The sequence below is a fragment of the Zalophus californianus genome, chromosome 3, assembly GCF_009762305.2.
Source record: "Zalophus californianus isolate mZalCal1 chromosome 3, mZalCal1.pri.v2, whole genome shotgun sequence".
Classification (NCBI taxonomy): Eukaryota; Metazoa; Chordata; class Mammalia; order Carnivora; family Otariidae; genus Zalophus; species Zalophus californianus.
Window position 1 is genome coordinate 9,274,539 of NC_045597.1, and position 143,046 is coordinate 9,417,584.

Here is a 143,046-nt window from a genome sequence, read left to right on the forward strand (position 1 = left end):
TCAGGTTGGTTTTTTGTTGTTGAGTTTTAAGAGTTGTTTTTTTTTTTAATATTTTGGATAACAGTCCTTTATCAGGTATGTCTTTTGCAAGTATTTACTTCAGTCTATGGCCTGTCGTATCTTTTCGCATATATTTGTCTTTTGCAGAGTAGACGTTTTTAATTTTAGTGAAGTCCAGCTTATTACTTATTTCCTTCATGTTTGAAATTTGTTTTTATTTGACATTATTTTCCTTTTCCTCTGATAAAGATTACCGTCCTGTAAGCATCCTGCTGCCCTCGAAGAGATGACTAACTGAAAATTTCCTTCTCTCCTTTCTCCTGGTCTCCATGCTGCCTTTTCTGTAGATGTCACAAAATTTCTCTTAGCATTAAATGAGATAATGTTTATGAGTAGATTTTGAAAACTGAAAGCAGCTGTATACATCGGGTGGCATGAGCAGTCTCTCGAAAACGCACACACTGGCACGCAGGCACACGCATGCCCATGCAAGCCCACGCACACTGGCACACACACACACACACTGACGCGCACACACACTGGCACGCGCACACACACTGGCCTGCAGGCACACGCACGCCCACACAAGCACACACACATCCACACAAGCACACACACTGACACGCGCGCACACTGGCCTGCAGGCACACGCATGCACCCACAAGCACGCACACTGGCATGCAGGCACACGCATGCCCACACACTGACGTGCACACACTGGCACACAGGCACACGCATGCACACACAAGCACGCATACTGGCACGCAGGCACACGCATGCACACACACTGACACGCGCGCACACTGGCCTGCAGGCACACGCATGCACCCACAAGCACGCACACTGGCATGCAGGCACACGCATGCCCACACACTGACACGCGCACACACTGGCACGCAGGTACACGCATGCCTACACAAGCACGCACACTGACACGCAGGCACACACAAGCACACACACTGACACGCGCACACACTGACACACAGGCGCATGCAAGCACACACACACACTTTTTTTCTTTCATAACACCAGTTTAAAAGAAACTGACTTCTCATTACAATTGACTGCAGTCTTTGGAATCTAAGAGATAAGAAGTGGCAAATGTCATTTTTGATTCCCGAAGTTGTCGACCTTCACTATATTAGGGAGAGTGTGGGTCTTTTCCAGTGCTTTTGTCTCTGCAAGCACCAAGAATTATTCTGTGGTTTTGCAAGATTTCCCCAATTTATGTTCATCTCCTGCTTCAGGTTTTTCTCTCCATTTGTTTTGATATTACTAAATAAAACTGCAGTGAACTTTGAATAATTGAAAACAACAAAAGAAAACAGAAATAGGGTGAGGGGAGCGGGAGAGGAACAGAGGGAAAGGGTGAGGGAGAGAGGAAAAGAGAGTTTTCTTGCTGCCGATCTAGTTAACAACTCTAGAAAGGAAGGTGTCATTCTTGGCAAATGTCCTAACCGGGTGGTTTGTGATCCGCTCATGTCACCTCTATCCCATCAATTGTGGCAGTTTTGTTTAAGGTCAAAGCCAGCATTTCCGGGAAATTGGGACAGTTTAAACCTTGGTTAAGTGACTAAGTGCGTGGTCTGGGGTGTTTTGGAACTGTGGCCACCATCTGTTTTTCCTTTAACAACATCTCCGTTTCCAGTATTTATACTGGTGTGTTCTCTCTCTCCATACATGTGAGTGCGTGTGCGTGTGTGCCCCTGGTCCTTTGTCCCTCGTCACACGTGTCCCCGTAAGTGCATTAATGTTTTCTTTGTCTGCTTCTTGGAGTCCAAGTCCACAGTACCTGGGGCTCAAGTACTTAGACATAATGCTGCTACCACTTAACAAAAAGGAATAGATAATATGAAGAGATTGAGAAAAAGAGATTAAACTTCTGTTTCACATGAAATACAGACACTGAGACAAAAATAAAACTTACAACCCATTACAGAGACCGGGGCATTGATCACATCCAGTGGGTAAGGGCCACCAATTCAAACAATATTTATGATTCATCTACTAACAAGAAAAAGTTACTTATTTTTTTTAAAGATTTTCTCTACTTATTTGACACACAGAGAGAGAGCACAGCAGGGGGAGTAGCAGAAGGAGAAGGAGAAGCAGACTCCCCACTGAGCAGGGAGCCCAACATGGGGCTGGATCCTAGGCCCCTGGGATCACGACCTGAGCTGAAGGCAGATGCTTAACCGACTGAGCCACCCAGGCGCCCCAGTAAGAAAAATTTAAATGCCTTGTGATCTTACAAGTCATATAAGAGAAAAGCAAATTTGACAACAATCCTGAAAATTCACACGACTTTGCCAATTATGGGTTGTAAAGATAAAAGAAACTTTATCAAAGTATCACTAATTAAAATAAATTTAAATTAACCGTGACAATAGAAAAAAAACTTCATTGATGGTTTATCTTTCCTACAGAAGTAGGATAATATATTGGTATCATATAAAGTAATCAAAAAATAGGGAACCAGAATTTTAGGAAATAATATTTTTAAAGCATTGCAGAAAGTTAATTGATATAACATCTAAAATACTACTATATAATAATTATATTGTTATAATTATTATGTGATATGGTTATAAAATTATTTGGTAATATATTATTAGCATTATTTTAAAAATACTTTATTTTTCATCTTTTAAAATTTTATTTTTGATGATTTCTCATCTTAAATAGTATTACTTTTGTATCCAATTCTGTATTTGTAATTTTTTCTTTAAAGAGGATACTCTCTGCAGGTTTATATAAATTTCAGGCTTCCCAAAACCTAGATTTACTCCGGCCCTAGATCTCACGTCCTGTCAACCCAAGGACGTATCTTTTGTCCCCCCTAGTGCATCAAAACCCCAAAGCCTTTGGATTCCAGAGCCTACACCCAAATCTGATAGACCCCAGGCTTGTGGTGGCATGAACTCATTCACTCACTAATGTGGCTCTAATTCTCTCCTTTTATGCTATTTAGGGCCTTCCCTCCTTTCAAGGTTGGACATGCATTTTTTGTTTTGTTTTGTTTATGACAATTTGTTTTTTATTATTTACATATAATGTACTATTTGTTTCAGGGGTACAGGTGTGTGATTCATCAGTCTTACAGAACACACAGAGCTCACCACAACACATACCCTCCCCAGTGCCCATCACCCAGCCACCCCATCCCTCCCACACCCCGCTCTCCAGCAGCCCTCAGTTTGTTTCCTGAGATTAAAAGTCTCTTATGGTTTGTCTCCCTCTCTGGTTGTGTCTTGTTTCATTTTTTCTCTCTTCCCCTATGATCCTCTGCCTTGTTTCTCAAATTCCTCGTATCAGTGAGATCATGTGATACTTGTCTTTCTCTGATTGACTTATTTCGCTTAACATAATACCCTCTAGTTCCATCCACATCGTTGCAAATGGCAAGATTTCAATTTTTCAATGACTGCATAATATTCCATTGTATGTATATATACCACATCTTCTTTATCCATTCATCTGTTGGTGGACATCTGGGTGCTTTCCATAGTTTGACTGTTGTGGACATTGTTGCTATGAACACTAGGGTGCAGGTGCCCCTTCGGATCACTACCTTTGTATCTTTGGGGTAAATACCCAGTAGTGCAATTGCTGGATCGAATGGTAGCTCTAATTTCAACTGTTTGAGGAACCTCCATACTGTTTTCCAGAGGGGTTGCACCAGCTTGCATTCCCACCAACAGTGTAGGAGGGTTCCCCTTTCTCCACATCCCCGCCAACATCTGTCATTTCCTGACTTGTTAATTCTAGCCATTCTGACTGGTGTGAGGTGGTATCTCATTGTGGTTTTGATTTGGATTTCCCTGATGCCAAGCGATGTTGAGCACTTTTTCATGTATCTGTTGGCCATTTGGATGTCCTCTTTGCAGAAATATCTGTTCATGTCTTCTGCCCTTTTCTTGTCTGGATTCTTTGTTCTTTGGGTGTTGAGTTTGATAAGTTCTTTATAGATTTTTGGATACTAGCCCTTCATCTGATAAGACATTTGCAAATCTCTTCTCATGTTCTGGACATGCATTTTTAAAGCATATTTGAAAACACTTTACCCAGTACCTTATGTGTTCAGAGTGGGAAGGAATGTGTGTATCAGCTTTGTCAGCTAACATGACTGGAGTGAACTTTTATTTTCTTCTGTAACTTTATGGATGCACACATATCCTAGGGTCCAAATTCCTCTCGAATGAACTAATGATAACCCCGACATAGTCCCTGTAATGTCCAAAAGTGTTTCATATGCTCTGCCTCCCTTGACCTGTAAGAGAACCCGGGGCACGGTAGAGCTGTTCTCACCCCAAACAGACAGGGCAACGGAGCCTGGAGATGTGGCTTCCCTGTGATCGATTCCCCAGCTGGAGCCCAGGAGCTGCCCCATCCTCCCTGCTGCTTTCCACCTGGACTGAGACTGAGATACCTCTGCCTGTTTCCCCCTGAACCATGACTGCACAGCTGCAGATGAAAACATGCCTTTCTCAGATCCAGTCCGCCCTGGAATGGGGGGAAAGAATGAAAGGAATTCTCCCTTTGTGCCGCATCCCAGAATAGGGCCCCAGGTACACATTCTTTCCTAATAGAAATCTGTTGGGAAAACATTATTACCTTCCTGAATGCTAGTCAACTGCTGTTGCTAAAATCGGAGCATGATTCGTGACCACTATGTCCCTCTAAAAAGTGCCATTTCCAAGCAGCTGTTAGCCATGTGGAAGGAACGTCTGGCTTTGGAGACGTCTGCCTCTGGGGGAGGGCGGCTGTCAGGCTTGTCACAGTCACCGTCACTGGAGCCTGGTGGTCCTGACAGGAACCCTGGAACCGAGGGGTGGCCTCTCATCCTCACTCTCCAAGTTCAATCCCTGTGAGAGAGTTTTTCCATATCGATAGATTCATTTGGTTCCATAAGCCATTATTTACTAAATTGTATTTTTTTTTAAATTTTTAAAGATTTATTTATTTGATAGAGAACAGGAGAGAGAGTGAGAGAAAGCAGAAGCGGGGGCCGGGGGGAGCAGCAGAGGGAGAGGGAGAAGCAGACTCCCCAGTGAGCAGGGAGCCCAATACGGGGCTCGATCCCAGGACCCCAGGATCATGACCTGAGCCGAAGGCAGACGCCCAACTGACTGAGCCACCCAGGTGCCTCTATTTAATAAATTTTAAATTAGGAGGACTGATGTTATTAGCCAACAGACCCCAAATTCCTAGACATTTCAATGTCAGAATCTCCCATCTAAACCCATTTCCCAAGCGTGACATTCCTCCCTGTAATTAATATCACAGGCGTATGGCTCAGCTCCAAGGCGTTCTTGGCCATGTGGATGACATGACCCCTGGCCATTACCAATCGTGATTTACACACTGTTGCAGGGGAAGATGCTTCTAAAATAACAAGAGAATTTCTTTGAGGGTGAAATCTGTTTTAAGACCTGGCTTGGGGAAAAATTAAAAATAGCAACCAACAATTCAGTGCATCTCCTCTCCAAAATTCTCCCAAGGCCGTCGAGGCTGCTCCTGGGTGTCCGGTGAGAGCCGCTCTCTAAGGCCAATGATTTATGCGCCTTTCCTTGTGGCGGGTGTGGGGGCCAGCCATGCGCTATTTTTAAGATGAAATGACTATAACTTCAGTTGCCGTTTCCAAATGGATTGGATTCTTTCACTCATATTCTCTTCCCTCGCTGGTAACATGATGTAGATTTGAAATGACACAGAAGGAAATGCTTCCATGTCCACAAGCCTGGCAAAACTTAAGTGCTGCCGGAATGGGTTTTGAACACCGACTATAAAATTTCTGATGGTGGTCTTTCTTCAGCGGGAGGAGGAAGCCATCGTGCTCACGCCCCAGGCAAACCCCGACAAGAAGAGTCGCATTCCTGTCCCGCTGCCTTGGCAGGCGGTCCGTGGGTGGTGGCCGCATGGCTGGGTGCTCTGAATCCTTCCATCCCGCTGGTGGCATTGTGGACCTGCCCCTCCCCTCCCCCCCCCGCATCTCAGGGGCTGCCCCTGACGGCTGGCAAACGAGTGGGCGTTGAAGCAACCCCTAACTCATTCGACAGAGAGGATTATGAACCCAGAGCCACTGTGTTGCCGGAGAGTTGAGGGACCAGAAGTTATGGAATTACGTCTCACTCTGAGCAAACACACTGGAAACCCCATGCATCCCTGAGTGTTGGTTACCAGGGTGTTTCAAGAACATCAAGTTCTGCCATGACACTCCAGTGCCCTGGAAGGGAGTTCTTACACCGTCTCCCCTGTAAGTAAGTATGGTGGACATATCTTCTATTGTCTGGTCAGCAACCCTTCCTTTGTAGAAGTTTGGGGAAGGTCACGTGAAAAGCAGGGAGCCTCCCCTTTGCATTCCCGGGGAGCAGCAACACATTGTGAGCAGTGACGAAAGAGCTCATCAGGTTCTTGTCCGTGGTCGCTGGGGAGCTCGTGCCCACTGAGGGAGAGGCAGGGAACCTCATCTGGACGTTCTGAGTTAGAGAGGAACAGCTCCGTGCCCTCCACAGGCGATAGCCAATGAGACTTAGACCATCCTCCATCGTAGAGAGGATGGGTATCCATTTTGAAGTTGTATTTATGGAAATAAGAGAGAATGTACACACAGGGTGGCCAGGAAGGGGCAAAAGGCCATCCAGAACTCTTGCTTGTTGTGTGGCCAACATCCCTCCTTCAGTTCCCAGCCCTACTCCTCATGATTTGCTGGGATGCTTCTCACATCGTCCAGCCCTACCTCTAGGGCTAGCTTATGACAAAGTTATACCAGTCGGAACTTTCTCCCCTGGATCTTGAAGCTGTTGGGCATCACTCACCTCTCTCAGACACATCTGCATCCTCCAGCTGCTGGTTTCTGCATCCGTGCTGAGGAGCTGGAATCCTCCGGAAGCCCTCTGAACCTGGAATGGAATCGTTCTGAGCTGTGTATTTTGCCTCATCTCCCAGCCTTGCCCCAGGGGTACAAGTTTTCTTGCCCCCTGCAGCAGCTGGCTGTGCAGAACACCCCTTCCCTGAATGATTCCCCCCCGGCACCCCCAAATCCTTTCTCTCAAATCCTCGTCTCCGGGTCTGCTCCTGGGAGAAATCTGATGGAGCCAGAAGGTGTGATGTTGGATCTCTCTATTGGACAGTCTGCAAATGCTAACCCACCCCATTTTATAGGCAAGGATACTGAGGCTGAGGAGGCAGGGATCACCCAGCTAGAAGACCGTGCCTGTAGGATGGAAATTAGTATTGACCCTGTGGCTCCTGGCTGGCTCAGGCGGTGGAGCATGAGACTCTTGATCTCAGGGTCATGAGTTTGAGCCCCACGTTGTAGGTAGAGTTTACTTAAAAAAAAAAAAAAAGTGTCCTGAGAATTCACCCTGCAACTCTGATCCCCCCACAAGATAAGGGTTTCTCAGGCTCAGCCCTGGTGACATTTTGGGCAGGATTGCTCTTTCCTGTGAAGGGTTGTCCTGTGTAAAGCAGACCATTTGTCAGCCCACCCCCCCCCCCGGCCTCTATGCGCTAGATACCAATAGCTCCCCGCCCTAGCTGTGACAAACTACAAAATCTCCAAATTGCCAAGGCTCCCTGGGAGGAGGGGCGGATTCCTCCATGGTGAGGACCACTGGCTGAGAGAGTTAGGTTCAGTTGGAAAAATGCTGTGAGAGATCAGAGGTCTACACTGTTGAAGAAAGGCAGAGAGACCGCACACTCACGGCCTGTTTATTGACCCTGTATAAACCTCTGGTCCAATCTCGTGTGTTCTGACTCCAAGTCTGGCCCACTTTCCATTATGCTGGCTCCCTGAGATCAATTGTTCCATTGTTCTGCTTGTTAGAAAGTTCTTTCCTATTGAGACCAAATGTGCTTCCCAGGCACTTACTTCATCCGTGTGTCCTTCAGAGTCATGCCCGAAGCCTAATCCCTTGTCAGGGGCTGACATTTCAACGATGTGAGAGTCAGTCATGTGTCCCCTCCCCTATAGATTGGGCGCACCGGCCGGGTGCCAGGTGCCGAAAAGACACAGGGCACGGCTGTTGCACTTGGAGCCCAAACCTCTAGGCTCTCTCTCAACCTTTGAACAGGAATTTCCAGGGGCCTGGAGTCTATGTGTTTTAAAGCTTCCAGGTAATTCTGATGTAGCCAGTATTTAGGGACACATTCATATACATTGCAATCAGTTTTTAAAAGTTATTTATACAATTGCAATGATGACCATCTTTTTGCTACCGCTTATATCTAGGGGTGCTTACATAGCAGTGCTGACCCCTGGTGGAAGCCAGTTACCCAAGTGACACCATCAGAGACCTGATGGACCACTTGGGGAGTAGGCAGCATTCGAATGACATGTTTGAGCAAGGCTCCAGGTCACCTCCCCTAATTTAGGGGAATGGGAAAGCAAACCTAACGGTCATGGGACCACAGCACATCCAGATGAAGATCCTAACTTAAAAGAAATGCACATAAAGAAAAAAAACCTGACAGCAGCAAAAAGAGTACAAAGGTGGGGTGAAAAAATTAAAAGAGGCTCTTGTATCCACTCAAGTTCAATCACTATTTGCTCAGCCCCTCATAAATGCGAGTGACTGTTTAGGTCCCATCTGCCAAGCTTTTAATTTACATGCCCTATATTCTATTTTAAGGGTTCCCAGGCTTCCCAAATGAGCACACGATTTTCCTCCTTTTTTAACTGCCTTTTTTTTTTTCAATGAACGAAATTGCAATGGCTTGCTTTTTTCTTGGAAGAGTTTTTCCTGGTTTCCTGTTCATTGTTGCCTCAGCTAAATTCTCCTCATGCAGCCTTAAGCCTTTAACTCACGTCCCTTCTAGTTAGATGTTCTCCTGTCTTCTCTTGGTAGAGTCCTGTGTTATTTCCAGCTGCTCGGAGCAGGGTCCGGGACGGTTCACCGCAGGCACGACTCCTCCCTTCGACCACAACAGTTTGGCTGATGAGCACAGAGAAAGTCTGCACGTCTGTACAAAATCCTGACCAGCCCAACCCCCACTTCTTTTTAAAGTGAAATATGTCTACATTTCAAAGTCCATCACGGCAACTGGATACCATAGAGGAGAGCCTCTGTCTTGCTGGAGGCATTTTCTGGATCTTTTGAGGGTGATTCCATTTCACGTTGCAAGGATTGCATGTAAGTATGTAGGAAAGAGAGAGAGAGAACACTGAGAATTGAAAGAGGGAGAGAGAATGGATATTCTAGCAAAGTAATGTGTCGAGTCCTGGTGGGTCATGCTACCCTAAATAACTTGGGCTTGCACTGGCTGGCTTTTGTTCATAAAATGTTAATCCTTTCAGGTGCAGATCTATATAAAACATTGGGGAGTCAAGGGTGCACAGAACTCTCACCTCTCTTGTGCTACGTAAGGTAATGTTTAAGTTTGAAATGATTTTGAGGGGTCTAACAAGACGTCACTTGAAAAACTTCTGGAATCTTTATCAAATACTAACACGTGCCATATGGCATATGCGACGTCAGACTAACGGCATCAGGTAGAGAGCACCGTCATTGTTTTCTAGATTGCCTTCCGGTGCACACATGTCAGGGAAAAAGTTAATTTCTCGTGTCAACTATGATGATGGGGGAGGGGGTCGTTTCCTTTCATAAGGAAAAGCACACCTGGTATCGGAAAATAATTCTCCTTTGCTTGCAGGCAAAATGAGCAAATGTCTTAAATGTAGTGCCCAGAGTCCCCCGGTGCTGGATGGAGTGTGGCTTGTGTGACCGCCCTCCCTGCTTCGCACAGAGTGGTTGCTGTTGTATGTGAGATGCTCTGCATGCCTTACCTCTCCCAATTCCCACAACCACCATAGGAGGTAGTATCCCCATTATCTGCAACTTCGATAAGGAACGGGCGTGGTGGAGCTAAGATTCAGTGGAGGCTTCCTCCCTGAAGACGCAGTGTGTACTCATCAGCAACCAGGCTGCCATCGTTTAGGGGAATAATTAACTTCCTGGAGTTGGGGAAACTTGAAAGGAATGCAGGAGTAGGTATCTGCAAGAGAAAGAACTTCAGAGTGAAGCACAGACCTGTAGGGCACTCTGGCTGGTTTGGTGAGTTGGAGAAGTATTTGGGACAAATATTTGATTATTCGATTCTAGAGCCAATGAAAATGTTAAATTGCTTTCACAGTGATCTCATTTGTTTGCAATCCTGGTGCGCATTAACGTGAGGGACAAGCGACCTGTCCGGGTGTGCAATGGAATGACATTTGCTTCAGGGGATGTGCTCTCTTGCATTTTGTCTGTGTGCTCACTGGAGTAAGCCAGTGCCCGAATGGCTTTTGGTCAGCTAGGCAGTGATGGTATGGCTGGCGTGTCTGGTTGCTATCCCTGGCTGGCTGGAACGATGGGCTGGGGCAACTCGGGTGTGGAGACTAACTCAGGATGGTAAACAGCTTTTTGTTAAAAAAAAAAAAAAAAAAAAAAAAAAAAAAAACAACTAGGAAACATCACTGTGGTAATTTCAGGGCAAAGTAGGCAACGGCACCCAAGGCTGAACAAGCCCACCCAAGGTGTACCTGCCAGGCGGTTAAGAGCGTAGATTCTGCAGCTGGACCTCCTGGGCTTGACTCCGCCTCTGCTCTTGGGCTGCTTTTTGAGTTCTCTGCGCCTGGATTGCTCACATCTGAGAAGAGGCATAATAATAGCATCTACTTCAGAGGAGCGATTGCTAGGACTAGATGAATCCATAGACTTAAAGCAGCAGAACAGGGTTTGGCCACGATACACGCCCTGCGGTGATGTCATGTGTTACTATTTTGATGCCGACCAGTGATCCCCACAGCCAGGTCTCCTTTTCTAAATCAGGTGGTTTTCTTTTCTGTACACTTCCACTCTCCTGTTTCCCACTGTGCCCCTGGGAAGTCGGCAGATACTATATTATCCCCTTTTTGCTGATGAGGAAGTGGCTCGGGAGGGGATTATGTGAGTGGCCAAGTGCCCAGTCAGGTTCCTGGCTCAGCCTCCAGCACTTCCTAGGATCTTGCAATAAAGTCTCAGAAGAGAAGGGAGCAGCCCTGTGTTTGGTCCAAATGCTCCCTTCTCATCCACTATGTCATTAACCCCTTCATCCACACGGTACCCCCGGGAGGGGATTATGTGAGTGGCCAAGTGCCCAGTCAGGTTCCTGGCTCAGCCTCCAGCACTTCCTAGGATCTTGCAATAAAGTCTCAGAAGAGAAGGGAGCAGCCCTGTGTTTGGTCCAAATGCTCCCTTCTCATCCACTATGTCATTAACCCCTTCATCCACACGGTACCCCCGATGGTAGAATGTGCTGCTGGATCAGAGTTTCTTCATTAAGGTTCATTTCCAAAAGCTATTAGAAAGACATTTTAGACCCGAGCCACATCATGCCTGTCCTCTGGCGACACTTGGTCTGTTTTTGCATTTCTTGATGCACAGAACAGGTGCCGTGATGGTTAATGGTCCCCCCCTTCTCCTTTGCTCTGCAAAACTAGGATGGCAGCTCCTTGAGGAGCTGCTTTGCTCACTGGGGGAAACTAAGCTGAAAAGCAGGGGTTCTTTTCGGCTCAGCAGATGCTAAGGCGATAAGCTGCACCTTTTAGAGCCTCTGGGAGGCTCAGCCAGCCTGGGCTGAGCTTGTGGGGCCTGTCTGTCTGGTTCTCTGCTCTCCAGCGGCTGCGGTTATGGACCTGTGTCTGAGCTCCGAGCTGCGGGAAGCACCGTGCACCCCAGATGGCTGCTTAGAGCCGCCGGCGGAGGCGAGGTCTCTCCAAGAGGATGGCACCAGCAGACCCCCAGGAGGTAACCTCCTTCCTCACCACCACACCGTGTCAGTTGCTTTTCTGGCCACGGCACTTCCCAGTTAACTTCAGTGACAAGAATTCCCAACTCCTTCTAATTCTAGGTTGTTCCTATTAGTGAAGCTTAGTAGATAAGTGCCTTTAGGCAAGCGTGAGCATAGCATTAAAAGTAACCTCTATTTTTTCATTATTTACTTATCTAAATTAGTCTTGTGCTGTGTATAAATCTCAAATGGTTATATTTTTGTCCCAAGAACTTTTTAAAAAGAAACAAAATCTTGATTCGTGTCTGCTTTTCGCCAACATGTTCTCTTGGCAGCTACATCACACATGGGTTGCATTTCTGGACAGGGACTCGGTAGTAATAAATAATAGACCTAACAGGTAATGTCAGAAAAGCCGAGGCATGGCATTTCAACCATTTATAATCATTTAACACAGTAAAATTATGTTCCAACTCAACTAAGATGGGATGCTATTTATTTTTACTAAACTAGTTTACGTAAAAAGGCAATTCTGTCTCTAAAATCTGATCTCTCTAAAACTCTCAGACTAGCATCGATACAATAAATGAAAACATTTAGTGTGCAATAAGCATACATTTCTTTATCTTTGTCGAACATAGAAGGGTCTTATGGGAGAATATTTATGTGCCCGCGTTTCTTTACAATGTTGGTTGGGAAAACATATCAGCTCATTCGCCTGTGAAATGATGAGCTGTTCCAATTCAGCCCATTGACTTTTCCCACTGTCTTGAGAGAAAAATAGGTCCCCAGCTGGTGGGACGTGGGGGGAAGGGAAGAAAGACCTGCCTGAGCCACAGTGGGGAGGGAAGTCTGCAGGGGCTGGCGTGGGTCCTGGCTGGTCTGGCTGCCCCCAGTCACCTACCCCAGGGACAAAACCTCAGAGGAAAGGGGGCAGCCCTGTATTGACTCCTTGCCCCGACCGGCCTGTACCAGCCCCTGAATTTCAGGGATTTTTTTTTTTTTTTTGAGGGTTGTTGTTAAACATGGCCATTATTGAAATACGAGTTTTGAAAACTTATCACTAAATAGATGATATAAAAGCCAAAGAGATATTAAAAAACCAAGGTAATGAACACTCACAACGCATCATGACTTACTTTGTTACATTTTGAGATTATCTTTATGCATGCCTACGCTCCTGAGCTTCCTGGTGTCTGTTGTCCTGCCTGGTGGAAAGCAGGTGGAAAGCACCCGTCTCAGTGGGCAGCGCACGTCCTTTCCCGGGGACGTCTGCAGGGGAGTGTGGGAGCATTCCCACTGTGGTGACCATCAAACCCTACAGATCAGTGCTTCCTCCCCTCGCCCCAAGCTGATGGTTGAACATGTCCCGGCACACCACCGTCTAGTCTTCTGCCTTTTTATCATCTCTCCAACAGTTCCGTCAGCCTCCCAGCTCTGAGGGGAGAGACTAGGGCCTCTTTGGTCATTCACAGAAAATGAGCTGGTGGTGTCGGATGTTAGGAGCTCCCCCTATGTTGTGAGTGCAGGCTATGGGTCTCCCTCCCGCCCCTCCTGACTCCCCACAGCCCCTACCAGGACGATGTCTCTCGCCTTGGTCACTATTTATTAGCAGGTTCCCGCCAGCTCAGTGAAGTCCCAGGTCTCTGGAAGCTCACCTTATAGGTCAGGGCACAGAATTCTGGCCCCGGGAGGGGGGGGGGTGGAACTCAGGCTACGTCAGACCCGGGGGCGGGGGAGGGAGAGGGCAGGGAGGGCAGGAGTGACACCCTGGGGAGCTGCGGACATCCCTCATGCTCCTTGACAACCCAGTCACTGTGCTCAAAGACCATTTCTCAATCTGCTGCACATAGACACTTTTGGGGTAAAATACAACAAAAATTCATTTCTAGAAAAACACAATGAAAATACACGCGAAGATAAAACGCAAGCCCTGTGTGTTTGGGTAAGTGGATGTGGTCACATTGCTGGAAACATTTCTAAGAGCTGACTCCAAATGTCTGTGCTCTTCTGTGACCCCGTTCGGGTTTGCAGACGGCTCTGGTGCAGGTGCTCTTCGGTGACACCCAATGTCCCCTGCCTCTGAGGGGCGCGCTCCCGATTAGGTTTCTCCAAACACCCTCCACCCTTCACCCTGTATTCGCGCCCTGCCCCTGCCCCCTCTAACACCTCGAGGGGACATTCCTGATTGGAGCATCTCCAAGGTTAACGGACCACTCCTTGTAGCTATTTTCCGAAGCCCACATTCCACCTGCAGCTAAGAAGGTCCCAGGCGGATCTCAGGGAGCAGAGGCGGGTTTCCTGCCGGTTTCCCTCCGGCTTCTGGCCGCTGATTCCTTCTCACCGCCAGTACCCGCCGCTTCTCTGCTGCTGGCGACCCCTAGTGCGAGTGCGCTCGGCGTCCCACCCCTGACATTTTCCCACCTGCTCGTGTTATCCTGGAAGACTCAGCAAAATCGGCACAATCTGTGCTTCTAGGATGTCAGTCCCGATCAGGTGCTCTTTTCCGCTCATTTTATATGATATATGAGAGCTGCTCATGAGTTTAAAGTGTATTTAAAGCCGTTGTAACCTTATAGGCTGAGCTCATCTGACCGCCTGCCCCAGGACTGTGGAGCTGGCTCGTCTTTGGGTGACCTGTACCTTTTGAGGAGCAGTTGTAGGAAGGATTTAAGGAACACGCTCCAGCCAACATGTGGGAATGTTACTTCGCTTCAAGTCCTAAAAATAGTCAGGTCTGTGTTTGCCTAGGTCCTCATCCAGGCAGCTCATTCTTGCCATTCTGCCGGTAAGCTGGCTTTCTCCGGCCATCAAAACAGAGGGGTGGGGATAGAGCTGTCCTCGGCTACATAGCGGAACGGACCCAGGGCATCGCCTGGCGTTTCGGCATCTCATGAAAACATCGCATCTGAACTTCGTGTCCCTATCGTCCGGTATCACTCCGTTTTGTGCTAGTTCACAGCACTGTCATTGCTGGCGTCACCCCCTCTCTGTGGGAAAACCGCCCGGTCCCCTCCCATTTTACCAGTTGTGCCTCGTGTGTGCTTGCTCTGGGTCAACAAATCATGGAACCTATTTAATTTTCTGCCCCCACAGATTCTAACAAGATAGAACCATCTCTTCATAGCCTTCAGAAATTTGTCCCTACAGATTACGCCAGCTACACACAGGAGCGTTACCTGTTTGCAGGCACGAAGATCGTCATCCAAGAATCCATAGAGAGCTACGGAGCGGTGGTGTGGCCAGGGGTGAGACAGCCATTACCTTCGGGATGTCAGGGCTCCTGGGGGCGACAGTTCCCCCGTGGACAGGTTGCCGAGTGCTTTCACCTTCTGTGCTTCTGTGGAGGCGGGTCACGTGTTGGCCCAGGGGCTGGGGTGCACTTGGCTCTGCAAAAGCCCAGCATCTCCCCCAGAAGCATCATTTCCCTCTGTGCCATGTTTCCTGAAACATTATTTTTTACATCAGATCAGCTTGAATATTTCAGGAAGTAAGATGAAAAATCCATACGAATTTTGAGGAAAAAAACAATCGGAGCCGGGTGCTCGCTTCCCTTCCACGCCATGGGTGTTCCCGGGGAAGCGGGTAGGAAGCCGCCCCCCTCTCCTCCCTGCAGGCCCCCGTGAGAGGGGGGCATGGGAATGGGGGAGACGCTCTGAATCGCAAGCCAATCTGCTAGTTCCTGGCTGCTCGCTTCACCTCACCTCCCCCACCTTTTTTTCCACACCAGGGAGGTTGGGCGGTGTGAGCACTTGTGGAAGCTGCGTATCACGCCTGCCACCTGGGATTACCAACGTGCCACTGTTTGCACCTGCCAGCTGGGGAGGTGGGGGCTCAGAAAAGTCGACTCATTTGGGAGAGCTGTGCCACCGGGTTTGGGACTTTGGCCCTCCGATGCCCGCTGGGTTGTTCTTGGAGAGGCTTGGGCTCCAAGCTGCTCTGTCGCTGGCGGGGAATGGCCTGGGGTTTGTCTTCCAATGCAGACCTGGGACTCAGAGGTGCTGCCACTCCTGGGGGGCGGGGGGGTGGGGCAGGCCCCTGCTCCAGGGACCGCAGCTGAGCGACAGGGGTGGAGGTGCTATGGAGCTCCCTGGGGCAGGGGCCTGGGTACCAGTGGCAGGTGATGGGGGACAAGGAGGCTGGACGAGGGGAGGGGCAGACAAAGGGCTCCAGGCTCCTAGAGCTGCCCACCCCCATCCCCTAGCTAAGGAAGCTCAGTGTTTCCCCCCCATGCATGTTAAGTATGATTTCCTTCATGGGGAAATCCTCTTCTTGGGCTTACTAACAAGTTTGAAAACCACCAACCTGCTCCCCAGCTTCCTACTGCAATATATTTGGCAAATGGACAGCCGTAAGCAGGGGTACCAGGAGATCAGGAATGGAAGAATATTTGTCCACAGGACCATTTTATTCCGAGGCCTCAACCTTCCGCGCACCAAACCCTGGCCTCTCCTGGCACCCCCAGTTCCCGAAAGCTGCCAAGGAAGGGTTTCCATGACGTGCGAAAACCCGCTTCCTCGTGGGACTCCGGGTGCCGCTGTCGGTGAAGGCTCTCCCGCCTGCGCGTTTGCTGACGGGGCTGGGAAGCTGCGGGTGGCGCCGTGCCATGCTTCCTGAGAAAACCCGGCAGGGCACCGAGGGACGCTTGGAAAACCCCTCAAAGCACGTCTCCTTGGTGGCTCTAGGTGACACTCTTCCTCACAGGGAAACCCCTGCCATCACAAATCACTGTCCTTCTTCTTCATCCAGAAGCTAGAGCTCTTGGCAACGCGCCGTGCGTGGCCGTTTCACCCGCCGCCCCCCGCTGGACACTCGGGGGGCCGGACACTCCCCATCCTTCAGCGCCTGGGGCACCCCCTGCGCCCCCAGCGTGTGCCTCCTTGACGCCGCTCGCCCGTCTCCGAGTCGGCGCACGGGCCCCCTCCCAGCCCGGCCTGCGCCCCCCGGAGCGGAGCCGTGAGCGCACGTCCGTCTGGGCGTGTGGACTCTTCCCTATGAACACACGGCCCGGCGGGGGGCGGGGGGGGGGGCAGCAGCCTGTGGGCTGGGGTTCCTGCCGCCCCAGCCCACGCCCCCCACAAAACGTGGCGTCCCATCAAGTTCAGAGCAGCCACAGGAAGACGAGAGGTGCGAGTGCACAGACCAGAGTTCGGTTTGCTCTGTCATCTCAGGATTCACGTCCTCATGCCCAACCCTTCGGATCTCTCACATCCGCGGCGCTGCTGAGACCGCACTGGCATAAAGGCGAACGCCTCATCAGTCAGTGCAAATCCAATACCCTTGATCTCTCCGTAGAAAGGTCAGCAGAAGGTGGAGGCAGAGAGAATGAAGGGATAAGGAAGGGAACGTTTGAGCTGCTGTCTACAAAGTTATCTCAATTCATTCACATGCTTTTTAGCACCTCCTCGCCGCTCCGCAAAGTGTGGTCCACGGACCGGCAGCACCGCCCTCGCCCGGTGGCCTGTACAAGCGCAGTCTGGAGCACCCCCCACCCCGCCCCACAGTGTGCGCCCCTTAGAAGCACTGTATTGAGTCTGTTTCTTAGATGACCGCTTAAAAAAAATAAACTGCCCAGTTGTCCAGGGTAGCAGACAAAGCCCTAACCCACCTGAACTTCGAGAAAGGAGTCAGGAGGGAAGTGGGGAAGACGTACAGCAATGCTCTTGAAGCAGGCGGCCGGCGGCAGGACCAAACCAGAGCAAGAGGTTGCTGTTTTCAGGCCTCCTTCCTGGACTTGTAAGAGCCGAGGGGACCTTCCTCTTCCCGGACACTGACCCAGAGTCTTCGGATGGATAGAGGCGATTTAGCAAGTCTGTGTCTCCAGTTCCTCTGATGCATATCATACCTTTCATACTCCAGAGGTCCAAATAGGGCATTGAATGCATATTTTGATTCTTCCGAGCCCCTCGATAAACTGCAACGATTAATAACATCTCTTGTAGTGTTTCGCTTGGGGTAGGGGAGGGAGGTCGGGCCACCACTGTTTTCCAATGTTCCAACGCTCAGGTGACACCTGCAAATGTTTTTTTTTTTAGGCTACCGCTTTGTGTCAGTATTTGGAGGAACATACAGAGGAACTGAATCTCCAAGATGCCAAGGTACTTGAGATTGGTGCTGGACCAGGCCTTGTCTCCATTGTGGCCAGTATTTTAGGTTTGTCTGCTTATTCCTGACTTTGTTTCCAAAACACTTTGACTTGGACAGCAATGATAGGGAGCGCTTTCTCTCCGGCCAGCTGTGACTCAGGTGCTTGGCCATGACTTCACTCACTGAATCTCCCAAAATATCATGAGCTAGGAATCAGTACTGTTGGCCCAGAAATAAGATAATCGCAGGTGAGAGAGAGAGGTTAGGGGGCCTGCCCGGCCCACCGAGGACCATGTGATGAAGCTGAAATTCAGGAGCTGTGACTCTCCTGTTGTACACAGCTACGTTTATGCTGTCTCCTGCTTTTCGTGGCGAATATTATAACTAACATTTTGAAGAAAAATAAGGGAGTTCATCCAAGGTGGAGACAGATTTACACCAAATGCAAGTTGTGAGTTCCGGGCATTGAGCAAGAGATGGGTACAGATGTGGCATACTTCTGACTACAGCATTACAGAGCTTCTTCTATTACATCCAGTCTGGAAATGGGATGGTCTACTTTGTGAACTCTTGCCACTAGCTTTAAAACGCCTAACGATTAATTTAAAAATTTAGGTTGGAGACAGGCAATCATACAAAATAGGTCAAATCTTCAGATAGAGTTTTAGAAGGAAAAACATGATTTATTAAGCAGCTAATTATCCTGAAATCTCCCAACACCACACAACTATTTCTTAAAAAATGATAACATTATTCTATTTCAGTGGTTCTCAACCAAAGGTGATTTGGCCCCATAAAGGACATTTGCCCACTTCTAGAGACATTTTTGATCGCCAGGAGCTGGGGGTGGAGTATGGGGGTGGAGACCCGGGACACTGGGAAACAGCGGACTGTGCACAGGGCAAAGCTCCCCATGGGAAATTATCCAGCGGGATTGGGTCAAGTATGTCCAGTCCACGTGTAAATGTGGACAAAGCTGAGAAGCCCAGGTCCATTTCTTGTGTCTCCCTGAGTGTCTGTGTCCACTGTGGCTGCCTGCATGTTTCCAGATAATTGTTACAATTTTTCTCTTTTATCTCTTAGGAGCTCAAGTCACAGCAACGGATTTGCCTGATGTTCTAGGAAACCTTCAATACAATCTTTTGAAGAACACATTAAAACGTGCAGCACATCTGCCGGAAGTGAGAGAGCTGGTTTGGGGAGAGAGCCTGGAGCAACACTTCCCCAAGTCGACGTTTTATTACGACTATGTTCTGGCCTCGGACGTGGTCTACCACCACTACTTCCTGGACAAGCTGCTCACCACCATGGCGTACCTTTGTCAGCCAGGGACGGTGTTGCTTTGGGCAAACAAATTCAGGTTCAGCACCGATTATGAATTCTTAGATAAATTCAAGCAAGTTTTTGACACAACACTCTTGGCTGAATTTCCAGAGTCATCAGTCAAAATTTTCAAAGGAATACTAAAATGGGATTAAATTAAACAGAATGCCTTTCGAAACATTAGTGTCTTTTGAGCAGTATTGGGAATCGTATTGTCAATAAAAGACTTGTGAGATCGAGAAGGTAGTGCATAAAAACGACTTGTATGCCTAGATAAACATAATTTAATATTACAGCAGCTCTCTAAAATAACCTATTTAAGATTATCTGGTTAATCTAAATATCTACAAAGAGTAATATGAAAACTTAAAAGTAGCTGTGTTGGCTTCCAAAAAGTCTCAATTGTTTAACAAACTTTACGTGAATAAATTTGTAAACAAATGGATTTCCCCCTTGTTCTTTCTACTGCAAATTTGTCAGTACTACACTTTGGTCACGTGCTTTTTGAAACTGAGCTTGGAAGGGTCCTTCTATCTTAATTTTGAAGAATCTACTGATACAGATTTTAGCTGTAGCAAAAGAAGAGGCTACTGAGTGACAGAAAACAGTAACATGGACTGAAAGTGGAAAATACGGGAATGGTTCTAGAATAAGGAAATTGTCAAGGATGTTGTCTTAGGAACTTCCTAAGAGAATCCACTCTACGAATGCCCTGGTTCTGTGCCAATGAATTGCTGGGATCATTTCAAGTTGGATTTCTGGATTGTCTGTTTCCCCCCGCAACACACAAATTTATGATTAAAATTTCTAGAAAAGTAGGAAAGAATGGAATTTTTGTGTGTTCTGATAAAGGAAGGCTACAAAAAAATCTAAAACATCATGATTATAAAATGTTAAAAGCGGGGCGGCCTGGGTGGCTCAGTCTTTAAGCGTCTGCCTTCGGCTCAGGTCATGATCCCAGGGTCCTGGGATCGAGCCCCGCATCGGGCTCCCTGCTCCGCGGGAAGCCTGCTTCTCCCTCTCCCACTCCCCCTGCTTGTGTTTCCTCTCTCGCTGTGTCTCTCTCCGTCAAATAAATACAATCTTTAAAAAAAAAAAAAGTTAAAAGCTTCTTCTCTAATAGGGGAGAACAATAAAAAATCCAGCTACCACCATTTCTCAGCATTATACTAGAGGCTTTAGCCAATGTGGGAAAGCAAAGGAATAAAACATGCACATTTAGAATGCAAGAAAACGGGCACTATTTGCAGATGATAGCATTGTTTATGTAAGCCAGGGTCAGCAAACCTTTTCTGTAAAGGGCCAGCTAATAAGTATCTTCAGTCCACATACTATTTCTACAGAATATGTGTATTATATATATATATTTACAGCCAATTACAAAAATTCAAGATCCACTCTTAGCTTGTTGACCCTGCAAAAAACAGGCTATGGATTGGATTAAACATATAGGCCCTGGTTTGCTGACCCCTGGGACTGTGGATGATCTACAGTGGAATTACTGGAATTCATGAGTTTAGCAAAGTTGCCAAATATCAATATTTTATATAAAGTTCAGTGATGTTACAGCATGGGACCTGACCCTTAAATCTCTTCTTAGACTTGTAAGTGGATTTCTTTCACATTTCCAGAACAAAAGGATATAATGATCATATGCTTATTTCATTATGTTCTAAATGGATACAGGTCTGCCCTTTTAGAAAAGCCAGACTGATCATGATTCTAAAGACTTTGTCTTCAAACTTTTATAGGAAAATTTAAATATATTAAAAGTAGATGAATCGTACACTTTAAACGTGCAGTTTATTGTGCAGCAACTATAATTCAATAATGCTGGTTAAATAAGTAGATGAAAGAATCATGACCTAACCCCCCCCACCCCCACCATGGATTTTCAATTCCTGGCAAATTTTGTTTTATCTGTACCTCCACCTACTTCTCCAATTCTGTATTAATTTGAAAGAAATAATAGATACCCTTTCTTCTGTAGATTTGGTTCATATATATGAGACACATAACCATAACTTTATCACCCTAAAAATATATTTTATGCAATATAAAATTTAAACTAAGTAATTTAGTATTATATACTTTGGAAAATCCAGGGTTCCAACTTCCATTTGCCTCCTAAATGCCATGACATTTATTTTTAGAGTTTGTCTGAATTGGGATCCAGATGGGGTCCACATTTGATTCACTGACTGGCTGGCATGTATCTGAAGTCTCTTTTGACCTGTGGCTTCTCCCTCCCTCTTGCTCTTCCCTCTGGCCATTTATCTGCTGAAGAATCTGAGTTGTCTGTCCCGTGGCATTTCTACCCGCTGCGTTATGCTGACGGCATCACCAGAGTATCCTTCAAAATGTCCCTCCACCTTGTTCTTCCTGTAAATTGTACATTTTCATGACTCAGCTTTGGGACCACCCAGGCCAAGCCCAGCTTGGACCAAACTCCAGCCAAGTTATACTCATGAGTGAGAAGAAGTGATTGTTGTTAGAAGCCACCGAGTTTTGAGGTGGCTTGGTAGACAGATCAGTGAGGCATATAGGTTAGTACCTTTTAAAATCACACATAAGATGAAGATTATAAAAGATATTTCCGGCTGCTTTATATTCTACTCACATTTTGGATAGGACTTGGCATAGTCAGGTTCTAGAACTATCATGTCATGACTGGAAATGCAGGCAGTCCCGGACATCTGTAATTGATCCTGGAACTGTAATTATTATTGTTTGACCCTTGAGAGGACATGGCTTCAATACATTAGACACTTGCTTGTTGAGTTTTTGAAATCCTCTCATAAAAGCAGGGGTTCTAAGTGACACTAACATAAGACCTTTGCAGGAGGGGTGCAGCTAACCTGTTGCCACACAGTGCACAGCGTGGTAGACCGTCTCTGCCTCTCGCCTGGCCCGCCGCTCGCCGTGCACTCCGGCAAGGCCGCTCCTGCGGGTGAGACACCCTGGGGCCTTCACCGGAGAGCAGTACTTACACCTCCTGCTTCTTTGCTAGCTTCCTTTACAGTTAGGACCAATGCAGTTTTTTCCTCTTATTAACCATGTTCAGACTCATGAAGTTCAGAGCTTATTCTTACTTTCTTATTCCTTAAGGAAGTCTCTGTTCAAGAGTTTTTTTGAAGATTGGGGGAATGTCCCTCCTTTCCCTCTCTATGCATGCTTCTCTGACTTAGATCCTACAGAGAGACAAAAACATACCTTTTAATGCTAGGCCACTGAGAGCACAGAGAATGAAATGCTGCAGAGGAAGACTCAAGGTAATTCAGATTCAATAAATTTTGAGTTGGAACAGACACACTGAATATACCGCCTGAATTTTCTGGATGAGACCCATGGAGGTCTAGTGATGGGGCTCACCAGGGCCTGAGCCGGGACTAGAGAGCAGAGATTCGGGCTGGGACTCCAGCCGTTCGGTCCAGACATTTCACCGTCAGAGTGGGTAAGGAGGAGAGGGACCAAGTGGGAAGGCGGGCACCGGGCCGTGCTCTTCCAGGGCAAAGACAGGTCATCCGGGGGGGGGGGGGGTGAGAAATCCCACGATGGCAAAGCTCCTACTGATGACAACTGGGGAGCTGTCACTGGAAAGGGGCCAGAGACCTGTGCTGAGCACATGCTCTGTGCCATCTCTAATGTTTAAGAAGGACCTAGCTCTTTCAGTTGTCTTCAGTGGACGTGGTACAAATTGGCTGCCATTACCTCAAACAGGAAAACTGTCCCTGGCTTTTTTTTTTTTTTTAAAGATTTTAATTTATTTGAGAGAGCGAGCACGCGCATGAGAGAGAGAGAGAGAGAGAGAGCAGAGTCGGAGGGAGGGGCTGAGACAGAAGCAGGCTCCCCACCGAGCAGGGAGCCAGAGATGTGGGCCTCCATCCCAGGACCCCGGGATCATGACCTGAGCTGAGGGCAGACGCTTAGAAGACTGAGCCACCCAGGCGCCCCTGTCCCTGGCTTTTCTGAGTACTATTTTACAACCTACATTAACAGTAATGACTTTATTGAGGACACTTTCTTCTAGAGCTTATTCAGGTTCAGCTATCACCATGGAGGTGGTGTGATCAGGAAAGCAGAGGCTGACAAGACAGCCACCAAGTCAGGGCCTCTCACCATGGGTTCCACGGATGGAGCTGATCTTTCTAGAAATACAGTTCAAAGCAGATTTTGCCAGTCTGTGGATGTACCTGCAACTTCCACAGCAAACTAACTGATCTTCATTCTAAAATTTTACCATCTGTGGAAGACTTTTTTTTTGAAAAAAAAAAAAAAAAACACCCAAACTTGCCTGAAAATATTCATGCTTTACTGAATGTACTATTAAAAGCTCCATTATTTCACTACCTCCTCCTGAAAACACATAGCTCACTTGTTTGCTTTTCAGTACCGAAGAGAGGGCCGGGGGCCGCCGACTCACGACATCACATATACGCAGGCTGCCACTAACTGGCCTGTGGGGAGGGCCCAGCTTCTCCCTGTGCCTGGAGCTCCGCATTGTTCTTGAAGTGTATCCAAAATCCACCAGGGGCTTTCTTCTTCTTCCACATCTTCCATATAAAAGACAGCACAAAGACCAAAACCTGAGAAAGTAAGAAATCAGGGAACTCTGGATTGATGGTGTTTTTATATAAAAATAAGTCGTATTTGAAGGATTCTAGAATTGTATCTTTACCTAACTCAGAAGATAGTCTTTCAAAATAAATGTACCACCAGAAAGTTTCTAACCTTAAGTTTATATTAAAATTGGATGATAAATTCATGTGCTTAAAAAAAAGTGTGATGTCCATGAAAATGGGGTACCCATTGTGTCCGTGAAAAAGCACTTGTAAAGATTTTCTTTCTAAAGAGGAATGAGAAAACTGGCAAAAATTCTCAAAGGCAACTTTTAAGTGTGGGAACTAACCAAAGGCCTGGAGCAAGCTGTGTGTTTTACTCAAGTAAGATGGCCAAATCTCAGTAAGAACAGAATACTCTGATGTTCCCAACTCTCCTGTTCCATCCCATCTCCAGCTCGACAAGTCACCTGGAAAACCAGCAGCCTGGGAATCACTGGAGGGAGCCCAACAGGAGTGGGAACTTCTCCCAAGCTTGTAGTGGTTGTTCCCCAGAAAACCGTCATGAAGGCCATCTTCATTTTACTAGACTCAGCTCTCTCTCAGGCTGAGGGGTCTTTTCCTGAGGGGATGTTTGTCTAGATGATTACAGGCAATTGTGTAATCTTGTGGCTGCCTGAGATGGTGAACAGTTGGGGCTAATCCAAAGGCTTAAAAGGAAAAGCTGGGAAATGAGATGTTCACAGGGGCTTTGAAACCTGGTATCCAGAAGGCCATGCACATCCTAGGGCTGCACACATCCTCATGAAGAACCTGAGAAGGACCCAAGCTTTCACCTCCGGCTGCCCCTGGGGCTCTATGCAAGCAGGCAGCACTCACTAGGAATGGCAAAACCTGCGTTATAAGACGGATTCTGTAAAATAATCAACCAGTCGGTCACCCTACCCTTTCTGTGCCTCTCAATTTCTCCACTGGATGAACATGTATACATGGGAACCTGTATGACTGAGGATGAAAGTACGTGTTTGTGAGAGAATATACATGTGGTTATTCGTGGATGGACTTTTACATTCTAGATGGCTCAGAAATCATTTGCAAAATGTTTGCATGCATATCTGTATTTTTTCATAAAGGCTGTTTTTATCACATAAAGGAGTCAACTAACCCAGAAAACAGTTATGAGAGACTAGGTAAGATTAGCTGGGAGGTCTTTTATAACAGCAAATTCTAAAGGAACAGATTTGAAAACCACACACACACACACACACACACACACACACACACACACACACACACACACACACACACACACACACACACACACACACACACACACACACACACACACACACACACACACACACACACACACACACACACACACGTCTGCTGTCAGTGAGTAGAGGCTTTTCAATATTATCTATGTGAAACCACACACACACACACACACACGTCTGCTGTCAGTGAGTAGAGGCTTTTCAATATTATCTATGTGTGTCTTTTTATTTTATGGAGGAAGGATGAGAGAAGCAAGTGTAGTAGCCAGAAAGATAAAAATAATAAAAAGCCAAAAACATACACAAAAGGTAATCACGTAAGAACTGGCAATATATTCAAATAACTGCAAGCCTATAGACATATAAATTACCTCATGTTGAATTTTTTGCCTACTGATTTAATATATTATTTCCGTACTAACTCCAAACCTTATTTATGAAAAATTAAGACCAACTTTAAGAAGCTTCAATATTCACTTTTATTATTTATAAAAAAAAATTAAGGTATCAGAATGCATATGGTATATACTGTGATCTTGGTTTTGCACATTTATTCACGTGTTTTACATTATTTCAACTTTAATGAACATACCATATGTGTATCTTTACAATACCTGATAAAGATCTAGCTGTCTGGCACTTATACATGTATTATTAGTTCATTCTGATGCTCTGCATGTCAAGAGGATGTTAAAAATGATTGATCTGAAATAACGCCAAGATGAAGATCTAGATTTAGTGAAGCAGTTACACTCCAGCAATTGCCACACATTTATCTGTGCCGGTTTTATTTTTTCCCCTTAATTGAGTGTAAACTTTTGCAAAAAAAAAAAAAAAAAAAAAAATCTGGAAATGAAGTTGTGTTACTTTTTAGTCCAATAAATAATTTTAGCTACGCTTAATGTAGCTTTTTAAGGCCTTCATACAATTGAAAAAATTAAAGTTGAGCATGTTAAAACCCTGTTCATTTATAAAATAAAAAATAGAATTTTACAGGTTTGCAGTTAAAAGTCACTGTTCAAAACTGATCATGCATGTAACAGCTGCAACCCAACTGAGAGTCCTTGCTGCTGGCAGTCAGGGCACAGCCCGCTGCCAGCAATGTGAGGCATTAAAAAAACACCATGATGTCAGAGGTCTAGATTTACATGTATTAAGCCACACGCCAGCAAATTCTCTGATAAATACACATCATTTTAATAATCAGTATCTGATAGCGGATGAAAACATGCATTAGACTAAAAATGCCACAAATCTGTTTTTATATCCATTCACTATAAAACTTTCTTTTTTAAAATGTAAAGTCTTGGTTCCTATTTTAGAATACACAATAATCAGGAGGATACATGATGGGGAGCCAGTTTTCAGTAAAAGATGCACAATGGGTCCATCCAAGTAACTTCATCAGCTACAACAAAACACAAAAACATATTATTAAAGAACAGATTTTTTTTAAGCTCAATATTCAGGGTAAATTCTGTAATAATAATGAAGGGTAGCAGACAGAACTTTCCTTCCCTCCAACCCACCCACCGACCACCCTTCCTACCAACTGATCTTCCTTGCCATCAACTAACCTACCCACTTTCCTGCCGACCAACCTCCACAGGCGACAACGACCATCCCCGGCCAAGCTCCCTTCCTTCCTGTCTCTCTACTAGCCTCTCTGTCCTCATTCCTACTTACTTGCCCCCTTCCTTCCTACCAAACCAGTTGCCTTTCTCTCTTAGCCCGACTGTAAGCCAAGCACTGTTCTAGACTTCGGGAAAACAGCACTGAATAAACTCACCTCCCACTTGCAGGAAAGTTGTGTTTTATTCAGGAGAACCAAAGAATAAATAAGCAAATCAATGAAGAGATGAATAAATGAGTACGTAATTAAGCTGTATATATCAAGTACACAATAAAAGTAAAACCTGATGAGATAACAGAGTGACTGGAAAATAAGATGGTCAGGAATGGGATCTCCGAGGGGGTGACATTTATGGGGAAGTTTGAAGAAGAAACCTACTCTGAGAATCTGGGGAAGAGCTCTCCATACAGCTGGACTAGTTAGGTCCCCGGGCGGGAAGGGGCGGGAAGGGGCGGGAAGGGGCGGGAAGGGGCGTGGTCGCTGTTGCAGTCAAAAGCAGAGGAGGCAAGTGTGAGGGAAGCAGAGCCAATCCGGGAAGTATTGGCAAGGGATGCGGCCGGGAAGGAAGGCAGGAACCAGATTACCCGGGGCCTTACAGGCCACAGGAAGGAGTCAGGATTTTATCCTAAATGTGATGGGGCTTCACCGGGAGGTGTCGAAAGCTATCTTTTCCAGCGGTGGTGTGGAGAAGAGACAGTACAGGAGCAGAGTGGAGGGGACACAAGTTACAAATCCCCTGATGTGAACATGCGGGCCAGTCACTGGCTTTACCGAAGCAGGAGCTCACAGATCAGAGTCGACGGGGATGAGAATCACACTGCACACAGTAACGGTCAGTTCCATAAAGAGTTCTCTTAACCTATTCAAAGATCTGAAGATGCTAATTTAAAATGTCTTACAATTTGGACTGACCAGTAAAGGTACACAGAAAAGGTCTAAGAGGGAAGATAACCTATAGTTTACTCTAATTATAAAAAATTTCCCCAGGAACTTACTGATTAGTTTTGTATCCAAAGAATACCTTAAACACAGAGACCAGACCTTGGCCACATTTGGCACGACCAAGCTGCCCACCCAACCTCATATGCCCTTTAGGCACAAACCACCGTGCGTGTCCAGAGAGAAGACGAGGCTACGATGATTTCTGAGAAGCCCATTAATTTTTACACTTGACAATTAACTTGCACAGTTTTAAAAATTTAATAATAAGAAAAGTTTAAAAAAGGTAGTGAGCTTACTGGCTGTCTCTCATGCTTTTATTTTATAGTTCACATTGCATGAACGAGAGCAGTAATCAGTCACGATAAGGTCAGTATCACTAAATCACTACCACAAGGCTTTTCGCCATCTGGTCACTATGCGATACTGAGGTGACACTTAACAGTGACAATTTAATACCACTTACTTGAATACAATTTTTCCAGTTTTCTTTTGTTGGTTTTTCTTCCACAAGTTTAGTTGCAAATTTAAGGCCTCTCCCATACAATTTATGTACTAATGCATGCTTGTATGCAAATGTTAAAACCTATAATGTAAAACAAGATAAGGCTTATCTATGAAATATTTACATTTTATGGCTTATAGCTTTAATAATGAAAAAATTAAGGCCTTAACAAGTGCAGCTTTTAAAATGAACATTTGACATCAAGCAAATTTCAAAGATGTCTTGAAAGAACAAAAGTTGAATATTCCACAAAACAACTTATTTGGGGGGAAAAAATTAAACTGTGATAAATCACTAGCTCTTGGAATCTACATCAAAACACCTCTTCATGCAAAGCGGAGCTAACATAAATGATCACAAAAATGCAAATAAGGATAGAAGTACAAAACTATAAAGAGTCATTATAAATTACCAAAACTGCAAAAGGGGATAAAGCAAAATAAATAAATAAATAAATAAATAAACAAACAAACTATATTGTACAAACGTACTCTTACTTTCAATTAATTCCTTTTGTGTAAGTTTGTACCTTTAATTAGTGCATCTGTCAATTATACTTGTAAGCATTTATTCATATTTTTGGTCTCCACTTTTAGAACGTAGAGGATGACCTTAAAGAAAGGAATCCTATCACATTTATTTGTACTCTAGAGCCAAGCAAAGTGTAAACGGACAGGTAACACAATGCATGGCCCCTCGTACGGTGCTGGTACTATGGCAGACGGGATTGTTTCTGACAGTTTTGCTGCGCTGCGCGGTCCAGCATTTACCCCCCCGGCCCTCATTCCTCTGTTTCACGCAGCAAGCCCAGCACTCGGCGAGCAGCAAACACGCGCCAGTCATGTGTTAGTAACGGCAGCAAATACTGCTCCGGTCAGTCCCTGTACTTAACCTTCATTCACCAGAAACTGTGTGAGGTGTCACTCTCCTCATTCATCAGGGAAGAAACTGAGACATCAGAATTCAGTAACTGGCCTAGGGTCATACACATAAAAATGGCAGAAGGGGGATTCGAACTCCAGGGTCTGATTCCAGATCCAAATTCTCACCCTCTGGTGCCACACTGACCCCTTCAGCTTCCTGACTCTAACTCCCTTCCTTCAGCATGAGCACGACTTTCCCACTGTGGTGGGAGAGCCTCAAGCATTTAGGAAACTTTTTCTCCTTTCTCAGAGGTCTTTACTACAAATTATCGTAGTTTATCTAGAAAAGAAGCATCTGTCCAGTAAAACAAGACCAATGGCTTGTGCTGGGTTAGGAGAATTCTACTGATTTCATTTACTTTATTTTTCTTTATCTTCAGAAGAAAGGAAGATTGACAAAAACTTGTAATTATATAATCCCTACTGTAAGAATTATAGTAGAGAGCTACGAGATTTAACATGTTTTTATAACCCAAATCCAAAAAGTTCGTCAATGTTACGTTTTCTTAACTGGGTCTTAAAACTGATGAGCTATAAATCCAGATGATAATTATTTAAAAGTCAAAGAGCTTTGAGAAAAATAACATCTAAGGTAAACAGAATGCCCACCCCCCTTCCATCCCTGACAAATCAGTACAGACACAGATATGGGAAGGCAGAAACACAGTTTCTAGATGTTCTTAATTGTAGCTTCATACCTAACTGGCTTAACCAAAAGGCACATTCTCAAACTGCTTTCCAAATTAGTTTGGCTAAAGAGCCCCCACTGTGCAGAGAGAGCAAATGAGAGGAAAATGGTTCTAAAACAGGTAAGACAAAGGAGGCCTCACTAAACACAACGTCTTCTTCAGAGCCCAGCTTAGCCACACTCCATACATTTTCTTCCTCTTCTGGCCACGGAGCTGGGAAACAGTAAAGAGCAGGCAATGGGGCACAAGGGAGGTTTGTGAGGTAGCCCCCAAGAACTTGCCAGCGCAAGAAGCACAAAGATTACCTTATTGTCAAAAAGATCAGTCCATTTTGTAGTTTCCCAAAAAGTTTCCATCACAGAATCCAGAGTATTTTCTCTTTCCTCCTCTCTTCCTTCCGTATCATTTGAAACAGCCCCGTCTTGATCTTGTGCATGAAGAAGATGGTCGGCTAGGGCACATCCTTTTCTACAAAGGGCATCCACGAGGGTAGATTTCTGTTTGTCCATATCACTGTGCGCCAAATCAAAAAACAATGCGCAGATCAGTAAAATTCCTTAAAAAGTACAGACTTGTCTGAAACTAATAAGCTCATGCATTCTTTGCGTTAGATTTACAATGCAGAAATATTCTTATACATCAAATAAGATTCCTTATTTTTAATAAACATCAAATAAGCCGCTACATTATACATACAGATTAAATGAGTTAGGATAGCTGTATTTGGTTGAAACAGAATGCCATAAAGCAAAAGTGAAAGTCTGTTCAGCTCTAAATTCCGTCACCTAAGTAACTCTACATCAGAAGAGCATCTTTTAGGTATTTAGATTTCTTATAAATAGCAATCATCACACATTTATGTACCAAAGTACAGAAGTTCTTTCAGCGCTGAACTTAACTTTCATTTATAAATAGAGCACACACTGTAAAATGCTTCCTCTATGCCAGCAAACTGCTTTAGCACTTTCACATATTAACTCACTTACAGTCAAAACAATTCTATGAGTAAGATACTATTAATTATCCCCATTTTGCAAAGGAGGAAATTGAGGCACACGGAGATCTGTTCAAGGTCCAAAAGTTAGGAAGTAGCAGATCCAGGACTTGAAGCTACTTAAGAGTCTGCTTCTAGAATCCCTGCTCTTAATCACCACCGTAAAATTGCCTTGCTGTAGGCCAGGCACCTGGGTTGTTCTGATGTGTTCCAAGTGCTCAGACAATGCCTGGCATAGGACAGAAACTCAATAAATCATTGCTGAATGAAATACAGTAATGACCTACACTCCAGGGGACAGCGGTAGTCTTTAGGATACTTGCTTATCTGACGCATTTTGTCCAACTCATGTCCCACGTGTGTGAAGAAAATGAGGATTAAAAGTGCTGAGAAGGTGCCCACAGGGCACTCAGACATGGAAACAGACTGTCTAACAGTAAGAATGATTCTGAGGGACTCAGGAGTGGAATGTGCAGCATATGAAATCTGCTGGCGCTACAAAAATCAACAATTAGTACAAAAGATAATGAAAATGAGAAAACAACTTGTTACAACCCAACAAAGTTACCCATCTTAATATGTTTGCAACAGATAAAATTAGGGAAAAAAAGATGCCTAGGACTTTCAGCAAAGAGTTTCGAAGCTTAAAAGAACTAACTTTCACTCTTTTTGGGGAAACGTGTCAGGGAACTGCTTGGTTACTTTGGACTCAGGAACAAAAGGACTTCTGAATTGAAGGACATGTACAGAGCTTCTCATTTACTGAGCGCCCCCCCCCTCATCCCACCTTTTCGATGCCAGTCACCTTCTGAAATGTCTTACACCGGTATTTCATTTATGCTTTACAGCAACCCCAGGAGTTGGACACAATTATTGTCCCCATTTTGTGAAGAAGGAGGCCTTGGAACAGAACTGGATTGGCAAGGCGGGTCTGATCATCCATGGCAGTGCTGATTGGTCCTGGCTGCCCAGAGAAGGGCTGGAAGGACGCAGAACTTAGGGGGTGACACAGGTGTGCTGTACGTGCCAGTCCTTGATTAAACTACCTGCCAGACCCAACAACCCAATAACTCCACATATTTGGAATATTCCTTCCCTACCCTCATCTAACTCAGAACGGATCAGCTCAGATCAAATACTTGATCCACAAGACTTTCTCCACTCCATTTCAAATGAAATCAGCTCTCCTCCCTACAGGCTTTCACAATTTAAAATATTTACCATAACTCTTAATCACATCCGAGCTAGTACCTTCACCTTCTGCATCAGAGGACTAGTAAGATTGAAAACACAGCTAGTCTTGGTCTGTGACTCACTTTAACCTGGAATTAAGAGTTTCCTCTGTGGACAGGAAGACCTAGGAAAGACAGGCCAAAATAGCAGCAGGGCTAAATGGACCTTCATAATAACTGAAGTTTCAAACATTACTTCCTAGACACGTGAGTCTGAAGAGAGGACACCACTTTCACAAACTAAGAAATAACAGATGCTAGAAGGGATGGGGGCAGCTATTAGCAGAGGCCACAGTGAGGTCAAGGCAGCCTCAGAGGGGCCACGGTTTCCCACAATGAGTTTCCCACGGGCGATCCAGCCCAGACTTCTCCTCCGGCAACAGGGTTAACATGGAATGGAATTCAGGAAGTAAGTGCAGTGTAGACTATTCCAGCCAGAACCCAGGGGCCCCAGAGGGGACAGGAGACATCCAGATATATGACTGTTGGCTGAGGCGTAGACCCTGAAGACCCGGAGAAAGGGGCTTGTCAGCGGAGGGCAGCTACGAAGGAGATGGGAGGGGAGGACTCAGGCCGGGACACAAAGCTCGGCCTCGGAGAGGGGTCCCCGCCCCCCCGACACAGAAAGGAAGCAGGAAGATGGGCAAGGCGGACGCATTTCTATGAGAAAGAAATGAGGCGTATGAATCTTCTCAAGATGGGCAGGAGTGCAAGGGGCTGCTTATCAAGAAATGAAAGACCCAGCCTGGAGAGCCGCGGCGTGAATCCGGCTCTCCCGGCTCCAGCACTGGCACCCTAGGCCGGCCGTGCATGCTCCGAGCCTGCTTGCTCTTCGGCAGATACGGGGTAAAAACGCCCCTACTTGGTATGTTATTTAGAAGATGAAGTTTAAATGAGATAATGTATTCAAAATATCTCAAATAATTCCTTGTACATAACTGGCACTTCACAAATGGCCAATGACAAAACAGCCATGTCTGAGATTTTTCCTTTAGAAGGTGGGGAAGGGTGCAGATCATGCCAACAACCTAATTTGAATAATTTTTATTCTGCTTGAAAACTACCACTTGTAGACTTACAAAAGCTGTAGTATTAGTACAAACAACATAATACCCAGAGTTCTAGCAGTTTAGAATCAAGAACTTCAGAGAGAAAGTAGTAACGTGACTGAAGCTGAGGGAGTCACCGCAACAGCTCTAGGAGGAGGTGATATTTCTACCCTCAAAGGTAATGACCTCCGGGTGAAAATAAACCAAAGTGAGGGAGGGAAAGCTGATATCGGAAGAGCTCCCACAAAATGGTCCTGAGAATTCAAGGAAGGCGGAGGCTCCGGAGGCTGAGGGACGATCACACTACGTGCGGGAGCCACACACTCAGGCACCACCACCGGGCGACACCTGCTTCACGTGTTGCACTGGGTTTTTTAAAGCTAAACCATAAACCCCCTTCCCTTCACCCCATGTGATACTGTTATACCAGTTCCTAATTCAAGTTGCTAGGTGACAGTTTCAACCTGACTTTATTTGTGTTACCAGGCATTACAAACTAAATCTGGGCTTTTCATGCTATTGGTCAATGAACACTTAGAAATTAATCTTTTTTGCCTTCTCCGTATGTCCAGTTCCCACAAATCCCCAAGTGGCGCGACTGTTTGATCACAGCTACTCAAGTCTCTCCACCACAACAGCACCTAACGGCAGAGAAAGCAAACCCCTTTTCTTTTGCTTAATCTCAAACGACTGAAGAAAATTATTATGAAATATCTAAGGGCGGAATATCCACATACTGATTAACTCTAGGGACATAACAAATATCAGAAAAGAAGAATATTCTCATTAATTTTAAAAAGTAACTAAGAAATGAGATGCAAGAAAGATTATTTACTGGTTAGGTACTTTTTTATAGTAGCTGCATCGGGCCTGGGGTCAGTCTTCATTGCCATATAAACTGCTAGGGCCGTTTGATCTATATGAGAAATCACAGCATCTGCAGCTTCAACAATTTCATTAAGTCTTTTCATCCGTTCCTAGGGAGGAAAAAAAGGAAGAAGTAAGAAATGGATGTATCAGTGAGTACACCAAAGTACCTTCACTTCTGTCCTCCTAACCGCGAGAGTCACAACTCCAGAGCGAGGGGGCTGGGCAGTGGACTCGGAGCCCAGGGGGCTCTGTGCCGCCCGTACTGTGACTGCCACGATGTCAGCATCGTGGACCTGAGCTCAGATGGGGAATACCCAAGACACATTCCTCACTGACGTTAGATGGTGAGGGTAAGCAAGATAAAGGGTTCACAGAAATGTAGTGTTTTCTACCAAGGGAACTCCTTTTCTGGGCATCTTAGAAACACGACTGGCTAGGTTACTCCAGTCGCACACCACATGAAAACAGAAAGGAAAAAAGCACCTGCTGATGAACATTCTTCCTAGTTTATTATTAAAACCACAAAGATGAGAGGAAACAAGAATAGACCCAACAGAGTCTAACTACAATCACCATGGTGCTCGTGGTGCTCTTCGTAATTTGCTCCTCTAGTGAGTCTTAGAGGTCTCCTTTCAACACCTTCAAGTTCACTCTGAACCCCTGATAATTTTTAATTGTTTATGGCTAGCACTTTCCTACTGGCCAACATTATCAACGAGAACTGTTAAGACAGTTTGGAACTATGGCCAATTCTTAAAAACTAGCATCAGTAACAAAGTTAATGCGAAGTAGGAGTTCTTTGTTTGCTGCAGGTATTTAGATCTGCAGCAGGCCAGGACCCCTGCCCTGGAGGTGAATGTCAGAAAAGCAACCCTCAGGATATCTTTCCTACTAGTCCTCCCACTGACCAAAAATATGAGCAGGAATTCTAAGCTGAACTCATAGTAATGGCGAAGTCCTGTAATTACCTTAATGAAAATAGTTAATATCTGAGAAACAAACTGAGGGTTCTACAGGGGAAGGGGTGGGGGATGGGTTAGCCGGGGGATGGGTATTAAAAAGAGGGCACGTATTGAATGGAGCAAACAATGAATCATGGAACACTACATCAAAAACTAATGATGTAATGTATGCTGATTAACATAATAAAATTTAAAAAAGTTAATAGAACATTCAATTTGTAGAAACATGTTTGCATTTGGCAAGAACACAAGACAAATACGAGGCTGCATTTTTATTCAACGTATAAACAATCTAATGTTACAAACAAAATGAAATACTCATATTAAGAATGAACATGTCCGACCTTTTCAGCATCCAACTGATGAAGTCTTGCAACATACAGAGGAAGATAATTAGGATATGTTTCTTTCAATTCATTATAAATGTCACTGGAATCCAGCCTACGTATATAAGAAAGAGAGAAACATTATATTTTGCTTCTTTTAGAAAGAAAACAATTTCTGTCTTCCTTATTATTTAACACTGCTTTGAAGTTCCAGTCCATAACATAAGCCATCAATCTGAAACAAAAGTATCATTACTGAGAAGGATTATCATTATTTGCAGGTAGTATAAATATGCTTAACCTAGAAAAACCAACTGTAAGAATCAAGTTTTCATACATGCTAGGTATAGATGTATAAAGAGGAGGAAAAAACATTCATATAGCAAGAAAGATGAGAAGATCTAGAAATGTCCAAAATGTATAAGAAAAATGTAAACTTTTCTGAAAAATCTGAAGTCTTGGATGAATGAAGAGACGTTCTCCGTTCTTGAATGGGGAAGCTGAATAAAGCTGACTAAATGGGTGAGGGGGAGCAGAAGTCCGGGGTCTTCCTGGCTTGCCTTGCCTGCCCTGAAACCACCACTCCCTGGGCTGGGCTGGGGGGGCCCAGTGTTCTCAGCAGCACCACACCTAAGGCAGGCCCTCTGCTTCCCCCCGCCCCACCCCCCCGGGCACTGGCTCATCACTCCACCTCAGCGCTTCTCCCAGGAGGAGAGTCCCCTGTCTGAGAGCCTGTATTCCTGGCTGCAAGTGGCCTGGATTCGAGGAACCGTGTCCCTGAGCTGGCGGTGTGGAAGCAGGGAGTGGCCTGGGCTCAAGTACCACAGATTCTCACTTTTCTTCCCAAACTATAGATGTTCTTGAATAGATCTTTCTTCATCCTTTGCTGTATGCCCTTACAATCATCTCCAGAGGTTTTAAAAGGCTGATTTTTAAAAAAGGATTTTCACCAGTTTCCAGGGGGACTGGGTTCCTGGGACTCCTCACGCTTCTGTGCCAGAAGTCAATCTCTGCCATTTCGCTTTTGAAGATTTACAATGTATTTTCAACTGTTTACAACATCTTACAATCAGGCAGAGACTGACTTACAGACTTTGACTTCTGGTGGAGACGCAGTCTAGTTTCAAGTGGAAAGGTTAAGTCTGAATGCAGACGGACCCTGTCACTGTTCAGTCCCTGGGAATTATTTTCACGACATGATGACGTCTGTTCTCTAGAAGAGCTGAGGACCGTGAGGACGCGCACGTGCAGCTAATGAGGACTCCCAGAGGAGAGCAGTGGTCAGAGAAATACTGCATGACACAAAGGGGAAAAGCAATCCATCTGACTAGAGAGAATAAACTTCTACTATGTAAAAAGTAAGCTAAAAGTAAAAAAATAAGCGGGGGGAAAAGTGTGTACAAGTACAGCAAAGCGTTAATATCTTTTATGTGAAAAAGTTAAAAGAAAACTCTGCTGTCCCAACAGAAAACCAGTACAGAACATGCTCCACTGACGGCACCACATGAAGAATGCAATGACAGCGTTCAAACCCTCAAATTTCATAACTTAAGAAATGCAATTTAAGACCACCAAATGCAAATTAAGGCCTTTTCTTTTCTCGACCTCTAGCAGCAAGGCTTTGTTTTCAGTTCCATGGCGTAACAGGCTCGGCCATCGGCCACTGAAGGGAGTAGGAACTGTGACATTCCCTCTAGAAGGCAATCTGGCAGAACATCTCAAGGTGATTTTTTTACGTGTTAATAATACAGATTCAATAATTATACTTTTAAGATGTGATCCGATGGATATTTAAAGAAATTACATGTATAAAAACGTCCATCGCGGCACCATGGAGAAAAGCTAGAAATGTGGATGCCAAAGAGAGTATTTAAGTGGCTTGTACTGCGTCAACAAGACCGCATACCACATAGTCATTAAAATGGTATTTTAAAGGACTATTAAATGACCTAAGAAACGCCCAAAATCAAACAGTAACTAGAAAACTAGGACACACCACCATTCACACTGCGACCTGCACAACTACAGAGAAAATAACAGGACGATCCCCTCCGGAGGGCAGGCAAAAAAGTGATTTTTATTGTTTTAATGCTTTTCAGTAAAATTCTCTTCCAAGAGCAAATCAGAGTTAAGCGGTTAAAATAAAAGCCCCTGTAACCTTACCACCCACTGTTAAACTTACTTTGTCATCCACTGAATTTTAAGATCTCGTAATGCTTCAGTGAACTCTTCTTTTAAATCTTTCTCTTTTTCTGAATCTTTTTCTTTATCTTTGCTGCCATTCTTAGTCTTTGTTGGCGGAGGTATTAGGTAGTAATGAACAGGGATCACATCCTATGAATGTGGAGAGAGTCTCAGATTAACATCCTTAATTTTACACATTTTAAAATCATCTTCAGTACCTGAGTATCTCAGGAACACGGGCTGCCCTGAGTTGTACTACAACATATTCCAGATCCTAAGGGCCACAAAACATAAAAAAATCCCAATCTGTGATCAAAGGAATCTTCTCCCAAACTTTAAAGTACTGATGCTTCTGAATCTCCTTTAAAATAAAGATGTAAGGGGCACCTGGCTGGCTCAGTCGGTGGAGCACGCAACTCTTGATCTTGGGGTTGTGAGTTTGAGCCCCACATTGGGTGTAGAGATTACTTAAAAATGAAATCTTGAAAAAATAAAATAGAGGAGGTAAGAACAAACTTCCCTCCATTTGAGGGTATTTGGTATTCTTAGTTTAACTTGATACTGGATTACTGAAAATGCTAATTGCCAAAGTCTACTGAGCTTTCACATCTTCTACTTGAAAAGGGAAGGAAGTAACTTAGAATTTTTAAAAAGAGCCTCTTTTCTATGTAAATTTAAAGAGAAATCTCTTCATTCAATCAAGAGGACTTACTGAGGCCCTGTGACGTGCTAGGTAATGCTCTAAGAGGTGGAGGGCAAAGCAGACAAGGCCCTCTCTTGCCCCCTGGGAACATAGCCTAGTGGGGGAAGACACACAATATATAGGTAGTGAATCGTCGCAGAAGACACCACATGATATGGAAAAAATGAAACAGAATGTAGGGACAGAGCGGCTGCCCAGTGAGGTGGGGAACAATGCGGGCAAATGGTGCTGTGAAGCCACTCTGAACAGGGAATATCCCATCTAAGTGAACGAACCTCCGTGGGCCTAATTAACCAAACTGAAGAGAGGAAGAAGTGTCTGGAGACAGAAGACGGGCACATGCAAAGCCCGGAACGCGTGCACGGGGCAAGCGCAGCTGGAGGCACTGCGCATGTGGGCAGCAACCACAGGGACGGGGCTGATAGAAGATAGGACCAAAATACAGACTGTACTCTAAATGCAACCGGAAGCCTACCAGGAGAGTTGTAGGCCAGGCAGTGAACATGATTCAAGATTTCTGCTTTTTGTTTCGTAACTCTGGATCCTATATGGATGAAAAATGTTAGTTTGCTTTTAATAACTCTTCCTACTATTTGGAGAATGGATGATAGAGGGCAGAAGTCGAGAAGGAAGAAGACAAGTTAGGAAGCGAGCCTAGACTCCCAGCACTGCTCTGATCTTTAGATCTGAAGAACAGTCTGTACAAGAGGAGGAAGTGGACGGATTTAGAAATCGTGAAGGCAGAACTGACAGTGCTTGCCGATGGTGTTTAAAACGAGGGGCCAAATAAAACTGGGCAGGACTGGGGGAGGGGAAGAGGAAGCCCAGGCCTTGATCAAAGCATTCTGCGGTCTCAAAGATGCCCAGCAGTGAAGGAGACAGACGCCAGAGGGGCTCCGCGGACGAGCCAGTGGAAAGAAACAGGAGTGGTTAACCAGTGACAGTCATGGAGGTGATGCCAGGGAGAGGAGGGCGCAGTTGCAGAACTGGGCAGCGGTGGCTGGTCCCCACGACAAGAGACGCAGTCTCCGTGCAGAGCGGGGGTGAGGGCTGACTGAGAAAGAGATGCAGAGAGAACAGGAAGTAAAGAAGCACAGATAGTTCCTTTGAGAAGTTCTGCTTTGAAAAGAGCAGAGAAATGTGTAATTATATCTGTTTTCCATCTATTCTGTTAAAGCACATAAGTCTCCACTTGCAAAAACTAACGCAGTATCTGGGAACTGAAATCCCCTATCAGACTCGCTAGATCTGGTTCTGGCACAAGAACCAGGTGTCCTTAATTGAATCGCGAAGTCAATTGCACCAATTCTAGCGCTAAGTTTACATTACAAATGCTAAATTAAAACCTTTTTTGTCTTAATCAACAAAATTTCTAAAATTGGGAAAAAAATATGTTACCAAGACTTTTACTCTCCTAATCACAGTAATTTCAGAAAAAATCTTTACACAGGCTGAGACAAGAAAATAGTATTGTGAGCCCCCACCTTCTCCTAAATAGGATTTTTAGGCGTAAATACAACATACATATGCACATGTTAACAATTTTCACAACTAAATTTTATTTTGGGGTAAAATTATAAGAGTAAATATAAGGAACTACTGTTGCAGTAGTTCTAATAGCATTCCAACATAAAACAGTACCTACTACTTCACTATGACTCCTTATTAACACACATAAAACCACTCATGTGACATAACCACACAAATCCACTTTCAGCCATGTCAGTGCCATGCTCTGTCTGAGGCCAGGAGCTAGCGCCTGCAAGCCAAGGTCGCATGTGCAGTGTGGGACGGGGCAAAAGAAGCAGGGTTCTACTTGGGCAAGCTCCTCAGGACCCTGCTACCCATCTTTCTTCCCTCCTCTTGAGTTCACTTTCCTAGGTGCTGGGGCGAAAAGTGTCTGCAAAATTGGGAGTTGCTAATTAAACACCAAGCTCTTATGGGAACAGATCATTTCCATATCATCTGTACAGCACAGATAATATACTGAAGAACTCGAGGGGCAGAGACAGCTCCCAAAATTTACCCTCCGTTCACGCAGTCCTGTACTTCCACTGCACTAGAACAGGGACGACACTTGTCCGGAGGAGGAAACTCGGCAGTCCATGCTGATTCTAACCTAACCTGAGCCTCCCTTAGTCCCCCCTCCTCCTTGACTGATTAGGGAGAGGGGCAACTTTCAGGATGGGAAGGAAGTCTCTATTGTGAGGCAATTCCTCCTCTGAAGCTCAAAGGTAAGGCATCTGCTATTATGTTTTAGTACAGAAGAGAGAAAACAGAATTGAATTTAAAATGAGCAATCCATTAAACTTAATTTATGATTAACAATAAACTCTAAGAAAGATCTATAAATAGAAAGAAACCCTGTACCATGGCAACCATAAGTTATCACTAAAAACTAAAAGCACAAGAGACAGGGAGAGTTTGTGATGAATGACCTTGTTGTGGGGGGGGGGGGGAATCAAGGTTTTGTGATCTGCATTTTGTATATTAAATATATCAAATTAGCAATTTTAAGTGTTACTATAATCCTAATAAAATATTTCAGGACAGTAATTTTTTATTATTAAAAATTACAAACATGGTAGTTTTAATTCCTAATCAAAAGAAAAATGGAGTTATTTTTTGTTTTATCATGTTCACCTGTTCTTTTTGTCAGTATTTTTTCAACTCGCTTCTTGAGGACTTATTATAGGGTCAATTTAATAGAAATCATTTTGTACCATTAAGTCTTGAGAAACTTTGATTACGATTTAAAAAGATAGTCAAGAGCAATCTTCAGAGCAGAAATGCTGAAGTTCTTTATAGTAGATACTTAAGAGTAAGTTTTCTAAAAAAAACATATTATTTCTGCTATTCACCGAGTATTTTGACAGTGTTTGGACAATATCCTTGAAAGTCAAAGCTACCTGCAAAACTCATAATTATTCTTTGGATAACATAATGTACCGCCATTTAAATTTTGGTTCAAAAATTACAATTTCCTTAGTTCTTAAGTTATTAACAACTAAATTCAGAACTTTAATACCTTTACACAAACTAAAATAGTTATTTTAAAGATTAAAATCATACTGGAATGCTATTTATCATGTTAAAAGTAACTATATTCCTTCATATGACAATGAACTTAAAAAAGGTAACCTGCATTTGCCAACTCAAAAGTCACTGAGACCCAAAGGACAAATCCATTGAGGATTATGCACCAAAAGCTAGTTGGTATTTTGTTCTGACAATAAATTAATATATAGATCTTTTTGGTAATGAGATTATAAGGCAGGGAGAACTGGGAAGAGGTAACTGTAGCCGCCCAAGTTCTTTATATATAAAGCTTTCCTAACCATCAAGTAATAGTAACTTTCCTATTCACTTGATAGTTTCCTATCTTATACAATCTGATCCAAACAAAATCCACGAAAACTCCAAAAAGGTCAACCAAAATATACAATAGGAAGAAAAAACCCCAGCTATGCTTTTGTGATAAGCACCTTCTATTTTTAATGGGCTCCTAGAAGACCTTTTCCTCATTTTCTAAAGCAGTGGCTTTCATGCTATTTTCAGAATGACCCAAAGATAAACAATCTATAAATAAAGAGAAATTTGTTTTATGAGTCTGATGAATGACATTTCCTACTTTATTCTGTTTTCACGTTAAAGCTGGTTATATTTCGGGCGCCTGAGTGGCTCAGTCAGTTAAGCATCTGCCTTCGGCTCAGGTCATGATCCCAGGGTCCTGGGATCGAGTCCCGCATCGGGCTCCCTGCTCGGCGGGGAGCCTGCTTCTCCCTCTCCCACTCTCCCTGCTTGTGTTCCTGCTCTCGCTCTCTCTCTCTCTCTGTCAAATAAATAAATAAAATCTTTAAAAAAAAAAAAAAAAGCTGGTTATATTTCATCAAATGATGTACACGGCCCACAAATGGGTCACAACGCTCAGCTGAGAAACACTGGCCTACAGTGAAGTAGATATTCCCTTAACTGGAGAGATGACTCCCAGTGGGGCATTTCGCTTGAACAAAGTGTTTACTGCTACATGACAATATAAACGTTACAGAAGTCTTTTAAATAAAGGGACTTCAACTGTTCTAAAATGGTGATCCCCAGTTTCACATCACTGTGAATTAAGAAACAGAGTTATCTCTTATTTATACCTTAAAATACAAATTCTCCTTGCAAAGCTTCCTGCCTGCAGAGGAGATCACTAACATGCTAAATGATGCCAGAGTGGAGTCTGTCTATCCCTTTCACTAAGTGCACTCGAAGCACAATTCTACTTTTTTTCGTTAAATTTGGCTCTCGCAGTCAATCAGAGATTGTCTAATAGGTTGTAGGGAAGTCATGTTCTTAGTGTCAACTTTAACCTGGGGTGGACAGTCCTTATTTCTGTTCCCACTGCCCACTGCTCTGTCTCTGCTCCTCCAGCACGACGACACAAGAGCAGGGAATAAACTTTTTTTCAAATTCCTTAATAATATTTTAATAATCAAATCATCCAACTTAAGAATGTTTTTAGACTTTAAAAAGAATTGTTTTGGCTTATATAGCTAAGAAAAAAAATTACATTCATTTCTCTGTAGGATTTGAGATATGCAAAATTTCAAATATTACTATTTGGTATCCTATCTGTGGCTAAGAAATGAATAGCAATAATTTTTGTTTTCTAGACACATATAAAACAGGGATCTTCCAGCGATTTATGGCAGGAAAAAAACACTTCAGGAAAGCAGTATGTCAACACTGACAAGCTATAAGCACTATACTGCAGAACTTAAAGAAAGGAAACTAAGGGAGAGATTTTAAAAAAAGATTTATAATAGGTGACAGAAAAAAAAGTTTAACTAGTATGCAAATAAGGCTTTAAGACATCTTTTTTAAGAACTGACAATCAGTACCTTTTTAAATTTTCCTTGTCGTTTTGCTGCAGACTGCCCCTGGGAGTTAGAAGGACATTCTGTAAGAAAACATGCACAATCTACACAGGATGGAGACACCACCTCTGTCTAATTGTCTTCCAGTTTACGTCCCACCTGCATGTGTCTCCGTACTTAGAAGGGTCAGGTCTACGATCAAAATGGCAGGCTTTTAAAGAAAGCAACATTGCCACTTTCACTTTAATAAGAATGCAATCAAATAGGTTATTCCTAAGGGCAAATGTTTTTCAACTCTGTATTTGAAAAACTGAGTTCAGCAAAATCTATTACTTATCAAAACACTTTTAAAAACATTAAATTTAGCTGACAGTCTAGAGGTGCATTTCAAGGACATCACAACAATCACATACGCCCAGGCATCATCACTCAAGGTGACCGTGAAAGGCAGAAGTAAAATAACACTCACCTTCCCAACTACCAAACCGGTGAGAAATGCAAAACTACGAGGTAAGATTAAACAAACAAGGTGCTGGCAAGTATAATTAACTCTATGCCTTTAGGTTTTTGCTCTCTCTCAAGAAAATCTATCCCATAAGTAATTACCTGGTAAGTAGTAACTCCAGTTAATCCCATACTTTTATAATTTATGCCTCTGAAAGAAGTAACTATCTCTGAATGGCTAAACGTGCAGTGTTAGTAACAATGCTTTTCTGTCATAATCATCACAAGGAAGCAGACACCTGAGAAGAGTTATCTGGGTGAGAACCCCATCTCCCCATCCAGGGAGCCCCACAGTTGGAAGCAGCCCTGCTGCCCAGGAAGTGAAGCCTACAAAAAAAGACTAGGACTTCTTAAATCAGCGCATCTATGAACTCCAGTGTCAGTGACTACTGATTCACTTCAAATGATACTAAAGTGTATATATAAGTAAGTACAGTTGACCCCTGGACAACATGGGGGCTGGGGACACTACTTCACCCCCCAGTTGAAAATCCTTGTATAGACTCCCCCAAAACTTAACTGCAAACAGCCTACTGTTGACTGGAAGCCTTAACGATAATATAAACAGTCAAATAACATATTATTTTGTATATATTCTTACGTTAACGTAAGCTAGAGAAAATGTTATTGAGAAAATCACAAGAAAGAGAAAATATATTTATAGTACTGTACTATATTACTGGAAAAAAAAAAAAACCCACATATAAGTTGACCACGCAGTTCAAGCCCATGTTGTTCATGGGTCAACTGCAGTATCGACTGAAATGAGACTCAAGAAATGTCAGGGCAAACGATTTTTTCAAAGCACAGAATTCCTAAGTTATGCCTCTAAGACACCGGTAAGTGACTTCTGGTTCAATAGTGGCAAGAAGTAAGTATACTTGTTAAGATGCAAGAAATCTATTCATCTTGGTAATGGCATTTATGATTCCAGCATCAGGTAGTAGACCACTATGTAAGAACTGATGCTGAGGAGAAATGCAAAACTGTAAGAATGACAACTTTACTGGCATTGAACTAATATGATGACAGAAGGTGACAGACCCACATAAACACTATTCTCATAATAAATATATAACAAAAACAGATGGAAAAGTTAAAATAGGTACCTATCCAGTTGTAATGTTTTATCTCTACAATGTAAAAACCAGAAACATGTTTTTAATAGCATGATTTTAAAACTACAAAAGGCAATGCCAAAAGAAATACTAATTATCTACACAATTATGCAAAATTCCAACAAGAGAAAGGTCTGTACAAGCGAGGAAAAATACTGCTCGTTAGAAATGTTCTGACTAGTTTTCTAGAAGTAACCCAAGAAGACCTGACTTATTTTTATATCCACAATATTATGTTGGTTAAAATCCTATAAAATGTTCTAATTTTAAACATCCCATTCACTTAAGCCAAGTTTAATCTGGACCTACATGTTTCAAGGGAAGTTCAAGTATATTAGTCATGCAAGGTAGGACCAGTTCAGGGCCAAGTACTTAGGTCCGGGAAAAAAGAATACTAAATATTTTAAAATACAATCAAATCTTAATTGACCTTTACTGGTAATTTGGGAAAAAACTACTCAATTTTTTCCCCCCAGGAAGAGCTTCTCCTTTACCCATTCTAACGGGTTGGATTAATTCCCATCTTTTAAAGGAATGGAAATTTTGGAATAGGTAATTTCAGTGTTAAAAAAAAAAAAAAAGGAGGGGCGCCTGGGTGGCTCAGTCGTTAAGCGTCTGCCTTCGGCTCAGGCCATGATCCCAGGGTCCTGGGACCGAGCCCCGCATCGGGCTCCCTGCTCCACGGGAAGCCTGCTTCTCCCTCTCCCACTCCCCCTGCTTGTGTTTCCTCTCTCTGTTAGATAAATAAAATCTTTGGTGAAGAAAAAAAGGATACTTACAGCTTTCTTCCCAAGTTCAGTCTTTGATAATGTTAAGGATCCTGCAAGGTAGCAACCAGGTCCTGCCCCTTTAGGTATTCTAGTAAGAAAGTTCAAAAGAGAAAAAAAGGAACTAAAGAGAAAGTCTCAGAAAGATAATCAAGGGGCAAAACTTCAAAACAATCACATTCTGAAATAATTCCCACAGCTCAGATTTCCACAATCAAAGGGAGAAATAATCTTAGTCTAAAATGGTAAGTGACAACATACCATAAATTTAGCCCAATGTAATGATCTCACATGAAAAGATTACAGTATTTAAGATACACATTAAGTGTAAGCAACACTGTCACTTACTTGTCATCAGGTAAGGAGGTAACAAAGAATGGTTGGTTATATTTGGGTGGTAATGTCAAATTACTTGATTTCTTCTTTCCTAGAAGTGCAAGGCTATGATTTTCATGAATATCTAAGCTCAAGGTATTTGACAACCTATGAGAAACAATGAATGGGAGATCTTTAAGACGTTCCAAATCACTGATCTGCTCATGACGAATCTGTAGTCGAATTGTATAATCTCCTTTCTCCAGTTTCAAAGAATACTAAAAAAGACAAAGAACATTTGGAAAAAGGAAAGTTTAGCCAAGTCAACAGAAATTACAGTAAGAGGATAAACAGGAACAGTTTACTACATACAGAGTGCTTACACTATGTGAGGAAGAGTGCATGCGAGTGTGAGCGCCTACACACAAGGACCTGAGGGTGCAGGTGAGGAAGCAGGGCCAGGAACATCACGTGAATTGTCCAAGGCCACATGCAGAGTAAAGGATAAGGGAGCTAAAGGCAGGTATGGCTCCAGAGCCCTCAATTTCCCACAACAGGCTACGCCTGGACTCTCAGCTAAATCTGTATCTGCTCAAGATTGATAAAAGCAATGATCTTCTACTTCTAGTTCATGAGTCTTTAGAAACATGTATGAAACACCACCAAAACTAGCAAAATTGAGGTGCCATATAATATCTAAGACAAATATACATACACGTGTATATACACAACTGGTAATCTTTATGTTATAACCAAAATGCCACACCTCTTTATCACAGGAAAAGTAGCAAGCCAGCAGAGACCAAGGAATACAAATCCACTCTGCTCCACCTAGTTAACCTGCTCAGGAGCATGGCACGCTGTATTCTGCATCAGCAGTTTCTTCTGAGATTTTAAAAGCAACAAAGTAATGGCACTGCAATAATCCAGTCTGTACTGAGGAGATGTGACTTGGCTTGCTTTTGAGGAAAAAAAAGAAATCATTCTCTGACTAGTTAACTGAAAAAAACCTGACGAATTATTTTCATTATCTGGCATAGTATTATAGATGTTACAGGAAATACCTCATTTCTTTGTAACAATATTTTAATCAGGGATAAAATTTCTATAAACTACTGATTAAGGGGCACCTGGGTGGCTCAGTCGGTTGAGCATCTGCCTTCGGCTCACGTCATGATCCCAAGGTCCTGGGATGGAGCCCTGCTCAGTGGGGAGTCTGCTTTTCCCTCTTCCTCTCCCCCATTGCTTGTGCTCTCTCTCTCACTTGCTCACTCTAATAAATAAAATCTTAAAAACAAACAAAAAAACCTGTATGATTAAAAGTTTTTCTCCCTTTAATACAATAGTGCCAAGCACAGTGATTGGCATACACTGTGTGGAGTACACAGCTGTCTCAGGAAAAAATAAATCTGGAAGTTCTAATAAACACTTGGCACTGCTACATAGTGCTTTTCATCCAGTTCAGACCTGGGATCATTTCATATTATCTTAGATGATTTGCTCCCAGCCCATCAGATGGGTAGAAGCAGTGGGCAGGAAGAAGAAATAATTAAAATAAAAAGCTACACGAGGGGTGCCTGGGTGGCACAGTAGGTGAGCGTCCGACTCTTGGTTTCAGCTTGGGCCTGATCTCGGGGTCATGAGATCGAGCCGTGTGTTGGGCTCTGTGCTCAGTGTGTAGTTTGCTTGGGTTTCTTTCTCCCTCTGCTCCCTCCCCTTCAAATAAATCTTAAAAAAAAAAAAAAAAAAGCTACGCTGGCTAGTGTTCGCAAGCATCATCCATGCCCTCGTCTATCCCAAAACTTGATTTAGCAGATCTACATGGCTGAGAGGCTGTCATAGTCTGTTTTATAATAAGACAACTAACTGAGCTTCTAGTGGTATGTCAAAGAACTAAATACAAAACTATAGCATTAAAAAAAACCCAAACAAACCCAGAAAAACAAAAATTATCATAAATAACAAATCAGAGATTCAGTAGTTCAGGAAACAGCCTCAGTTAATTCTAAAAATCACTGCCAATTTTATACCTGATGTGGATAGGCATCTCCTGAACCCATCTGTCTTTTGTTCTGGTCAAATATAATCCACAGTTGGCTGTCAAATTCTGATTCATATAATAGTTCACAAAGTAGTGGGCAGCTTGGAGTTACTTCCCCACTCTTGGGCTATTAAAAAAAAAAAAAAGATTACTTGATATAATTTATATGATTTCTAATGCAGATTTGTAACACTGCTGTTGATAAGATTTTTACATTACAAGTATTAAAAATATTTTCTTCTGGTAACCAATTTTAAAAATGCAGAACATCCAGTATTTTGGCACTAATTAAAGGTATTTTTCTTTAACAAGTTTTTAAAAATACAAACCTAGCTATTTGTAAGCATTAATGAATACTATATATTCTTCAGTACCTCCAAGTACTTTATAAAACTGAAATTTGACAATTCATTGAAATCAATCATCTCCTGAACATTAAAACCAAATTCATATTATGCTTCAATAAGAGTTTTGCTGAAATCTTACTGATCCTACATAAACTCTTAAGATTCCATATTTACAGTAGTGTCAACTACCTTTATTGCTCATTCAACCCAAGAGTTATTCTGACTTCTCATTGTTTTAACGCCTGCTTCAGAGAAAAGCAATCAGACCCGCTATCATAATCAGACAGCATCTGGCACTGATGAGACATCTAACCACTGGACAGGTACCACTGAATAGGTATCAATGAATACAAAAACTAAGGCTCAAAGGCCAGGTCACCACTAAATTAGTTTATGACTTCTGACCCAAATAGTACTTGGACCATCAGAGATTATAATTTCCCAAAGAATAATTTCAAATTAACTAGTGTTAATTATTTGACTCTATTTCATACATATATATATACACACACATATATACTAAACTCCTTGTCTTTGTTTTTGACTTCATGATTCATGAACCAAAAAGTTCATTTTGAGGTTATACTTTAAACACTTACCTGATGAAAGTTATAAGTCAGGATCATCTCATAAAGCTGACGATTATTCGGCAAAACATCTCGTGATCCTAAAGGTTTTGTTTTTGCACTCAGTGGGCTGTAATTAGACAAACGCGTAAGTAATTTGATTCAGAAGTTCATTTACTGAGAGAAAAGAAACATAATCAACAAAATCTATAACACAGTACAATAAAAGTGACAATAAGCATTCCTAAACTCTGTCCTTCTCAGTATGTTTTATAATATTTTAATCAACTTACAGAATTCTTTACTGACTGAACCATAGCAATACGTAGTGTTTAAATTTTGCAATATTATGGAAACATTTTCAAACGTAAACAAATAGTTCTTAAAACATAATCAGATCCCAATATTAGGGCAACAACTGCTAACAGTGTTAAGGATGGACAGGTTTTGACTTGCACCCTCCTGTCCAAACTGCAGGTGGCAACGCACATGTCACGGGGGATCCTGCAGGTGCCACACTGAGAGCTTCACATACACGTTACTTAAGGCTCAAAGCTACTGCTGGGGCTGCCTCTTAAGAGAGCTGCCAGGATTCCTAGGCTGCGAAGTCAGAAACTGCATTTTCACCTTCAGCACTCAGATGATTTAAAAAGATGACTCTTTTCAAACAGTGTAAGAGATGTCCCCACTCCCACCATGCCAATGCTCAACACTTGTAGCCCTGAAACACTAAATGATACCGTAGGGTCTGGACCCAGCTCTTCAAAGTTATGCAGGGAGCCAGATCTTCATACTTCAAGGAGGACTGAACATCAAAACGATTGATTCCTTCCGACGCATGCTGCAAAGGATATTTATCAAATTAGGTTCTCAAGCTTTACTGATAATAAACCATATTTTTAAACATTTGGACCTAAAATAAACTTGTCTAATGCAAAGTTTATAAGCATCCATGAACAAAGACTACTGTTATTTTCAGAACCACAAGTAATCTGCCCATTAACGTTTAAATCCAACCAGTGAATTATTTCTCCATAACACAAATAACCGACATTAAAAATGATGGAAATGTGGAACTTACAATGTTTAACTGAGGAGCAGTACACACTATTCCATGGAAAGAAATGGTATAATCAATATTGACATCACTAAGACTTGCCCACCAACGAGCAATGCAAAACTCAATTGCTTTCCCACCCTGTAAAGAACAATAAAAATCACAAATGTGTAAATCCTGTTTCTCATTTTCTTTCAAAGTACTGAATATAAACAGTGTTTTAAAGCAATTCTAGCTTTTTGTACAGCTGTGTGTGGAGTTACAAAATTACAGTTGCAAAGACAGAGTATAGGCGTTTAAATACATAGTTATCTACTCAGACTCCTACAGTGCTTGTTATAGATCGGAGGCAGCTTTTTGGGAGCACACACAACAAAATAATAGTGAAAACAAACTGGAATAAAAACTTCAGACCAAAGGAAAAATGGTAGGAACAATGATAAGAAAAGGTGTATTACAGCTCTGTAAGGCATAGTCAATACCCACAGCTGAGTTTCAGGCTCAGAGCTGCCTGGCCATCAAAGCAAAATGAAATTATGGTCATTTACATCTTTCTCCCTATTAAAAAAAAATTAAAAACAAAAACCATTTTTAGTGTTGAGTTTTAAATTCGGTTTTCTAGTGAGCAGTACATGACGAAGTTTGAAGATGGCTCAGAGGATGCTAGCGCAGACAAGAGCACAAGCAGGCACCGGAGACCCAAGAGACACAGGAGAGACGCTGTCACTGCGTGAACGCACGAGGCAGCAGGCTTAAGAGAGAGCGTCAGTCCACTCCGCTTCTATGGAGGAAGAACCACAGCCCAGGGAAGGGTAGGGACCTGCCACACGGAGGTCATTCCGGTGGAAAGCAGTAGCGGCTTCACCTACACAGCAAAACAGCCTCCTGCAGTCTTCACAGCTGGGCATTAATAAAATAACAAGTAGAAAAATCTTAAATAAGGAAATAATTTCCTGTGTGATGAGGAAACAATCCCAATCAAGCTCCATGGTGTAAGCCGTCAGAATCTAGCAGACCAGTACTTTCCTTTGACTACATTTATGGAAGAGTTCAAATGATTACTATTTACCAACTTGGTCTCAAGTATCCCACTGAGACTACCCACCTTCCTACTTTGTTTATTTAGCGTTAATAAAATATTCAGCCCCGATACAGTCTCAATACAAACTATAAAATCAAATTCAAATACTGAGTCTTAGCCCATACCAAAAATAAAAAATGAAATCATTTTTGGGATTTCACACTGGTAATTAAAACTTACTAAGACAGGAAAAGCTTCAGTCAGTGTTCCTTTTTCTGGAAGGGAACAAAACTTATAGAATTCATGACTTCGATACGCTCTTTGCTTCACAAGCTGCACGGCATGAAGAACAAACTTGGCTGACACCTCAGAAGAACACGAACACACAGTAACTTCTAAAATGAGAGGGGAGGAAGCCAAGTTTTAAACTGACAGGATTTAAAACAGACATATGATTGTTTTAATACCAACTTTTTAGAAAACAACGTCTCAAGAAAAAAAAATGATATATTCAAAGGAAATCTGCATATTTCCTTAAAAACAAAGAATCAACAGAATATTAATCAAGATGAAAGGGTAGGAAAATAAACAAATCAGTATTAAAATGAACAACTGCTATGCTGCAAAGACCACGGAACAGCAAGCTGTCCACGGATAGGCACAATCTTCCTAATCAGGTTATTTTCAAAACCTTTCGCCCCTCTGCTGCTATGAGGAAACTCGCTTTTAGCTGAAAAACCAACCAATTCCTGATAAAGAGGATTTTAATTTTAGAAATTTCTATTTGTTATCATGCCTAAATTCCATTAGCGTCTATTTATTCAACTTCATCGATAACTTCCTAGTCTCTCCCTCCTGTCTACTTCTAGAAAGTATGACCATCAACTACACATCCTCAGCTTTATTCTGAGGCCGAGCTGGAGGCAAAACCAAAATCACTGTGAAGCAGAATCAGCATCTTATCTAATGCACACCCACTCTAATACAGGGAACTTAAAGCAAGGCTTACGTCTCTGGTTCACAAGGTCAAGTGGGCGCAGAGCTCTGTGAACCTAATCAATTGCTAAGAATAAAAAATCTAGTGTTAGGACAGTATTTCTAATTATTTGAAACAGGAGACATCTGCAGTACATTTTTTTTTTTGCTTTGATTCTTTATCTCCCCCATTTTACTGACACACAATTGACAAATAACACTGCCTAAGTTTAAGGTGTACACTGTGAGGATTTGATATATACATATATATTGTAAAATGATTATCACAATAAGGTTAGTTAACACATCAATCACTTTACATTCACCAATTTTTTTTGGTGGTGAGACTATTTCAGATCTGACTTTTAGCAAATTTCAAGTACATAATACAGAATAGTTAACTACAGTCACCATGCTGGACATGAGATTCCTCGAACTTATTCACCTTATAAGTGAAAGCCTGTACTCTCTGACCACCATCTTCCCATTTCCTCCCCATCCCCCAGCACATTTCTAATCTAAGACTGCGGAATGCTCTGAGCTACTTCCATTCTGGATCATTCAATAAATTCCTATTAAAAAAAAAAACCTAATTATTTTCAATACCAACCAAGACAAATCGTAATAATTAGAGCACTGTATTTACTGGCATTTACCACTGAAAAGATATTAGATTCAGTACTAATTAACCATAGATTTTCCTTCAGTATTATTAGTGTACATTTTATCAAAGCTCACTGTTCAACAACTCCATGGGGCCTGTAAGAAATCAGGTAGCCCAGGGCTGTTCCACAATACAACTCTGACTCTACTCATTAACAGATAGGGTATTATTCTAAATTAAGTTAAAATCTTGAATGTTAAAACATCTTAAGATAGCCTGAATGATTTGATGTGTGAACCAGTGCAAAATAGTACGAGATCTTAACAATATTTCAAACCTAACAGCAAATCTAGGGTGTCAGATGTTGTACTGTTATGACAAAAGCGTGGATTGGAGACATTTAAACTTTCTGTGGTCACAATCCCAGCAGACATAGAAGGTACATACAGATACGTGGTCAGGACAGACTCAGATGTTACTTACCAGCCCATGTTGCACCCTCAGGGACCTCAATAAAATGCCTTCGAATTTGACCAGGTTTAAAATGTACATCTGTCAAGGCTAGATCATAATGTGACGATTCGTTTACTCTGAAAATAAAAATAAATGGCTAAATGTGATGCTGTAAGCCCACTGGTACTCGAGATTTTAATAGTTCATCAGAAACAAACACAGGGATTTAAAAGTTGGTTACAAAACAGTGTGCACAACATTATCTCATTTTTGCAATGAGATAACCATGTCAGTGGTGGTAAGTTCCAGATAGCCCAGTGTAGATGATTTTTCTTTTTACTTGTCTATGCTACAATTTGTCTATAAGACACACATATACAGCTCCCTCATTCACAGGATTTCCCTATTATTAGAATCTGAACTATCATGAGTCCTAAATATTAAAATCAAAGGTAATGTTTTGTGTCACTGATACTGTCTTATAGCACTGAGTCTGGTATTAAACTCCTTATAGAGCTCCAAAATACCCCACTTTCCTGTGCCATAATGACACAGGAAAGAAGAAAACTATTTCCATAGCATTTCTGTAAGAAACCAATGACACATAAAGGTCAAATGTGTAATTTTCTACTACGGAAACCTAAAGAATATGCAAAGTACAAATTTTAGTCAGTATGACAAACATTTAATGAGTGCGTAGTATATATATGAGGCACTGTCGTTAAGAGCTACAAACACAACACTGAATACATTTTCCTTTGCCCTGGCCAATCTCAGGAGGACATAAAAACCACCAGAAACATTTAACATAATACGCTCTGGGTGGACAGAAGTGTTAGTGGAAAAGCCATAAAAGGTACGTGGTTCGTGGAAAAGCTTCCTGAAGGAGATGATGTCTCAGCTGATTCCTAAATCTTATAAATTATCTTGTCTAATTTCCTACTGGACTTCAGGGAAAATCTGAGACTTTAAGTGTTCTGCAATTTCTCCGTGTGTGTGTCACTTTTTATCTCCTGAATCTCATGTTTCTTACGGGCTGAGACCCGCTGCATACTTATTATTTACCAGTTAACTAACTCGGCACAAACTGTTAACTGAGAACTCTCCGTTGTCTCCAGAATTCTCATCTCAGTCTTGTCCTTCATCTACTCAACAGTTTGTTTTGTTCTGAAGATTCTGTATCATGGGCTCCACAGAGGAACCTGTAGGACACAGTCCCTGAGTCTTCAGCGGGCTCACAGTCAAATGGGATAAATCAAAACTGACAACGTCTTGGCTAAAGTCTGTACCGCAGACAGGGTGACGGGAAATGCTGGCTCTGAAGGACTGCTGTTTGCTATTTTAGAGAGCACGATCCTGGGCAGTGCCACCAAGAGGTCTTAAACAGGAAGCCGTATGACGGGAGCAGAGTTCCTCAGTTCCAGGGTAAAAGACAAGATGGGAAGGGGGAGTCTGGGAACAGTGACAGGAGAAGTGGAAGAACCAGAGAAAACAGTGATCCCACAGACGGGGCACGACAGTGGAGGGGGGTGGGGGGTAAAGGAGGGACGGAGTAATACCGTCCAATACTGCAGATGGATCAGTTAGGGGCACTGTCATCCCAGCGGAGTTTTGGCACAGGGAAAGGGCACGGGCGATGCCACGGGGGATTCTCACAGTCAACAAGCAATAGAAAAGACCACAGGGCACCTTGAACTTTGTGAGCAAGAAGCAGAACTAAAGCCCAGTTACCTGATTCTGGTCTATTCATCCTTTAAAAGTTCACACTATTTCCATAAATAGCCATTAAAAAATTCCAGGTAACAGTAAGCTGTTGGTAACTTGTTACTTACTTGGTTGCTATAACTGCAGTGATTGGAACTCTGAACAGAGGACCTGCATTAGGGGATGCTATATCATAGCCACATACCTTGAAAAAAGAGTAAGTTTCAGTATCCATAAACTTTTACAAGAGAAAAAGAAAAAAAAAGTGGCATCTATTCACAGAGTAAGTTAATCTAACATTAAAATGTAAAGGTCTTGGGGCGCCTGGGCGGCTCAGTCGTTGTCTGCCTTCGGCTCGGGTCATGATCCCAGGGTCCTGGGATGGAGCCCCGCGTCAGGCTCCCTGCTCCGCGGGAAGCCTGCTTCTCCCTCTCCCACTCCCCCTGCTTGTGTTCCCTCTCTCGCTGTGTCTCTGTCAAATAAATAAAATCTTAAAAAAAAAAAAAAAAAGTAAAGGTCTTAAACACAAGTTCACGCCAATTTTCTGATGTTGGGTCACATAATTAACAGCAAACAGCCTAAACAAATGCATGCATAACCACCCCTGACCATTTCGGACCAATGGGGAGAGAGACCGCCGCACGGGGTGCTTTTACACAGTTTAGAGTACTAGGAAGCAGCACTGAAGATGCACCAGTACCTCTGTATAGTGTAATCCTCCTCTTAGGCCCCTGGGATCCACACGTATGTTTACGTGTCTACATTGATTCATGAGCTCCAAATGGCTGGGACACTGAACCCAAGATGAATTTGAAGTTAAAGCTAAATGAAGCTGAAGGGATATTTTTTCAGCGTTTTCTAGCGTGGAAAAGACCAAAAATTAAAGATTAGTACTTTTTTCCTTTTCTTCCATTTTAAAAAGTTCTATCTTCTCATAAAATCTAGCAGATGAGTTTAATCAGCTGTAAAATGCACTAGGGCCTGGGCTTCCAAAACACAGCTTAAATAAAGCAGTCACAGAACCTTCCCTACATCTTAGGGCACTTGTGATCCATTCACACTTTTATCCAACATGGCTGTAACCTTAAAATAAGGCGTTTTCGTGAATACCTGTCATTACTGCATGCAGATAACAGCATCTGACTGAAAGGAAGATGCCAAGTACACAGCGGTGACTACTTCATTTACACCTCCTTGAGCTGCAGTTCTCCCTGGCTGCTTCTATTTCCCATTCTCCAACCGAAACTCTCTCTTACATCCAAGTAGTAAGAGTGGTAAAGAAAAGGAACTGGATGGATGTTTTACTATCCACAATTTGATAAAACCCTGGGTCACTGAAGGCCCAGGCTACTGTTTTCCTCAGTGGTTACCAGGCTGAGCTGAGCTGATACTGGGATCCCTGCTTTGCTATCACATCCACCCCCCTTAAGATATATATGATTTAAAATAATAATATTGTTAACTCATGTTTTCTCTTTAGAACATTAACCCAAATGGCATTTCTCTCATACGACAGTATTCATTCAAACCACAAATGTGAGCACTTCGGCTTACTGCCCATTTATTACTAACCGGTATTTTCAGGAAATACAGGTTCAATGCCAACGCCATGATCTGAAGGTGCAGCCACCTGAACAGGGTCTCGGAGGTAGATGCCGCGGTTATTTCCAACGGTAACAGTGAAACCTAATTTATTAGCAAATGATGTATTCTGAACGAGGTAGTCATAGGCTTTATCAACCTAATTAAAAGAATACAAACAGTAAAATATCAATGGTTCGGTCAAGAAAACATTTTGTTATAAATTACCAATTCAATTTCAGTCATAAAAAAGTACAGGCGAAAAGCTAGTTTCTACATTTGCCTCTCTAAACTACGTGGTAACCCTACATAAGGGGGAATTCTACCCTTTCAGACAAAGCACCAGCCCGACCACTCACCTCCAGCTCCGCTCTCTAGATTCACACAGCTAGTCCCAAGTGACAAAGTCAGGCACTCCTCCATACGCCATTAGATTCACAGGTTTTACCCTCCCCATCTTCGCTTGGAATTTCTACCCTCCATGTGACTTAGGTTTACTGTATTTCTCTCTTACTGAAACAAATTTGTCTCAACTACAAAATCTGATTTCATATCCTCTTTGCTTACCAGTTCAGAAACTATTATGATCATATAATGTAGAATCAGATAAACTCAATCACTGTTACAACAGGAAATGTTATCCAGTAATAGCTAAGACTGTATCTTGATGATTAATCCATTTTTCACAACAAACAACACTACCTGAATAATACCATGTCCTTGGGCAAATACTTCTATATTGTCAGCCTTTACTGCAGTATTTTCTAGAGCTCTTCTGACTGAATGAACCGTGTAGTTAACATTATTAGCTTTCAGACCTGAAATTTGAAAAAGCAAAAGCAAGAAAAGAGTATTAGAGAGCTTGCTACTTGAAACCTTCTTCCCCTCACCAGTAGAGAGAACATGTACATTCTCTGGCTTTAACGTCCTGTGTTTCAACACTCATTTCTTAATCTTTCTGAAAAAACTAAACTACAACAGCCTAACTCAAACTGCTAGCATCACGTAAGGATCTCATTCAATAAAAATCGAGGTGTGCCCGTTACGCAAGGGCACCAGTGTGCACTCTGCAAAGGTGATGCAAATGTGTGAAGCAGATACCTGAAGGCATTCGAATGACATTTTCTCTAAAACACTGCTGGTCAAGTGGGCAGCCGGTTGGCTCAGATGGTAGAACACGTGACTCTTGATCTTGGGGCTGTAAGTTTGAGCCCCATGCTGGGTGTGGAGATTACTTAAATCTTAAAACATTGCTGGTCAAATGATATGGTTGCCAGGGATACTAATCAACCTGGCTGTGTTACAGAAACCAAGGGAACTTACAACAAACCAGCAAAAAACATGCCGAGGCCTGACCACAGCTCAATTAACTCAGCATTTTTGAGACTGCATCCCAGGTACTGATACTGACTAAAAGCTTCCTGGGTGATGCCAGGAGTAGCCAGGCTGGGAATGACTGTTCTGTGGGAAGGATATGGAAGCCACCAATTTGTCAACTTTGTGTTGACTGCTGTTGTTAGAGATAAAAGATGAGTAATACTGCATTCCTGTCCACTCCAGAGTTCATCAAACGTATGCGCACTTACAATATGTTAAGAAACGAACAAAACAAACATGAAAGTATGCTGCTTTAAGAGTGAATCGAGAAAGGGGCGCCTGGGTGGCTCAGTCATTGAGCGTCTGCCTCTGGCTCAGGTCATGGTCCCAGGGTCCTGGGATCGAGCCCCGCATCGGGCTCCCTGCTCAGCGGAGAGCCTGCTTCTCCCTCTCCCACTCCCCCTGCTTGAGTTCCTGCTCTCGCTCTCTCTCTCTGTCAAATAAATAAAATCTTTAAGAGTGAATCAAGAAAGTGGCCAATTTTATCAGTGAGCATCCAAAAGAAGGGGACGCTCTATCACGGGAAGGAATAGGAGTCGAACCTTACCAGAACGTACGGGAGTTTGCAAGGCCAAAAAATGGCACGAAAGAATTCTAGGCAGAGAGACTAAGCTGTACAAGGACGAGAGGCTGGAGCAACCCTGAAATGTGGTGAGGTTGAAGAGAACTAAGAAATGAAGGCAGAGAGTCCTGAGACCTCATGAGAGGAACGCTCCTAAGGTGGAAGCTTTGTGACAACCTGGTGACGGCAACTGAGTCCCAGTCAATGCCAATGCCACCTAATCAATACCGTGACCCTCGGGCACAACACCCCAGAAACTCCTACCTCCCTTCCCACTTCAGTTATCCCCACAGCAATATTCATTACCTTTTAATGTGTAATATAAGCTAATTTTAAATTCTATTTACAGTCTGTCTCCCACAGCTATGATAAATTCCACAGGGGCAGGTACTATTGAGCCAAAATAATGCTTGACAGTCATTAACAGCAAATAAATGTATTTGTTGAATGAATGAATACACATTCAAATCCTTATTATCACACAATTATTTTCCATCTTAAACTTTACTTTGAGCCAGGACATGACCAATTCCACACATTTTCTCACCATGAGAACTTCAGAAAACACAAATATCTGTCTGCAATAAAGAGAAATTTATTCAATTACTTTTTATGACCACTGCCTGACTTCATATTATGCTATAAACTGAAAACAAGAGTTGAGTTAGACCAAGTAGAGCACTAAGCAATGTCCTTACCTGAAAGTATCAGGGCGATGCCCCCACACGCATTGGGAGAAGACATGGACGTCCCGTTCATTAGCTGAGTTCCTCTCAATGTCCAGTTGGGAACAGAAGCAATGGCTCCTCCTGGCGCACTGACACTTACTCCAAGGGCCCCATCAGCACTAAATGAAAAGCCATTAAAGTCTGCTTACGATGGTGAGAACTGGATCAACATGGGCATTCGTAAAAAGGCCACTAGTCAAATAGATTAGAGTACAATACCATGGATAATTTGCAGTATTGGAATCAGTTGTAAAAAAATACCCAGCACAGCTATTTCCCCGTTACATTGCAATTATCTTCCTTAAAAGTGGACAAAATCTTGTAAGTGTGTTTTTATGTATCTGGGATTATGCGCCAAAGGTATCAGGTGTATTTCTGGAGGGAAAATAAACTGTCATTGCTGATTCCTTGATGAATGCACTTTTTTCTTGTCTGCAACAAGTAGAAGCTTTGCCTTTATCTAAAGTTTAACATAGCATCGTCCAATAGAAATATGTGAGACACAGAGGGCATTTTATTTATTTTTTAAAGATTTAATTAATTTATTTGAGAGAGACGGCATACACGCTTGCATGCGTGCATGCTCAGTGGCGGGAAGGGCAGAGGAACAAGCAGACACCCCACTGAACTCTGAGCCCAACATGGGGCTCCATCCCAGGACCCTGAGATCATGACCTGAGCCCAAGGCAGCCGCTTAACCGACTGAGACACCCAGGCACCCCCAAAGGGCATTTAAAATTTTCCAAAAGCTGCATTTACAAAAAGGTAATGTGGGGCGCCTGGGTGTCTCGGTCGTTGAGCGTCCGCCTTCAGCTCAGGTCACGATCCCGGGGTCCTGGGATCGAGCCCCGCATCCGGCTCCCTGCTCCGTGGGAAGCCTGCTTCTCCTTCTCCCGCTCCCCCTGCTTGTGTTCCCTCTCTCGCTGTGTCTCTCTCTCTGTCAAATAAATAAATAAATAAATCTTAAAAAAAAATTAAAAAGCTAATGAGAAACTGACTAAATTTCTTTTAATAATGTATTTTATTTAACCCAACATATCCAAAATATAATTTCAGTATATTAGAAATAAACGAGATGATTTATATTCTTTCTTGTACTAGTCTTAAATATCTGGCGTACATCTCACACTTAGAGCACATCTCAATGCAGACTAACCTCACGTGACTCACAGCTGTCACACTGGATGGCTCAAGTCCACAGGCCCCCTCGTTGAGGGCTCTTGACTCCATAGGGTAAATGAGATAATGTACACACAGTTCATCGCCATGTAGTCACCCAACACAAGCTCTGCACCCCCCGCCCCAAGTAAAGGAATAACATGATGACATGCTAACTCCCGTCTTCCCTGGAAGAGTGGCCGAAAGTTCCCCACAAAAGCTGTTGGCCTCTCCCTTCTACCACTCTTTTCCAACTGACCGGACTATTCTTATAATAACTGGCTAAGAATACTAGTGCACTTTGGTTTCAAATTTTCAGAGAGCTGAAAGCAATGTAAATAAGATCCTCCTCCTGAAATGGGTTGGTGGCACCCAGTTTAGTGATTATTTTAAAATAAACACTGTTAGATAAAGATATATTGACCTGTAAAGATTTTCATACAGTATTACTGAGTGACAAAAGGTCACAAAGGTACCTGAATAGTGTGATCTCCCATTTATGCACAGGACAATGACTAAAAGAATGTGCACCAAAATGTCACCCAAACACATCACAGACAATGAGATTTAGGGTAATTTTTACTTTCTTCTTTGCACTGTCTATATTGTCTACCAACATTCACAATGAGCACGTAGTATCTTGTAACTGGAAGAGTCATAAATTCTGACTACCCCCTGTTGCTCTCTATTTATTTTACACTACTCCGCTAGTGATTAATCACAAAGCATTTACTAAGTGCTCTAAAAAGGGTTCCATGACTCTGAGAAACAAACTGAGGGTTTTAGAGGGGAGAGGGGTGGGGGAATGGGTTAGCCCAGTGATGGGTATTAAAGAGGGCACATATTGAATGGAGCACTGGGTGTTATACGCAAACAATGAATCATGGAACACTACATCAAAAACTAATGATGCAATGTATGATGACTAACATGAGGTAATAAACAAAATTAAAAAAAAAATAAAAAGGATTCCATGATATGTAAATATAATTTTTATTAAAAAAAATAAAATGTTGGGGTGCCTGGCTGGCTCAGTTGGTAGAGCTGTGTGTGACTCAATCTCAGGGCTGTGAGTTCAAGTCCCATGTGGGCATGGGGCCTACTTAAAAAAAATAATAATAAATATACAAATAAAATTTTCTTTACATATAACTTTCGTATTCCTTATTAAAAAACTTTACATAAACATGATGTAAGTTTCCTTAAAAAAGCTAGTGATGTTTTTCTTCTAAAATGCAGTATGTAATAAAAATTTAAAACATGCTTATGAACAGTATTCGGTAATCTGTCTTTAAGCAATATGCCATACTTGTGAACACCAGGAAGTCAAGTAAATTCTGTATGTCTGACAGTCTTTCCTGACAAACAGGATTTTTCAAATAGTACACAGAATATGCCCCGTTCGGTGATCACTACTCAATGTTTTATACCCTAATAATTAAACCATGTATTTGGAATAATATTCCATGTTTACAGCATAGTAAACATGAACAAATTCTCTCAATTCCTAGAATGCCTGGTTTGTGAACCAGTATCTCCTTAATCCAAGCTTCCCCCATAATTCATGAACTCATTTTTAAAGATTTTTTTTTTTATTTATTCATTTGAGACACAAAGATACATAGCGAGAGAGCACAAGCAGGGGGAGGGGGAGAGGGAGAAGGAGACTCTCGCTGAGCCAGGAGCTCGATGTGGGGCTCCATCATCCCAGGACCCCGGGATCATGTCCTGAGCCGAAGGCAGACACCTAACAACTGAGCCACCCAGGCACCCATTCATGAACTCATTTTTCTTTCTTTTTTTTTTTAAGATTTTATTTATTTATTTGACAGAGAGAGACACAGCGAGAGAGGGAACACAAGCAGGGGGAGTGGGAGAGGGAGAAGCAGGCTTCCCGCCGAGCAGGGAGCCCGCTGCGGGGCTCAATCCCGGGACCCCGGGATCACGACCTGAGCCGAAGGCAGACGCTTAACGACTGAGCCACCCAGGCGACCCAATGAACTCATTTTTCTTGAAATAACTCTTTAAATGTTCTACGGGCAAATAAGACTAACAAAGACTGGTTTAAACATTCTCTGATACTTTGTGCTTATATTGACTGTACATAAAATATTTCAAAATCAATTTTAGAAGAGAATCAATAAGTTTAATAATTAGTACTTTTATTAACCGAATATAAAACATGTAAACCTTTGCCAACTTTGACTCTGAATCCTGGCCACTCTTATTCAGATGTGGAGTTTCAGGCCAATTAGTTCGGCTATGTGGGCAGTACATGGTGATGACACAGGCAAGGCTTGATAATCCACATGGAGACCTATAGCCTGAGTGCCTTCAATAACAGTTACAGTAAACTACTGAAATAAGTGTATTTTTTAAGAAGAAATTATCTAGGAAAGAGTAGGAAGATATCTGTAATTCAGAGGATTAAATCTGGCATTACCACATTTGACCTGATTCCAACCAATTTTTCTAATCTTTTTTTTTTTTTAAAGATTTTGTTTGTCTATTTGAGAGAGAGAGAGAGAGAGAGCGAGCGCACAAGTGGGAGGAGCGGCAGGCAGAGGGAGAGGGAGAAGCAGCCTCCCCGCCGAGCAGGGAGCCCGATGCGGGGCTCGATCCCAGGACCCTGAGATCATGACCTGAGCCGAAGGCAGACACTTAATCAAATGGGCCACCCAGGTGTCCCCAATTTTTCTAATCTTATACTCAGAACAGTTATGTCATACATCTAACAATAAAATATCTGTAATTTATTCCTTTGATTATGTTTCCGTGAAATCAGATTGTTCCTCAAAATGAAAAAGTTGAAAAGTAAAAACCAAAAAGTACCTGGTAAAGTTACCAACAGTTTGTCGCTTGCCACCATGTAGTTTAACAAAATAGTTGTAACAGACCTGTGTACTACTCTCAACCTACCTGGGGCCTCTTGAAGACCATGTGTACTGATTTGCCGGTAATTTCTCTCTCAGAGAATACTCAGCAACCATCATATCGGGAGAAACATATGCACCAACACCTGTGGGATGAATTTCATCACGAACAAAAGGACATAAAATTAGATCCTAATTCTAAACCCACTGTTCACTCAGCTGTGTGACCGTGTGTAAATCATCACCCTGTACCACAGTCCTTGTTCATAAATGGAAAGAAAGAAAACTTAATAAGCAAGGAAAGTTTACTATGTACCAGACATTAAACTAGGTGCTTTGGTTTTGAATATAAAAATACCTACCAGGATTATCATGTAGATTAAAGACAAAAATATACCTAAAACTGCGTGTGTAAAAGAAAAAGAGAAATTTGTTTTAAACTATAAAATATAACTTTAGGAAAATAATGGAATTAGTTTGCCTTCATTTTTTAAATGACCATTGTATCCAAAATTCTACCCATAAAGTTGGCAGTATCCCTCTTCCCCAAAATGGCTGTAAAAATGAGCCAACAGCAAAGACATTTAACATGCTGCAGTCTTCCAGGTAAATATGTAAAGGCAGACTAGTCAAAAAGGCTCTAAAGTCATAGACTTACAGGGATCAAACTCAGTTTCCTCATCCTAGAAATCTGGAAACGGCCTAGAAAGGGCTGAGAAAATGTACTAAATATACAGTGACTGGCAGAGAAAAGACTTAGAATCCAGGTCGGCCAGCTCCTAATTCTTCACAACATACACACATGCAGAATAGAAGACTGGATAAAATATGTGAGTTAAGAGGATTTAGATTAACAGTGCTGCCACTGTTACAAAAAAATTGTAATCACTTTGGAAAATGTAGTTTAAATTTTTCAGTGAGTCTGGGGACAAGAAAATGCCAAAACACCGAGTACTGTGGCAGAGGGGTGGATTTTGATCTTTAAGTACCTTTCAGTTCTATTTTTTGTTTCATTTTAATTTGTGTATTTAAAACATCTAGAGAACTGAAATGCAAAGGACAGATCACTGGTAGGCACTGTTGTCTCAACACACGATTTAACAGAATGACTTCAGCAAGAGGTTTTAAATTATACAAAGCAAGCTACACTTTGCTTGAGATTTAGAAGCTATAAATAAAAGTATGCCCTATAAGCTAAGATCACTGTTACTTAAATTTTTTAAAGGACCAGTTTCTAAACCTGGACACCCAAATATTATTATGTATCTGTAACATCTACAATATCCGTATGCCTTTAATAATAACTATATTATGTATACATTCAATAACTGTATTGACGTATACACCAGAAAAATCATTTGGGACCAAACAGCGTTTCTTGTCACGCATCCAATTACAAATGTTGGAAGGTATGAGCCTCACGCTGCTCTCAGATTTAAAAACAAAGGAAAACATTCTAGGCACCAATTCTAACCTATTTGTTCTCTCGGTTCATTATCCTCCTCAGTCATGCTTTGTATTAAGAAAACAGCAGTGGGTGTTACGCTTTGTGGGTGTTTTCGCACAAGTTGGCAGCTACAGCTAATTTTATCATTTTCATATTATGTATGCAACTCATTTTGATCTCCCTTAACTCCTGTTGACAGGCATCTTCCCCATCGAGTGCAGTGAAACGGACACCACCACATTATACCCGACAGACTGAACGGTGCAAGAGAAGCCACGTTCACAGAATAAATGTGTTTCAACTGCTTTTCTTCTCATTACTAAAGCTCCCTTTCTTGATATCTGATTCTCTCTACATGCCCCAAGAGAAATTAAAGGAGGAAACTATAGTATAAATAAGCAGTCATATACTATAAATAAAAAGTGAAGCAAGTCTCTATGTTTACGTTGCTCACTTAGTCTGGAAAAGCGTTTCCTTGCTCATTTCTACCTATCGAAATCCTCACTGCCACGCTTCTTTCCAAAAGCCTCACCTGGATTCTTGAATCAGAAGTACGTGCACTTCTGCAAAGCCAGACTGTCCCCGTGCCTGCCTCACACCACTTCCTCCCGCCCACCTCAGGGTAGCAGCTCTCTGCTAGACTCTGCCTTCCTGAGGGCACACTCGCAAGGTCCACAGGGGCTCGCGTACAGCAGAGATACAATTAATGTCAGATTCACTGCTCGTTTTTAAACAAGTCTATTTCTCAAGTAGGAAGCTAACCTATGACACTGGATGTCGTTCCACCCGGACAGCCGACCGTAGAAAGACATGGACCATTGTTCCCAGCGCTTGAGACGTAAATGATGTTATGCTTCCACACTGCTTCACTGATTACCTCACAAATTCTCCTGAAAGAGAGAATTTCTTTGAACATAGAAAACAGTCCCATTTTTCAAGACATGTATTATTATACTGTGAAGAGATTTTTAAATACAGTTTTCATAAAAACCAAACTAAAAGATGGGTTCTTAGTAGTAGAACTCAAAGAGCGGCTACAAGGGAGAAGTGTGCATTAGGAGCAAGGGACACCCACAGACTGTAAATGCTTAGCCTTATTCCCGGTGTGTATAATATGAAAATGCCGTTAGAACGTGTGGTTGAGTAACTTTTGGCACATCCACCGCTGGTGGAACATGACACGGCCAAGCCCCAACACCTCAGCTGGGTTTTAGTGTAAGGAAGGAGTCATGAGACCAAGGTAATGTGGGAAGAATGCTAGATTCAACGTGGAATATACGTAGGGCCCAAAGGCAAATACTGCAATAACAGAAGGGACTGACGAGCTAGTGGGAAAACAGAGAGTGTGACTTCCACCCTCCCCTTAATATAATGTATTCAGAAATGACTCTGCAGGGGATTCCTACATACATTTATGATTAGTGGCAAAGGTGAGGGGGAACTAAGGCAATAGGGAGAACTTCAGAGTAAGATTTAAAATACAGAGTCTGGTTAGAACTGGACAGCAAACAAGAAATGCACTGGTATTAAATAAAGGAGATGAAGTTAGACCACTGAGAAAATGCAGTCAATAGAAAAAAGGCATACGGCCAAGAACGCCACAATCCTGAGTGGGAAGGGAAGAATATCAGGGAAAGAGGACCTCAAAAGGATGAACGTCAAAGGAAGAAAGAAATACACTTAGGTAAGAAAAAGGTACTGAGGCCAGAGAAGAGGGCAAGTTTACGTTCATGAAAGAAATGAGTGAGGATGATAGGGTGATTGTCACAGGGGAGGAAAGTGGTGTGTCATAAGGAACCTAGTACTGATTATCTGAGAAAACTGAGCTATTTGAAAACAGCAAACTATAGGGTCTGGCTCAGTAAAATTTTCATCTTGGCAGAGCCCTATTAAAGAGCTTCAGAAACCGGCTGACAGGTAGATACAGACGGCCTGGTGGGAATGGGGGAGAGGTGATCACTAAGTAAACACTCTAAATGAAGCCATTTCAAAGTTACTATTATGAAGAAGAAAAAGGTGAGGTAACATGAGTTCAAGGCTGAGCCACTGAATTTAGCAGCAGGACATCATGACACAAAAAGGCAGGGAGTCATGTGACACACATCAAACTGCACCAAGAAGCTTCAGAAACAGTGACTATACCAACCAACCACGCTCTGCTGGAAAAGTGAGGGAAAGCAGTGTGAAAGGAAGAGATCTGTCTGGGAGCAGTTTTTAAGGAGAGGAAATGGCAACCAGACAGCCAGTGCCTGAGTGACTTTTAACCCTGAGCACTTCATTTATTTTATTTATTTTTTTTAATCTTTAAAGATTTTATCCAATTATTTATTTGAGAATGTGTGTGCATGCATGTGTGTGAGCGCTGGGTGGGGGAGTAGGGATGGGAGATGGGCAGAGGTGGAGTCTCGGAGAGACAGAGGCATAAAATCTCAAGCAGACTCTGTGCTGAGCATGGTGCCCAACACGGGGCTCCCTCCCATGACCCTGAGATCATGACCTGAGCTTGAAACCAAGAGTTCGATGCTTAACCAACTGAGCCACACAGATGCCCCCCAAGCACTTCATTTATTACACAAGAAGGGAAGGCAGAGAAGGTGGGGTCAGAGTAGGCTGTAGGAAGGTCAGGAGCCCCCTCTGAGGGCTTTTATCTTCTCTGGGAAAGAGGTAAGAACATCAGCTAAAGGAAGAAAGGAAAGGTCGCTGAAGGTCTTCGAGGAGAAAAGAAGGTGTAAATGACCATACAGGAGCGAAAGAGTAAATGCAGATGATCGAAGGCAATGCTGAGTGACCATCTGAGATTCCTGCTCACAAACTTAAAATGCAACATGAGGGGCGCCTGGGTGGCTCAGATGGTTAAGCATCTGCCTTCAGCTCAGGTCATGATCCTAGGGTCCTGGGATCAAGTCCCGCACGCTTCTCCCTCTGCTTCTCTCTCTCTCTCTCTCTCTCTCTCATGAATAAATAAATAAAATCTTTAAAAAAAAAAAAAAATGCAACATGAGTGTGAGTATCCAACTAATAATAAATTCGGTAGGTCCAGTGGTATCACTGAAGAGATCAGCAGGTTGCAGCAAGTCTAGCATTCTGTCAGGTCAGTACACCTGGAAGAGTTCAGGCTGCTTGTCAAGGAGGAGCTGTAATGAGGGATGGGGCGGTGAGTCTTCCTGGCTGGGAGGGAATCACGACATCACAGACAGGACCGTGGAACAGGGGCCGGGGGTCCACGAGATACACACTATCATCTAACCATGGGACTGCTCGTTTTCAGTTGTGGTATACAATCCAGTTATAAAAACACTCCGTACTCTCCATCAGCTAAAGTCTATGGCTCACAAGTATCCGAGAACACTCACCCAGAATTTGGCCAGTGAGTTGCTTCTCCATAGCTGTAGTTGACAAGATCACACTTATGACTTATGACTTCTATCATCTATTAAAGAGACAAAGAGTCTAGTTTAGGCAGCAATTTATACAAGATTAGCCAGTAAAGGCATGGAATCCCAGTTTCTTAACCAATCATCTTCTATTTCAAATCCAAATGTGTATGTTACTTCCAACTTTTAAGTTGAAAAACTTAAAAAAAAAAAAAGGTAGGCAGAGACACATAGTAAATAGTCAATAAAAAACACAACTAGCATGTGCAGAATGGAATGGTTCTTACTAAATTCTAAAATCACCGAAGTTAAAGTAAAATCTAATTCATACGTTAAAATGAAACACAGACTGTAAATGGAATTCTTCCTAGACTGATGGAGCAAGCTGGATAAAAGGTCGGTTTGGGTTTTTTTTTTTAAAGTATCTCAAAAGAGTGCACTAGGGGACTTAATAGAAACGAGAAGTATAATATATTTTCATATTTTCTAAAAAACTGCATCTTAATAATTTTTAATAAAAATAATTTAAAACTGCATTAAGCGTTTTTGCTTCCTCAAAGTCCTGTATACCAAATACAGTCCAACATTTCTCAGTAAAATCAAGAACACTTCTTAAACCTAGAACTATCCACGATTACCCATCATTTTTCTTCTAAATCAACACCTCCCAAATACTCACAGCGCGTATAAGGCCCGTGCCTGTTTCCATTGTGCTCAGTCGGGTATCACCGATCTTGATGGAAAGAATTTGAGCACCGGGAGCTACACCATTCCGTTCAGGTTCTTCTGGAAAATGCCCAGCAGCTATACTAGCTACATGTGTTCCATGAGCTCCTAGAGGCAAAAAGAGGGGAACATGACAGAATATTTTCAGAGATTCAAAGTTTTAACCATTTAATTTACATATTACTAAGCATGATAAAAATAATCTAATAAAAATATTCTCTCACTTTAACACCTAACTGTATATTATTATCTTAAGTTTCATCAATAATTCACAAAAAAATGAAACTTTTTGAACTACATACACTATTCTGCTACCCTGGATTCTATCCTGTTCATTGAAAGCAAAATGCAAGTCACAAAGGTGAGAAAGTATCTGCAACATACACAACTGACAAAGTGCTTATACCCAGATTATAAGCTTTCTGATCCAAAAGAGAGAACACAGAAGCAAAATGGGTAAAACACTTGAAAAGCATTTCACAGAAGGGGGATAACCAATGGCAAATAAATATATGAAAAGATGTTCAACTTCATTAGTTGTCTGGAGAACACAAATCAAAGCCACAATGAGATAGCTCAGCATACCTTTCAGAATGGCTACGCCTTTATGGCTGACAACAGCAACTGTGGAGGAGGACCCTCACTCCTACGTTACTGGTGGGAGTAGAGACCGGCATTTTGGAAAGCTGAACACAGGCATACCCTACGATCCAGCAATTCCACTCCCAGCCTTACGCCCAACAGAAACGCGTGCACATGTATGCTAAAAGACATATGCAAAAACGTTCATGGCAGCATCGCTTGCAAAATTCAAAAACTTGGGGGCGCCTGGGTGGCTCAGTCGGTTAAGCGTCTGCCTTCGGCTCAGGTCATGATCCCAGGGTCCTGGGATCGAGTCCCGCATCGGGCCCCCTGCTCAGCAGGAAGCCTGCTTCTCCCTCTCTCTCTGCCCCTGTTTGTGTTCCCTCTCTCAATGTCTCTCTCTGTCAAATAAATAAATAAAATATTAAAAAAAAAAAAAGCAAAATTCAAAAACTTGAAACAACCCCAAGATCCATCAATAGTAAATGGATATATGGTGCATTCATGGATTAAATATTATACAACAATAGGAACTACTTTAAACACTGTGAGATGAAGCACACAAAAATAAGGCTGATCTAGAGAATTCACACACAGAAGGATATATACTGAATAATTCCATGTATATAAATGGAAACACATCACCTTGGGTTGATATGTGAAAGTGCCACTATTTAATCATTTCTGACCTATAAAAACAGCAATATTACTGGGTGGTTCAAACTAATGTAGTGGTAGAAATGAGGGCTGTAATGAACTCTGGGAGCACTGCGGGTAGATCAGTGTTTAGGAAGAGACAAGACGGGGCTCTGACCATGTTTCATTTCTTGACCTGCTTACATAAAAGTATCTACTTTGTGAGAATTCAATGTGTATACAGTTTGTGATTTGCATACTTTTCCATAGTATGTTATACTATCAATAAAGCAAAAGCAAAACAAAACAGCTAGGGTTTCTTTTTTTAAGTGAAAAAGTTTCTTAAAAGACATGGGTAGAGAGAAATCTCCCACTACTGCCAGATAAACAATAAACGCCCACTGGCACCAGGCCTTAACGTCTGGGGGAAGACACAGTCGTCGTAGCTCCAGAAGATGGGAGCACATGACCCTTCTGTCTGCTGCAATGCTCAGAGCCCCACGCTCTGGACAACTGCTGTCACGCAGGAATATGGACCCAATGTCACCAATTCTTCCTTTCTTATTTTTTCCAATGAAAAATAGGAAAGTTGGATTTTAATGTCACCCCCTCCCCCAAACCACTTGCCACCACCAGTCAGAGTGGATAAATGTCAGCAGGCTGTCCAACACCACATGTGGACGAGAACGTGGAGCTCTGGAGCACTCGCAGTCTGCTGGTGGAGTGTGAAAGGGTGCAGCCGCTGTGTTTCTTAAAAGGTTAAATACATACCTACCACATCCAACCAGTTCTCCTAGATACCAGTTCTCCTAGATACCAGTACAAATTAAACAAAAACATATTTGCACAGAGACTTGGACCCAAATGTTAGAACAATCCAAATGTCCACTGATAGGTGAATGGATAAATAAACCACGGTGTATCCACATAATGAAATACTACTCAGCAATAAGGAACAAGCAATTTATAACCATAATATGGATGAATTTCATACCATAACTATTCTACTTATATAAAATTTCAGAAAATGCAGTATCTAGACTGACAGCAAGCAGTTCAAGAGAAACCTGGGGCTATGGATAGAGACAGGGCTGGATTACAAAAGAAGACAAGCAGACTTACAGGGGAATGGATATGTTCATTATCTTGACTGGGATAATGGCTTCCTGGGTATACACACCTATCAAAACTTATCAAATTGTGTATATATACATGCAGTCTATCGTACTTCAACTATAACTCAATAATATTGGGAGAGGGGGTGATAAGAGTTAAAGCTGTACTTGTTTCCTCCCTAGAAGTAACCACTATCCAGAAGCTGGTGTGTATATTCTTCCCATCTATATTTTCATCATACACACACACACATCCATGAATACTGTGTGGTAGTATTTAGCATGTTTTACAATTTTACACAAATGTTTTATCAATGTATTTTTCACTAAAATTTTGTATTTGAGATTTATAAATATAGGTATATGTAGATCTATTCATTGTGTTTGCTATATAATATTCCACAATGAATAATACAGTTTTAAATTAACCTGTTCTTTTGGACATTTGGAGAGTTTCCAACTTTTTTGAAATTACACAGAATGCTGTATGAGGATCTTTTTACCTGACTTTGTACTTGTAGGTGAATTGCTTAAGAGGTAGTACGTGGAAGTAAAATTCCTTCCAAAGGAATTTTCATAATATGAATTATGTTGATAATTTTTCTGTGGCTGGACCATGCCTGTACTACTCTTGGAATGGATCCTGCATGGTTATGACTTTAAAGAAAACAACACCTTACTAAGGGGACCAAATCCCATTTATTATCCCATACCTAGTTCTTTAGGTAGAATTGCTAAGTTAAATGCTCTCCAAGGCTGCTTTAAGCCTATAGTAGTCCAATACCTTACCATGTCAAAAGTTTATCTCTAATTAGCAAATCTGAAACAGAGTACCTCCACTGGTCACAATGGAGAGCAGGTTTCCATCATCATATATATTAACAGAGTAATTTAACATCTCAGCTGTGCCAAAGGAACCATATTCTTGGGCCTCTTTGTAGTTTCTCAATACGGTAGATTTACTCAAATCCCCATCTTCATTCGAATCAATGCAGGCTCTGTAAATTGAGAACAAATAGTGAAATTTACCTAATTTCTTTGGCTTTCTAAAAATAAGTGGTATGGTTTATTAGGTACCTTCTTACTGCCTTGTCTATTTTGTCACAACAAACACAGGAACTGCTGGGTTTAGAGTCTTCTGTTTCAAAGTCACCAGTAAAGACTAGGTAAGAAGCTTAAAGGAACCAGCCTTTAAATGAAGGCATGTATAAAGGAGTTTAGCAACACCGTCCGTCCCAAACTCCAGGCAGAAAACCATCTAACCACTTAAGAAATTCTCACAGCAATTACAATGACATATTCCACAGATCAGTTTCCTGTAACCACCATCAATATGAAGTGACTCAACATTCAAGCACTGTATCAAAATATCAAGAGAAAATTGAGAGACTTCCCTCAGTAACTCCACAGAGGGCAAGTATGCACATGGTACAAGGGTATGACTTTCTGAAGGTGGCTGGCTTAGTTCAAGGACAATTGTCAGAACAGCAGAAAGGGAACATGGAAATGAGGTTTGTGGGTAGGATTAGAGTACCTGTGTGGGGGGGGGGGGCAGGACAGTGGGATTGGGTTATAAATTCCTGGACATTTGTAATACATTTCTTTGTCCAATTTTCTATGGAAAAAATTCACAGCTTTCATCAAACTCAAAGGAAATCTGAGATAACAAGGTCAAAAACCACTGAAAAAAAAAAACAGTTAATGGTCTTTCCTTCATGTAATCCTCTACAAATACTGTCTTCTCAACCAGTGTTTGCTCCATATTGAGTGACAAATATTTAAATATTCTCAACCAGTGTTTGCTCCATATTGAGTGACAAATATTTAAATATTTCGTTTTTTGTAAAAACGAAAGCCAAGGCACCTAAGGTCATTTTACCTTCCCTCAGAAATGGCTGGCATTTCTGAAATGACAAATCTGAAGGTTTGCCTTAGGTAATATGGGATCTCTAAGATTCTCCTCAAAAAATTCTGGCTCTAACTCTGAGATGGGGTGGGGGAATCAAAGCCCCACATGGTATACAGTACCATGCAAACAAAAGTTAAATTATTTCCAGTAACACCTGACAGCGTAATTCCGCTGCATTTTTCACGGATTATAACATTTTCTAAATTTTTACTCCAGTGACTTCAGCTTTTATCAAGACATTTACTAGCCAATTACAAGAAACACAACTGCTGTGTATAATTCACTGAGAAAGAAACTGACAAGTGTACATGATAGGTAACCTGGTAAACACCACCGTTATTATTAGTAACAATAGTAGCAGCAGGAGGAAGAGCTTACATTTATCAAGTGCATACTGTGTCTAGGAACATCAAATTTAATTTTCCCAAAACCCTCTAGGGATGCACTACTATTATTCCAATTAACAGACAAGGAAACAGGCTTGGAGGTGTAGACAGTGTTCAAGGTCACATAGCTCAGATTCCATCTCAGAGACTGAGCTCTTCACAACGGTATTATACTGCCTCACTGCAACTTAGCTACCTGGTCTCTATTTGAGAAATCATCACTCAACTGTACTCCTTTGTCCCTAAAACATTAGTAACAGATGCTCTGCAGCACTCTCTTGCACTTACTTTCCAAATTGCCCAGCCCCAATCAGGAACATTCCTATGTCTACCAATGATTAACGTGTGCTAATATCTGGTTAACAGTTACTGTCTGTTAATGAAACAAGTTTCTTTAAAACACGTAAGGGTCAGGTTTAGTTCTTAAGAAACTCAAAGGGCTTATCCAAAACTACCCAAAAGCCAATCTGGCTCTCAAATAGTTCTGATTAGTGATATTAATGTCACTTAAACAACTCTTCTGGACAGTTCTGGGAGTTTAATGTTCTTCAGAGTAGATAAAAACATATTTTTAAGTGAAGATCTATATAATACATGAAGTTTACCTCCAGGCTTCACCATCATGCCACACCAAGCAGTCATACACAGGGCCAGGATCACTATATTTTTTCTCAAAAGAATTTAGCAATTCCACTTGACTTTGAAGTTCCTCCTTGATTAATTTATTTGCCTAGTCAATTAGGAAATATATTAATATTAGTACATTTTGTGCTCTTGAAAAGTTCTATTTACATACAACCAAAGACAGACCAAAAGTAAAGCCATTTTACCTTGGAAAAATGTAAGAAAGTTTTCTTTTTATATTTATGCAACTTGTAATTCAATTTAATGATGCAGATATCAATTAATATAGTAAACATTTAAAAAAATACTACTTTTATTCAATCTCGCATTTACTTATTATTCTATCCACTTTGGGAAAGACAGTGTGCTACACGTTGATGATATCATTTGGCTAAGACATGTTACTCACGTATCTATAATCTATAGCTGATTTCCAAAAATAACTCTAAAATTACTACAGATTATCTATTGACTTTTAGATTTTTTTATCAGGACTGTTTCCATTTATTTTATTTATTTATTTTTAGCTTTCTCATTTTTTTAAAATTATGTTATGTTAATCACCATACATTATATCATTAGTTTTTGATGCAGTGTTCCACGATGCATTGTTTGCGTATAATACCCAGCGCTCCATGCAGTACGTGCCCTCTTTAATACCCATCACCAGGCTAACCCATCCCCCCACCTCTGTCCCTCCTGGAACCCTCAGTTTGTTTCTCAGAGTCCACAGTCTGTCATGGTTTGTCTCCCCCTCTGATTCCCCCTCCCTTCCTGCTATCTTCTTCTTTTATTTTTTAACATATAATGAAGGGAAGGACTGTTGCCATTTAAATTTGTTTTGCTTTTTTTTTTTAAAGATTTTATTTCTTTATTTGACAGAGAGAGAGAGATAGCGAGAGAGGGAACCCAGGCAGGGGGAGTGGGAGAGGGAGAAGCAGGCTTCCTGCCAAGGAGGGAGCCTGCTGCGGGGCTCCATCCCAGGACCCTGGGATCATGACCTCAGCCGAAGGCAGATGCCTAACGACTGAGCCACCCAGGTGCCCCTCCATTTAAATTTGTTTCTTAAGAATCTAAATAAATAAGAGAAACCATGAATTATCTTCTGTCCTTTGAATATGCTAATAAGTTAAATACATACCATATTTATGACCTTGTACAGATAAGCTGCTATTTAACCATTCTGATCCAAAAAATGAGAACTGTCTACGCTGCAAGTGGTTTTTTTTTAAACTACATGCTACATTAGACTCCTCTACATTCACCTGAATAGTCCTACTGAATTAAAACTTAATTTCCACAAGTTCCAAAAATCTTGTTACACTTCATTTTTAGTTATTCAACATATTCAACATTCACTCCTCCTTAAAGGAAAAAGACAATTATATAGACATTTTTCATAAACAAAAAACAATAAAAGGGATAATTAAATCCAGATCCCTCTTTTATAAAATTGGCTGTATATATGCAGCATCTGAAATACTACACTTAATATGTCTAAAAAAAGACTAAAGGACAAACAGTGATCTAACAGAAAATATTACAGCTAAAGAGGATGAATTACACAGTTAAAGAGGATGCTGTACACAGATTAAGCAAATGCAAGTTAAATGTGTATGTAGATCTATTCAGGCCAGGATTCCTCAACCCTAACTGTGCATTAATTAAACCTCCTGGGAGCTTTTAAAAATGCCAGCCTTCCTGCGAGGCTTTAATTTAATTCCTCTCTAGGGCACAAGCACTGGTAGTTTAAAGCTCTTCATGGGATTCTAAAATGCAGCCAGGATTGAGAACCAGCAATACCATTCCATTTTTTATTTAAAAAGGTACATGCATGCATTAAAAGAAAGATTCAGAAGGATAAACATCAAGGTACCATCCCTGGGGTGGGGAGGACATTTTGGAGGCTCTCACTTGCTACTTTGTACGCCCATGTGATCCAAAAGTTTCTGCAACAAGCATGTACTATTTTCATAATAAACCAAAACATTATCTTCATTTTATTAACTGATTAAAAAGAATGTAACGGCTGCGGTGCCTAGGTGGCTCATTCGGTTAAACGTCTGACTCTTGATTTCGGCTCAGGTCATGAGCTCAGGGTTGTGGGACTGAGCCCCACGTCGGGCTCTACACTCAGTGGGGAGTCTGCTTGAGATGTTCTCCCTCTCCCTCTGCCCCTCCCCCTGCTCGTACTCTCTCACACTCTCTTGCTCTCTGTCTCTCAAATAAATAAATCTTCAAAAAAAAAATGTAATGGCTATTTAAGGATGTGGATGATGGGAGCTCTCACAGTATTTCTTGCAGAAATATGACTTGGTACTAGCATTTTGTGACCCACCAAAAACATGCCTGAGAATGTTCAAAATAGCATCTTCCGTAAGAGCCAAGAACAGAAATCAAAGCAAATATTGATCTGCAGAAAGGACACATCAATTGTGGGCATCCATCATACAGCAACAAAAGTGAACAAACTACAACACCCACACATGGACGAATCTCGCGAATATAAGATCGAGTGAAAGGAGCTACTCATAAAAGAACACACTGTAGGATTCCATTTTACAAATTTCAAATAGGCAAAATCTTTCAATAGTGTTAAAAGTCAGGATGGTGGTCGCTTTTGGAGGAGGTAGAGAGCAATGATTAGGAAGAGGTGTGGGAGGGAGTGTTCGCTTTGTGTTAATTCGTGACTACATACTTAGCATTTATGTACTTTTACATATGTGTATTGTATGTTCACTGAGAAATTTTGAAAAATAAATATGACTTGATTTCAGAATAAAAGAAAAATCAGTAAAACTAAACAATTTAAAACTTGTGAAAAAAAACAGCCTATTAACTCTCTTAAGAACTCTACGGTAACATGATTCTGTGGTAATGTTTAAATAAAAGCGACTAGCACCAACTTGAGAAGGGCAATTGTTGGCAACATCAAATTCTTCTTGTTTTCTACAGGCTTCTGCAAGGGCCACCCTGTGAACAGGATCCCAGATTTTTTCCTTCCGTTCTTTCTGCAAAGACAGAAAAATTACCTTACAATGAGGTTGACAAATATCCTGGACAGTCATTTATATATGGACCTAGTTGTTGTAAGTTGTGATGCCACACAATTTTCACATAGGAGCTTAAAAATCATTTATAATCAAGTTGATTAAGCAATGGAGCAATTATTAACAACAAGTTAACTCACTGTACCTGGGTTTTAAGAGAACATATTTACCGAGGCACATCCAAATGTATTTTGATACATACGCCCCAACTTTAACCCATCCAAGAATAAAAATAACAGCATGTGACATAACAAACTGAATTCCCAGTCATTTACAATTAAAGCAAATACTGTGTCCTGGGTCTTTATGGAACTGAGAACTGCAAGTGGAGGGCAGGGGTAAGACTAGCGGCAACGAGGAACATGCAGGCTTCCTCAGCTTCCTCCCTTTCTGGGCTTATTTGTTCTCTATCCTGTTTGATTTGACAGGGTTCTTTGGTACTGAAATTGGTCTTACCTTCCTCTCTGCTGTCTTTAACCCATAGTGCCACCCAGTGGAGGTCTGCTACTGAAAAAAAAAATCTTTTCCAGTAAAATAATCAACTCCCCTGAGCTAAGGAGGGGGTTGACATTAACTTACCCTATGTTTGCATGTTAATTTGCACTTTATCATACAGTTGATGAAATTTAATATAGTGCATAAAAATACTGTGCTATGTGTATTTCAGCCTGAAATTTTAAAATAAAATAGTATCCAGTAAGTTATATGCATTTTTTGTCATTTTATTTTTTTGCAGAATGATTAGAATCTGACAAATAAGTAAAGGTTCTATGTGCAATATACTGAGTAGCTCTTATGGTGTAGACCCCTGGAGAAGCAAGTAACAGTATTACGATTAGATGGAAGTGCCCACAGGTCTTACCCATTGGGCTCATTTTCAAGAATCACACCATCTTTTACAGTTGAAACTCTGAACCTGTGTCAGCTACCAGCGGTACAGCAATCCTCTAAAGTGGTACTGGCAAATATGGGAGACGTGTTGCTATTTAGATTTCAATTTTAGAATATTACATACAATTAAATGTCACACTAGTCACATTTCAAGTTCTCAACAGCTACTGGTGGCCAGTGGCTACCAAAATGGGCAGACAGTGAACATGTCCATCATCCCCAAAAGGTCTACTCAGTAGCGCTATTTTAAAGCAGGCTCCTTCTTCCTCAATTTGCAACTCTTATTTCTCTAATGTGTTTCCTATATTTCAGCGCTTTAGGTCTGAGTAACCCTTTCCTTAGTACTGAATGACAACTAACCAGGATCAAAAAATCTAGTTGAACAGTAAGAAAAATGGGACAAATTATCATAGAAGCTATAGGACCAGGAATAATTAAGTTAGCCAGGACTTTAAATCAACTTTAAATAGTCTTTAGCCTTTCGGAGGTTAAAAAAAAAAAGTCCTTCAAAAATCCCTTGAAAGCTATATTCCAACTCCCAGAAAACATACAAAAACTTGAATATAATTTCAGTGTATTCACACATTGTCTAAACCTATCCATGTACCCAAGATTAAGAACCGTCACTTTAAATGGCTAACGTTCCACCGAACAGAAGCTTGAAGCAGTCATTGTCTGAAAGCCTACCAGCCTCCAAAATAATTAAGAGTTCGTGGGATCTTACGAAAAATTTTTTTCTTCAGTAGGAAACAAATTTGAGGAAGAAGTCATTGATTCTAGATTGTACATTACCTGTATCCTTTCTTTGAGTGCCTTTGGATAGAAATCATAGCCATTTTTAATGCCAATATGATATTTGCCTGAGGGATTTGTCCAGCTCACAGGAATCTATAGAAAAAAAGTAAATTGTTAACTCACTAAATGCTTCCCAATTCCAATGATTTAATACTAGGGAAAATGGTTATATCACTTCTATTCCGACGGCTCAACTTGGATGAGCAAGGTTGCGTATTAGAGCAATATTTCTAATATTCTAAGGTGCCACTTAGTATCTGTCTGGCTTTTCTTCTTATCCATAAATAAGATGGATACCTAGGATACCTTTCATTTACACAATGCTTCATAGTTTATAAAGTGCTTTCAACAGGGGCGCCTGGGTGGCTCAGTTGTTGGGCGTCTGCCTTCGGCTCAGGTCATGGTCCTGGGGTCCTGGGATCGAGCCCCGCCTCGGGCTCCCTGCTCAGAGGGAAGCCTGCTTCTCCCTCTCCCACTCCCCCTGCTTGTGTTTCCTCTCTTGCTGTATCTCTCACTGTCAAATAAATAAAATCTTAAAAAAAAAAAAAAAGTGCTTTCAACGTACACTACCTCATTAAACTACTACAATCCTTAGTTCTCAAACATCAAGGACACATCACCTCTCCCTCCTCAGACCTACTGCCAAACTAGGAGGCAGGGGAAGCGGTTTACAGACCCTCTTTTTTTTTTTTTTTTTATAGACCCTCTTAATGATGCTTATATTTCCTGTTAAGAAATGCATTCTCTACAATCAACAGGGATAATGCCTAGATACTTAAAATAGCTCTTGAAGAAAAAAGTTCTATAAACTCATGTTAATTATATATAACATAATAGTCTTTCCAAATATCTCAAAGTATTTAAAAGCTTCTAATTAACAGAATGATGTAGAGAGCATGCCCAGTGTACAAACAGAAAAAGCAAAGAAACAAAAAGAAATCAAACTGCTTGCCTAAACCACAGGAAGGGTGAAAAGAAAGCTAAAATCTAGCTCCATCATGGAGACCAAAAAATTCATTTAAAGAACATGTGACTTAGGTAAACCTGGCTGTGAATCCAAACTCTACCACTAACCAGAGGTCGGGACCCATAGGTTCCTACTTAGTGTAAAAGGAAGAAAATAATCCCTACCTTCTGATTTACACGAATGCACTGAACATCAATCAACTTCAAATGTCCATCAAGAAAATGTGGAATATTCACACTCTTTGTAATCACAAGACCCATGATCATTAAAAACAGCTTTCAAATGTGTATAAAACATGAGGTTGAACTATCAACCACTCAGACTTGGCTTACTCATCAATTCTCACTTGTGCAGTATCTTTAACTGGCTCACCTCCATGTCCCTCATCAAATTATTCCCCAGGTAAGAAACTTTTGGATGGGGTGCCTCGGTGGCTCAGATGGTTAAAGCGTCTGCCTTCGGCTCAGGTCATGATCCCAGGGTGCTGGGATCGAGTCCCGCATCGGGCTCCCTGCTCAGTAGGGAGCCTGCTTCTCCCTCTGCCTCTCTCTCTCTCTCTCTCTCTCTGTCTCTTATGAATAAATAAATAAAATCTTAAAAAAAAAAAGAAACTTTTAGATGAAGTTTTCTCACAACTAAATAGAGAAAAAAACACCATTCACAGAACTTCAAAGATCTACTGATTTTTTAAAAGCCTGCCTGTATCAGTAATCATTTCTGAGTCAAATGGACGTTTGGAGTATGTGAAATTTCAAATATGCCGGCATATAAACTAGTGCTTTTCATTCAAAACCTACCAACCTCTTTTAGAGAATAGGGATTCTTAACTCTAGCGTCTCTGCTATAGCCTGTGACATAACAATAATACAGTGTTGCAACAACAAAAAGGTAAGCGGTCACTAGCTGGCACATTCAAAAACTATTTCATCACAGGTGTCCCACTACACAGATTTTGTAACCCTAGGCTAGTGGCAAATTCTTTGTACAAGGAGATTTTATTTTTTTTTAAAGATTTTATTTATTTATCTGACAGAGACACAGCAGGAGAGGGAACACAAGCAGGGGGGAGTGGGAGAGGGAGAAGTAGGCTTCCCGTGGAGCAGGGAGCCCGACGCGGGGCTCCATCCCAGGACCCTGGGATCATGACCTGAGCCAAAGGCAGACACTTAACGACTGAGCCACCCAGGTGCCCCTACACAAGGAGATTTTAAAAGGCTGTGAAATGCTGAAGGATTAAATGGAATAACCGATTAAAATAACTGCAAGATAAACAGGTGCTAACACATATTTAACCACAATTACCTACAATATATGTAATACAATGAAAATAATCCACGAGACATAATGTATATTTAATTACAAATGAGATCAAAATCTGCAGGGTCCACACAACCGGATACTTCTCAAATCACTATTACATGTTTTCCTCACAGTAAAGGCAGACTGGTTAGTTACAAAAAATTAGACTAAGGAAAATCATAAAATAAATGTTATAATCACGGTTCTGCTACCTAGCGTTAACCGAATTTTAGTAAAGGTAATTTTACTCTATGGGGCAATTACGGAATATGTTATTTTGCCTATTTGACTATTTCATACACATGAACTTATTTTTAGTTTTTTTTTTTTTAAAGAATCAAAGCTTTATATTTTGGCCGTTTTAGGTGGGTATCTTTAAAATGGTTTTATTACATGATAATTACTGTGAAAATTAATAAAAAGAAACCTTGGTTAGAATCGAGTCAGGAGGCCAGCAGGGGGCGCCCTCACGCCCTACCACTCATCAGTTGCAGACCCAAGAGGGAGAGAGGGACCTTGCATGCCCATTCTACATTACCACGCGAGCCAGAGGCAGTTTACGCCAATGGACTTCCTGTTTGTAACAGCTCTTCCACCATCCCCTTTTCCTCTAATAAAACAGTGGTCCTCTCCTTTGTTCTGGTTAGGGACTTGCCTATGACTTTGCCATAGGCTGCTTGCTCCAGACTGCCATTCTCTGCTATTCCTGAATAAACCCACTTTTGCTGGTAAAATAACTGACAGTTTTATTTTTAAGGTTAATACTACAATGGAATAAGACGGATTTTCATATGAAAACAGAATCTCTTTTGATTACTAATTACATCTCTTTTCCCTGATTCTTTTAAAGAGAGGATGCCTAACGAATTGAACATTTTCTTAACAAACCAAATGTCATCCTGAGTGTTAATGTTCCACGCAGTAATTTTTTTTTTTTTTTTTCCCTCAAACTATGTTTCAGCCTTGTCAGCTTCATGGTAAAGTCTGTACACTCCTTTAGCTACCACTGCACCCTAAATATGGGGCCAAATTTGGCCAAGTCATTCACTATGCCTGGACTTAACTTTTTTTTATATGTAAGAATAAATATTGACGATTTAAAAACCAACTTCAAGTTGAATGTAGAATTTTAAAAAGCACCATGCTCCCTTCCAAATGTCTACTAAAATTAGAGTAAGGAAAAGGAGAAAAAAAAACTCCCAAAGGACACAGAGAACTGGAAATGATACGCAGAAGCTGTATCACCCCCATTTTAAAGGTTGCAAAGTAAAAGGCAGCACTGCAAATTTATGGGGAGATTATGGAATTTTAATACATGGTGTTGGGGCAACTGGTCTTCAGATGGAAAAGAGGATCCAGGATCCGTTTTGAATTAAGACTAAAATCGATTCCAGTGAATTCTAGAACACGAAATGAAATATGGTACAAGTTTTTAGAAAATGATAGAGGAGCATATCTTCATGGTCTTGGGGTCAGGAAGAATGTCTTTAAGACATGAAAAGTCCTAACCAAAAAGGCAAAGACTAATGCCCAAATACATTAAATTTAAGAACTTTTACTCGTCAAAAGACACCACAAGGGAAGTGAAGATAGATATACAGAATGGGAAAAGACACCAGAGACATCCCATCAGGGGACAGGTACTTAGAATGTGTAATGGAATCCTACAAATTAGTGAGCAACAAGACAGCTCGGCAGGGGGACAAAGAGGGCAAACGGACTTGAACAGGCACTTTACGAAAGAGGAAATACAAACGTCTAATCAACAGAGGAAAGCACCTCAATCTTACTGGTAATTTAAAAAATGCAAATTGACACTACAACATGATACACCCAGATTCCCAGCATATTTGCAAAGATTAAAAAGCCTTAAGAATACGAAGTGTTAGCTGTGAAACTATTAAAATTCTTGTAACACTCCTAGTGGAAATGCATTTTAGTACAAATACTTGGAAAATCTGTTTGGCATCACCTGCTCAAGTCATATCTCTACGATTCAGCAATTCCACTCCTAGGTACACATCCTGGAATTATCTACACACACGTGCACAAGATATGTATACAAGAATGTCCTCTAAAGAGCTGTTAGTGACTCTCAAACTGGAAACAACTGTTCATCAGCAGTAGAGTGGACAGAATGGGGTACATACAAGCGATGATATCTTGCACAGCAATGAAATTTAAAAAAATCACTATTACATGCAACATCATGGCTGAATGGGAAGAATCTTGCAAATACCTGATGTAAAATGATACATAAATGAGGTCATTCATATAAAGTTCACAAACAGGCAAAACTAACAATTTATTCCAGGTATCCACACAGAGTTGGTAAACCTATAAAGCAAAGCACAGAAATAATTATCACAAAAGTCAAAGTAGGTTGTGATCTGGAGGACACAGGAAGCTTCTGAGGCATGGCAATATTCTTTGTCTCATTTGGGTAGCAGATAAAATGGCATTCACTTTTTATTCATCAAGGTGTACGTATGTGTTTTATGCATTTTCCTTTATGTCTGTACACTACACTTCACCATAAAGATTTTAAACTTCCGTTCACTTTTTTGCTTCTACCTGCTCATGGGAGTGTCACTGGCCAAAGTAACTCACCACTAGTTTCTCGAGAAGGCCTATGAATAGATTCCTTAGAGAATGAGATTACTGGAATGTTCAAAGCACTTAACTAGTAGTTCATCTTAAACTGGGAGAAGAGTAAGACATTAACCACCAGCAATTTATAGGCTATTTTGAAGAAGCTGAAATACAGATATTTAATTCATCTTAAAGCATAGTTAAGTCAAAGAAACCTGAACACTTTACTATGTTGCTGTCTGAAAACTGTGTGCTCATGAGTTCTGAGAGATCCAGCTAGCCAGAATCCCAGCAACTAATAACATTCTTCTTTTTAATGACTGCTATAAAATATCTGAACATCAGCACATCCTTGAAAAAAAAATTAGCTGAACACGTATGTGAGTATGTTCTGTGTTCTGATGGAGAAGGGAGCTAACACCAAGAAGACTGGTGGGAAGTCTGTATGAGGAACGATCAGACTCCTGCTGCCCATCCCACATCCTGCCCAAACCTGACCCGCCAGGCAACTGGATGTGGAACCAGAGAGACACTGAAATGTCAGCTCTGCAGAGAAGTTCACATAGCAGAGGGGAGAGGTGAGACGTAGAGAAGATTCTGCAAGAGATCTCCCTGGGCACTAGGTGTGAGCTCCTGAACACAGACAGCCAGGCTTCTCCCTCACTCTCCCCTCAAAGCCCAGGCCAAACAGGTTAAGGTCCTCTTGGAGATAACAGAGCATCCCGATGGGAAAAGGTACGCCATAAACTGCCACCTTTGGGTCCGCCATGACAGCACCACTGCTCTCACCCCAAGACCCTGCACAAGCAGAGAGCACTCCTGTCACCTCTATGTGCCTTGCCAACAACCACGGGACAGCCAGGAGAGCCAGATACCTTGGGAAAAACTCTCGGGTAGAAAGCAGAGCACAAGGAGGGAGGAGAGGCAGAGGAAGGAGCAGGTGAAGAAGAGGAGGAGAAAGAGAGGAGGGAAGAGGTAAAGAAAAGAGGGAGAGAAAGCAAAGGGGGAAGGGAATAGGAGGAAGAGGGAGGTGAGTAAAAAGAAGAAACCAGAAAAAAATTTTTTAGACAATACTCTCACAGATAAAATGTTGCATACATGACACAAAAATATGCTGAGTGAACATGAACAGAACTGCATTTAAAAATAATAGGCAAAATTTAACAAAATTCCATAAAGGGCTAGAAAAGAATATTGAGAAATCTTAGAAATCTTTCAGGAAGGAAAAAAGCAAATAAAAGCAATGAAGAAAAGGTGGGAAAACGTAAGAAAATTGGAAGATCAACTCAAGAGGTACACTGTCCAATTAACAGTTCTAAAAAAAAGAACAGCAAAAACAGTGGGAGAAAGTAACCCAAGACGCCACCAGACAACTCAGAAATGAAGGATCTGAAAGGCAAACTCTCTTCTTCCACAGTGCTAATTCCACAGAGAAAATCTCAAACCACATAAAAACTCAAGAAATAAAAAGAATTAGTATGTTACTTAAAACCCCGAAGATAATGTCAAGATATCAAAACTTTATCTCTTGGTGAGTGGGAATTGTTGGTCAAAGGGAGAGGCAGGGCTTAGTTTTTCCTGTTAGAAGCCTTGAAGAAATAGTTGTCTTTTTAAACTATGGAGACATGTTGAATACAATTAAAACTTAAATTAAAACCTCCCACTATAGGGCGCCTGGGTGGCTCCGTCGGTTGAGCGACTGCCTTCGGCTCAGGTCATGATCCTGGAGTCCCGGGATCGAGTCCCCCATCGGGCTCCCTGCTCGGCGGGGAGTCTGCTTCTCCCTCTGACCCTCTTCCCTCTCGTGCTCTGTCTCTCATTCTCTCTCTCTCAAATAAATAAATAAAATCTTTAAAAAAAAATTGTTTTAAAACCTCCCACTATACTGATGGGCTGAGAATACTCAACAGTAGAGCTAAAGAAGTATGTCACCAAATTGAGAGAAGATTTAAGTATCAACCTATCAATTCTCTGATCTTATTTCACAGCCTGTATATGGTATATGTAATTCTACCTTCGAGCAGCAGTGATGCCATCAGCCCATGCGGTTTATCTAAAGCATGGGCTACTACAGCTATTTAAAACAAACAACTGAGAACACTATAGGATTCTAAATCTGCAGGACTTACTAGGAGTGTTCCTTAGCTTCCCAGAGCGATGTAAAACCACAGGAATCCCATGTGTCTCTCTGAAATGTACTCTAAATAGCAAGGTTGACTTGGGAAGACAGGCAAAACCTTAGAGTAATTCAGATGTGCAGAAACTCATTTCCCTCCAGTTTACAATCTTTTTTTTTTTTTTTTTTTAAGGCCCACACTGTCTTAGCTTGGGCCCCATAAGAAAATGCCATAGATCCCAGGAATTTATTTTCTCACAATTGTGAAGGCTGGGGGCATGAGATTAGGGTGCCAGCATGGTCAGGTTCTGGGGAGACTCTTCCTGACTTGTAGGCACAGCTTTCTCACTGAGTCCTCACATGGCAGGGAAAAAGCAAGCATAGACTAATCCCCTCATGAGGGCCTCACCCTCATGACCTCATCCAACCCTAACACCATCTCCAAATACCATCAAATCGGGTGTGAGAGCTTCAACATATGACTTATGGGGTCATACAAACAATTCGGTCCATAACACATGGAAAAGGAAGCAAAACCTGGATGTTCATGCCTGCTGTCTGCCTGGGGTAGGCAGATTCTAAAGATAACCCATGCCCTTGTATAGTCCTCTCCCCTCAGTGAAGGCAGGGTCTGACTATTGTGAAGGGATTTTGCAGATACAAATAAGGTCTCTAATCAGGTGACCGATTTAATAAAAAAGGACATGACCCTGGTGGACCTGACCTCATCAGGTGAGCTCCTTAAAAGAGAGACTGGGGCTATCCCAAAGGTCAAAGAGATTCTCCTGCTGGCTTTAAAGCTAGCTGTTGTGAGCTCTACAGGTGCAAGAAAAATGAATTCTTCCAACAACCACATGAACTTGGAAGAGGATCCTGAGCCTCAGATGCGACCAGGTTCCAACCAACACCTGATTACAGTCTTGTGAGACACGAGCAGAGAGCCACGAAAAGCCAGATTCCTGACCCACGGAAACAGTAAGATAATAAATGCAGGAATGTATGTGGCTTTAAGCTGCTAAGTTTGTGTTAACTCAGTAGGACAGAAAACTAATACACTGCCACAACGATCTTAGCCAGAGGACAATGCCTAAACATGATTCAGATAGATGGTAAAAGATGGGTAAAGTTCCATATAGCTCTTTAGACGCAGATAAACACAAATTCATCTTCCAAACTAATTCTGCTTATTGGTTTAAAAGATAAAGAGTACTGAATGACAATAAAATTCCTGACATCTAACAAGCTCACTAGCTAATATCTCATCAACTGCTTTTAGTATTCTCATCATTTTTCACGTTAGCTTAACTTTCTGCCCAGGTCTTTCTACCAAGTACACAGAGTAACACAAAGCCAGTCACTTAAGTACACAATTCTTAAAGCCTAAATATTTCATATTCCAAGTTCTCAGAAGGGACAGGAAAAGATGAAAGCAAAACTACAATCTGGTCACTTTTCCTGCCTTTCTAGCCAAAACTTAAAATTTTTAGAATTTGGCAATCACATTGAAAAATATATCCCAATTCTAAGCTCACTATAAACAAACAAATAAAACACTGAATTTTTCTAAGACGGCCCCTAATGACCCCCCACCTCCTGATATTCACGCTCTCGGTAAAATCCCCTTCCTCTTAGGCATGTCCTGGATTTCATGGCTCATTTCTACTGAAAACAAAATGGCAGATGTGATGGGATGTCAATTCCAAGATTAATTTGTGAAAAGACCATGGCCTCCATCCTGGGCACTCTCTCTTGGATTACTCTCTCAAGGGGGAAGACAGCTGAATGGTGTGACACAGACCCATGGAGAGGAACCGAAGCCTGTCAGTAAGTACTTGAGCAAGCTTGGAACAGACTCCCCTTCCCCACTCACGCTGAGCCTTCAGATGAAACCACAGCCGTGGCCAACAGCAAGCTCAGGAGAGATCTTAAACAAGAGGCACCCAGCTAAGTCACACCCAGATTATGGACTCACAGAAACTGTGAGATAATAAATGTTTGTTATTTTAAACCATGAAGTTTGGGGATATTTATTAAAAAGCAAGAGAGGTAACTAATAACCTACCACCACACGTAAGCTAAAACCATTAGATGCTTTGAGGCAACAGTATAAAAAAAATTTGATAAAAAGATAAAAGTTCTGGGGCACCTGGGTGGCTCAGTTGGTTGGGCGACTGCCTTCGGCTCAGGTCATGATCCTGGAGTCCCGGGATCGAGTCCCGCATCGGGCTCCCTGCTCAGCGGGGAGCCTGCTTCTCCCTCTGACCCTCCCCACTCTCATGTACTCTCTCTCTCTCTCTCAAATAAATAAATCTTTAAAAAAAAAAAAAAGATAAAAGTTCTAACCTTGAGCACTCTTCCTGAAAGACCGACAATCTCACCATCTTTGGGCTCCACTACTGTAGCAGTATTCACATCACCACTTCCTGTTGTATCAATGATATCAATGATTTTTGGTTTTCCATCAGTTGTAACCTGAAAATTAAGAGATAATTAAAATATAAATTAGAGATTTAATTTTTTAATCCTTAAAAAAAAGCAATGCCAACCCCCATATATGTGCATACACATACACGAAATACCCTATGAAATCTGCATTCATTTAAAAAAGAAAACTGAATTGTTTTAAGCCAAAAGCGGGACAGATACTTACAAAAAATTTAGTCATGGAAAGCACCAAAGAATCCTTCAAGTGATTTTATATATTCAGAATAAATATTTACTAAGTATTTACTAAGGCTGGTGTTGGGGACATACATAGAAATGATCAATACCCAGAAGTCCCTGGTCTCACAGATCTTATGTTCTACTCAGTCAATAAACATGTCAAATACATAACATGCCAGATGGTGATAATTACTATGGGGAAAAATTAGGCAGAAAAAGGAGTTAGTGTGGGGGTTTCAACTTTAACGAGGTTGGTCAAGAAAGATCTTGCTGAAGGTAACATTTGAGAAAAGATCTGAAGAAGATGAGCTTTGGGTTGGACAAGCACACAACTTTAGGGAGGAAACATGTAAGAACATGTAATTATAGGATGTCACACTAGCACTCAAACTTAGTAAGTTCTAAGTTCAAACTTAACATTCAAACTTATTTCTCTCTAGGCTCTGCCATCTCAGGAACTGATACATACCCAGACAGTCAAACCAGAAAGTTAAAAGTCCTTCTTCTCTGATTCTTTGTTCAGTTTACTCCTCACACCCAATCTCTCAGGAAGTCATCCTCGTTCTACCTCTAAAACGCAGTTCAAGTCCATCTTCTCCCCCTGATTGTCGCCACCGGTATCCAGACTCTCTCCCCACCGTCACCCCCCTGCCTTCATAATGCTGGTGCTCCTTCCAGGTCTCCCACAGTCTTGGCCCCCGCCACAAGCAAGTCAAACAAGCCGTTCAATGCCAGTCTTCCATGTGGTATCCTGCAATGGATCCCAGTGCACTCACTACAAAAGCCTCTGCATGACATGGCCCTGCCACGTCCGGGCCACTCTAACCACACTGGCCTCCTTTCAATTCCTGCCATGTGCCAAACTTTTCCCCGCCTCTCAACTTTGTACACACAGTCCTTCCGCTTGGAATCCTCTGTCCCTTCAGCTGTTCCCTAGACATCCCAATCTCATCTTTCAGTTTCCTACTAAAATGTCACCTCTTCAGAAAGGCCTCCCTGATGACCTCTTCTGTAGTTGCCATTCTAAACCTGAATCTTATTCTTCCTCACTGTACCTTGTTTCCGTCAAAGAACTTGTAACTATACAGCTGGCTGACTCCTGATCTATTTCCACTATTAGAAGAAAAGTTCTGTTAAGGGGAAGGACTATGTCTATTTTACTCACCAAACTCCCCCAAACCTAGCAGTGCCTAGTTGGTACTGGATACATATTCAACGACTGAATGATCGTGCTAATTTACTCAGAATTAAGAGTGATCTTCCTAAGGCATGGTTTCTTGGCCAGGCCAAGAAACAGCAATACTGTATTTTCATACTGCTTTTGTTGGAAAAATCATCTCTGGGCTCGCCTTGCAAAGGGACTATCTAGCATTCAAGATGTATGTACTGAGTTATTAGCAGGAAATCAGGCATGGAGACACAAAGACTGAAAAAAGAAGACAGCGACTCTCAAGGAAAAAAAAAAGCAATGTAAAAAATGCCAAGAGTATCACAAAAGCACAAGGTCTTCCAATTCCTTTTCCACCTGGAAAACTCACACTCTAAGTTCAAGCTTAGTGTCTCTTTCTGTGTTTTCCCAGGCATTGCTTCCTTCCACCCCCAACCCACAAATGCAGTGTCCTTAAAGCTCTGCAGTTAAGGGTTACCCAAGGGGGGGAACAGGGCAAGTCACCACGTGGAGGAAACAAAGGCACACATGGTTTTATGAGGCAGAAGCAAAGGGGTTCTTGATGGGCCCCAAATCTTATTCCAATAACACTGCCATAGAACCACCAGGGGCCATAAAGGCCTTCCAGGCATAGCTGTTTTTTATTTTTAATGTGTAGTAATTTCTTTTTTAAAGATTTTATTTATTTATTTGACAGAGATAGAGAGAGAGAGCACAAGTAGGCAGAGAGGCAGGCAGAGGGAGAGGGAGAAGCAGGCTCTCCACTGAGCAGGGAGCCCGATGCGGGACTCGATCCCAGTACGCTGGGATCATGACCTGAGCTGAAGGCAGCTGCTTAACCAACTGAGCCACCCAGGCGCCCAATGTGTAGTAATTTTTAAGCTGGATGTCTATACTAGTAACAAAATAAGTAATATACTCAGAAGGCTCAAAATCATCACCAAAAAATTATTGTGGAAGTCATACCAAACTCTAACAAGATTATGATAAAACTGAAATCAGTTACTGATTTTGAAGGGACTGGCTAAATATCTTTAGAAATAAAATAATGAAGGAAAATGTAAGAAAATCTACCAAAATAAAAAATGGAAACAAGCAGCAGCTAATACTCCCCTATAAAATTAAAACTAGCTAAATCATGTACTAAGAATTTAAGAAAACAATTGATTTTAAAAAGTATTCCAATTAAGTATGAATTTGAAAGCTAGGCCATAGCTCTAAGAACACAATCACCTATCTTTATCTTCTCATTCAATGAGCAAACAACTTCAGTGACTTGAGATTAAAAATCACAAGAGATCACTAACAAGCCAGACATAGATCCCTCTCATTAGAAACCTCATTATCAGCGTGTGAGCAAAGAAGAAAGCCTAACGGGATTTAGTAACTTATTTACCGTCTACTATTGCCACAAGCTTTACTTATTAGCATCTCCCTTTCATTAAAAATTCTTATATATGCAATTTTCTATCCCTGTACCTCTTTCTTCACCTTTAGGGTAAAGGCAACCACTCCACTGGAGACAATAAGACAGAAGAGGGAGTTTGCGGTTAGGAAGAAGAGGTTTTAAAAAAGGGCAAACCAGCTGAAGATCTTGCAATGGAGCTTTGGGAGAAGAAAGAAACTGAACGGCTACCGTCAGCACGAAATCCCTCATCTTTGCGGGGGCGAGGAGGGGGGTGTATTACAAGGCAAAGAGGGGACTGAACCACTGCCAGAGTTGTGAGTAGAGCCAAGGTAGTAATATGGTCCGTGTACGGGGGGGGGGGGGGGGGGGGGGGGGGGACTGAGAACCGAGAAGTGCTTAACAGGGCTTTGTTGGCTGGACAAAACAAACTGCCCAACGATTTTCCCCAAATGTCAAGAATCTGAGTTACTTTGTGTCTCCACTGAATTGATTATGGTCAGGGAGCTGGTGAGGGTGGTGAGATATTCATTAAACATTAGAGGGTCAAAAGAAAGGGGGGAGGGGAGTTGCAAATTATCCTAAACAAAACAAAGTGAATGTGTAAGTATTTACTTGAAAATATTCTTTTAAGCAAGGGAAGATATTCCATAAGCAAATACTATTAAATGACTATTATTCTCAATAATAGTCTGTCATCAGAGCCTGTCTGATGAATGACTCAGACAGGCTCTGCTTTCAGAAAGCTTACAATCCAGTTGGAAAACAAATCAGTAAAGCGATAAGTGCAACATAACAATAAATAAAAAAGGTAAGGACGGTATCTATGAAAACATACAGAACATAAAATGCAGCATCAGGGAATTCAGGAAAACTAACCAAGAGAAAGGTGATAAAAATTAAAATCAACTGCATAGCACCTAATATTAACAACCAATTATATACCTATAATTTACTTACCATACGCTATTATTTTACTAAATGTAAAAAAACAGAAAAATTTTTATAGTACCACTTGTAACCTGCTTCCCAAACCATTTTTCCTCCATGAGGATATTACATATACTGCGCACACATACATTTTTTCCATTCGGCAAACATATTTAATGCTGTAAGTACATTTCATACAAAATTAATCTGTATATATGCTGTCGAAGATTTTTAACTTATGCAGGAAAAAAGGTTATGTAAACAGAAAAAATGAAACATTTTAGGTGATGGGGGGGAGGGTGGGATCTGAACACATTGCTATGAGAGCAAAAAAGAAAAAAAGCACCGAAGTAACTGTTGGCAAGAACCAGGCCTTATTCATCTTGAACCCTCAAGTCCTAACACAATGGTGGGCACGCATACGTAAATATATGCTGGGGGTCTGAATTAAGTCAGTAGATAGCCGAAAAGCTAATAGGGTCAAGACCCGGGTGGGTCTTAAAGGATTAAGCAGGAGTTTACAGGTGATGGTGGAAGGCTTGCAGGCAGATTAACTTACATGTTGAGGAAAGACCTGAGGGTGGGTGAGTGGAAAGGGTGGACTGTTCAAGATGGAAGCAAAGGGTTAACACTGGGGTGGACAGAAGTAGGGAGGGGAGAGTGAGAACCAAGGCACCATAAGGAGGTCAAGCTGGATGATAAAGGGCTACACAAAATTCAAATTTCAGAATTTTTATGCAAAGGCAACTAGGACATCAAAATTTAAAGTTTTGTTTTGTATGAAACAAGGGTGTTACAGGTGTTTTCTTTCTTTTTTTTTTTTGGAAAAATAATTTGGCAATGTGAAGGATGGAGCAAAGAGACTTGGTGGCAGGGAACCAACTGGCTACTGCATATTCTTTCCAGGTCCAATGCAAGTCCCACCCTGGCCGTGAAGCCAGCTCTCCTGCTATCCCCCTCCCCCAACCTTGGTGGCACTTGCAGGAGGACATCCTTTAACTCAACCTTAGACATGTGCCTGGATATATGCTGAGGAGAGACGTAATCACTTATTACTCCTCTCATGCTCTCCACCCTCTACTTTTAACAAGCCCAGGCAGCTGTCACAAAAGAGCACTGGGCCCAAAGCAGTCACTGAAGAATGACACCCCACTGCCTTCTCCAAAGTGTTCGTTTGTCCCTCGAGTCCACTATGCAGACCCATCTGGCTTTCCAAATGTCCACTCTGGCCTTCTTTTTTCATTCTTTCCTTCCCTTTTATTTCTATCCACCTTCTTATTTTAATGATATATACAGAGATCTGTAAAACACATTTGCTAAAGCAGGAAAGAAATCTTAAAAAAAATTCCCTCACATGTGCAAGCCACCTTAACTGAATTTCTTTTAACTGGCCATATTTATGTCAACATCTCCATTAAAGTTGTCAGAAGAGTTACGTTTTCATTTTATTTCAACATTTTATTGCTTGAACATTTGTTATTACATGCAAACACCTAATGCATATTTATCCTCCAGACAGTTGATTTAAATCCCAGCATAAACTCCTTCTGAATAAACCTGCTTAAAAAAAATTAGTGTTTACTTAACACTTTCCTGGAGCACTTTAAAATGTCACATGTAAATAATCTTCTCAATTAATTTTCATAGCAACACTGTGGATGAGAACTGCTATTACTTTACAGAGAGCAATGGAACGATATGATAAGCAGATTGGGAAGTTCTACAGACGCATCTTTATTGAGACAGTCTCCTCCAAACTCTCCTGATCCTTTTATTATCCTGACAAAAGAACCAGTAAACACTCACCGCAGCTGTTCTCCTCCCACTTACCCCTATAAAAAGTAAACACAGACTACAACAGAATGGAAACCATTACTGCTCTGTAATAAAGCCTCCATGAGGTGATAGCTGTCACTGTTGTAAGTCTTCAGAGTCATTAATACAACAACTGTACCACTTGAGCTACCAGCGAGGAACACCTCACTTGCTATTCTGATTCACCAAAGCTGCCTGGCCTTGCCAGCCTGAGGTGTGCTGTACTCCAGAGTACTGCTTGAGAATTAACAGGAGGAAGCAAGATTCCTAGAGGGATTCTATACAGCCAGCCAGACTGGTTCCCTTTTTACCCCCAGCATGACATCCTAATGTCCAAAATTGCTACCTCAATTATTAGAAAGCACAATAAAGGATCCAGAGGCCAGAGAGTACTTGGGAGAGGAAGAGAATTATTAAACTTCAGCCTTTAGTGTAGAAAGGAGGGTAAGATACACAGATGAAGGACTGACAAAAGGGAGAGAGCAGCATGCCATAGGATTAGCCACGTTAGATTTTTAGGAAAGGGATCTTCAACAAAGGTGGTATTTTATGACTGTAGTTCAGTAAAAGGCTAAGGCTAAATTTACAGAAGTCAAACTTTGAAGACTTAGAATACTTTTAATCAAGAGACACGTTTTTGTAAAGTTACCTTTTGGTATGGTACTTTAAAGTTATCCAAGGTGCCTAAGGCAAAATTAAGTAATTTTTTAAAATCGTAATTCAAGTATATTGTCTTACACTTCGAGGCTAAAAAAATTACAGAAGCCTAATTTAATAAAGCCTGAAGAGTTCGCCAAAAGCAAAGTAAATTAGGTTCTTATGTAAAACAAAGACGAAGCCATGCGTTTCAATGACTCTAAAGAAGTACATTGCAGAACAGGGTTTAAAAATAGAACACACAAAACTACCAGAGGAAACAATTCCGGAAGTTGACCGAGTTATCTTCTCGAAACCCGGCTTTCATGTGAAAGATAGCAATTCTCCCCAAAACCAAATCTCCCGAACGACAGCAATAAAAATGAGGTTCTGGTAGGTCATTTGGCCCTCTTCTGTTTCCTCCCCACCCCCACCAATAATAAAAATTGTAAAATCCCCGTTTGAAAACAGCAAGACACGGGCCGGTGCCCGAGACACGAGGGACCTGCGGAGGAAGGCGGCGTGGTGGAAAGGGGCCCGAGGGCCCGGGCCCGGCAGCACCTGGGCAGGAAGGGGATTCCTGGGCGAAAGGCGGACCCAGGCACCCCCGCCAGCCGCGCCTGGCACGCCGCTTTTGTCTGGGCCGGGATGACGGCCCAACCCGAGCCCCCCGCCCGCCCTGCCCTCCGCCTCCTCCGGGTGCCGGCTCCCGCTCGGCTGCAGAGCGGGATTCGGCCTGCAGGGCTCCGAGGCTGCGTCCCCTCCGCGTCCCCTCGCCGGCCCGCTAGCCACCCGCCCGCGGCCCCGCGCCCGGGCCCTCGGCGGCTGCCGCACCTGCATGCCTGGAGCTCCGGGGTCGACCCCCGTGTCCAGGACGGCGATGAGCACCCCCCGCCCGTCATACTCCGGGTAGCGACAGAGGAAGGAGGCGGCCCCGGTCTCCTTCTTGGGCAGGAGGCCGTGGAAGGGGAAGGGCTCCTCGGCCGCCGCGGTGGCCATGGACGCAGGCTGGAGGACGAGGAAGAGGCAAACTGCCAGGTTGCGCGCGGACAAGCGGCGCGAGGACACCCGGGCAGCCGCGGGCCTGGGCGGGGGCGAGGGGCGGGGCCGGACGCCGACCAATCTCGGCCCGCCAGGGGGAAGCGACCAATCACGTACAGCTACGTAAGCCAAAGGCGCCGCTCTCAGGAGCTTGGCCGGAGTGTTCCCCGGGCCGCAGTGAAGGAGGCGGAGTCTGAATACCCTGGTGGAGACTTTGGCTCTCGAACCGAGGGGTCTTAAAGAGACCGACTCTTGGGATTTTTAGGAGAGGACGGGGCTCGGAGGGAAGGGTCCGTGTGTCCCGGGAGAGACACTCTCCGAGGAACAGGGAAGGAAATGAGCCGCCAGCCTGGAGTAGCTGGAACTCGCTCCGGGCAAGTGATGGTTTCCGAACTTGAAGTCGTGGACGAAAGTTTTGGGTCGGCTGCTGCAGGAGCCCCAGCTGACCCGAGGAAAGGGAGGCGACTCTCGAGCGCTAAACCCCCTGGAGTCGTGGGGTATCGGCGGACGTAGATTTTTGAAAGACAGTGTTTTGAGTCAGTGGTGGAGGGTTTGGGTTTCCCCGCCTGTCTTCCTGTGTGCCCCTGTGATCGCGGCCGGGCCTGGGAGGAGGGATAGACCAGAGCTTCCGACAACAGGAAGTGGGTTCTTGGGCGTTCAGTTGGCCTCGTAGGCGGTAATAAAGCGGGAGGCTGAAGTGGGCCCCTCCTAGCCTCATTGCTTACTTATCTTTGACTTCCGAGATTTCTAAAAAAAAAAAACCTTTTTTTTTTTTGCCCTTTAAATTGAAGTTCCTTGTTGTTCCTTTAAGGTTCACTCAATTATCGAGCCATAATTTTCAGTTTTTCAGACTCACAGTGACGATCAATTGTTCCATGCCGCACTAGTGAGGGTTCTTTAATGATCTGTATGTCTGTATTCACGCCTGAGTAATCCTTAGCCTTTTCGTCCGTGCCAAAGACTCCTTTGGCAATCTGGTGAAGCTTCGGGACCCCTTCTCAGCAGCGTTTTTAAACGCATAAAATGAAATATATAGGATTACAAAGGAAATTATGTTGACATATAGTTATCAAAAATATTAAAACCAACTTGGTTATAGAGCAGTAGTTTCATATCTCTGTGTATATAGTTATAACGTGCTTCCTTGCGTGAAATAACAGGAACTAGCACAGTAAGCGAATAAGCTCGCATAATTTCAAAATGGTGAAGAGCATAAGTGGTATTTTGAGATATCTGAAGTAACTGTACTATGATGAGGAACTGATTTGTATTGGTGAGAAAGTAACAAACGATAACTGCTATTACTACCCTGGTAGTAGGTAGTAGGTATAGCCTACATCTATAATTGAAGAAAACAAATTTAAGAGGTCAGTAAAATAAAGATAATTTTTTCCTCCTCCCTACACAAGTTTTTGAACTCCTTGGATTCTGTCATGGACCCCAGGTTCACAATGCCTGATGGAAAGGGAAGCCCTATTTTTGCCAGTTTCCAATCCACAGGATTTGGGAAATCCTCCACGTACTCCCAGAAATGACTATAATGGCTGTGGGGTTGTTTTAATGATTACTTGACCATTTATTCATTTCAAAAGTCTTAGAGAACCTTGTTCTCTTTAATGGAGAGAAAAAGGAGAATAGTCAGTGCTTCCCTTCCTATTCCCAACTGTGTTTATGTTACTTCTAGAGAAGTACTTCAAATTAATAGGAAAGAAAAGAGACAAGCCCTAAGAAGATAATCAAAGTAGAGCATATAGTGACAGAATAAAACAGCTCCCAGTTTAAAATGAACCATAGTCTAGTCATGTCATTTTACAAATGAGCAGACAAAGCCAAACAGGTTAACTGACTGCAGTGAGTTACGAAAAGAGTTCATGATGGGGCACCAGTGCAGCTTAGTCAGTTGAGTGTCCCACTCTTTTTTTATTTTAAAGATTTTATTTATTTATTTATTTGATAGAGAGAGAGATAGGGAGAGCAGGAGCACAAGCAGGGGGAGTAGGAGAGGGAGAAGCAGGCTTCCCGCGGAGCAGGGAGCCCGATGCGGGGCTTGATCCCAGGACCCTGGGATCATGACCCGAGCCCAAGGCAGACGCTTAATGACTGAGCCACCCAGGCGCCCCACTGTGGGTAAACTTTAATTACAGAACAGAAAGAAAAAAACTTACTTAAAATGTGGCTTTTAAAAAAGATGTGTGAGATTCATGTTAATGGGCTTTGATTAAAGATAGTTTTACTGGGCACCTGGGTGGCTCAGTTGGTTGAGCGACTGCCTTCAGCTCAGGTCATGATCCTGGAGTCCCGGGATCGAGTCCCGGGATCGAGTCCCGCACCGGGCTCCCTGCTCAGCGGGGAGTCTGCTTCTCCCTCTGACCTTCCCCCCGCCTCCTGCTCTCTCTCTCTCATTCTCTCTCTCAAATAAATAAAATCTTAAAAAAAATAGTTTTACTGACAATATTCCAAAGTGTCCCTTTATTTGATACCCCAGAAGCTATTTCACCTGCAGACAGCGCACAATAGTAAGAGGCTCTTTTTTTGCCAAAAAGTGGGAGACCCAGATGTGACAGGTGCAAAGGAAAGTAGGTATATCCTTCCACCACATGCACGTCTTCAAGCAGATAAGTTTAGAAAAGAGTAGATGTGACATTAAATGTCTGGATATTGATCGTGTTGAAAATTACCTGTGACTTTGTACCGCACTTATAACCACTATTTCTTATAACCCCTGAAATCTCAGAATGAAGTCCTTTATCTTCAAACCATAGTATTCACGCTCTGTGTTTACATTCTTCCTCCTTTGATTTAATGACATTCTCAGCTAACAGGAATCTTCTGATGCTGAGTCAGTTTGCAAAACTTGACAAACAGCTCGGCAGTTCTTTGGCTATGGGAAGGAAACAAGTAGAGGATACTTGGAGGGAACAATGAAGATACAGATAAATAAAACAAGGGCTTAGGAACGGGAGGAGGAGGAGGAGGAAGATAGGACACAATGGGTCAGACAAAGGCGTCGCTTACCCTCTCTGGGGCAAAGTCATAGGCTGGACACACGAAACCCTCCCACACAGCATTATTCAAAGCTCGAAGTGCTGAGCCAGGTGTTCTTGGTGTCCACCTCCCCCTCCATCACCGGCCCATTGGCGGATGCAAGCCAATGCAAAGGGGCCAAGAGAGCAGTAGCTTCCCATGAGTCACCTCCTTTGCAATGATTGTGGCACCACATCATTTAGGGAATATTTTTTAATTGAGTTTCCAAAACTGTGTAGAAATTTTGAAAGCCTCCACCTTGTCCCAGCTGCTGGGTTTTGAAATCCTGTGTGGCATGTGCCATGAGGCTGCTCTTCCCAGGGGCCCAAACTTGGGAGTGCCAGAAAAACATGTTAGACTTAGGATTCTAATGAAAGGCTAATCCTAATGAAGATCCTGAATATCCTGACTTGAGCAAGAGAGGCAGAGAATATGCTAGTAAAAGCACTTAGAAGTTAAGGGAGTTTGTCCTCTAGGACTAGTTCTGCCACTAATTAGCTTCATGACCTTTAACAAGTCCTCAGGGTCCTCAACTACAAATCTGGGGGTTTTATCAGAACTAAATGGGAAAAAGTATCTCCCACAGAGGCAATCAATAATTGCTGTTAGTATAGTGTAGCTGGTATGCTGTAGAGATTCAGTGCATCAGGGCTGGTCATCTCATTTGGTGTCCTACTCGCTAAAATTCAGACTTAGATAAAGTAGACAAAGTGATTTTTTTTCAAAGGATTGTTTGGTTTGCAAAAAATCAATTTAGCATAGAGTAAAACCTTAAAGCCTGGGGCTCCTGGGTGGCTCAGTCGTTAAGCGTCTGCCTTCTGCTCAGGTCACGAGCCCGGCATTGGGCTCCCTGCTCCTCGGGAAGCCTGCTTCTCCCTCTCCCACTCCCCTTGCTTGTGTTCACTCTCTCACTGTGTCTCTCTCTGTCAAATAAATAAATAAAAGCTTTAAAAAAAAACAAAAACAAAAACTTTAAAGCCTGTTTCCTTGAGATAAAGAGATCAAATAGTTTGTGAATTTGTGAAACATAATATGGACAGATAAGTCTTAACTATTTCTAGGACTTAATTTTTTCAACAAAATGTATCTCCAATCTTGTTGAACTATTCCTTTTCCTTTAATAAGAGAATACAAACGGAGAGCAGTTTATAATGTGTGTGTGTGTGTGTGTGTGTGTGTGTGTGTGTGTGTGTGTGCGTGCGCGCGCGCGCGCATGCGCCCACATACACTGGGGTGGTAGCGTTTTGAGGTGCCAAACTGATAATTCTCTGAAGTCTTCCGAAACTGACTAAAATCTTCTGGGGGAAAGAAAGATTTCCAGTAAATCATAAAGCATGTTTAGCTCTTCTGGGCTAGCTTTGGTGAATATAAAAGGCAACGAGAAGAAAGTAAGAAGGATGAAGAGACTTTTTTAAAAATTAAAGTCTTTGTTAGTTAACTGAGTTCCTAGAGCTTTTGAATACATATTTGTTAGGTTACGATAAAGAGTTTAACAGAAGTACATCATATGGATAATACTCATACGCTCATGCACACACACACACACACGACACACACATTTAAAGTCAGGAAGCAATTACCACGTGAAGATTGAAAGAAAAATTTCCTCAACAGGTGTCTCCAAATTGGTCCACTGATCTGAATCATCCAGTGTTTTTGTTAAAAATGCCGATTACCTCGTGTCTACCTCAAACTCGTTGAGTCCGAATGTTTAGCAGGGGGTACCCATGAGAATTTGTATTTTTTAACAAAGACCCAGGTGATTTTTCTCAGGGATGTTTGGAAAACTACTCTTCTGTGCAGACTTTCCTACTCCTTTCTAAGGTAGCTCTGTCTACAGAGAATTAAAACGGAAAAGTTTCTTTAAGATGTTTATTCCACGGGGTAGGGTGCTAGCTATCAATGTATTGCCTCTCAGGTTGAGAACCACCCTGCTCTGCCTTGCTTTGTGATACAGGAACTGAGCCCAGAAGTATGTTTCCCTTGCCAGTTGCCATAGTTTTAAGCTTTGCCAGATTTCTAGTGTGTGTTCTCCAGGTTAAGTCCTCCCATCTCCTTAAGAACCCACTAGGATTAGGATTTTCCCCCCACCTCTGAAACTGTACATTCAAGGACCTCCAGGCAGCTAAATGAAGGTAGATTCTTATCTTTTTATTTGACCATTATCAGCAGTTTTCAACACAGCTGACCGCAGCTTGACAGACTTTGGTTTTATCTTCCTTGTTTTCTGGTTTCACTGTGTGTTCTCCTTTGCTGGATCCTCCTTTGCTCCTGACCTCTGGCTTAGAGATGCCCGACAACTCAGTCCGTGGGCTTCTCTTTTCTATCTACACTGAACTCCCTTGATGATGAAATCTTGTGGAATGGCTTTCAATATCATCTATTCGATGAAGATTCCAAAATTTGCGTTGCCAGCTTGACTCTTTCCAAATTCCATCTGCCTGTTTGAAATCTAACATCTGATCCTACTCGGTTATGGAATAGAAACATCAAAACTTTACATGCCCCAAAACTTAATTGCTGGTCCCCCCAGTGATCCTCTTCTCATTATTGGAAGCATCATGCTTCTAGCTGCTTAGGTCAAACATCTTGGAATCCTTCCTTGTCTCCTCACTCTTGATCATGCATCCAGTTCAGCAGCAAACACTGTTGGCTTTATCTTCCAAATGCACCCAGAATCTGATCCCTCTCATCACCTCCACTGCTAACTCCTTCATCCAAGCCAACGGGATGTGTTGTCCAGGTTATGCAATAGCTTCCTCTATCATGATAGGCTAGATTACGCTATTGTCAGTCTGTCTTCATCTGCTCAGGATGCTATGACAAAATAACAGAATACCATAGACTGGGTGGCCAAGTGCTAGCTTTGGTACTGGCAATGGTTACAATGCTGGGGCAGCGGCATCACACCTATTGGTTGCTTAGAGCTCACCGAGGGAAGAACGTGTCACTCTTGCCAGTGTGACTCTCCTCTAACCTGGCAGTCTACCATCCGCAGAAAATGCTTTACCCTGAGTAAGATGCTGCACCTAAAGCAAGACAACAGTACCCGGTATGTAGTAGGCGCTCTGCAAATGGTAGTTATTACTAAGGACGAAGTAATTAGATGCCTTCTGCTATCACTCCATGTGGGGCATCCTAACCATCTCATTTAGAGCTGTTGAGAGGGTCAGGCCTTTCGACAAATATTTACCGGGCATCTACTGTATGCAAATGTTCCATTAGACATAGAGGGGAACACAACAGCCCCCGTCCTCAAGAAACTTGAGTTTCACGTTTCCTGCCATACAACGTGAGGAATCCAGGGCTGTAAACCAGATACACTATTCAGCAAGGCAGAGTATTTTTCCTTCCTTTGGTCTCAGCCATTAGAAGGTTCTTTGTGAGACGGCTCTAGGAACACACCGAAGCTGCTCTAGACAAGCTCCAGAGACTGGCTCAACCGTCTTAACAAATTTGTAAGTGCACAGTACGGTATTGTTAACTCTAAGAACTATACTGTGCAGCACATCCCTGGAACATAGGCCTTTTGTATAGCTGTAACTTTGTACGTATTTAACAATAGCTCCTCACATCCTCCTACACCATCTGGCCACCACCTTTCTGCTGCTGACTTCTCTCTACCTTTGACTATTTTAGTTGCCTCATATGAAAGGACTCATGCACTCATGCAGTATTTGTCTTTCTGTGGTTGGCTTAATTCCCTTGACATGGTATCTTCCAGGTCCATCCAGGCAATTAGCAGAATTTCCTTCTTTTTTAAGGTTGAACTATATTCCGCTGTATGTATATATTACATTTTCTTTACCCACTCATCTGTCAATGAACCATTTTGGTTATTGCCATATCTCAGCTGTTGTCAACAATGCTGCAATGAACATGGGAGTGGAGATACCTCTTTAAGAACTGGATCTTAATTCTTTTGGATATACACCCAGAAGTGGGATTGCTGGGTCAGATGGTAGTTGTATTTTTAATTTTTTTTGAGGAACCTCTGCACTGTTTTCCATAGTGGCTGCACCATTTAACATCCCCATCAAGAATGTACACAGGTTCCACCCTCGTGCACTGTTGGTGGGAATGCAAACTGGTGCAGCCACTGTGGAAAACAGCATGGAGGTCCCTCAAAAAAATAAAAATAGAATTTCCATACGACTCAGTAATTCCACTACTGGGTACTTCCCAAAGAATACAAAAACACTAAGTTGAAAAGGGATATGCACTCCTATACTTATTGCAGCATTATTTACAATAGCCAAAATATGGAAGCAATCCAAGTGCCCATTAACAGATGATTGGATAAAGAAGAAGTGGCATGCGTATACAATGGAATATTACTCGACCATAAAAAGAATGAAATCATCTTGCCATTTGCAACAACATGGATAGATCTAGAGGGTATAGTGCTAAGTGAAATAAGTCAGTCAGAGAAAGACAAATACCATATGGTTTCACTCGTATGTGGAATTTAAGAAACAAAACAAACAAAAAACAGACAAACAAAAAAAACAGACTTAACTACCGAGAACAAACATGGTTCCCAGAGGGGATGGCAGTGGAGTGGGGGTGGGGAATGGGTGAAGCAGGTGCAGGGGATTTAGAGTGCACTTGTTGTGATGAACACTGAGTAACATATAGAATTGTTGAATCAGTATATTATACACCTGGACCTAATATAACACTGTACATTAATTATGCTGATTTTATTATTTAATTTATTTTTTAATTTTTTAAAAGATTTTATTTATTTATTTGACAGAGAGAGACACAGCGAGAGAAGGAACACAAGCAGGGGGAGTGGGAGAGGGAGAAGCAGGCTTCCCGCTGAGCAGGGAGCCCGACGCGGGGCTCGATCCCGGGACCCTGGGATCATGACCTGAGCCGAAGGCAGACGCTTAACGACTGAGCCACCCAGGTGCCCCAGCAATTTCAAGTTTCTTAGTCAAAAATGCATGAAAAGATTTTCAGATTTGAATTCTGAAAACCTGAACATGTGGGGGAAAAATGTTCATGAATCAACAAGAAATGAATATATAAGCAAACAGGTTCTAATTAGGTGACTTTACCCAAATAACCTTAGGGGTCAGCTTTTTTGAAAGAATTTCAAGCCAAAAGGACCAAGGTCATTTTCAGATACTAGAATACAGATCAGCAGGTAGAGTGGAGCACTTGGTAGAGAACAGCGAGAGAATGTCCTCACGAAAGAGTGTCCTCAGCAGTGGTCCATCCTAAAGATTAACTGACTTTATAAAAGATGCTTAGAACTATTCCTGGCATGTGGTGAGAGATAGAGAAGTGTTTGTTGCTTTGCTTAAATGCTTGTCATATTTACAACTGGAAACTGGCTACTGTGTGGACAGCAAACTGCAAATCTACATATCGTAGGAAAGCATGGCGTTGCGGTCATAAATTTCAACTGTATGTTCAGTTTTACAATTATGATTCCACCATAATTATCCTTAACAGGAGTAAAAATTTCTCAGTTTTCTTATCCATATAAACTTTGACTCAGGATCTATTTGTGTGAGTGTGTGAGTAGCTCCTTGGAAAATACCGTCTGTCAAAAGTAATTGGCTCAGGTTTTTCTACTTGGCATCGGTTTTGCAATAGTGCCACCTTCTGGTTAGAGTTCGCTTTTACAAGCAGGCATCTTGTCCAGACTCGTTCCCATGGTGCCTGGTACATTGTGATTATGTTCCAGGGGATCATTTGCGTGAGCCATGGTAAATAAATCTCAGCAGATTACCTGCTAAAGGGTGCTGTCCTGATGGGTGCTATAGGATGAAAAAGCATTCAGAATACAGGAAACTAAGAAGTGATGCTAAGCATATAAATAACCTCTACTGTGTCTAAACTTGAAATGCTTCTTTGTCTCTGATGGAATGATTTTCCTTTAGAAAGATACGATGGAACTGAATAAGTTGCAGAAAAGGCCAGAGGAAATGCTTATGTCCAAAAGTCTCTCTCTCTGTCTCAAAACCTGGCGTGTGCATAGGTCAGGAACCCCCTAAGATGGGTCTTTGGGCCAGTAGGGGGGCCTACTTAGCTTTCAACATAAGCATTTGAATGTAGCCATATGAGTCCATCTACAGCGATGGTTCTTGAACCTATCCCTCACCCTGTCCCCTTTTAAAGTAGGAAGTTAAAATTTGAGACAACTGCCGTCAGCAAACCCAGATTTTCACAAAACTCCTCCCACTTCTATTTTGGTAAAAATAATGCCTTACAGCAATTGATATTCAACACAACACAATTTGTATTCAGATTCCATAGTCAAGATCACTTACGGCTCAATTCGGGTACAAGACGTACAGTCCACCTTTCTCACTCTCATTCACTTTCTCACTCAGAGAAGCTTGTAGAATGAATGGGAGTCTTCTTTTTGTTAGAGGAAAACCCTTGAATTCCCTCCAAGGGGTAAAGCTCAAGGACTTTTTTTCACTACCTTTGTTCTTGGATCCAGCCTCAGGGTAAAGAAAAGAAAATCCCCTCCTATCAAGCAGCTCCTGGTTAACCTAAAATTGACAATTTGTTAGCAGCAACAATTTACTTGAGTCAAACGTCACACACGTGATCAAGACAACTTAGACTGAGCCTCTTGGGCTGAGAATGTCCCAAATTCAATGACTACATGGAGGTACACGATTTATTCTCGTTTATTCAACCTTCCACAATGGATTGAAAGCAAAATCTTCCTATGGTAAGGCCACAGCTTACTGAACTAACATCTGGTTGTGTGAGATCCTTTGTTGTATTGTGATGCTTTTAAGCAAAAAACGTATACTAATTCTCAGTTATAGAAAATAATTCAGAGGTCTTTCCTGAGAGAAAAATGACACCTAAAAGAGTAACTGGCTTGTTTGTTTGTTTGTTTCTAAACTTGTTAAACAGACTTCTCAACAGAAACTAAAGCTGACTTAAAGGGCCTGTTGATCTTATTTGAGGCACACAAACCAATTTAGTCCTGATTTGATATATGAAAATTAAGAAATTAATAATGATTATTTCCCTTTATTCCTTCTCTAAATCTCTTAAATCTCTGTCTCCCCCTCCCCCCCCACTCTTGTGAAAACTGTTCCTGTCATCTGAATCTCAGTCAGTCACCCCAACTAAAAGTAGATTTGACAGACTAGATCTGGTGGCTTATAAATATAGGTTTCCCTCAAAGAACCAGGACCTGAGTGGTGTTCCAAACAAGGAAGAACCTATCGACATCTCCGGTTCACCTGCTATATTTGGGTTTGTGAGAGTGTTAGTCAGAGGCTTACTTATCTCCTACACAAAAGTATTTCAAGGTCTGTGGGAGTGTTCTCCAGTCAAGGTTGATCAATCTTTATTACTTTCAGTTTATAGCTTCCCAGATGCTCAAGTTGGCAAAGACTTTTTTTAATTTTAGAAAAGCAAGTTCCTTGATTATAGTTAATAATACTGTATTCTATACTTGAAAGTTGCTGAGGAGTAGATTTTCAATGTTCTCCCCACAAAAAAGGAAATGGTAATTATGTGATACGATGCAGGTGTTATCTAATCCTAGGGTGGTAATCATTTTGCAGTATAAAAGTGTATCAAATCAACACCTTAAAGTTACACAATGTTATATGCCAATTAAAAAAAGAAAAGAAAAGCGAGTTCCTTATCTGCCCTCCTTTAGTCATTTTCAATGACCTGAATTCATGTGGCTGTTAGAATTAATGGCAGAGAGACTTAAAGAGATTTTCTTTGAGAGTCTCTGAGAACATGTACAGTATAGCATGATAAAATAAGAGAGGGCAGGGGGAGGGGGTGGGGGGATGGTCAAGATGGTGAAGGGGAGTGGGAGGTACAGGCTTCCAGTTACGGAAGGAATGCAATAGGTCACGAAGCTAATAGAGTCCACAGTCCTGTAATAGGGTTGTATGGTGACAGATTGTAGCTACCCTACCCCTCTGATGAGCAGAGCATAATGTATAGACTCGTCACCTGTCGAATCACTATGTTGTACACCTGAAACTAATGTACCATTGTGTGTTAACAATACTTCAATTAAAAAAGGAAAAAAAAAAAAGAGTGAGGGCTGAGTTTTTGGTGTAGGTGTTTGACCCCAAGATGGCGGCCCTGAACCTTTGGAAAACCCATAAACTCTCCATGTTTAAACTGAGGGGAACTACAGTTTAATTTGTTCAGCTAAATAAATCATTTATACGGGAGGAGAGATTTGATGCTTAAGACCTAATTGACCATAGGGCGCCTGGGTGGCTCAGTTGGTCAAGCGACTGCCTTCGGCTCAGGTCATGATCCTGGAGTCCCGGGATCGAGTCCCGCATTGGGCTCCCTGCTCAGCAGGAAGTCCGCTTTTCCCTCTGACTCTCTTCCCTCTCGTGCTCTCTGTCTCTCATTCTCTCTTTCTCAAATAAATAAAATCTTTAAAAAAAAAAAAAGACCCAATTGACCATAAAACAAAGAGCGAGGTTTAATATAATTGCGATTCTGCTTGTAATAAAATCTCTCTATAAATGTTATCCGAAAAATGAATTCTTAAACCCGTCCCTGGCCTTCCATGTGACTCTGGCTTATTGTTTCCCAAATGTTCCACCTACAAATCTGGTTTCCCCACCTTGTATTGTTATCCTCCAGTACTACCTCTGCCAACATTTTCTTCAACATTTCCCACCCATAAATGTTGCAAATGTCTATGATCCACGATTTCTCCCACAGTGAACCATCCCATCTGTGGTTCTTTGCCTGGTCCTCCAGGGACTCCCAGGGCATCGTGGCTTGTGTTGGTTGGTTTCCTGCCCTACCCCTGGCTGTTGGATTCTGGTCCCTGGCTCCGGTGGTAGCAGTGCGATTTTGCCTTCCCCCTGCCCCCCACCCCCCAGCGTCCTCCATCTTGTTTCCCGCAGGTCCCTTTCAAGACCCTTTCTCTGTTATCAGCCAGACAGCAGCAAAGGAATCTCAATTTTTATATCTATGCCTGACCCTAATTCCACTTTGCAGCGATCACTGGTGTTTGTCTTAATTTAATCTCTACATTAACCTGCTTAAAATTTTTCCAAAAGTTACTGCTTGCATTTGCATTCATTCTGTCAATCAACAAATATCCCACAAGTTTGGCATTTAAAACCTCCTACAAATGCAACTCAAATAAAGGGTTCAGTTTAGAAAGAGCTTTCAACACTTCATCCCAAGAGATCAGTAGTCAACTCTTATGGAATAGACATCTATGCAGTCCATAGTAACAGCTCCCTACTATGAAGGCTGCTCAACATCTTCAGATTGAAAAAAATATTGTATGTGTAGAATGATTCCTTTCCATGACTGTCAAGGAAAAAGGAATTGCTAATATTTCTGGAGAAATTAGCTCTCACCCTCAATGAGTGTGAAGATTGGAGGAGATACTTTCTTCCAATACAGGAAATAGGCTGGGAAAGTGTGATTTGTTGGGACTTTTCTTTCCTTTTAAAAATAAGACACTTAGATGCTTGTAAAGCAGGTACACACGTAGGTGTGAGTTAAGGGCTAAGAGTGGGGGGGAGTAATGAAAAGCAGGAGGTAGACCGACTCTATTTTCATTTTAGTATTTAACAAGTATGGGTGCCCCAGGGCTGACTGCATGGGGGAGGCCAGCATCAGGGGGAGGCCAGCATCTGAGGGAGGCTCTCAGTGTCAGGAACAGCTGGGACCAACAGTCCTTGAACCAGAGAGGGACGGCCGTGTGTGAGATTTGCATGTGTAGCCTTAGCATATGCTCCTTTGTAGACTCTCAGCCGCAGTTCTAATGTCTTTTCTGTCACTTACAGCCCTTCACTGCTGAGGGATTGCCCTCCCTCTCCCCCAGATTTGACCATTTCACCGAATTTCTGGGGATGTATAGGCTCCTTAGTTGAGGACTGAGGAATGCGCCCATACTGGGGGACACACCTTCCATGGCAGATGGCGTGCACAGGAAAGAGTCTTCTTTGCTGTTAGGCAAAACCGCACACTATAGTAAGAGTGGCTGGGTGATGGAAGAAGTCTTTGATATAATAGATTTTCCTTTTTTTAAAGATTTTATTTATTTATTTGTCAGAGAGAGAGAGAGCACGCACAAGCAGGGGGGTGGTAGGCAGAGGGAGAAGCAGGCCCTCCACTGAGCAGGGAGCCAGATTTGGGACTCGATCCCAGGACCCTGGGATCACGACCAGAGCTGAAGGCAGACACTTAACTGACTGAGCCACCCAGGTGTCCCATTTTTTTTTTTTTAAGATTTTATTTATTTATTTGTCAGAGAGAGAGAGACACAGGTTTTCTGAGCAAAGTGATTTGAGCACAATAGGTACTTCATAAATATTTATGATTAATATTTTCCAGGACTTATATTATTCATACAAGCCCACCATTCTGGCTGGAGAAATGGACATTCTGAGGAAACAAGCCAACCCAGTATTTCTAAGTATGAAAAAACCTAAGGAAACAATCTAATATCATAAATTTCCTACCAGACTGCGATTTCCCCATTGTTTATGCTGAATTCTGTTAAGCATACATATGTGACGACTGCTCAGACTACTATTCCCCATGACGCCCCCTCAAATGGGAAGGCATCTGTTTGGTCTCGGTTGGGAAAGCATGCTAAAAATGTCTTCACTTTGGCATTAAATCAGCTTATTGGAACAGGGTATACTCCAAAGTAAACGTTTCTTACTTTTCTTTTTTAGTAAGGTATTTCACATTTATGATCTATCTCTGGAGGATCTAGGGACTTCATGCATTGCATTTTTTACACGTGAAGGTGAGGACATAGTTTTGGTCGTGAAAAATAGTAATGTGTTAATTATCAGAGATGAGAGTATAACTAAATATTTTAAAAAACATATTCCTGAGATCATTGAAGACACATGGATGTATTTAGTGTAGCAGAAAAATCAACTCCCACCCTAAGCCAAAAATATGCCATCTAACAAGGTTTACTCCAAAAGGTGGATTTTCATAGTTTGTTTGATAATGAACTAATTTTACTTTCTAAACAATAGAGAATGATTCAAGCTCTTCATGTCTTCAAAAAACAAATTCACTTACTTAGAATATGTAATAATCTTCGATAACGGAGCATTAACAGGTCACTTTTCAATGCTTTAGTGACCCATGAGAATTTACTCCAAATTGGTATCTGGAATAGTCACACTGGAGCTTAGTGCCAGATGAGAGTTATTCTGTGACGAGGAGAATGTTCATGAGCTCGTAACTCATGGTCAGGGGTGGGTGATTTCACACCCTTCTGGTGTTTCTACCAGATTTGGGGCAGTTTTGGTTTCTTCCATTGGGGCAGCTATGTTCCTTCAATAACAGGATGAGTGTCCTATTTACTAGAGTTGAGATGTAGGGGCCATTTGCAGCAGTAAAGGAAAGGTCCAGGGCTGAAGCCGATTGTTCTGGTAGCGGTGGGGGGAGTGTGTTGAGATGAGGGAAACAGTGGATGGAGTCTGTGGGAAGAAACCCCCAGGGGGAGGCCAACTTGTCTGCTATTGCTGCACAAGGACACAAATGACTTTTGCCATTTGTGGGGCCTTCGACCATTCTTGATTTCCCCGGCCACCCTGGGTGTCACAACTATGGTGAGACACCCCTGGACGTGCCTCCGTTTCCCTGAGGTGTGCACAAGAGGACTCTGAGCTACTTAGGACATCATTAGATTAAGGTGCAGTGGCTTCTATGGTTAGTTGAGGGCTGCAGGGCCCAGAGGAGTCTAAGGAAGTGTCGACCGTATAAATCTGGGAAAAAGAAGAGAGGCTGTGAAGCCTGAGGCCAGATTGCAACCAGGGACACAAATACCACCAGGGCCCTTTTTTTCCCCAGCTCTTGATTCTGTTTTACTCAGTGTGTTGGCTTCATTCTCCTATTCCATACACTTCCTGCATTTGATGGACGCACGGCCCCTGAGTTTAATGCCTCACGGTTCCACTAAGGAAGATTAACCTTTAGCTCTCTTCAGTATCAAGTCAAATAACTTTATAATAATGCTGGAGGAATGGGAAGGTGGCAGTTTGTATTTCTGAGTCAGACAGTCAAAAATCCCAAGGAAATCCCACTGGAATAGCTCAGCTCACAGACTCATCCTTGCATGCGTCAGCTGGGGTTGGAGGGATTGGGGTCACTGAGAACATGGAACCGCCATTCCAGCTGGGTGGATGGAGCAGGCCAGCTCTTGGGAAGAGGGACATGTGCTTGGAGGACACATCATGGGTTTTGAGCACAGGCGTAGGATTTCCATCTAGCTGTGAGTCAGGAGTCAATTCCTTTCATTATTGCTGTGTGAAGGTCCCCATTTCCCCCCCCACTGAATTCCAAGCTTTATTTCTTGTTTCTCCTGTTCTTACCAAGAGTCATAGTGCCTAATAGATGTTCAATAAGATATTTGCTAAATTAAATGGGGTTTGTTTTCATGTCGATGATGGCATGCAACTACATTTTACGATTTTCAAATACAGGGTTGAGAATTCCATAAATTAGTATTCCAAATTTCTTTTCCATATCTGTCACAAATGTTTTATTTTGTACGGAGCTTTAGTCATTACCCTTGGCTCTTCCTTCATGTACACCAGTGCAGTTCAGAGATTCAGGAGAGTATCTACCTCCTTTCTTTTTGAAATCCACAGTAAAGTGGTTGTACAAAGTGCAAAATGGCTAAGATGTTGTCCCATTTGGGTGTCCCTGTCATACAACAGGGCTCATCATGAATTACATGATGCCACTTCATATAGAAAAGGCTTTATTAAACAAAACAAGGCAGAGTCATCATGAAGAGAAAGCATGAGTCTTCCATTCTTATTTCTCTAGTTATCCCAAGAGAGATGTACTAGAGTCCATTGGACACATACTGTGGGTTTGAATTTCAGTGGAGAGACCATCCTACTAGGGGTATTATGAGGCCAGAGTAAAAGCCATCAGGTCAATGAGGAACACAGCATCTGTTTGGAAGCCAAACAGTCTGGATTTGGGTGCCAACTGATTATAAGAGTTTTTCGAGGATACCAGTTGCTCAGAACCTGATAAATAACTTTGGAGGGCATAGAGGAATGGAGCCACCAGAATTATGGGAAGATATGCTTAGAAACAGCTCTTCCTGCCGGAAGAAGGGGCCATGCTTGCTGCTTGTGGAAGCTGGCTCATTACCCTTGGAGTCATTTTTGGGGGTAGGGCATATAGGGGTACAGAGGAGACAGATTGCTTTTAAACTAGGGGGCCAGTATGCACTGGATATTTTCCACTTACTTCCCCAAGGCCACTTTCCATTCCTCTTTGCCCTTCTCTGTGCTCCAGGAGTTAGACCTTATCATCCACATGCCTCTTTCCTCTCTCTTTTGGCCAGTGGGAAGCCTTGGCCAGATGGGATGGGGAGAGGAGAGGATGACCAGGGTATCCACTTCCACAGCTTCAGTCTTTCTGTGAATTGCCCTTGTCCTTCTATGGAAGGCTACAGCTCCTGTTGGTTGTCACTCTTCTAGTATAGCTACTCTCTGGTTTTCAGTACGTGCTCCCTGACCTTGCCCCTTTGACGATGGTGATAACTACTCCTAAAATGTGACGGCTTGCCATTGGCTGGGCCAAAGTTTCTTCATTGAAATGGGACCTTTGTGGTGCATTACCATGTTCACCACAACCTTAAGGCTTCCACATCTGTATTTAACTCCACCCCCCCAGTCTTCCAAGTCTTTTCCAAATTAGAATTTTATTGGTTCTGCTCTTAACTTTTTATTCATATTTAATAACCTGAGCTTCTACTGTAAACCCAAACTAATTTAACATTTATTGAAGGCCAGCTATGAATCCAATACCTTATCAGACGTTTTCATAAATTGTCATCTTTTATTTTTTTCACAGTAACTATGTAAGATATTATGCACATCATTTTGAGGCTCAGAAAGACTGAACTTAAGACATCATGTCTGTTTGGCATGGATATCTACATCATAACCACTATGCCCCACTTCCTAAATCCTTCATGTAGCAAGGCAAAAATAATTTACTAATTCAAGTAGAAGCAAGAACATATCCCACCCTATTCTTTGTCAGTTCTGTCCACAAAATGAAGATGAAGTTAAGACCAAACAACCATGTTAGAATCAGTCAGTTGTAAGGTGCCCGTTTAAAAATGCTAATTTTTTTCTTAAACTCATTTTGAGTTTTGTCCCTAGAGAGCCTTCAGCTGTTGCTTCTGCTTATCTTGGCTCTGTCCTATCTACTCATCTGTCTTAAAATCAATTCACCATGGCTTCTGCATTATTTCCTTCTTTTTTCATCCTAAGCCCCCATCTGTTTGCTGTTGATTCCAACCCTTCTCCCTTCCTTGGCTCTGCTCTGCTTTTTAAAAAAAATTTTTTTTATTTAAATTCAATTTAGTTAACATATACTGTATCATTAGTTTCAGGGGTAGAGTTTAGTGATTCATCAGTTGCATATAACACTCAGTGCTCATTACATCACATGCCCTCCTTGATGCCCATCACCCAGTTACCCCCAACCCTCAATTTGTCCCCTAGAGTTAAGAGTCTCTTATGGTTTGCCTCCCTCTCTGTTTTTATATTATTTTATTTTTCCTCCCCTTTCCCTACGTTCATCCTTTTTATTTCTTAAATTCCACATATGAGTGAAATCAGATAATAACTGTCTTTCCCTGAGTTATTTCACTTAGTATAATACCCTGTAGTTCCATCCATGTTGTTGCAAATGGCAAGAGTTCACTTTTTTGGATGGCTGAGTAATATTCCATTTTATATATATATATACCACATCTTCTTTATCCATTCATTGGGCGATGGACATTTGGGCTCTTTCCATCGTTTGACTATTGTGGACGTTATTGCTATAAAGATTGGGGTTCAGTTACCCCTTCAAATCACTATGTTTGTTTCCTTTGGAAAAATACCTGGTAGTACGATTGCTGGATCATAAAGTAGTTCTATTTTTAATTTTTTGAGGAACATCCAGAGTAGCTGCACCAGTTTGCATTGTCAGCAACAGTGTAAGAGGATTCCCCTTTTTCTGTATCCTCACAAATATCTGTTGTGTCCTGAGTTGTTAATTTTAGCCGTTCTGACTGGTGTGAGGTGGTATCTCATTGTGGTTTTGATTTGTACTTCCCTGATGCCGAGTTATGTTGAATGTTTTTTCATGTATCTGTTGGCCATTTGGGTGTCTTCTTTGGAGAAATGTCTGTTCATGTCTTCTGACCATTTCTTGACGGGAGTTTTTGGTTTTTTTGGGTGTTGAGTTTGGTAAGTTCCTTATAGGTTTTGGATACTAACCCTTTATCTGATATGTGATTCGCAAATATCTTCTCCCATTCTATCAGTTGTCTTTTGGTTTTGTTGACTGTTTCCTTTGCTGTGCAGAAGCTTTTTATCTTGATGAAGTCCCAATAGTTCATTTTTTGCCTTTGTTTCCCTTGCCTTTGGCAATGAATCTAGCAAGAATGAGCTGTGGCTGAGGTCGAAGAGGTTGCTGCCTGTGTTCTCCTCTAAGATTTTGATGGATTCCTGTCTCACGTTTAGGTCTTTAATCCATTTTTAGTTTATCTTTGTATATGGTATAAGAAAATCGTCCAGTTTCATTCTTCTACATGTGGTTGTCCAATTTTCCCAACACCATTTGTTGAAGAGACTGTCTTTTTTCCATTGGATATTCTTTCCTGCTTCATCAAAGGTTAGTTGATCACAGAGTTGAGGGTCCACTTCTGGGTTCTCTATTCTGTTCCATTGATCTATGTGTCTGTTTTGGGGCCGGTACCACTGTCTTGATGATTACAGCTTTGTAATAGAGCTTGAAGTCCAGAATTGTATGCCTCCAGCTTTGGTTTTCTTTTTCAACCTTCCTCTGAATATTCGGGGTCTTTTATGGTTCCATACAAATTTTAGGATTGTTTGTTCCAGCCCTGTGAAAAATATTGGTGGTCTTTTGATAGGATTGCATTGAATGTGTGGATTTCTTTGGGTAGCGTAGACATTTTAACAATATTGATTCGTCCAATCCATGAACATGGGATATTTTTCCACATCTTTGTGTCTTCCTCAATTTCTTTCATAAGTGTTGTATGGTTTTCAGATATCCACATCTTTGTGTCTTCCTCAATTTCTTTCATAAGTGTTGTATGGTTTTCAGAGTACAGATCCTTTACCTCTTCAGTTAGATTTACTCCTAGGTATCTTATGATTTTTGGTGCAATTGTAAATGGGATTGGTTCCTTGATTTCTCTTTCTTCTGGTTCGTTGTTAGTGTATAGAAATGCAACTGACTTCTGTGCATTGATTTTATACCCTGCGACTTTGGTGAATTCCTGTATCAGGTCTAGCAATTTTTTGGTGGAGTCTTGCTCTGCTTTTGCAGTCCTGGATTTTCAGGCCTCATATCACAGCCAGTTTGACTAGCTCTCCTTCAAGTTTTGGAGGGAAAGAAGGCACCTCGCAGGGGTAGATGCAGTTCCCTTGGTACTGGGCTTGACTAGTGGATGTCGCCTTTGTGCAAATAGGATACAGCCCTGAGCTTGGATGGCACATAGTTTGGCTGGAGGAGCATGAGCTGAAAGAGAATTTGTATACTTGGGGCAAGGCAAAGGATTTAATGTGACCAGAGCCTACAATGTGAGATTGTGGGGTGGAGTGTCAGGACAGGCAGAAAGAGCCATAAGTAAGCATAATTATGGTAAAATCATTTGTAGTGAAGTGCTCAAGTTGGCAGGGATATGGATCATTAAGCATAAATCCCAAATACATTTGATTATGTTGATGAAACTTATCTTCAGCACCCATTGCCTGTGGGCCCCTTCCACCCACCTGTGTTCACACACGCTTTTCTAACAGAATAGAAGTTCTAGTTAATAGGAGGAATTTCTGATTCCTACACTGATAACAGTTTGCTATTATCTGAGACTTCTGCAAAATAAACACTCAATTTTTTAAAAAGATTTTATTTATCTATCAGAGAGAGAGAGAGAGCGAGAGAGAGCACAAGCAGGGGCATTGGCAAGCAGAGGGAGAAGCAGGCTCCATGTTGAGCAAGGAGTCTGATCTGATGCAGGACTCGATCCCAGGACCCTGGGATCATGACCTGAGCCAGAGGCAGACGTTTAGCCAACTGAGCCACCCGGGCATCCCTAAACACTCAATGTTTTAAGAGGGCATATGTAAATAAAAGCAATATGTCAAGTTTCACTAGGAATGACTTGTAGTGGGTTGAATGGTGTTCTCCTAAATGATATGTCCAAGTAGTTACCCCTAGGAACTGTGAATTTGACCTTATTTAGAAAAGGGTCTTTGCAGGTGTAACTTAGTTCAGGATCTGGGGATGATGTCATCCTAGATAGAGGGGGGGCTAATTCCAATGGCAGTTGTCTTTATAAGAGAAAGGAGAAGGAGCTCAGACATGGAGACATAGGGGGAACACCATGTGAAGGCAAAGAAAGAGCCTGGAGTTATATAGCTATAAGCCAAGGTACGCCAAGAAATGCCAGGGACCACTAGAAATTGGAAGGTGCAAGGAGGGACTTTCCTTCAGTCTTCAGAGGTGGTGTGGCCCACGGGCATCTTGATTTTACTTCTGGTCCTCAGAACTGGGGGAGAATACATTTCTGTTATTTCCAGCCACCAAGTTTGTGATAATTTGTTACAGCAGCTCTAGGAGGGTAATATATAGCTTTTAATTGAATAGGGATAGAGTCTTCTCCATAATCATATGTCTCTCTAAAGTAGAGTACTATTTTCAGAATTATATGAATTTTTCATCATCCTGGCCATATTCAGAAGGTATAATCCCATGACTAAAGTCATTTTCTCGATATGGTCAACTAGTCTTTTGTAATGGTCTAATATTTAGCCAATTTCGGATGCACATTAGACATTTTAAATCTTTGATCTCTGCAAAGATTTCAAGGTGGTAATGACATTTTTTCATGTGAACTATATGGTTTTGACCAGGTTTCATCTCATGTATTCACAAAGTCTACTCAAATTTCCAGCCGACGTTGAGCTCCTCTTCCTAATGGCCTACCGCCCTGCAGTGTCTGTACTAAATATTTCGGCATATCAATTAAATTTGATTCTATGTTATATAACCTGGTACAGGTTAATCCTGATTGCATAACAATAGGTAGCATTTTTGAGCATATAGTTTTTGTGTGTGCATCATATGTATCATTTCTAAACCCTTCAGCAATGTTGCAAGGGAAGTATTAACCAGATTTTATAAAGGAGGAAGCTGAAGTTCAGAGAAAGTAACTGACATCTAATTCAGGGCAGAATCACAGTGGGAATTTGCTGTCTCTTTGACTCCAAGGCCTAATGCCTTTCTACTGGTTTATTCTGCTTTTTCAGAAATTTCTATAAGTCAGGAAGTTGAAATTACATTTTTTTTTCAGAGAAATAGTATCTCCCATATATTTATTTAACCGACAGTGTATCTGTACAACAATCTATAGAGCCGTAAGTGAATGTTCACAGATGAATTCCAACTGGAATCCTTTCCAGTTGGATCAGCATAATTCGGGAACTTGAACCCTGGATTACTGGAGGCCATCTGGGAACTTGGTAGGATTGGGTTGGTAGGATTTCTGATGAGGTAGGGGCTTAAAAATGAGATAAAAGAGATCCAAGGTTTGGAGAGCAAAATGCTTTGGTGGGGGCACTTCGTGTTCTTTTACTAGATTGGACATCTAGGGCCCCGGGCTTTTTTCCTTCTGCCTCTCACTTTAAGAAGAGTTTCGTGGTGCAGAGGTTTTTGTCTGCAGGCTTTCATTTCCATGGCATTCAACAGTTGATTTTGTTGGGGGTTTCCCTCCTTGGGCCTCCTGCTGAGTAGAACAAAAGCTCACAGTTTTTCCTAAATGGTTGAAATAAGCACAGAGCGCTCTAAGTATGTTTTATGGTTGCTAACCATTAACATCTGTGGACAATTATGAGACAGAGGCAAGAAAAAAGTAAAAATTTTCAAGTTATTAAATCTCTCCCCCCCCCCCCCCAAAAGGTTGCCCCTGGTGTTCATTGGATGCAATGAGCAAAAACTTTCTCTTATTTTTCCTCTGCTATAAACCCTTCTCCACTCTTAGAAGCACCAGACAACCTTCTCTTCCCTTTTTATTTCTTCCAGAATTAGTGGGCTTGGGTCCCACTCCTTAAAAAAACAAGGCTCCATCCTACATCTTTCCTTCTCAGTTACTTGGCTCTTGAAATGAAATGTCATCCTTTTTTTATTTTGGAGTTTTCTGATTAACCTCTGGGGGGCAGCAACTCCCTAGTACTTAATGTCATTTTCCCAGACGGGATGATGTAAATTTCCAGTGAATCCATGTTGGCTTATTTGTTCTGTCTTCTCTACTGAAGTGTGTTATGATGTCACTGTTTCAATTCTATGCTTCCTTCCATTAACTAAAATAGTAAACATGAATCAAAGTCATAAGTCTTTGTAAATTAAAAGAGGACAAATTTGCATGTTCAATGAAAGAAGCAGTTGATAAATTGGCTCACATCTTAATTTAGCTCACTTTTCATTTTTCTGAAATCATGGTGAAAAATTCATTTTTCCCACTAACTCACCCAAAGTTGGATTGTTCTTTTTTTTTTTTAACTTTTTATTTAAATTCCAGTTAGTTAATACCGAGTAATTTAAGTTTCAGGTAAACAATATAGCAATTCAGCCCTTCCATACATCACCCAGTGCTCATCGTGACAAGTGTACTCCTTAATCCCCATCACCTATTTAACCCAACCCTCCCCTCTGGTAACCATCAGTGTGTTCTCCATAGTTAAGAGTCTGTTTTTTGGTTCGCCTCTCTCTCTTCCCCGCCCTTTATTCATTTGTTTTGTTTCTTAAATGCCACATCTGAATGTAATCATATGGTATTTGTCTTTTTCTGACTGACTGATTTCATTTAGCATAATACACTCTAGCTCCATTCACGTCACTGCAAATGGCAAGATTTCATTCTTTTTTATGGCTGAGTAATATACCATTGCATATATATACACCACATCTTCTTTATCCATTCATCTATCAGTGGACACTTGGGCTATTTCCATAATGTCTATTGTAGGTAATGCTGCTATAAACATTGGGGTACGTGTATCCCTTTGAATTAGTATTTTTTGCATTCTTTGGGTAAATAAAAATTGGATTGTTCTTTAACTGTTTTATGGGTTTTGTTTCATACATGATTGTAACCTCCATTTGTAGGTCAAAGGCTACAAGTTATACTTTTCATTTATTTTTTAACTAGCCCAGTGCTTACGAATGTATTTTTATAGGTACTTAATAATGTGAAAACTATTGGCTTGAATTGAATTAGATTATTTTAATGAATATTAAGCATCTGTTTTAGAGAAGGCATAATTCCAGGTAATGAAGACACAAAGATAAATAAGATATAATCCTTTTATTCCCAAGGACCTCACATGTCTTTTTTTAAATCTTTATGTCCAAGTCTTTATGTATTGTTTTGAATAGGTAGTAGAGACACGTGGTTCCAAGTTCAAGCAATGTGTTGAGATTGAGAAGTGTAGCTCCTATTTATGTCTCTGCCCTTCCTCCCTCCAAGTCCAGTCACCCCCAGTTGGTAATCATTTTCATGAATTCCATGTGTCCTTTTAATGTTTCTTTATGTAGATACAAGCAAATACACACATACATGTATTTTCCTATTTTCTTTCTTATAAAAAGTTAGCACATAAGCCATTCTTATCTTGCTTTTTCCACTTAATGTCTTCCAAAGACCTTTTTATTTCTGTACATAGTGTTCTTACCCTATTTAAAAAAAAAATGACTGCTTATATCCAATAAAGTGTTAGCATCCAAAATATATAAAGAACTTACACAACTCAACACCAAAACGCCCCAAATAATCCAATTAAAAATGGGCAGAAGACATGAACAGTCGGGCACCTGGGTGGCTCAGTTGGTTAAGCGACTGCCTTCGGCTCAGGTCATGATCCTGGAGTCCCGGGATCGAGTCCCACATCGGGCTCCCTGCTCAGCAGGGAGTCTGCTTCTCCCTCTGACCCTCCCCCCTCTCATGCTCTCTCTCTCTCTCTCTCATTCTCTCCCTCTTAAATAAATAAATAAAATCTTAAAAAAAAAGACATGAACAGTCATTTTTCCAAAGAAGACATCCAGATGGCCAACAGACGTATGAAAAGATGCTTGACCTCACTAATCATCAGGGAAATGCAAATCAAAACCACAATGAGATATCACCTCATACCTGTCAGAATGGCTAAAATAAAAAACACAAGAAACAAGTGTTGGAGAGGATGTGGAGAAAAAGGAACCCTCATGCACTGTTGGTGGGCATGCAAACTGGTGCAGTCACTGTGGAAAACAGTATGGAAATTCTTCAAAAAATGGAAAATACAATTACCATATGGTCCAGTAATTCCACTATTATTTACCCAAAGAAAATGAAAGGACTAATTTGAAAAAAATATATGTACCCTTATGTTTATGGCAGCGTTTTTTTTTTTTTTTGCAATAGCCAAGATATGGAAGCAACTCAAATGTCCACTGATAAAGAAGATGAGGTATATATACATACACAATGAAATATTATTCAGCCATAAAAAGAATGAAATCTTGCCATTTGCAACAACATGGATGGAGTTACAGAGTATAATGCTAAGTGAAATAAGTTAGTTAGAGAAAGACAAATACCATATGATTTCACTCACATGTGGATTTAAGAAATAAAACAAATGAATAAAAAAAAAAGACAACCAGACTTAACCGTAGAGAACAAACTGATGGTTATCAGAAGGAAGGGGGGTGGGGATGGGTGAATTGGTAGAGGGGTTTGAGTACACTTATGGGGATGAGTATTGGGTGATACATGGAAGAGTTGAGTCACAATATTGTGCACCTAAAAACTAATATAACACCCTATGTTAACTATATTGGAATTAAGTTAAAAAGATGGCTGCATAATAGTCATCATGTGTATAATTGTTTAGCCCAGGATTTTCACCCTTGACACTACTGAAATTTGGGATGGGATAATTTTTTGTTATGGAGGTTGTCCCTTTGCCCACTAGAAGCCAGGACCATACTACCCCTGGTGTGACAGCCAAGAATAAATCACCCTCGTTGAGAACTGCTGATTTATACAATCTTCTAATGAGGAACACTTGGGTTCCTTCCAATCTTTTATTTCACAAACCATGCAGGAATGAGTAATCTTATACATATGTTATTTTGTATGTGTGCAGGATATAAATTACTAGCCATGGAATTGCTGGTTAAAGTGGAAGTACCTTTGTAAATTTGGAAATACTGCAAAATTTCTCCCCCTCGGTCCATGCCATTTTGGAGACCCAATGACAATGTATGAGATGGTGATTATCTTTCTATGTAACAAACTATAACATAAAGACACATGAAGAATCATGACAGGCCTGGTACACTCAGAGCTTCAGTGTGGCAGAGGTGTGGGGCTCATAGAGAGAGCATAGACTGGGAACGGTCTCCTGTGACAGAGAAGAAGCTAGGGTTTTATGAACTAGAACATGGAGCTCACCGCAGCTGGTTAGCAGGAGAGTGGGGATGGGACAGAGCTTGGTTTGTGTTATGACAAAGCTGGGGGCACATGGGAGACTCACCAGAGCTGGAAGGGCTTTGTGCCTGGATCTCAAAATCCACCGTTGCAGTCATCCAGCGAGAGATGGTGGCACAGGGGACAGACAAGGGCAGAGACCACATTGGGGAGGTTCCCCTAGCTCTCCATGCTCTGCCCTTGCTCCCCGTTCATCTGAGGTTACCCATAAGTCAGATCACCTCTCTTCTCTGCTTACACACTCCAGGGGCCCCCAGTGCATTCTGAGCAAATACCTAATCGCTTAGAATGGCCCACAAGGCCCTATGTGATCTGCTAGGCTGTGACTCTGGGGGAAACTGAGGCTTTTCAGGAATTAGGGATGCACACAGGCTCGACTTCTCATTTCCCCCAACCCCTTCCCCCATGCCTCCCCCCCCCCCCACCCCGAGAGGCTTCTCTCCTTCTCTCCTCTCTATCTTTCATTCTGTAGGCCTGGCAAGTACCGGGGGGTGGGGGTGGGGGCTGGTTTGGGGGCCAGTCAAGGCAGAGGCCCACATGACTTGTCAGGGGGAATGGCGTGTGCGAATTTGATGTGTATCTATAGTTTCTACCCTAGCCTTTAATGTAGGTGGCATTGATGAATGTAGCTATGAGAAGCAAGCAAATTAATTCTGCTTCTGTAATTGTTGAGTTTCTTGGCATGTTATTGCAGCTAACATAATATATTATATTTTCTTCAGCCCTTGATTGCTTCTAAGTCACCAATATACATATGTTTATTTGTAGTAAGCTTCTTACCCAGGTTCCTTTCATATTTATTTTTTTTTCATTCTCGATGGTTTGTGATTTCTTTTATCTTTCTTGTCCTTTTGTGGTAGGCTGAATAATGGCCTACCAAAGATGTCCACCTAATGCCTGGAACCTGTGAATGTTACTTTACATGGCAAAAGAGACTTTGCAGATGTAATTAAGGTTGTCGAGACGGGGATTGTCCTGGATTATTTTCATGGACCCCGTGTAATCCCAGGGTCCTTAGGAGTTGGATGAAGGAAGAGGCAGAGTCAGAGAGAAGATGTGACCACAGCACCAGAGGTGGGAGTGATGCACTCGGTGAGGAAGGGGCCACAAGTCAAGGAACAACAGGTAGCCTCCAGAAGCTGGAAAAGGCAGGGAAAGGGACCCGCCCCACAATGAAGTCTCCAGAATAAATAATAAATTAAATAAATAAATAATCCCCCTGCTTCAGCCCAGTGGCTCTCATCCAGTGAACCTGACTTCAGATTCCTGGCCTCTAAAAGGTAAGATAATCAACGTGTTGTTTTAAGGCTACATTTGTGGTAATTTGTTATAGTAGCAACGAGAAACTAATAACTGTTAAAACATCTTTCATTATTATCAGTTTCAGGATCTATAGTCTGGTGATCAAGAGCATGGACTTGAGGGTCAGGCTACAGGCTCTATTATTTACTCCCTGTGTGGACTATCCAGGTGGTTAAATCCCACCAAGCTTCATCTTCCTCACCTACACAATGGGCATATTATTCTTCTTAGTTTCATTTACAAGACCTTTATTTAGAAAACAAAAACATTTAATGGAACCAGAATAGTCTGAACATAATTTAAGTGAAACCATAATAATGTCTGTATCTTTTAGGAGTCTTTCAGCATCAAGTACCAGAAATTTAATTCAAGCAGTATGTATGGAAATCTATGATCTGATCATGACAGAATGTTCAGAGGCAAGGTGGCTTTCAAGATTTGGTTCAGTGGTTCTGAAATCCTTGGTGTTGGCTTCATCACCAGCCTGGTGGCATGGTGGCTGTTCCAAATTTCCCCCTAGTCCCCCAAAGGTCAGAATCCTGAGCCAGTTGTTGGCAAAGAGAAAGAGATGGCACTGGAAGAGGGGTGGAGTCAGCTCCCCTGGTGGCCCCTGGCTATGGGGGAATGGCATATGTAGGGATTACTATGGGGGTCTCTTAGGGAGGAAGAATGGGGAGTGGCTGCTGGCTAAGCAACAATGATCATTATAGAGGTGATTTTTTTTCTCTCAAATTGGATGTCTCTGGAAACTGCTTCAAGCTTTTCTTAGAATACCACCCAGATATCAAAAATGACATATTTCTACTTAGATATTTACAAATGGCAAAGCATACAACTTCTGAAGTCAAAGTTTTAATCTTCAGGCTTTCTTTTAGTGAAAAAAAGACAACCATATTTTCCAAAATTTAAAATAAATTCTTTGGGTTGAAATATACTATGGAAAGTTTCATGTGAGCATGTGATTTAAAAATATTGAAGAGTTTGTTGAACATCTTATTACCAATCTTTGATAGCCATTGCATTAAAAGAATCCCACTGTTAATTAAGAAATCTGTAAAATTTTCTCTGTGCAACTGGTAAGTGACATGATAGTGAGATATGTGTTTGTATATAGATATATACACACACACACACATTACATATAATGTATGTGTATAATGTATACAATGTATATGTCTGTGTATATATTTGCAGGTTGTAATATAATGTAAATAAATGTGTGTGTCTATGTATATATGAATATACGTGTGTGTATATATAGTTATCTATTCATCTATGTATATTTATGTAGAAGGTACATATGTATTTCTGTATGTGTGTTTGTATCACTGTAGTTCCATTAGAATGTCAATAGTACTCTATGTTCTCATTTTGACAAAATCGTCTTTATTCTCTCACAAAGCTCCCATAAAACTGGCAAGTTTTAATTTTCTACTTTGTGATTTTTTTTCTGGAATTGTTCCTCCTACTGCTTCTGGTCCTATTTGTCTCTACCCCAATGCTTGCTCCCTTTGGACTATATCCTAAGGCTGTTATGGTCCTTGTTTTGGTCCATTTATTTTAAAACGGACAAAGTGGCTATATTTCACTCAGAAAAATTATGTTAAGTTGCCAGGAAATATTAATGAGAATTGAAGAGATGTAAAAACAAAACAAAACAAAACAAAAAACATGTTTGGGGATATTGTTTTGCTTAAATTTGTTAGCAGCCCCAAATTATTCTTCATTTTTCTGTAGAGGGATTATTTAATCACAATAATTGAGATTTTCATTTCCAGGGCAATTTAAAGTCTTTTGTGAAGGTTTCACATTGACTCGTTATTATTAACCTCAGGGAGCAGAGACATGAAGAGAAACAACATGTGAAGGGAGAGAGCTCTTTAGAGGCAGAGAGACTTAAATATAGGAGAATATCAACTATTCCAAAAATAAAGTGTTTAATATAAACAGCCTTGGGAGATTCATAAACACAGAAACTTGACTCATAACAAGGCTCACTTGGGCTTTAAATATTAAGAGGGTAAAATTAACGTGTTTAAACCCCCTCAGGTTCAAGGATGTCTTTAAGTCACTTTCCGTGTACTTTGCCTTCTTAAAATGAATTAGCCATGTCAATACATATATGATACCCCTTTACAATCACGCCTGTGAAAGCCTCAAGGCTAATTATACAGTTCCTATATCCTGCCATCTTCCAGCTCTTTCCCCCCTTCTCTACTCAAACCTCACTTTCCTCAACTGTCTCCCTGCGCCGAGCACTTTAGGGACCTCCAACTCTACTCTTAAAGCTCTCTGGGCATTTTTGTGTATAGTTGTAGTCAACATCTACACTGATTGGTATTTGCCTTGTCCGTCTTCCTACTAGAGCATGATTGGAAGACAACGGCTGTACCTCACTTTTGTGTCCATCATCATGGGCACAGTTTGTGACATGTCCTGTTCTAAACATGTATTAACAACACAAAATAAAGGAAAGCATGATGTACTTTTCCCAGCTCAGTTTTCCTTTAACAATTTCCACGGTTATCTTTGAAATATCTACACGTTAAATAGTACCAGGATTTCCATGTCACTTTAGTCAGTGCTAAAAATGTGGCTGGCTCTTCCTTGTTGAATTCCTGTGTTGGAAGGAGACTGATGGAATGTGAAGCCTCTCCCAGGTGGTCCACAGTCCCAGCTGGAAGTAGACTAGGAAGGGGAATTGTGTAGAAGGTTTAAGACAGAAAAGATCTTCTTCAAATATTCAGACAATGGAGTCTGAGTGCATGTGAGATGCCATGGGGAAATGTAGATGAAGCATTATTGGTTTAATTTAGATCGAATAGACAGGGCAAATGGCTAATTCAAGATCAAATCCACTTTGGGTATTGTAATGCCCAAATTCCTTACTTTATTTTGTTAGCACAAGTCCGGTCTCTTTTCTATTAGGTGATACAACTGAAGCATTTGTTTGTTTTAGTCAAACAGGTAATTGTCTTCAGGTTCTTTTTCCTGATCAGTAAGTTTCAGGGAAATTAAATTCACTTTCCATGACTAAAGGATAACACACCAATTGGTCAACTGGTAAGGGGGTAAGGGGAGAACTCTACAACAGACATTTCAGGGGAAAAAGAAGCAGTTGAACGATTTGTGCAGAAATACTGGTCGTGAGACTGGTCTTCCTGCTGTTATTGAGAGCCTCATAGTCACAGGAGTTGAGGGGTCCCTTTGGCTGTCCGAAGTGGTGTGAGGCTCAGTTCTGTATAGATAATGGCCTAACGAAAAAGCCAAGCAGAGCTGGGGCTGGGAGTAACTTCCTTTAGTGCAGACCATTGAAGACTGCCTTGAAAATGCACTGATTTTGGAGAGTAAGTAACTGGAATATGCAATGAACTTATTTAAAAGAAAAACATTTTTGCCATTTCTACTTGGGGCGCCTGGGTGGCTCAGTCAGTTAAATGTTTACCTTTCAGGGTCCTGGGATCCAGCCTTCCCATCCCCTCATCGGGCTCCTTGCTCAGTGGGGAGTCTGCTTCTCCCTGCACTCTCTCTCTCAAATAAACAAAACCTTTAAGAAAAAAAAAAAAGAAAAAACGTGCACATTTTCCTTGTTTTAGCCTTGAGTCATTTTGCTATTTTTTTCATATAAAACATTCAATTAATTGTAAGACATTTGTCCTATGCCGTTACCCTTTCAATCAGTATGTAAACATACACAGGTTATAACTGCGTAATCACTGGTTGTTAAAATGTTAATGCTTAGTTTTTAAAATGTTAAAAATTAGATCCAAAAAGTAAGATATGCAACAGAAATGTATTTGTTGTATTTCAATTAGCACCATCAAAATAAAATAATTTCTTTTCTTTTTAAAGTAAAATCATTTCTTATCACATCACACAAACTTCACTTTTTTTTCTCTTTGAAGTTGGAACAAAGTAACTGTTTCATCCATTTTTCTCCTGATAACTTCAAAATGTTTCAAAATCTATGTGACTGACCTACTTCCACTTTAGAAATATAGAAGGAGGGAAAAAAACCCCAGTGAAATAATATTTTAATAAGAAAATAAGAATTAAATTGCCAGCTTGCCTGTGTGAATGAATCTAGTTAATTAGCTGTTCAGTTCAGACAAAACTGCATCAGAAAATCATCCAGACTCAAATTCTAAAGCAAATTTTGTCCAAAATAAGAGAATTCTCTTAACTATGCTATTCTCTACTTTAAATTTTAGGTATAGTCTTTATACATTTTATATTAAAAAGGAGGACATAGGAAAAGAGAAAGTAGCATTTCTTTACAGGCCACCCTTCGGTGTCAATCATTTTGTTTCTAAAAATTCAGAAAAGTTTTATATACGTTATGCATCTTCAATGACATGGTTTGAATGGAAGCTGAACATCTGTGAGTTTCTTGACTGGGGCTGGTTTTCTTTGGTTTATAAAAGGAATTGATTCTGGCCTCTTCTGTTGTCTAAATTTCTTTCTATGTAATAATTCTGTTTTGAAGAATTACCAGCTTCATCCAGGCAATGCTTCTCAGAGTTTAATGGATGTGACTCCGCTGGGGATCTTGGTAAAAGGCTGATTCCGATTCAGTAGGTCTGGGTTGGGCCTGAGACTCTGCCATTTCTAAGCTCCCTGGTGATGCTCCTGCCGCAGAAACACACTTTAAGCAGCAAGGACTTAGAAAAATGTTTTATTTTCAAACCTTCAGTTGTCTCAGTACTCCTTGAAAACCTGCTTGCAAGGCAGAATCGGGGCCTGTCTATTGGGATTGGCTATGATACGCACATTAGAGGGGATAATTCCCCTTGGCTGATCCTCCTACTGCTTTAAAAGTACTTACTATGGACACTTTTTTTTTTTTAATTGTTTATTCGAGAGAGAGAGAGAGAGCATGAGTGGAAGGGGCAGGGGGAGAGGGAGAGAGAATCTCAAGCCGACTCCATGCTGAGCGTGAGTCTGACATGGGATCACCACCTGAGGAACCAAGAGTCAGTGGTTCAACCGACTGCACTGCCTGGGCGCCCCCCTATGGACACTTTTCTTAGCATTACAAACTTCAAAATCTTTGAATAAAAGCTAAGTCATTCTTTCATGAAAAATAATCTTCCTTTAAAAAAAATCTTACTTTAAAATTCAAAAATCTAAAAATGAATCTCAGAGTTATAGAACAAAAATACTTTAAAATAATTTAAAAATGTATTTTAAAAGAAGTTTTTGTACCTCTTGAAACACATTAAAATCATTAAAATCCAGGAAGTAACAAATTAGAATCTTTTATCCACAGGAACGCATTTGTTTTAGCTTCTCAGGATCAACAGCGTTCAAAAAATTCTATGCCCAGGACTTCAGGATTTCTGTCTCTCTCACAGAGAGAGCATTTCAAATTCATTATAAACTGTGATCTTTTCCATAGTTGTGGGAGGGAGGGTATTATTCATTTTAACTCTTGATCTGGCCTGTTAACTCTCGTAACTGTGGTAAGCAAAAAAGAATGAGAATGTCATCTTTCCTGTATCACGAGAGATTTGAAGGTCTCATAAATTTTAAAATTTCATAAAGATGTGGGAAGTAAGAAGTATGAGGGATTTTCCATTCAGCAGCATAAGAGTGCTTTTTGTTTTAGTAATATTCAAGGGCCGTGTGTTAATAATGGAAACTTCATCTGAGCTTCCATTTCAGCTTGGGTGTGTGGGAAGAAGTTGTACATTCAGAACTACCATGACATGGATTTGCTTGTTTGGATTATTCTTTTTTTGTGTAATGAAATATTTTCAATAGCAAATACACACAAATGGTTAGACAAGTGGTTCTCAGAGTGAGGACCCCAAACCAGCAGCATTAGCATCACCTGGGAACTCTAGTTAAAGATGCAAATTCTCAGATGGGCCAGATCTATTGAATCAGAAACGCAGGGTGGGGCCCAGCCATCTGAAGTTTAAGAAGGTCTCCTGATGATTCTGGTGGAAGTTCAGTTAAACTACATCAGTTGTTTTCAACGGGGGTGGATTTGCCCCCCACCCCTCCTCCTGGAGACATTGGACAGTGTCTGGAGATAGTGTTGGTTCTAACAACAGAGGGAAGGGTGCTACTGCCATCTAGTGGTTAGAGGTCAGGGATGCTGCTAAACATCTTAACAATGCGGGCAGGGGTTGGGGCGGGGGCACACAAGGAAATGCCCAGCAGCTCAAAATGTCAGTAGTGTGGAGGTTGAGAAACTCTGGGCTAAATCCTTAAAGAAATCAATAAAGAAAGTAGCTAAAAGTTAGTCAACAGAAAGGCAGGATGGATTAGCGACTGAGCAAAGGTGTAGAATTTAGGTTTGGGCTCTGCTAATTAATAGTTGTGTGATTTCATTTAAATCTGTTAATCTCTCCAGTTCAGTTGTCTCATTTATAAAATGGGAATAATCCCTGCCTATTGCATGGATTACTATGAGGATCAAATGAGATAATGTGTATGAACACACTTAGTAAACTGTAATGCTAATCAAATTGAACTGACGGATTTTTCCAGTGGCGGAAAGGCATAGACAAGAGGTGGGACGAGGGTGCTATAAAGGGTTAGAGCCTCTGATTCAGCTGTCTGAAAATAACCAGACTCCACGCACATCTGAGTTGTGCCGCAGATCTTTTCCCCGGTGCTTCTTTCCTCAGTGCTTTCCTGTAACTACTTCAATTTAGCTGTTCTTACTTTCAGTCGCAACAAGATATAGCAACAGCATGTTCTGTCTACGCTAGAGGTTCTCAGACTTTAGCCTGCATCAGCCACCAGGAGATTTCTATTCTATTCTATTCTATTCTATTCTATTCTATTCTATTCTATTCTATTCTATTCCTGAGAACACTTAACCCTCTTCATAAATATTCAAGTGTTTTCAACAACACATTGTTGGCTATCAGTACAATGTCATATAGCCGATCTTTAGAACTTTTTCATGTGGCTCAACTGAAGCGTTAAGCTCATTGATTAATAATCTCAATTCCCCAGTCCCTGGCAACAGCATTCTAATCTCTGCTTCTATGATTTTGACCTCTTTGGAAACCTCATGTAAGTAGACTCATGCCATATTCATCCTCCTGTGACTGGCTTATTTCACTCAGCATAATGCCCTCCAGGTCCATCTGTATTGTCATATATTGCAAAATTTCCTTCTTTCCAAAGATAGGTATTCCATTGTATGTATGTCTCACGTTTGCTATATCAATTCATCGGACCATGGGCTTTCAGGCTGTTTCCACGTCGTGGCTATTAGGAATACCGCAATGAACACAGGAATTGCAGATATCTTCTCGAGATCCTGATTTCAGTATTTTTTGGACAAAGACCCCGAGGTGGGATTGCTGAATCGCGTGGAAGTTGTACTTTTCATTTTTGAGTGACCTCGGCGCTGTGTTCCCTACCGGCCGTGCTGTTTTATGTTCCCACCATCAGTGCCCAAGGGTTCCAGTTTCTCCACACCCCTACCAGTGAGCACCATCTCTACCACGAGAGCCTTGTCAAAGCTCATTGAAACACAGCTTGCTGGGTTCAATCCCTAGAGCTTCTAACTCAGGAGGTTGGGGTAGGGTGGGGCTGAGAAATCACATTTCAGTGTCTCGGGTGATGTTGCTATCGGTCTTGAGATCACATTTTAAAGAATTGCTGTTACCCCAGCACTAACTGGACCCCAGGGGATGGTAGTTAGAGCTAATTTATAAGTGTCCCTGGCAAGTTTTGGCTTCTGTGTGTGTGTGTGTGTGTGTGTGTATTTTTTTTTTTTTTTTTTTGCCAAACTTCTTCTGATGTAAGGAATGACTTTTATTTTCTTGGCAAGTGAAACCATCTCTCTTATTAAGCCCTTGACTGAAAAGGCCCATTTATTTCTCTTTCTTATTTTCATTGATGTTAACAATTTTAGCAATTTAGTATTGATGGTGGCTTGTTCTTGGTTAATTGAGACCACTTTACTTTAGCAATCATATTTAATGGCAGAGGATGCACACTTGGCTTAAACAGAGACAGGATGTCCTAATGTATTTTTATTTATTTTTTTTAAAGATTTATTTATTTATTTGAGAGAGAGACGGAGCTTGCTCAGAGGGGCAGAGGGAGAAGGAGAGAAGCAGACTCCCTGCTGAACAGGGAGCCCGAGCCATGGGGCTCCATCCCATGACCCATGAGATTGTGACCTGGACAGAAATCAAGAGTCAGATGCTCAACTGTCTGAGCCATCCAGGCGCTCCCCCAATGTATTTGAGATAAAGAATAGTTTTATTATTCAGTGTTTGTCTTTAATTCAGGAAATGCTGTACTATCAAAAAAGCAAAAACATGAACATGAAGGGACAGGTCTGAACTGAAGCCTTTGTATTTGAAAGGTTTTTTACAGTATGGCTCACGGTCTATTTGTCTCAGACTAAACTGGGATATTTGCTTAAAATTCAGTTTCCGGGGCTCCACGCCAGAAATGAGGGTGCTCAAATTTTAGTTGCTACAGAGGGACTTTGAGAAGGGGCCCCGCAGGGTTCTGCGGAAAATGATGTCACAAAATGGCTGAATAGGAGTTTCCTACCACCTCCCCACCTCCCCCAAGGACACTGATGAACCTACAATGACACATCATTACCCCCTAAAGTCCATGGTGTACATTAGAGTTCACTGTTGGTGTTTACTTTCTGTGGATTTGGACAAATGTGTACTGACACGTACCCATCACTATAGTATCATATAGAGCATTTTCACTGCCCTAAAAATCCTCTGCACTGGTTTCACTCCTAAGTCCCCACTGTGCTGTGTGGAGTATGACATAACACACAGTTGTGGAATAAATATTTGCTATATATGAAGGTACATTTTTCATACTCATGTCCCTGAAAATCACTGCCTCTTTAACATTGAAAAGATTATTTGCCTTCCCTTGTTTTTGTTACGGTTGAGGACACTGAAGTACAAAAGGTTGGTTGCTTGTTCAAGGTCCTAGATTTAATTAATGACAGAGATAGAACTAGACTCCAAACATTTTACCTCCTGTAATCTTCGTCACTTCACAAACTGAACATGGGGCAGAAACTGGGGTAGTTATATTAACGCCGAGTTACACACTTCTGTTTTAAGTAAGACTTTTCTTTTTGTCACCCAAGGCATTAACAATTGTTCTACTCACCTATCACCTTTTCTCCTTTTTTCTAGCCGCATCAGATGACTCACTTCCAATCCCCAAATAAAACAAATATTTTCAACACCTCTGTACCTTTGCTTATGCTGTTCCTGTTTTCTAGAATGTCCTTCCTTTCTCCTACTCAGTCTTCAAATCCCAGCTTGGGAAACACTTCCTGACCTCACTCAATGTATTACTCTTTCCTCTGAGTTCCTGTAGCATTCCAAATATGACTGACCAAATTGTATGACACACACCATCTCCTCTACAGCCTACTAGCTGATAATGATTGCTAGTGAGAAGTTGGGGTCTTGGAGGAGACATAGAAACAATACTGGACCCTGACTTATTTACTTGGAATCATTTCTTTAAAAAATTTTTTTTTTATTTCTTTATTTGAGAGAGAGAGTGCACTCACAATCAGGAGGGAGAGGCAGAGGGAGAGAGACAAGCAAGCTTCCTGTTGAGCAGGGAGCCCAGAAGCAAGGCTGGATCCCAGACACTTAACCGACTGTGCCACCCAGGCGCTCTCTTGGAATCATTCTTCTGTAGAACCAGGACCACCAAACTGACCCAAGGAAAGTAGATTCTCCCTTTGTATCAATACATAGCGTATTCAGTTCACGGACCCTTCCAGTGCCTGGGCACAGTATTGTCTACAGAATTCTGCCCAGCTAAAACCTCCTCTTCAGTTCTGATTTCTAGGCTCAGAAAGACCCCTTTCTCATGTTAGTGACAAACTGAATGACTTCCTGTCTCCTATGAAATTCTGCCTTTTATGTGCAGGTCCTCTCTCTGCCCACATTATAGCTCCCACAATAGAACAAGATCTTGCTAATTCAATAATTTCAGCACACGGACAAGAACCACACACACAGGGGCTGGTTATGAGCTTCCCTCACACCAGCTAGTAGGTGCTCAGTAAATATTGGCTGAATAAATACATCAGAAAATAAAGGAAAATAACCTATAATTTTACATGGCAGTGAAATGCAAGCATATTTTACTCTAGGCAGCAAGGCCCACACAACATTGCTTTAACACCTTAGTTGACATAAAAGGTTTGCCCTTCTCAAGTGAAGTATAAAACTAATATTTATGTGTAATAGGAATTAGCTTTTCAATGTCTTCCCAATCAACTAGTCATGACCTACATCAACCGAGGCGGCATGCGTTTCCTTAATCCTACATTTCCTTAAATATATACTTAATATGTTGTACATTTCCTTATTCTTGCACTTAAATGAATGTAGACACAGGCATAGGATATATTTTTGTGTTCAGAGTCAGGTTCTTATCAGTTGGAGGGGATACTGAGTTAGGGTTTAGGATTCACTGTACCTTTAGTGGATAAGTGACTTGTGAACACTTGAGACCTCCTGAAGTATGTGAAGTGTTCCCTGATTACATTTCCCGTTGAGGCTCTTATCAATATTAATTGATAATAATAAAGAGTAGGTCTTCGTATTATTAGATGTGTAGCTATCGGGAATAATGTGAGCCTTTCAATCTAACTAGGGTGGTGTATAGAGTTCATAAAATCTTTTTCTGTTGTGATATTAATGTGTATAGAAAACTCTCAAGTAAACTTTACTGCCATTAATTAATTAACTTACGTCAGGCCATTATTTTGAAAACATCCGTTTGCAAGCCTGAGACAACTCTCTCTTCAACCATTGCCTCGTCTTTCCAGTCAAATATTTATTGAACTCCTAAAACTTACTAAGAGCTGAGCTTGAGGCCTTGCTATGGACCTGCGTGTGCTACGCCAAATAATTTCTCTGCACTTTTATACACTTTTCATAAAGGACTTGTAATTTTTTAATTCTGCATGGCCTACTTGAGAAACAAAACGGTCCATGATCTATATGCTATTTGTAAACTCATTTAAAAGCAAATCACGTATTTGCCTTCCGTTTCAACAAAAGCAGCAACATTTTCTTGAGGACTTAGTAGTATGAGTTACGAAAGAAGGATCTGTATAATTTATGACCACAAAGGTGTTATATAATCTGGTCAATTACAAATAACAACACACAAATATTACAAGGCACCTTCATATGCCATATGTGTAATTTTTGGAGGAATTCAAAGGAAGGAAATAGGCATACAGAATTAGGTAATTCAATTGGCTGTCTTCTCTGGTGTTGACTGACTCCACAGTGTGGTACCGGAATCATGAAGCTACACCCCAGTGAAGGCTTTATTTCAGTAAGAGGAGTAAAACACGAACAAACCTCACTTTTATTTCTAATCTGGGCTTTGGAGCATACTTTTCATCCACTGGCCTACAAGCTTGTTTTAGCATTCAAACAGAAGCTGAAGATCAGAAAGAGTGCAGGTGGCAAGTGCTTGCTTCTAACTTACAGGGGGAAAAAAGCAACGTGAAAAGAATTTAATTTCCCTGCAAAAACATGGAGCAGCTGCTCTTTGCAGTAAGAGTATTGGCTTCTGGAGACCATTATACACAGTGTGCACTATGTGCAAGGCTGAAGTTTTGGAACCTTATAATTTGAGGGGTGTGTGTGTGTGTGTGTGTGTGTGTGTGTGTGTGTGTATTTCTCCAATCAGCCCCCTTGCTGTATGACTCACCATGGAGTTGTCATGGAGGAAAGATGGAAAGATGAATCAGATGAACCAGCTCCTTTAAGAACCAGTATTTCCACCCACAAACATGCCAGTTATGGTGATCCTCCTTTCTCTAAGCTTTTCTGTCCTGGAAGGAATTTTGGCTACTCTGCAACAGCGTGTGGCACTATAGTCCAGGGAGAGTTTTGAGGAGAGCTTTTGAGCAGAGACAATCCATGTTTTCATGGAAGATAATGGGATGTTTTTGACATGAGAGGGAAAGGGTGGAATGAAAAAATGATCCCTTGTCCCTGTGATGAGACAGGTTCAAATGTCACAGCCAAGCAAAATGTTGGAGACTAGTTAGCATCCTAAAATCATTGGTGCTAAAATGAGCAAACTAGATTTTTCTTTTCCTTTTTTTTTTTAAGATTTTATTTATTTTTAAGTGAGAGAGAGAGGGAGGAAGGGGTGGAGAAAACATGAGTAGGAGGGGCAAAGGGAGAGGGAGAGAGAATTTCAAGCAAACTCTGAGCAGAGTGGGGAGCCTGATGTGGGGCTCAATCTCATGACCCTGAGATAATGACCTGAGTCAAAACCAAGAGTTGGATACTTAACTGACTGCACCAGCAAGGGGCCCCTTTCTTTGGTTTTTATATTCTCTTGCTTCATAAATACTTAGTATATTATGCTAAATGAAAAGTGTTCTCGAATTCTAATATATTCCAAATTTGCTCATTACTAAAATGTTATTCACTTTGCTTAGTGTTTTTTAAATTATACTATTACATTATCCACCAGAGATCAGTGAAACCCTACTAGTTAGATAATAAAGTTTAAATAGCTTTTATTTCCTGTAAATGTAATTTATAATAAATGATAACATTGGAGTGTGATTTCTTCTATAAACTAGTCTCAAACCCAAGCTGTTGCAGAGGATATATATATATATTATATAATATATAATATTTAAGAAATATACATATATTTAAAGATATGAGTAGCTCCTAGACACTCATAGATATAGAGTTGTTAATCTAAAGTCTGTGAATCACCAGCAATTTTGGGCACAATTTTGTGTGAATATGCATTTTTCTGAAAATTGGATCCAGAGCTTTCATCATTTCCCTCAAAGGATCTGTGATTTTAAAAAGATCATGAATTACTATATTAAATAAATAACATAACTTATATAGTTTATGTATTGACAAATAGTACTTAAATACCATGAGACCTACCAGATAATGCTAACAGGAATTACTGCAATTAAAGAAAAATACATTTTTCCTGTTAGTAAAATAAAAGTCTTTCCCCAGAGCCTGTGTTGCAGTAAACACTTATACAATGAAAAATATCGTTGGATATTTCCATCCTTTTTCTTCTCGTGGTTATGATACCCCGTGTATTCATGATGTGTGCTGACATTTTATAAATCAGAACTGGAGTTTTATGGGTTTGCATCCATACATTTCATAGCTTTGAATCCACAATTTCTTACCAGATTCCTTGTTGTTTAACTATATCAATGATGGACCTCTAAAAAATTCACCAGGGTGTATATGCAGTTTATCTAGTTCTGTCATTAACATTGCCAAGAACAAAAGGCTGTTAATTTTTTTCCTCAAAGTAAAATTTGTCAATATAGGAACTCTGGTAATTTTTTTGAAAAGCATTTTTTTTCCCAAGGCAGTTTCTTAGTAGAACAGGCATTTGTAGACTAGACCAACTCATTCTGACATTTAAAAATAGTCATAAAGAAGTAAAATTTCTCCATTTCAAAATATCAAAAGGCTCAGACATTTAGTTTTTCAAAATGTGGGTTCCTAGTGTGTTGCTAGGCATGGGGTACCCAGGCTAGTGAAAATTAAAGGCCTCAGAGTCCAAATGACTCACTGGATACATAACGAAATGGAGACTATTCTGGATGGTTCCTAAGTAGGCCAAAAGAATCAGAGACCACCTGTTTGGTTCTCTTTAACCCACTCCCATGCTCTGACAGAGTTGAAGGCTCACTCCAGGCATTCATAGCACAAGGAAACAAGACCCCCACGTTTTGTGTGGTGGGTGACCTTGGAAGTGGCACCATCTAGGCAAGCCCATATTTTTCAATCCTTTGTCACAAAGCAAGACACTCATTTTCCAGGCATTCTTCCCTCTTTCTTTCTTTCTTTCTTTCTTCCCTCCTTTCTTTCTTTCTTTTCTTTCTTTCTTTCTTTCTTTCTTTCTTTCTTTCTTTCTTTCTTTCTTTCTTTCTTTCTTTCTTTCTTTCTTTCTTTCTTTCGTAGGCTCCATGCCCAGCATGAAGCCCAACACGGCGCTTGAATTCATGACCCCGAGATCAAGACCTGATCAAGAGTCAGATGCTCACCCAGCTGAGCCACCCAGGCACCCCCCACTCTTCCTTTCTTAAGAGTCATAGCCATCTGGCCATGCTCGGCCTACGCCAACATCTCCCTCTACCTGCCCCCACTGGGACTCAAGTAAGACTAAAGTGGCATACTTCAAAGGCTTACAACTCTGTTGTTTGTGAGTTGAGAGTAATGGTCATTAGAGTTGTTACATTCAAACCCAATGAAAGAACATCCCAAAGCATGTACATGTAACTAGAGATTTAGGAAGCCAATTTTGGAAAACATTAAGGCTTATTAAATTTGTGCCTCCTCTCTTTTCAAACTGTAACTTTAAGACCTCCATCCTGGGGCGCCTGGGTGGCTCCGTCGGCTAACTGTCTGCCTTCGGCTCAGGTCACGATCTTGGGATCCTGGGATTGAGCCCCATGTCAGGCTCCCTGCTGAGCAGGGAGTCTGCTTCTCCCTCTGCCTCTGCCCCTCCCCCCACTAATGCTCTCTCTCTCTCCCTCTCTCAAATAAATAAAATCTAAAAAATGATAAAACCACCATCCCATAAGATAAAATACAAAGTTGTCACCCTTAGAAGGATGGCAACATCTTGGGCAGGAAATAGTGACAGTTTTGGAGCCATTTGGGAGTAGGTTAAATCCACTTGGGGATTGTTTTGTCCTTGGTCAAATTACCTAATCTACCCGAACTTCAGTTTCTTCATCTGTTAAACAAGAAATTGGGGGGATGAGTAGCATTTATATCAAATTAAATTATTACATGACATATAGAAGAAATATAGCTCATGGTAGGTACTCAGTGTCATCACAGCTCCCTCCACACACCCATATGGCCACAGTTTTTCCCAGGATAAGGAAAAAAAATTTTAAAGCATTTATTTATAGGTCAGAAATTGAAATCAAAACCGGAAAGGCAAGGCAAAGTACTAGACTAGTACTTTCAAAATACTTAAAAAAAATCTTTAAAAGCAGCATATAGACTAAAAGATATATCTTTCCAGTTTTTTAAGATCAACTTAGACTTTTGTCTTGCTTGGAACGGAAAAGGAATAATAACAGTAGAAAAAAACCGACCTTTTTTGAGGTAACTACTCTAAATGTCATTCTACAACTTTTGAAATTCAGTTAGCGATAAACAAAAAGAGTCTCTACAGCCATAGTTCAACCAGTAAATAAAAACATTTGCAACAAATATCATTGTAGGTATTAAAAAAACTCCTATGCATACTATGAAAATAAAATTGCATACATGCCTGGAAAACAAAGGTGCTCCCAGTACCCTTAAAACCTAGTAAGATGCTTTTAGCGTTAACTAAATTGAGTTATTTGTTCTATAATAGAAGTCATAGCAAGTTAAAGTAGGCGTGTAACTAATGATGTAAACACTGACTTTCTATCTGACTTTTGTCTAATCATGCCCGACTGACATATATTCTGATTTTTTTGATCCTCAAGAAGAAATCAGTAGGAATTGTTAGGGTTTACTAAAAACAGAAGCTCTGTTTTGTTATTTTTCAAACTTACTCTTCCTCTCTCTCCTCCTCCCCCTTTCCTGCTTCCTCTTCCTCTTTCTTCTCATCTCTTTAGTATCCTAATAATCTAATTAGTATCCCAATAATCCTAATTAGTATCCTAATAATCTAATGTTATTCAAGAAGTGTTGTTTCATGCAATTAAATATGGACCCAAACCCTGTCTTTCTAAGATGCAGCAATCTCAGTTGATTCTAACAAAATACCCAGTATGTACTGAGTAAATACTAGTTGACACCTGATGAGAATAAAGAAGTAGAACCATACTTGTGATAATATGTCTATTTTCCTTTTTGATTGACATTTACCTCCACTGCCTCAGCTGAACAAACACAGGACTATGTCTTAGGGTCAGATTCACAGGTAAGTAAGCGACCAGGGCAGTCGCATGGGACCCCACACTAAAGTGGAGTCCTGTGCTTGGGATATAATGCTCTGTAATTGCTGTCTTGAAGTTCTTATTAATTTTATCTTTGAATGTGTGAGCACATTGGAGCATGTGCCCAGGGCTCAGAGCTGGCATACGTGGAGTTCTGTTTCCCTTTACCCTTCGCCCCATTCCTGGGATGGGTTCTTGGCCACCTGGTGCCTGGGCCATGCCTGCCCTCCACCACTGCCACTCAGTCTAGGTAGCAACTAACTGGGTGGTATGGTTGGGAAGAAGTCTCCTTCCCCCATCCCCCTTTTCCTGGGTGGGGCCGGATGGGGGCACCTGTAGCTGTGTCAGGCACCCGCCTGGGAGTCTCAGGTTCAGAGTGCGTCCTGGGAGGAGGTTGCGATCCCTGAGAGTAGGTGGTCTGCTGTGGTTTGTGCAGAGGGCCTGGTGGGAAGGGGAGATCGATTCCCAGATCTCATGGACACTGTGTTTTCATTGTGCATTGTACCTGGCAAATTATGTAGCTGGCCCTGTGTCATTATTTAATACCTATTGAGCGTTTGGGTTACACAGAGACATCTCTGTATTAAACAGTAAGCAACTAAAAGTATCAAAAATATGCTTTCCAAATCTAGCAAAGCACTAAATAATAGATGTTTGGCTAGATACTGATTCCTAATAGTAAGAGACTAACCTGAAAGAGTTAAAACTTTTTAAAAAAAAATTTGATGGCTTTCATTTCATATCAATTATAAGTACCATTTAACTTCGACTAGCCATGTTTTTGTGAGCCCAAAGCATATGAATATCTTTGCGAAGCACTGTTAAACTGGAAAATACATGGGACCAGTAACCTTAATTAGAGAAGAGAGGACAAAAGAAAAAAAGAAAGTGGAGAAGGAAGGGCAAAGCTCTCAGAAATTGAGGAATGAAGGAATGCTGTCAGCAAGATGGCAGAGTAGGAGGTTCCAGCCCTCAGCTCTGCACAGAAACAGGTGACCTGCTGGATGGTAGGGACCAGTGGAGGAGAAGCACTTTGGAAGGTGGACAGTGGCCGCAGATAATGGTACTAATAACAACCAGACCTACTGAGGGTTTGCTGTGCGCCTGGCACCATCTAGATGTATGACATCTGTGAACCCATTTAACGCTTACCAGAACCTTATGAGAGACACTCCATTATTACTCTGATTTTACGGTAGAGGAATCCGGGGCTCAGAGAGGTTAAGTGATGTGTTCTAGGGGCGCCTGGGTGGCTCAGTCGTTCAGCGTCTGCCTTCGACTCAGGTCATGATCCCAGGGTCCTGGGATCGAGCCCCACATCGGGCTCCCTGCTCCGCGGGAAGCCTGCTTCTCCCTCTCCCACTCCCCCTGCTTGTATTCCCTCTCTTGCTGTGTCTCTCTCTGTCAAATAAATAAATAAAATCTTAAAAAAAAAAAAAAGTGATGTGTTCTAGGCTACACAGCAAGGAGCTGGCAGAACAAGAATCTTCATCTAGGCCATTGGTCTAGAGACCATGCTCTTTTTTTTTTTAAGATTTTATTTATTTGTTCAAGAGAGAGAGAATGAGAGACAGAGAGCATGAGAGGGAAGAGGGTCAGAGGAAGAAGCAGACTCCCTGCTGAGCAGGGAGCCCAATGTGGGACTCGATCCCGGGGCTCCAGGGTCATGACCTGAGCCGAAGGCAGTCGCCTAACCAACTGAGCCACCCAGGCGCCCCTAGAGACCATGCTCTTAATCACGACTGCACAGATGAGTTGTGTTTGGAGTCTGAGATTAAATTTGGGCTGCCCACGTGTGAATGGTGCCATTACAGGGAGCATGGTCAGTGATACAAGAGCAACATTTTAGTTTTTATTCCACTAATGGACAGAAAAACAACTGAAGGATCCAGGGGAAAAGCATGGGATGAAAATATCAAGGAACTTTTGGTCTAACAGTATCTTACGTTTGTACATAACATTTTGTACTTTTCAGAGCATTTTCATCAGTACTATCTCATTTATTTTGCAAAATGACTTGGCAAGGCAAGTATTATTGTCCCCATTTTACACAGATAAGGAAATTGAAGCCGGGAGAGATGGAGTGATCTCCAAGTCCAAATAGCTTATAAAATGGAGATGCCAGTCTTCTGACTTCTTTCCACCAAGGGGGATTAGGGAGAAAATTGTGAAGAATGAAATATTTTCTAATCTCAGTTGAAATTGTTAATTATAGATAGTTTTCTTCTCACCGAAATCACTTCCAAAGGCTGATGTGCCAGGTCTGTTTTCATTAATTGAAATTACAATCAGCCGAAATAATTAAAAATTGAAACATGTAAGAAGGAAGCCCACAGATTTCGAGACATGATTTAATCCAGTTTATTAATTATAAAAGCCATCTGGACGTTGGTACTCATTATTTTATTTCTTCTTTGGGCAGATATTGCTACACCGACTTTAAACAATTGTCTCTCAGTGTATTTTATTCTTGAGTCAACATTTAAGAAACACTCTTGGAGAGTGGGCTTTGGCTTTGAATTATGAAGAAGGAATAAGGGGGAGGCAGAAAGGCTGATTCATCTTCCAGAATTATACATGTTGAAGTGGACAGCACGTCGAGTGTACGGCTTCTGACATTTCCAACGGATGCCGAGGGGAAGGGCTTGGGGTGGTGCTTACTGGCCAGGAGGGTTGCTCTCTCTTTTTCACTGGCTAGAGACTGGCTTTTCTTGTTGTTATTTCTGCATTTCTGCCAAGGTTATACTTCTGTTGCCTGCAAACTCTCAATTAGCATGTGTAGAACGAGATTAAGAGACTGAAACGGGGTATTTTTTTTCCCCAGAGCTCCAGGAAGAACGAGATGAGGACATATTGCAAAACTGAAGATGACACGGTGGTGATGTTAATAATATCATGTTGTATATTTTTTCTTTTTTGTTAGTATGAAGCTAAGACCCTAGAATCCCAGATTTAAAGACTGTTTAAGTGCTGTGGCTCTTAGAGAGCTGATAGAGATAATTAGCTAATGAATTAACTCATTGACTAATTATTGTGCCATGCTCTGTGTGGTGTTCAGGCTACAGCGGAAAACAAGAGATACGGCTGTTATCCACATGAAGCTTACAACTTAACGGGAGAGAAATACGGAAACATCTGGTTAGCATGCCCCACCGCTGGTTATCCAGCCTTCTCATTAACCCGTCCAGTGACTGGACAATGCTCAGTACATAAGATTATAGTATAAGGCTTAAAGTTAAGGCCCAGTATTATATGCGCCTTGACATTTGGGGCAAAGTAAGAGGGCACTGAATGGCCGACCTGCAAGTTCCCCTACGCACTCTGCTCCTGAGGGTGGGATCCCCCAGCTCAACAAGTTCCTTGTCTTGGGGACCAGGTACGATGCCTGTTTATCACCGCTTAACAGGCTGTGGTTCTCTGCCACCTACAGATGGTTCAAGCCAGTCACGTCCTCGCCTAGGAACCAGTGGTCGCCTTCCCTCTTGTTACTACAAAGTCTGCCTCCTACAGCCTCTGGTTGTTTGCTGTGTGCCAGACTACAATTCCCATGGGGCCCTGCAGGGCACAGTGTCCTTTTCTCCTGGGCTGGAGTGTATGTGACTAATAAGAGGTTAGTCACCTCTGTCCGGTGTTGGGTTTTTTGTGTTTGGCAATAATCCTAGGAAGGGAATCCCACCCTCAGCAATGGAGTGAGGAGTAGGCGACCAAAACCAAGGTACTTTAGACACAGAGTTAAAATTCAGTTTCTTAGTATGTCCACTTATTACAGGGAGTTGTTAAGGGAATGGCATTTTGGTCATGGCCCATACAAACGTAGACTACTCTTTGAAGTAGGTGAACACCAAACACAGAATGAGGGAAACTTTGTGTTTCTGTCCACCTTCCCCCAAAACCTTGTTTTCCTGTACTCAGAAATGGCTCAACAATAATGAGACCATTCTGTCAATTAGTTTTATTAACCCGAGCTATCAACTGATCGAAGCATTTGGAGACTTTAAAAAGGCAGAGATTGAAATTTCATATTGTTCATTTCCAATGTTTGGTTTCCTCTGGAGGTTCAATTTTTCATCTGTCAGTTTTCAATCCTAACCTTGATTTAACAAGTCTTGCAGAAAATTATTCATCTTTGTGTGAGAAATCTACTGAGAACGGTTGACACACACTTCTAATGCATGTCAGTAGAAAGATGAGGTGGCTCATGCATGTTGCAATACTCTGCTTGTTTTCCTGAAGCAGTCATTCCCTGCCTAAGGACACACTCAGCACTTATCATCTCATCTTATCTAACTTGTAGTCTCATTTCGGTCTAAAGCAAACAAATCACAGTCTGGCAATCCCAAGGATGGATGCTCCTCGAATCAGATGCTTGCAGTGTTTGTTGGGCACGTGCCATGGCTTCCATGGTAATGGTGATCTGAAATTGACCAGCACAATTTCTACTTAACCAGACAAAAAGGAATTGGAATTAAACCATGTAATTGTATGAAAAGTAATCAAAACAGCCATGTTGTGTCACAGAATAGAGTTGGAAAGAGTGAATCATAAATGGTAATCCTCCTGTTACCCTAGGACGTTGGGTGTTGACAGAGCTTATTTTTGAGAGATTCGGCGAGGACCCCTTGGTCTGCAGCATGTCTCACTCTGAGTCCTTGCAGTATGGACGTCTGCTTGGAGACAATAACTCTCTACCTTCTCCCAGCACCTTTAATTTTAGGGGGATTAGATTGCTATATCATTAAGGGACTAGATGGGGAGATAAGAAAGAAAAGCAGAGTCTGGAAGGAAAAAAACAGAATGAAGGAGGTTCTCATGTCAAATTTTACTCATTTGAAGAGTCCGGAGACACCCCAGGTCAGAGAATGGAAAGAAAGAGTAGTCAAGAAGGTATTATGAAATTTGACAGGACATAATGGTTATAGCCTCTGCAGACTGGAAGTCTGCTGAGGGACAGGAAGTGTACTAGATATTTATATACACTAGAGCAATAGGGTTCTTAAACTTGGCTGCACATTGGAATCACCTGGGGGAGCTAAAAAAAAAAAAAATACTGGTATCTAGGCCCTCTCCCAGAGATTCCGATTTCATAGGTCTAGGGTGAGGCTTGAGCGTCTCTGGGCTTTTAAAGTCTTCCCAGGTGATGCTAAGGAGCAGTAGTGTTTGGGAAACTCAATTTCATTCTCTGCACAACCTTAGAAGGTAGGTATTATAATCCACATTTTAAGAGTGGCACAAGTAAGATTCAGAAGTTAAATAAATTGTCCAAAATCATGCAGCCAGTAAGTGTCAAAGCAAGGACTGGAAGCTGCTCTGCCCGTCTCTGCGGCCTGTGCTCTTCTACGAGCTAGTCTGCTGGAGAAGATTGGAGGGCAGGGCAGGGAGGGGAAGGAGCCCCGCCCTGGGGAAATGATAAAACACTGTTTTTCATTGTTCAT

General features: G+C 41.6%; 2 protein-coding genes across 9 annotated transcripts; one reads left to right on the forward strand and one right to left on the reverse strand.

Moving 5' to 3' along the window:
• Positions 1-11,650: 11,650 nt before the first annotated feature.
• METTL21C (methyltransferase like 21C) lies at positions 11,651-19,316 on the forward strand. Its single transcript, XM_027590700.1, has 4 exons — positions 11,651-11,768; positions 14,848-14,999; positions 17,787-17,904; positions 18,922-19,316. The coding sequence occupies exons 1-4, from the start codon at positions 11,651-11,653 to the stop codon at positions 19,314-19,316; spliced, it is 783 nt and encodes a 260-aa protein (XP_027446501.1).
• Positions 19,317-26,292: 6,976 nt separating this feature from the next.
• On the reverse strand, positions 26,293-94,820 carry TPP2 (tripeptidyl peptidase 2). Of its 8 annotated transcripts, none has more exons than XR_003519155.1 (31): positions 94,581-94,820; positions 87,472-87,600; positions 78,152-78,247; positions 76,325-76,429; positions 73,400-73,524; positions 71,334-71,497; positions 68,120-68,274; positions 67,420-67,496; positions 64,829-64,956; positions 62,666-62,765; positions 58,559-58,707; positions 56,624-56,739; positions 55,913-56,081; positions 55,041-55,198; positions 54,469-54,545; positions 52,667-52,773; positions 50,845-50,999; positions 49,608-49,724; positions 49,267-49,367; positions 48,560-48,656; positions 47,603-47,740; positions 45,606-45,850; positions 45,270-45,348; positions 42,893-42,931; positions 37,302-37,453; positions 35,138-35,234; positions 33,797-33,938; positions 29,992-30,199; positions 29,828-29,899; positions 28,036-28,155; positions 26,293-26,405 (listed from the first exon to the last, which is right to left on the reverse strand). XR_003519155.1 is itself a non-coding variant. In XM_027589774.1 (31 exons), the coding sequence occupies exons 1-31, from the start codon at positions 94,743-94,745 to the stop codon at positions 26,316-26,318; spliced, it is 3,861 nt and encodes a 1,286-aa protein (XP_027445575.1). In that variant the 5' UTR covers positions 94,746-94,820; the 3' UTR covers positions 26,293-26,315. The 8 variants fall into 8 exon arrangements, 5 of the variants coding, with proteins under 5 accessions (XP_027445575.1, XP_027445576.1, XP_027445577.1 ...); XM_027589774.1 differs by having other exon boundaries at positions 33,808-33,938; XR_003519154.1 differs by lacking the exon at positions 29,828-29,899.
• Positions 94,821-143,046: the final 48,226 nt, after the last annotated feature.

Bases quoted from the DNA above. Each gene is read 5' to 3' on its own strand.
- METTL21C (XM_027590700.1), top strand. From the start codon at position 11,651: ATGGACCTGTGTCTGAGCTCCGAGCTGCGGGAAGCACCGTGCACCCCA. The intron at 11,769-14,847 runs GTAACCTCCTTC...CTGCCCCCACAG, and splicing joins CACCAGCAGACCCCCAGGAG to ATTCTAACAAGATAGAACCA. The intron at 17,905-18,921 runs GTTTGTCTGCTT...TTTATCTCTTAG, and splicing joins CATTGTGGCCAGTATTTTAG to GAGCTCAAGTCACAGCAACG.
- TPP2 (XM_027589774.1), bottom strand. From the start codon at position 94,745: ATGGCCACCGCGGCGGCCGAGGAGCCCTTCCCCTTCCACGGCCTCCTG. The intron at 78,248-87,471 runs GTTAGAACTTTT...TTTTTTCTATAG, and splicing joins TTTCAGGAAGAGTGCTCAAG to ATTCCTGTGAGCTGGACAAA. The intron at 56,740-58,558 runs GTAAGGACATTG...TTCAAATTTCAG, and splicing joins CATCGCCCTGATACTTTCAG to GTCTGAAAGCTAATAATGTT.